Source organism: Ictalurus furcatus, chromosome 6 (genome assembly GCF_023375685.1).
Source record: "Ictalurus furcatus strain D&B chromosome 6, Billie_1.0, whole genome shotgun sequence".
In the NCBI taxonomy this organism is placed as follows: Eukaryota; Metazoa; Chordata; class Actinopteri; order Siluriformes; family Ictaluridae; genus Ictalurus; species Ictalurus furcatus.
The window spans coordinates 27311150-27451762 of NC_071260.1; the positions used below are offsets into that span (position 1 = coordinate 27311150).

Here is a 140613-nt window from a genome sequence, read left to right on the forward strand (position 1 = left end):
TTAGTGATGTTCAGGATTCCTGCACTCTGTCTGAAGTCTGGCCCTGAAGATCTGAAGTGGGAGTCTGTTCTCCTAAAATGAAATGCAAAACGTACATTAAAATCATTAGGAGTCAACATATTATTATACCCAATATCAAAATGCTTATATGGTTTAAAATGAAACTAGTGATAGTGTCACAGGATACACAAACCTGTATTACCACCTTCCTTCTGCTCAGGTAAATCCAACGTTTTCTCTGAAGATGTTGGATGGCTCTCTGTGGCTTCTGGGTTCAAAAGCAAACTTATCACTTCTTCTGCACAATTTCTTGGGGGGGTTCTTATTTAAACTATTAAATTATTACTAAAAACATTAAATGAAATTCTGCATGGCGCAGTTTCTCAAATGAATATGAAAAAGTTAGATTTATAGTATATAGATTATGTTCAGGCTATTTTGTCCTGAGAGCAAAGAGCTGATGTGAAAGTGTTAAAATGACCAGTCAGTGTAAATACAAAAAGAAAAAAACAGAAGTGATGATTTTTAATCCCTAGTACTCTCCCTCAATTTTATTTGCACTCACGACTGTACACATTGGTTATTTTGAAATAAATATGTCTTTGTAGGTGTATGAATTGAGATTCTGTTGACATTCATTGTTACAGAACAAGAACTAGATGGGTAAAGTTTGTCATGCCAAACTTTGATGTTGGCTTGAGAAAGCAAGTCTGAAACTTTAAAATAGTTATCAGTTTGAAATCTGAAGCTAATGTGGAGCCAATATGTCTACGGTTGGACAGATAGAGCTGGCCGGATAGGGTGCCAGTACTTTTAGAGTTGGCCATGTAGGGTGCTAGTACTTTTAGTATTGGGTTGATTGATAGGGTAGAGAGATCGAGAGAGCGGCGTATGTGAGTTTTGACAGTTGGAGCCAGGCTCTGAACGTTCCGCCAATGTAAGTGAATGGGAGTTTTTGGGATATTTCATCGTCTGCTACGGGAATACCGACTCCGATCAGTTTGGAAAAATATAGCCTGATCGGTCTGAAGGACTGTGGTGAGTTTGGTTGAAGTAGCTTGAAAGCTCAAGGAGTTATACCAGTCAGTTCAATGTAAGTCAAAGGGAATTTTGGCCACTTTGAGCTTCCGTAACGGGAATTCCGTAATTCCGATCACTAAGAAAAGTTAAAGTAACTCGAGTCAGAACAAGCTGAAGGTCTTTGGTGAGTTTGGTGCATGTAGCTTGAAAGCTCTGGCAGGTGTGGCAATTAAATTTTTATAAGAATAATAATAAGCTTGTAAAGCAAAACAGTATGCTAGCTTTGTCAAGTACAGAACAAACTGCTTTCCTCTAAATGTGCCTTACACTTCTCTATTTGGGTTTGAATTTATTATCACTTTGCCCCACTACCAGCTCTGAAATTAGTGAAAGGTTGCTAATCTAACACCAAATATTAAAAATAAAAATGTGTGATTACTAACATTTCAATTCTGTGCTTTATCTGATTAGGTGTTTTTAAAATTGTTAAAGGCTAATTAGATTACCTAATGGATTTGGCTCATCATCATTTCCCGTACTGATTACTTGACTCTCTGAGCTGATCTCCCTGAAGATGAGCTGTATCTTCTCCTGTGCGTGCTGTGAGCTGGATGAACCATGCACAGTATTCTCCAGGATGTCCTTAGCAAAGCGAGCTCTCAGCGATCCTGGTGCTGTCTCTTTTGCCTTACTGGGGTCAGCAGGGCCCATCATCGTCCTCCACTCCTCTACCGCATTCTCTTTAGACAGAATCAGCATTGTACATGGACCACTGGTGGAAACGGTAAGATATAGATATACCGAAAATTAGCTCGCTCATTGGATATAGGATATGATATACAATATTAAAGTGAATGTGATGACAGCAGTGTGTTTTAGGCTATTTGGGTTGATTTTAAAAAGGGGTTGATTTTGGCGAAATTCAAAAACAGCTCTGTTTGGGTACAAGGTCGAGGCGAAAAAAGTACAAAATTGATCAAAGAGAAATAGGTTCATAATGACAATGCTGTTCTAAACTGATACATATGCAGTAGGTTACAATTGTACCACAGCACTGTTGAATTCTTGAATCTGATTGGTCCGAACATGTTGATTAATTTTCTGAAGGTTCTGAGAATAGTGTTGGCCGCAAGATTTGTCATACTAATATGTTATATATGTTATGTATAGTAACAATACACACAGGGACTTGTATGACCGGCACGTCATGTAAACGGATTTTTCAAAATGTTCGTAATTATGTTATTTAACCTTTTTGGAAGGAGAGTCCAGTGTCAGCACTTTGTAGCAGTCAGACATAAAGCTGTAAAGTTTTTAGACACAGAGGACATCAAAATAATACTGAGAAACTGCAAAGCTGCATTTTTTTTTTTTTTTTTGCCTTATTAAATTCACAAGAGAGAATCTTTATGACAGTCTGGTGACTGTTATAGTTGTAATAACATAAAACTGACCCAAATCTTAGAGACTACACAGTTCGTTCTGGTCCATGATCGCAGTAACCTGCATCATTATAATTCAAACTAAAAGCATTTCCTTTAGGTGTTGATCTGCTATCACTGTAATCAGATTTGCATACAACACCAAGATTAATATACAATATAAAAATATTCATAAACTGATCAAGTTCATATCATCCATGTTAAGTAAAATTGTGTGTTTGTGAATCTGACAACTGTGATCATGTGTCACTTTAATAGCTATGCCATGTCAGGGAAGGAGCCAAAATTTGTCCTCAGAATCCCCAACTGATTAACAATAAAATTGTCTTATTGACGCTTCCAATATGCAATTTAGTTCCCAAATTGTAGGCTATAAATTATATATAAAAAAATAAATAAAGTGAAAAAAAAAAACTTCCAATACCCAGCTTGCATAAGTGTGCACTCCCCTTTATAATTGGGAATGCAGCAGTGTTCAGAATCAACCAATCACATTCAAACTCATGTTAAATACTAATTACCTGCCATCAATTAAAGTGACTGATTAACCCCAAATAAAGTACAGCTGTTCCTATAGGATTTTCCTGACATCTTCTTGGTAACATCCAACCGGAAATGCCATGGGCCAGAAAGAGCTTAAAAACTAGGTACGGGATCTCATTGTTGAAAAATATCAGTCAGGAGAAGGTTACAACAAAATTTCCAAGGCAGTGAATATACCATAGAACACTGTAAAAACAATAATCAACAATTGGGGAAAATATGGCATGACAGTGACACTACTAAGAACAGGACATCCCTCTAAAATTGATGAGAAGATTAGGAGAAAACTGGTCAGAGAGGCTGCCAAGAGGCCTACAGCAACATTAAAAGAAATTGCAGCAATTTCCGGAAAGTACTGGTTGCTCCCTACATGTGACAGCAATCTGCCAAATTCTTCATATCACTGGGCTATGAGGTAGGGTGGCAAGACAGAAGCCTTTTTTTTTTAAACAATAAATAAATAAATAAATGCATCCAATCTCCCAAAACCATGTGGAATAATGTCTAATGAGCTGATAAGATCAAAGTTCAACTTTTTGGCCGTAATACCAAAAGTTTTGCACAAATCTTTGGCACAAAAAAATCATAGCACATCATCAAAGGAACACCATCTCCACAGGGAAGCATGGTGGTGGCAGCATCATACTTTGTGGCTGTTTTTCTTCAGCTGTAGGAAACATGTTAATTCATAAAGCATTTACGTTTGCTCACAGATTTATACAAAAACACTATATATCTATATCCAGTGCCTTCCACTAATATTGGCACCCTTGGTAAATATGAGCAAAGAAGGCTGTGAAAAATAGTTTTTTTTTTTGTTTAATCTTTTGATCTTTTGTTTAAAAAAAATCACAAAAATACTCTGCTCTCATGGATATCAAACAATTGCAAATAACACACAGGTTTATCCCAAAAAAACTTTGTTAAATATAGGTTTCGCAGCAATTATTGGCACCCTTTTAGTCAATACTTTGTGCTACCTCCCTTTGCCAGGATAACGGCTCTGAGTCTTCTCCTATAATGCCTGATGAGGTTGGAGAATACATGACATGGGATCTGAGACCATTCCTCCATATAGAATCTCTCCAGATCCTTCAAATTTCAAGGTTCACTCTGGTGGACTCTCCTCTTCAGTTCACCCCACAGGTCTTCTATGGGTTCAGGTCAGGGGACTGGGATGGCCATGGCAGGACCTTGATTTTGTGGTCGGTAAACCATTTTTGTGTTGATTTTGATGTATGTTTTGGATCATTGTCCAGCTGGAAGATCCAACCACGGCCCATTTTAAGCTTTCTGGCAGAGGCAGTCAGGTTTTCAGATAGACATATAATATGTACAGAAGTAAAAGTCCATGGCAAACACTTTTACCTTGCTATAATCAGGGGAAAGTAGAATTTGTGAGAGAGTGTATATGGTCTCACCGACACATGTAGTCCACTAACTGGTTGAAGAATGGCTTGTCTGTGAGCTGTTCGTAGAATTCCTCAGCCATCTCCCTGGACAAAACCATCTCCTTCTGCTCAGAGATGGTGAATCCTGCAGCTCGGACCTCCACCAAGATCTCCTCTGTGGAACAGACATGCAACTACGATTGAAGATTTATCTAGAGGATGGTCAGTAGAGCAAAAATGAGGTAAGCTGCAGTCCTGCTTCTTCTTTTACACTGAAATATGGAAGGCCTGTGTATTGATTTAAATTATTTGTAGAAACTATTCTGTTCCCCGGTAATTTCCTCAAACATGGTAATGACAAGTAAAAGCCTGCAATAACTATTAGAACAACCTCAAGCTAATCAGGAGCTTCTAGATTTTACTTTGCATTAGCTACAGCTGCCCAATGTACCCAATGTTTACAACAACAACAAAAATTGTGGTGAATCACTCTTCTGATTTTATTCACCAAAACAGAAAGCCACCTCTCACACTTGTTTTTCATATGATTTCTTCCCTTTGTATCTAGTCTCATTGTTGCTGACATTCCTAATGATTTATATGTATACATTCATATTATTTCTGCTCACATTATATGCCTATTAGATTTTTATTATCTCTTTATTATCTTTTTAATTTCCTTACGAAGCAATTTGAGCTGCATTTTATGTATGAAAGGTGCTTTACAAATTGTTATAGTAGGAACACATTTCACAGTTCGATTAATTGCCTAACCAATAAGCCATCAAATTATTTGCCACTTGAGTAAGCGTGTGGTTTAAAAGAGAATTTTAATTGATTAAAAAACAAACTATTGTATATGCAAACAGAAACTATGGACTGCTGTTACTAACACCGAGCGGAATGTGCAGTTGCCATAAACAACCCTGATTAGTACAGTACCTCTGAGCTCCTCTGAAGTGTCAGGTTTGATAACAGCCAGTGTGCACTCTGTAGGGAAAAAGAAGCTGATCTCCTGCTCAGCCGCTTCCACGCTCTCGCTTCCATGCAGCTGGTTCACATACACACTCTCCCCTGTGAACTGAGCTCTCAGGCTTGAGAACCCCACACACGCGCGCACACACACACACACACACACACACACACACACACACACACACACACACACACACACACACACACACAACATCAATGAAGACACATCTTATTTAAAACCGTATTCATGTAAATCCACGTTGATCATTGCAATTTGAATTGAATCTGCAATCCACTCTGGGATTATTGGTAAAGATGAAAAGAGCGTGTACTATATATGTATATATATACACACACACATTACGTCTGTACAGTGAGCAGAAATAAGTATTCAGATCAGTATTCAGACTATTACCTAATACTTATTTCTCTCCCTTTATATGAATGACTCGTACCTTTGGCTGAATATCTTGATATGGCTAAATCATTTAATTTGTAAAATTATATTACAATTCTTGTCAGCAATATTATTCTTCTTACACCTAATTAATATTGAACAAAACAAAAAAAATGATAGTTAAAGTTTTTATTTACAATAAATGCAGTAGAAGCATTTTCTAATACCTTGTGCTTTTATAACAACTATAGCATCCTCTTGCATTCCTGACATCTCTGCTCTTCCAGATGTCAAACACTGCCTTTTACCAATCAGGTGTGGTCAAATTTTACTTTCTTTTGGTTCTTTTCTAAATATTTTTCAGTCAGTTATGTACTTGGTTGTGGTTTTGAAATATGGGTACATAGTATGTTTAACCAATGACTACAGTATATCAACTGTATAAATGTATCTATATCTACAGTATGTCTATACTGTATGTCTGGATCTTAAGTCTTTATATACATAAATACATAAAGTACATCTCAGAAACAACCTGCAGTGTGCTTCAGTAATAAATGTAGACATTTACATAATTCAGGAGTAGTACCTGAAGTTATTTTAAAAGCTACTCTGAAACCGAAGCAAGCGAAATCTGCTTATAATTTATAATTATACAAAATGTTAAAGCACAACAATAAGAAAACAAGAAGCAAAATCGTTCAGGAAAATGCATCTTTTCCTTAAAGAACACAAATCTGTGCCATGTATCTGCTTTTTCTTGCTCCCTAGAAATAATGTTAGTTATCAAGGTTTTTTTTCAACCAGTTGTATAAATCATTCAACATTTTGAGCCTTTATGACAGCCTGCTGTTTTTTTTCTGTGGACATCAAACATCTCTAAAGAATCAGAACTGTTTTAATTAAAGATAGGAGTTGTTGTACTGGCACTAATTGTTCAAATAGATTTGTTGAGTTAGATTGAAAAAAAATGGACCTGCACCCACTCTGTTTCTCAGATACTTTGGTAATGTTTCTCACAGCTACAATATTTCTGCTTTCTCCATGTGTTACCCAGCTCTGGATTTTACACAGATTATTGCAAAACCTAGCTCTTACATTACTTTTTTTTTCTTCTTTCATTAGCTCCATTCCATGGAAAACTCTCATTCCTTCTTAGAGAATAACTCTTCACATCTCACATAGTATTTCTATATGGGAAATCTTAAAAAGGAACAAAAAAAAACCCCAACAACTTCAAGCAGGAACAAGCAAGTCACTTGCTTTCATGTATTTTCCCAGATTGTGATTGCTAGCTATCCATCTAACCTGACAGGATTACTGAGAAGTCTTATTCATAGATGTTTAAAATTTTCACAGCTAACACTGGCCAATTAAATAAATAAACTGACTCAACAAAATTTCAGAGGGGACTTTGTATGTAATATTCAGAAATGGTCATAAACTTCACTGCTAGCACCAGTCAGCAAGCTAAAAAGTGTTAACCTGACAAGATTCCTAACTAGTCATATTAATCTTTACTGCTAGCACTAGCCAGCTAGTTAACATGAGTTAACCTGACATCATTTCTCATAGTCATATTCATACAGTAGATGAGTAAAGCCATGGACTGCTAACACCAGCCAACTAGATAACATGACATTCTGACAGGATGTTTTTATCTTTTTAAAAAGCATACATAAGCTAACTTGTGAGGACATATTTTAGGGGAACTCTATGCTCACACACAAAAACTTTCCCACTCAGAAACGTATGTCTATTGAGGGCACATACGACATCAGTGTTAACCTCACAAAGAGTAATAAGCCAGTAACAAGGCTGTTGCAAAGAAATGGGGAAACTTAAAAGAAAAAGAAGAAGAAAATCTACTTCCTCTGAATTCTGTAACTGAATTGAATTAATTTTGCTTTCAGTATAGTGATATTTGAACTTTGATATTTGAGCATTTGTCTTCTGACTACAACATACAGTTTCTCAAGGAACTTTTCTAGAATTTTCCAGACTCCACATTTTCCCACAGAAACTACAGTTTCAGTAATTGAATTAAAGCTAATAAACTCAGATGCTGTGTACCAGTTTGGCTGTTCCTGCTTTGCCTGTGTTGGGTCTTTGGGTCCCAGCAGATTTCTCCAGTGCTCCACAGCCCCCTGTTTAGCCAGAACCAGAGCCAGCACAGGACCACTACACACAGCAATACAACAAATCACATACTTTATATTAAACATGCATACAATTTTCACAGAAAATGTTTATATTTTAAACAGCACTGTTCAATTCTCAATTTTGATTCTGATATTTGCCATGAAAGGCATGCTTGACCAAAGAGCTTTAGAGTAATAGTACAGTAGAGCAATAGGCCATACTATTGCAAGAGTATGTCTTTGCAAAACGTACAAAGACATATGTTACACTACTGTAAAGTGATTACCTGGTCATGTTAGTGAGGAGAGCTTGGAAGTTTTCCTCATCTTGGTGCTGACCATAGAATTGGCGCACCTGTTCCTCTGCTAGTTCCACCTCCTTCTGCATGGCCACTGTAAATCCTGCCTCATGGATCCTTGCTAGGATCTCATCTGCCAAAACAAATCCATATTTTTATTACTCAAGTTTAATTATTATTTTTTTTTTAAAATTGATTGTCATCATACTATGACACCAAAGTAAGATTCTGTGGTTTTCTGCTTTTGGATTTGTGAGACAGAGCAGCTTGGACTGTATGACTGTGTAAGTTAGAAATCAAAGTGTCTTTACATTAGTGCTAGGTGATAGGATGATATAATCTTGATAAATTACACCACAATATGCTTGCAGAGTATCACAGGTATAGCTAGTGCTGTTGCTTACAGTAATGAGCTAGACTCTATAGCTTACAGGATGTTAACTTTTTTCTGTACCAAATGTTTCATTTTCCCCATTGTCCCATGTGATATAATTTATTTCTATTCTGTATCATAAATATCTTTGATTTATTTTAAATTCTCTTTTCCTAGCAATCTTTTAGCAAAGCTATAAATTGTATGATATTTTAACACCCACCCACCCATATGTACTACTGGGATGGTATACAAATTTCCATATATATCTCCCTTTCACTCTCTCTGCATATTTGTGCCTTTAGGTTGTATTTCCATGCAAGCAGACGCGTTTCTGGCACATGCCTCTGTTTTCTCTGGCTGCGTCAGGCTGAACGAGTGCCAGCGTCCTCTCCACAGGAGCCAGTTCCGGTTCTGGAGGTCCGAAGTTGGGGAAGAAGAAGGCCAGCTCCCTACCAGCCTCCTCGCTATCACGACTGCCGTGAAGAGCATTAAAGAGATCCTCAGTTCCATACTGAGCTCGCAGACTGGGGGAGAAAAAGAGAACGAGAAAGATGATCAGCGAGCAGAACAATATGTTGAGATGAGCTCAAGGGAGAAGGAAGAGCTGCATGGAGAGACGGAGAAAGGAAAGTGAACCAAGAGAGAAAGTCACGGAAAACGAGAGAAATGCACAGGGGTAGTGAGAATGTTAGAGAAAGAAAATTTAGAGAGGTATAGTTACACGGGAAAAAACCCCACACGCTGAACAGAGAAAGAGAGAAAGCATGAGAGAAAGAAAGAGAGAGAAAGAAGAAGAACAGATGGTGTGACTGCTGGTTCTCAGCGAGCGCAGAGAGAAGGGGAAGCTGACGATAAGCACAGGATGTGTACTGTTATAGTATCTGTTAACGCTCATATCTGTGAAAACAATATGGGACCGTCTCACTAAAAGCACACATCTGCTCTTCCTGATCTCTCTCATATTTTGTTCTATAAGATATTTGGAGCCATTTTAGATTATTCATATGGAATGTGAATGTATGAGAATGCATTAATATGGTCCTCACCTCACGATAGGTTTTAAAATTTGTCTAGTCTGCATGCAGTGAGAAGCTGCATAAATCTTTTCTCCCTCTGGCCCTGCTATCCTCAATTCACACTTCATAGAAATGTACAGTGCCACTGAGGTAACATGGTGCTGATTTGAAATAAGGTGCCACAAATGACTATTCTGAGCTCACAAGTTAAGTTTCTCGAAAACTTATTTGTGGCCACTTAATGCTTAACTTGTGGCAAGTGTTTTATCTTAAACTGAGTGAGACACAGAGAAATGAATCAAATTGGATTATTGTGGCGGCAGGAACCTAAGCATGGAGATAATATTTCATATCATGGAATGATGCATAAAAAACTCACTGGCATTGCGACATGTCTACAGTATACCATTAGCCTGCGTCACCTTAAGTAAACTGTCAAAGCGTGTAGGGCTTTTTTGTGTGTCCCTGCCAAATAATTCATGTATTATGTACGAATTCCTACAACACATTAAATTGTGGGCTTAAGTTACACAATGTGTGGCCATAAGATAATAATTGGTGGCCATGAAATTCTTAGTTTGTGGCCTGAAAATAGTAACATGTGACCTCAATATATTAATTTGAGGCCACATCTTATTTAAAAAAACAAAACAAAACAACAACAAATAACACCATGCCACCTCAGTGGCTCTGTAGAAATGAGCTGAAGGGACATAACGGAAAACTGTGGCAATGATGCAGAGCAGTGCTGTTCACACCTCTTAGTGATTCTGTAAATACTGTTGTGTATTAATATTAATATAATCAGCATTGTCATTACTTACAGGTACAAACAGTACTATATAATACTATCATTTGGTTTTTGAAAATGCGATATTTAATGCAAGGACACAGGTTAAAGGTTAAATACATATTTTGGGTGACTAGTGACCTTATTTACCTCCTCTACTGTCCGTTTTTTTTTGGGGGGGTGGGTGGGTTGGTTTGTTTATTAGTTTTTTTCCGTTAGGACGCCACAACCCTAGGATTCCTCGATATTTATATTTATATAACAATATACATTTTAGAGAATGCTTTATTTTTTATACATGTGTTAGCGCAAAATGCTGTATAATCAAATTGTGAAACTGAAATGATAAAAAGTAATGCTATAGAATGTACAAGGATTAAATAAAAGATGAAAATATATGTACAACAATAAGCAACTGGATATGAGAAAATACATAAATACACAGTGAAATGAAATCTATAAAATAGAATACAATAAAATAAATGAAATAATACAATGCCTGACAAAATGTCTCTTTGTACAATCTGAATTATTAAATAAGTAAACAATAACAACAACAACATGTCATAATAAAACCAAGCCTTTTATCTGATTATTATTTGGTAATTAATAACTTTAAGATTTTACACTAGAATGGTTTGTAGATTAATGTGTGGTATATATGACTATTAGTTGAGAAAGACTCAAGTATTTAAAGATTAAACTATATAACAACTCTTTCATAATCCATATGATGTGGCTTATATGAAGTATACCTCTCTGGATGCTCTCTCTTGGCCTCTTCTATATCTGCTGGTCCCAGGAATGCCTGCCAAGCTGAAATGACATCATCAGTACCCTCAGGATAAGAAATGACCAGAACATGGGAGGGGCCACTGGACATGAAGCGGATCAGCTCCTGAAAGTATGGCTAGGAACACACACACACACACACACACACACACAAGACATGATGCGTACACATTACCGATCTACGTCAAAGACAATTTGAGGCTCAGTTCCATGCTGTTTGGTTGTTCTGCAGAGTAAGCAAATGTAGGAACATGTACATTGTCAGCAGCTCTATTCTTAGGCTTCCACATAGTATACCTCCAGAAACAATAATAATCGCAAGGAGATAATGCATGTAGCCATTCTGCATTACAAAGACTACATATCATTTGTTCTGTATCACAAACACATCTATCCAATTGAGCCTGTAAGGGCTCTGTGGGACCTTCAGCAACTGTGAAAAAAACATTCTTATGAAATCAAAGCACACATCCTGAAAAGCTGAATGTGCATTTGAGAGGGCGATAAGACAGCCAGATAACCGGACCCTTGTGCAGTATACATGCTAGATTACACTACCTCTGCTGCTTTGTGCTGATAAAACTCCTGAGCCTCCGACTCACTCAGTGTGCGCTCCTCATGAGCCAGAATCTCAAAGCCTGCATCCTGAATCTGAGTGAAAAAAAAAACAACCCATACAGATTATTACTGCTGGAATTGGGATTATTATGCTAATTCACATACACAAGGAAATAAACATAGATTATTTTTCTATAACAGCATCTCCTGAAGTGTTTTATTTCTCTTATACTACAACAATTTTTCAAAGTTAACCATTTTTATTCATTATTCAGTTATGACACATATATTGTAATCATTTTATAGTTACATTCAATGTTCACAAAACAAGTTAGTTCCCATTATTAATTACATTAAAGCAGATATAAATGTTAGTTGCCTCATCAGCCTTTTTACTTTTTAAGAAGGAAAAAAACCCGTAGCTTGTCATTTTACTGAGAAACCCCAAAGCCATCCATCCTGAAGACTTTCCATTGTAGGAAAACTTAAAGGAACAGTATTACCTCTGACTGGTACAAAGCACTGATACTGGAGACTCCTTCCAAAAATCTTAGATCAAGATCTCCTCACAGAAAACTTCACCATATCAACAATTACATGTTTTTTTGGGTTTTTTTAAATAAATCCCTGCAGGTACTAGAGACGATATCAAATCGTTATCGTACAAGTGCAATAATATATAAACTTGTGATTTACCTGTCATCTGGCACTAATGTCAGAGCTGCTGTTATAGAAAATTAATCAACACCTTCCCACCATCACATTCAAGAATTCAATAGTACTGTGGTGTAAATCACTGTATTATATTAAGCATGTACCTTCATAATAATCTCATCTGTCTTCCCATGTGCAACAACGTCTGGCTTTATGATTCCCATTGTGTAAGGCCTGTTAGCAGGCACTAAAGGGAGGAAGGGCAAAATAATGATTATTACTTAACACTGATGGATATCTTTAGAGGGGTATTACTTCAGAATGTGTAAGTACCAAGAGCTTCTTCATATTCTTCATGTTGATGAGCTTCTATTTCCTCTTGCACTTCTTCTTTATCGATCAACCCATCATCCTCCACCTGAGACAATACATAAAAAAATAAAAATGCAACAAATACTCAGTGTTTTTCAACCTAATCTCTATTTACTGCATCTATAACATACTGTATTTGTGATTATGTGATTACCAAGAATTGTGACACATTTCCTTGTACTGAGAAAAGAATGATTATTGCATGACTCCAAACTAACCTGTACTGGCAGTCTAAAGTCAGATGTTGAATTCTGTCAATAAATATTAACAAATTCTAAACTACAACTGTTACAATGAATAAAAGTCTCACGAGACAGACATGGAAGAGTGTTTAATGTAGTTTTATCCAAATTTCCATCACTGGGGCAATATAGTACAAAGTAATTCTGGCTACTTGTGATTTCCCGAAGGTTTGAGATTCACAATCAGATCCATATAACAAAACAAGGTATAATCACAAATTGGCAAAGCTTAATCACAAATTCTTCCCTCTGTAAAAGTTGTCCCATCTCTGAAAGAACAAATTCGACAGATTTAGTGCTAACAACGTGTTTCACCCTAGAAACATGCCAATATCTCTCCATTAAAATCTTCCATGTCCACGAATACATGTACAGTACATTGAGATTATTTTACTTCACCTATCCTAACTTGTTAGGAAGCTGGGGTCAGCCATGATATAATGCTTCTGAACCAAAAAGGGTTAAAGGACTTGCTCAGGGGTCCAACAGCGGCAGTTTAGCAGCAATGAGGTTTTGAACTCATAGCTTTCTGATCATTAGGCTAGAACGTTATAAGTCAAAGGTTTTCTGTGCAGGGATGTGTTGAAATTATTGTCTGTGGTAATCGTACACATGCTAACAGATAAGTCCACAAGAATGGGGAGGATGCAGATAAATAACAGAACCTTTTACAGTTGCTAAATTGTTACTAAATGGTAGGAAGACTGTTTGTGGAATTCTCAAATGTGGGAAGATCTCTGAGATCCTGAGCTGGAGTTCTGAGTGGCTTCTGCTTTGTGATAGATATACAGCCCTATCACGCCCAAAGGATCTTGGGAAGGAGTTGTTCAATATTCGAGAGGAGATAGGAAGGTGATGGGTGTGGAAACTTTGTCACTATGGTGAAAGAGATTTATAGGAAGTTTACTAGGAGGAAGATGGGGCATCAGGTATTCATTCATGCTTGAAGGATGGTCGAGCTCACCGCAATTCGCTTAATGTCCTGCTCGAGCACCTTTTTCTCTTTGGCCAGTTCTTCCACTATCATTTTCTGCAGGAGAGGAGCATTCGCCCCTCGCAACACAGCCACAAGCTCCCCACCCTGCACACACAGGACCGGGGGAAAAAGCAGCTTTCACTGTTCACATGTAGCAAAAAAAATATCAGCCTTGTTCATTTAAATTAATTAAGTGTGTGATGATAATTAAATCGTTTAACATCATATATACTCCCTTTGGCTAAGGGTTATCAGTGGTTTTTGTGTGTCCAAACAATAAGCAAAGACTAATGCAGGTCTCTCTTCTTACAGTGTCTTGTAAGAGTAAGCCACAGACTGGACTGTTAAAATATGAAAAACTTCCTGACATTTATTCACAGAACTGATGAGTTGTGAAGGAGGACTGATAATCTTTCTTCATCGACTTACAGCATAGAACAGGAAGGTGGGCTCACATTTTCCTCTGTACTTCTCTAGTGCTTCAATGCTATCAGCTTCTGCCTTGGGAGTTAAAAAGGCACATAAATCAAAATTTTGCACACAATAGCGGCCAACTCAGAACTTATAGCAGAAGTGGTGAAGGATGTTCTTCTGTGAAAAAAGATTCCCCCAATAAACATGGAGGCATCTGATCCTAGAACAGCACTCTTGTTCTCAGATTCTCAGATTCATGTCTAATGGCTAGCTTACTATGGCAAAATGCAGCAGGTCATCTCCCAACTCATTTTTTACTTTTCTGAACAGGCTGACGACAGCACGACATGGTCCACACCACTGCTGGAACACGTCCACCACTGACAGACCAGACAGACACAGAGGATACAATACAACAAATGAACAGAAGGAATTATGGTATCAGGCTATACAGAATGTCCCAGACAGGCTAAGATAAACTTTAATAATTTTCTGAAAATATAAAAATCTAAACCATGGGTTCTCAAAGTGGGTTTTTTCTTTCTTTTTTGTTATAAGAGATCACAATCCACCATTATCAGTTATAATATAAAATATATTATTGAATTCTTATACAATCCCAATTCCGGAAATGTTGGGACAGTATGGAAAATACTAATAAAAACAAAGAGGAGTGATTTGTAAATGTACTTTGTCATGTATTTAAATATTTTTTTTTAACTGATCCATGCGACACATTCCAAAAAAGTTGGGACAGGGGCGATTTAGGACTAATAGTGATGTGACAAGTAAGATAAGAAGGTGATGTGAAACAGGTGAGGCAATCGTCTAATCATAGTACATAAGGAGCCTCAAAAAAAGGCCTAGTTCTTCAAGAGCAAGGATGGGTCGAGGCTTGCCAATCTGCCAACAGATGTATCAGTAAATAATCCAACACTTTGAGACCAACATTCCCCAAAGACAAATCGGTAGGATTTTGGGCATTTCACCTTCTACAGTGCACAATATAATTAAAAGATTCAAGGAATCCGCTCAAATCTCGGTGCGTAAAGGGCAAGGCTGAAAACCACTTCTGAATGCACGTGATCTCCGATCCCTCAGACATCACTGTCTTTAAAAACCGTCATGAGTCTGTAATGGATATCCTGACATGGGCTTGGGAATACTTTGGTAAACCTTTGTGAGTCAACACCATTCGCCGCTGCATCCTCAGATACAAGTTAAGGCTTTACTATGCAAAGCAGAAGCCTAACATCAACACTGTCCAGAAGCACTGCCCACTTCTCTGGGCTCGGTCTCATCTGAGATGGACAGGAGCACAGTGGAATCATGTTTTGTGGTCTGTTGAGTCAACATGTCAAGGTTTTTGGACAAAACAGCCGTCATGTTCTCTGGGCCAAAGAAGAAAAGCACCATCCAAGCTGTTATCAGCATCAGGTCCAAAAGACAGTGTCTGTCATGGTATGGGGGTGAGTCAGTCATCATGACATGGGTAATTTGTTCATCTGTGAGGGCATCATTAATGCTGAAAGATAAGTACACATTTTGGAGCAACATATGCTGCCATCCAGAGCAGGACAACGCCAAACCACATTCTGCCCGGATTACAAGTGCATGGTCATGTAAGCAGAGAGTGTGAGTGCTAGCATGGCCTGCCTGTTAGTCCTGACCTCTCTCCGATTGAGAATGTCTGGCACATTATGAATCTCAAAATAAGACAACGAAAGCCCTGTATAGTTGCGCAGCTGAAGAAATGCATAATGGATGAATGGGGGAAAATTCCTCTTGCCAAACTTAACCAACTGGTGTCTTCACTCAGCACCCAAACTCTTAATAAGTGTTATTTAAAAAAAAAAAAAAAAAAAAGTGATGTTACACAGTGGTAAACAGTCGACTGTCCCAACTTTTTTGGAGTGTGTTACAGTCATCAGATTTGAGATGCGTGTATATTTTCAAAAATAAATTAAATTAACATCAAATAATGTGTTAATAATGTGTTGTCAATATAGTACAGGATGAACTGAAATTGGAAACCGACTCGAACTATAGATAAAGTATACAGTCATAAATATATTAACTATGCAGCTGACAAATCACTTAATGTTTTGAAAAAGTAGATTAAGAATCTTAAAATCTATTCTGAATAACAGTTATTAAATGTATGGCATATACATTTCCCATATTCCCAAACATACACTCTTTTAGACCCAACAACTGTCATTTCAAGTTCTCCAGGAATATTCAGGACATAAACAATCTACATTAAGCTTTTGGCTGGACTTTTGTGCTACTGACTTTTTGAGTTTTGTATTCAGTCCTTCATCAATGAATTATAACCATAACTACATATTTCCCTTAGGCATAGTGCCTTGGAAAACTCATGCTGTGTCGTGAAATGAAAGTTATTTCGTTTTCCTGTGTCCTCTCACCTGTTAACCCTTTCGTGGCCAGCATCTCGCCCCATTGCTCGTCATTACTGATGGACACCTGAGATTAGAAAATGACTTTCAAGGCTGTGAAAAACACAAATACAGAGTCTGTGTGCTCCGTTAGTTATTATAAATTACCTGTAAACTAACTTCTTTCTTTTTTCCAGCCATAAAAATCCCTTTAATGTGACGAGATCAGTGATCAATAATTACAACACAACATTCATACATTCAGATCAGAGACACGATTTCTATTAACATGTAACAACTGTGTGTTGTTGTTTTTAAAAAAAAAAAAAAAAAAAAAAAAACATACGACAAAAGTAGCTGCTTTGTTTACAAAACTTCTGCCGAAGCCCTGCAGTATGCGCACGCACTTGTTTGGCGTCCTTGTTGCCTAGCATTGCAAAGGTGGGCGGGTCTCCTAAGTGGCCGTGTCGTACTTGCATGACGTCATTGGTCGGTTTTATTCCGATTTGATTTAGTATTTATTATTTTTGGCCTGTGTCTGAAATGTTGAAATAGTTTCACTATTTCAGTGAATGAAATAAATGTAAAGTTTGAATTCAGTTCTAACCTGTAGATCAGGTTTAGTTGTTGTTGTTGTTGTTTGCAGCCACAATTTCAAGTGTTACCGTTGAATTCACACATTCACCCTCATACTCATAAACTATTTAAATATTAGGCACAAATGGCAAACGTGTACCATCATATTTATTTGCTGGAGCCATTAAAGGAATTCTTTACATGTCACACATAAACCAGTTACAATGTGTTAAAATGTAACTAGTTGATGTAGATTTTAAACATTTTTTAGCCTATCAAATCAACATTTTTCCTAGTGTTATTTAAAATTGAAGTTCGATTCAATGTCACACAATGCTTACGCTTGTTTTAAGATGTCATTAATGCTTGCTTCTATTGCACTTTACATTAAACCTTTTTTGTTCAAGTTCAAGTTAACTTTATTGTCATTCATCCACATACAAAGTATACAGCTGAACGTAATATCATTTCTCTCGGACCAAGGTGATGTAAAAAAAAACAAAGAAAGAAACAACAAGACAACATATATATAAGACACATAAGGCACAATAGTACTATTTTTTATTAGTCAGTTAGTCTTAACCATTTTAATTGTGGTAGACTGTGATCTCGGACTCTATAACGGACTACCCAGCTCTTCTTAATTGAATACACTCCAAACCCCACTTTGACAACCTAGACTGTATTTATTTTATGAATATAATCCAACTATTCAAATATAAGTCACCTAAAGCAAACAGACTGGTGGAATGTTGCTGTCAAAGTATCACAAGTGGGTGCTACACATTACTGCTGGTTGAAGTTCCTCCCTAATGTCTCTATCAAAGCATATGGTCCACTGTGTGTGGTTACTCCCTGTTTCTCAGACTGTGACATTTTGGGACAAATTTAGCAGTGGCTGCAAGTCAAGTGTGTTCCTGTCCTGAAATGATCTGTAATTTCTCAGCATCTGTGAGATCAGGTACATTTGACAGTTATTGTGTAGCACTGAAAGGGAATTTTTCCTGTCTTGAATTTGTTTACAGGTATAGAGAAAGTGCTACTGTCACAACTTACTGTTTTGAAGGAACTACTCAATCACACTCTTTTCTCTTGCTGTCCTGTTGTTGTGTTGTTATTGTTTAATGTGTCCATCTGTCTGTTGCAGGCTTGAGTCTGTCAGAATCTGTCACTGCTTTAAACCTCTGATGGTGTCATGAATTCTGATAGATTATTAAGTCAGATTCAGGTCAGTAACTTGTTTTCAGATGATTACCACCTTGGCTTATTCCTTATTCCTCAATGTGGAATGATTACCACATTGGCTCATTCGTTATTATGTTTTCATGCAAGCAGCTTGTTAGTGTTATTATTATTATTATTATTATTATTATTATTATTATTATTATTATTATTATTATTATTGTTGTGGTTATTGTTGTTGTTAGTTAGTTAGTTAGTTAGTTGTTCTCATGATTTTTTTTTTGTTTTTGTTTAATTTTTCATCAGAAATATTCATGGATTAAACTGCGGATATTGTTATGTCACATTTTCCTATATCTCAAAACAGCTCTTCACTTTGTAGCTGTATGTAATAATAGTATATTAATAGTATATATGACAGTAGATGTATACCCACTTTTTTTTTTTTGAGATATCATCATACTTGTTTTTGTGCTTCAGAAACCCATTCATCCAATCAGCATTCGGCAGAGCATGACGTCACTAATATCCTCGTTCCTACACTGCCACCTTCTGGAGAGTATTGCGTTTTTTGTTTGTTTCTTCTTTTTGTAAGGTACTTTGGGTAAACAAAAAATGTTTCTCATGTGAACTTAGCAATGGGTCTTTGTCATGGGGAATTAATATTAAGTCAGTGAATACTGTTATTATACTCATTATATGTACATATTTATTAGGATGAATGTTCATGTCTGCAGGACAAGGTGCAATATTCAAAACAATACCGGGGCCCAGAGGTCCACTTTGTCTATATAAATAAATATGGAAGGTCAGCAAACCATAATCATTTTAGAAGGAGGAACAGCTGATGAGACAGAACAAAGAAAGAGCAGATGAGAGGTATGGTAAGAGGAGTATCAGAGGAGAAAGATGAAAATAAGGGGAGTTGGACAGAACATGGATGAAAATAGGAAATGAAAGAACGAGGAAGAAAGTACACAGGAAATTAAACTGTATTGTTGGAAAGTATTGGAAAAGGAGCATAAGCTTTCACAGCTGTAGACTAGTGAATGTACTGCCTATTAAGAGTTTAGAGCAGTTCCTAGTAACCAAATAATTTACTGTAACAAAGTCCAGTCCACTCAGTACTACTACTACCATTATGTAACTAATAAACCACTATGGTGCATAATAAAATAATCAATAGCAGGTTGGTATGAAACAGTGTTATTCTTATCACCTCAATTATTAGACCTAAATTATGTGGAACTGTCCTCCCTTTGAATTAGCTTTTAGTATAGAAATGAGCACAAGTGCATTAATATAAGCCTGTGGTTCGAATTACAGTCAGCACTATTGTCACAATAGTGTAACAAAAAATGAATCAACACCTTCTGATCAATCAGAATCAAGAATTCAACAGCTCTGTGGTATAATAAAAATGAATGCAATGGAAAAGGTGTAAACAAGAATCTGTCCAGTCACTGGGTGAGTGGTACATCCATGGAGCTGGTATTTGTACGTCTAATTTGTAATCAATTAATGGAAGATTTAGTAAGATTCCTAATTACATTCCCTGAGCTGTATATAATACACATTCATTTTTACAATTACACGAAGACGCAATTCACAGGCCTGCCCTGGTATGACAAAGCTAAGCAACGTCTCGTTCCCTTCTCAGGCAACAGGGTTACATGCGTAACCCAGACGTTCCTTTTCAAAGGGAACTTCGATGTTGCGTTTAGCATAAATGTATGGCAATGAGAATACCCACTCTGTCATACCGAGGGTATGACCCAAGCCCGAGGGGCATTGCAAGACACTCAAACCCGGGGTGGAATCAATATCCAGGCTGTAATAAAGAATGAATGTGTGTGGCATAGACCACCCTGCAGTAGCACACACATCCTATAAGGATACCCCTTTGGACAAAGCCTTCGAGAAGGCGACCGCCCTAGTGGAATGAGCCTTTATCCAGAGGCGTAGCGAGACCACGCGCCTCATAAGCAATAGAGATTGCTTCCACTATCCAATTAGAGATGCACTGATTTGACACAGCATCACCTCTACTGTCGCCACCAAAGCAGCCCAGCAGCTGCTCCGACTTATGCCACTGGCTGGAGCGGTGGACATAAGTACAGAGAGCCCTTACTGGACACAGCAGGTGCATCCTCTCTTGCTCCAGTGTGAGGAACAGAGGAGGGCAGAAAGCCTGCAACACCAAAGGGTGGGCAGCAGCTGTTTGGTACTTTAGGAATATAATCTGGCCTAGGATACAGGAAGGCCTTGGCTAATCCAGGGGCAAAGTCAAGGCAGGAAGGGGCAGCAGACAGAGCTTTTGGATCTCCCACTCGCTTGAGAGATGTCAGGGCCAGCAGAAGAGCTACCTTTAGAGTCAGAAGCTTCTCAGAGGCTGACTCTAAGGGCTCAAATGGGGCCCCTGACAGACCTTCCAAGACCACAGAAAGGTCCCAGGAAGGTATGCGCAGCCTGCAGATGGGCCTCAGCCGTTAGAGGATGTTGCCCCACAGCGGCTCCATCAACAGGGGTGTCGCTGGCTGAAATGTCGGCCATGCAAACCCTGATTGTAGAAGGAGCCAACCCCGCTGAGAAATGCCCTTGTAAGAACTCCAGGACTGTAGCTATTGCACAGTTCACTGGGTCTAGCTGACGTTCCTCACACCACAAGACAAAAAGCCGCCTTGAGCACATACAATTTCCTTGTGGATTGTGCTCTAGCATTTATGGTCTCTACAACCTCAGTTGTGAGACCAGAATCTATGACCTGTTGCCCTTCAGGGGCCAGACCCACAGTTTCCATAGTTCTGGCCAAGAGTGATAAATCAGCCCTCCGGCTTGAGACAGTAGATCCCTGTGGAGGGGAATCTCCCAAGGAGTACCATCGAGCAGGGATATTATCTCCGAGAACCATATTCGAGCTGGCCAATAAGGTGCTACTAGCAGCAGACGTAGACAGTCTTGGCAATCTCTCGCTAGAACTTGTGGGAGGAGAGCGATCGGGGAATAGCATATAGACGTGACCTTGGCCACATGTGCACCATGGCGTCCAGTTCCAATGGTGTGGGAGGAGTGAGGGTGAACCACAGCGGGCAGTGTGTTGTCTCCTCGGAGGCAAACACATCCACTTCTGCTTGTCCAAACCTCCGCAATATGGACTCCACCACTTGTGGATGGAGCCTCCAACCCCTGGGCCTCAGCCCCTGCCTTGACAGGATGTCTGCCCCCACATTCCGGCTGCCCAGAATGTACATTGCACTCACTGACAAGAACTTTCCCTCTGCCCATAGAAGGATTAGTTGCGCCTGCCTGAACAGGGGGCGTGAACGTAACCCTCCCTGGTGGTTGATATATGAGACCACCGCTGTATTGTCTGACACCACTTACACATGGTGACCTCTCAACTGAGGAAGAAAGAATTTCAGTGCTAGGAATACGGCCCGCATCTCTAGGCGATTTATATGCCACTCCAGATTAGGGCCACCCCAAAGACCGTGAGTTGGACAGCCATCTAAGACTGCAACCCAGCCCATGAGGGAGGCGTCTGTCATTACCGTCTTGCGATAAGGAGACGCCCGTAGTGTGACCCGAGGCTAGAAACTGGGGACACCTCCAAATACTCATAGCAAGTAGGCATCGCCGCGTGACACTGATTACTCTCAGAGGTTTCATCCTCGGATGAAACCCCTGACTTTTCAGCCACCACTGAAACGGTCTCATGTGCAATAGGCCCAATGGTATGACATTGGCTGCTGTTGCTATAAGGCCCAACAGTCTCTCGTAGAGACTGGAGAGGATGCCCAGACCCAGCTTTATCTTGCTCAAAGTTGATAGCATTGATCCTACGCATGTTGGGGATAGGAACGCCCTCATCGTAGTAGAATCCCATATATAAAAAGCGTGAAAGCGTGTTCGTCTCCTCCCGTGATGAAACGGGAGCAAGGCGTAACACACTTTCTGAATTGTTTCTCGCTCATTCTTTTTTCTCTTTTCTTTTCTTTTAAAAAGGGATAAAAAAGTTTAGAGATTTTGAGAAAAATATAGAGGAGAAATGAAGTGTCTTTTTGTCACACGAACAACTGACATGCAGTTTCGCTGAAGATAATAAGGCTGGCGGCGTGGTTCACAGGTCCCATATATATATCACGCCACTTGCTTAATTGCCACATCACCTGATCATGGCAGGCCTATAAATAGAGGCATGATTTTACACAAGCTTCAGATACCGGTCGCGCGCAAAGACGCTCCCATACTATTATGCTAAACGCAACGCTGAAGTTCCCTTTGAAAGGGAACTAAACTCACCAGAGCAGAACACTGCAAAAGGACTGCAATCATCTCAGACTCTGTACTTCCTTAATAGGAGGGGTTTTAGAGAGACAGGTATGACCTGTTACACTCATCACTTACAGCAAAAACAGCAGATAAAGATCACTTCTGTTTAAATACTGACTACGAGTTAATTAACAGCACTTGATAAAAATGTAACCAGAGATCAGTTTCACTCTTCTGGATTGAAAATCATGTTTTTATTCCTGGAATCTGTTAGAGTCACTCCTCCAGTTTAGGACACAAGGCCCAGAATGCTCCAGTCACCAATTGGATGAACTGGATCTCAGTCAGTAGAGTGCAGTCTTATAAACAGCAAAAATACTGCCCCTTATCGTCAAACCTGAATTACAAAGACATCACCCCCAGGAAATTTACAATGATAAATACACACATACAGAGGGAGTTTCTAGTTTTTAAACATATTTATTTCAAAACTCTAGAAGTTTTAATGTAGCTTTAATGACATCTGTGTGAAAACAAAATGCAGTGATAGCCTTCTCCAAAAAAAAAGTTAGGGAACATTTATATTTATACTGTTTTTTTTCCGTAGACCTTTTCTAAAGATGATGCAGAGAAAGGAACTTGTGTTTTAATTGCAAAGCAGGAGTTACTACTTTGATTTTGGGATTTCTTTTATTTAGCATCAACAACAACAAAAAAGAAAGAGCTGCATCAAACATTCAGTTTGAATTAAAACAGTGCAGACAGGCAGCTTTCTGACGCAAATGAACACCTTTCTAGTTTCTGATATTTAAGCTGACGGGTCATGTAACATTTCTCCCAGTCAAAGTGAAAAAAGTTTCAAAATGCAGTGGGGACAAATATCACATAAATGTGGAGGCAGTTATAAAGGTAAAGCTTAAGCCTACAAATGATCCCCACTGCTTTCCTGGGTTTGATCCAGACCTCAAATTGATGTCTGTGCAGACTTTCATGTATTCTCCCCAGGTGTTTCCTCTGGGTTCTGGTAACTTGACCCTAGGTGTGAAAGTTTGTGAATGTGTGTGTCTCATGGTGCCAGAGACTCAGAATCTGCCGTGACCCTCACCAGAATAAAGAGTTTGTTAAAGATGAATGAACGTAATGAGGAACGTCTGTAAAACTCTTCATTTATTCATTCTTTCATCCTTAGTCAGTTATTCTGGTCAGGGTCAGGGTATCTGTAAAATCTATAATACACGAACTGTCTTGTTGCTATATGGGTACTAAAGGATACACATAGGGTAGCTCGATCTCATGATGTACCACCAGGGGTCACTGTCTCGCACACACTGATATTGTTTGATTTATGTATTGAAGATGAATAAATGTACTGAAGGAACAGTGTTTGTAAACGATTAGTACTTTGGTGGTGGATGTGATCTGCGATCCGATTGGTCCTCTAAGCTATACTGGGAAGATCTTGTCATCAGCCAACTGCTAGTGGCAATCATTGGATATTTAATTGTATTTCTGCAGTACAGTACAGTACATACTGCAGTACAGTATGACATCACAGTCACATACTGCAACTCAGTATGTACTGTACTGTACTGCCACCGAGGCCACTATCTTCCCTATATGGATGTGGTGTTTGAAATTACCACTCATCAGTAAATAAGCGCTTTACACTGTGTCTCATTCACCCATTCACACACACTCGCACACTAATGGTAGCAGAGCTGCCATTCAAGGCGCTAACTTGCCATCAGGAGCAACTTCAGTGTCTTGCCCAAGGACACTTCGGCATGTAGACTCACGTGGGCCGGGAATCAAACCGCCAACCCTACAAATAGTGGACAACCCGCTCTATCACCTGAGCCAGAGCCGCCCCGTGCTCTGTATCAGTACTCTGTACATTGTGTTTCTGTGAGAAATCTTATTCTCTTCAGTTAGCATTCCTGACTCCCTCTTATTTTCAAAATGTTGGCTTGTGATAATAAATTGTGTAAAAAATCAAATGTGAAAATGAATGAATGGTAATCAAATTTGTAAAACATCACATGTGGAAATGCAGTGGACATTTAAAAAAAAAAAAAAAAAGTTTACACAACCCCTTTAAAACAGCATGTTTTTGTGATGTAAAAAATGAAAGAAAGATTAATCAGATCTTTTTCCACCTTTAATCTGATACACCAGCCAGCAACAGTCAAGTGAAAAACAAATAAAGTTTTAGGAGGAAAAAAGAAGAAGAAAAAATGGAATAACAATAACCTGGTTGCATAAGTATGCACACCTCTAAACTAATGATAAAGCCTCTTTTATTTGTAATACAGTGCTCAGTATTTGGGGGTAAGAGTCTCCTGACTTAGCACATCTTTATTTAGCAATTTTATTCCACTCTGACTGGGACATTCCAAAACACTGATCTTCTTCTGAAGCCGTTTCTTCATGGACTTGGATTTGTGCTGGAAGGTGAAGTGTTTCTTCCTCGTCAGCTGTCTAAAAGAGGCCTGCAGGGTTTGTGCTAGAAGAGACTTCTATTTGGAGATACCCCTGATTTAGTCTTTACTGAAGCCCCAGTCCCTAGAAAGGAGTAAAAGATTCTGTCTCCCTTTCCCAAACCACAAAAATCAAGACGGTATTTGTAAGTGTGAGCATGCATTTGTTTTAGCACTTGCCTGTGGTTGTCACGGTTATGTAGAATACACAGTTGATTAAGCACATATAGCTGATACAAGTATAGACTGATAAACATAAATACAAAACAATTTTCTCAGTTTGATTACAATGATATATCAGACAGTGATCACCCTGTCCCTAAACACACTTGATTATATCTTAATAGAAAAAGCAGAAAAATAAAAAATCCATCACATCCTTTCTTAGGGGATGTCTTAGCAATGTTTGTCTTCAACCCAGATACTTTGCATATCGCAGGGGGCCACCCTTGGGGAAAGGTTTAGGCTAGCACTTACACCCAGGGCATGGTTCATCAAGCCTCTTCTTCGTCCTCACTTGAGGAACTGGAATCCTGAGGAACTTGAGCCATAGGTGCCTCTCCACCACAACCAAGCTACCCATTGAACAGCCGATATGATTGGCCGTTTATTTGGTCGCCCGGAGAGATCAATTTAATCACTGCTCCTGCAGTTTGGTCTGCTGATGGTGTTGCCTCACTCCATCTGCTAAAGCTGTCTATCACCAAGTGCTTAAATTGCCCTTCTGGCATTAATATGTGCCCTATTGTTACTGATTTCCCTTTCTGACATTGTTTTGAGCACAAATTTCACACTCAGATTATTATCCACCATTGCCTGTAAGTTAAAAAAATTATCCACCATTGCCTGCAAGTACAGAACCAGTCCTCTTGTTGTTTTATCTTTCCCATAACTTATCTCTCGTGCACTGGTTAAAACCATGCGCATCTGAAATTCATACAGTGAGAAGTGCAGTAGGTACAATCAGAAATCAATTAAACTATTTGTTCGGTATGTTAAAGTGGCATTTCAACACTTTCAAACAACTCCAAACAGATGACACACTTCATGGGCATAAGCAGAGTCAGTATCTATATATTAATTCTACCCTTAACCAGTTCGCACTCTGTAGTGATTGCTTTTAATTCAGCCAATTGGGCAGAGCAGGGGTGCTCATAATGTTTGTGAAATTTCAGACACAAAATCTTTCAGATGGAACGTCTAAAAAGTTCAAACTTAGGCTCGAGGAAATATGAATTTTGGCTAGGCAATCCTGAGTGTTCTCAGTGACTGGCTCAACAGAATTAATTAGGCAATACAACACTACAATTGGTGTGTTAGGCACACTAGTAGGTTTAATAGTTACATTTTGAGTGACACAAAGAATAACCTCATATCCTGTTCTTTGTTGAGCTGTCATGTGTTGCATGTGGATATAATTCAAAATGGAAGTGACCTGGTGTGATGAGTGTAAGATCAATGTGTGAGAGCCATTTTCCGAGTAGTCTGCTCTAAGAGAGCAGCTCCAGCCATAGCACGCAAACATGCTGGTAATCCTTGTGCCACCAAATCCAATGTCTTCGATAAATACGCTAAAGTCCTGTAAGCGCCCCCATACTCCTGAGCCGGGACCCCCGCAGCAGCTCCCCCTCTCTGTCACATATAAGAGAAAGTCTTTTTTGTAGTTTGCCAGCCGTAGTACAGGTGCAGAGCATAAGTCCATTCAATCTCAGGCTTTTCCTTAGAACACCCGACTCTCAGGATTTGGTCATGAAAGAGCAATCAGTGATCCACTGAAGACCGTAGTTGATAACGTCCAGGAAGCTTAACAGTCACTGTGTGGTATGGGGAGGAGGATGACCCCCTGAGGCCTACAAACACACCTGCATCCAATTCACAGCACAATCACAGCTACAGCACAAAGAGACTTTCAATTGTAATGGACCCAGTCTCCTTTTCTGGATCACGCAATCTGGGAATGTTTTTATATATTACAGGTCTAGAAGTTCTAAGTGATTTACCCAATCTGGCAGATGTCCAAAAAATTTACAATGTCAAGTTTTTGACTGCTCCACAATTTTTAAAACACTCACAGCAGTTATTGATACCAAAGTAATTATTATAATACAAACAGTCCCAACGGACTCACACCCCACAGTCTGTACAAATCACCCAAACAAGCTTTAAACATTCAATGAAAAAGAATAAATATCTCTCAAAGTTCTGTGTTACCCAGCTCAATCTGAAGATCACACACACACACAGTGTTTTTTTTTTTTTCTTCTTCCCACTCATTCCTTCAGACAGATGCAGGCGTGCCGATGCAGGCATGCCCATGCAGATAAGAACACACACACACACACTGAGGCCTTCACTCACACTTGTCTCCAAAACTAATTTTCAGAGCTTATAAAACACACCTGTCTCCTTATTTTATGGAGCTCATTCACAAACACACCTTATTCTAGTTATCATTCAGTCACATATAGTAACAGAGTGATATCTTCCTAATGTAAGGCTCCCGGAACGCTCAACTCATTTCCAACACTCACTCACCGGGTAGAATCCAACAACTGTGCACTGCTGTAGTATCGAACCCCACGACACCATGATCCTTACCACAGGAGAACGTCACTAAAAAATGAAGAAATCAGACACACTGACTCAACAGATTTGGAGCGTTTTTCTGCTCGGATCAATGTGGAGTTTATGATACTTTTGGGTCAGTGGCAATTGATACAGATCACTCCCACAGAGAGCCATGGATGGATCAGAGTCACGTGGCCAGCCTGCCAGAAACTCACTCAAGAAAAGAAGACCACGAGCGTACAGCCCCCAAACTAGGATCAATCACTCAACAAAAATAATCGTGTAAAAAATAAAATAATAACAATAAAACAAGAGTAAACTACACAGAAGTAAGCAAGAAAAAAATTCTTAAACCAACATTCAGCGCACATAAAATTCTCAAACATCAATCAGCACATTCAGCATTCAGCACATATAACCAGCAACCAGCACATATAACATTTAACAATAAAAGACGTACACCCCAAATTATTTCACACTTCAACACGCCTCTTGTGTGACCTTGCTTAGGATTTCTTGGGCCCAACACTGGGTTCACTCTTAGAACCTCACATAATCACTTACTTCAGCAGTTCAGCAAGTACACTGTAAAATAACACCGTTAGGCCTTGAGTGTCAAACCACATTTCTCAGTATCCAATCTGACTCCATTTTAAACCTAGACACTGCAGGCTTGCAAACACTCTGCTCAAGACAAAACACACTACAATATACACATATATTCTGCATGCAGTTTTAATTTTATTTGAGACCTAAAAACTCTAAAACCCCTCTTTTCTTAATTTAGTTCATAATTTGAGGGAGCTTTTGTGAGGGAAAAAAACACCGTCTCTGGCCGACCGGCAGGACAACCACGCAAGTATTTGTCTAAAAAAAGCAGAAACCTGCTTACCTTAAAAACGAGTGGCCACGCTTGCGCAGTTTTCCCAGGGACAGTCTTCACAGCTTTAGTCTCCCTCTAGTCAATCACGTTGAGATCACCAATTATGTCATGGCAAACAATCTTAACAGCCTACGTCTTCACAGACAGAGAGTTTAGTAGATGTCAAAAAGTAAATAAACTTTATTGAACCAATAAAGTGAGACAGTCTGCAGAAAGTCTAAATTATGCAATTACACAGCCTTTTATATACCTTTCTCCACAGCGTACTCATCTTAGGTGGGGTTTTGCCTTTCTTCATTAAAACAGACCAATCTTCTTTGCCACAATTAAATATTCATGTCTATATGTTATCTTAAATTTGTGGAGCATGCGCAGTTAGTTGTTTTTCTTGAAAAGGTTTCATGAGGACAAGGTTTCTTTTTTTTAAAAAGTTTTCATTCAGACAGTCCTGACCTTGACCAACACTCCCTTCTTAGGCCTCAATGAGTTTCTGTCTGTTTCTATCTGCTGTTCTTAGCTGAAACCTACCTCCCTTCCTAAGGCCTTATCCTAACTCGTTAATAGGTATCTGGCCTCAAAGTCATCTGTTTCTGTGGAGGAAGATTCAGGCTGGTACAGAAAAAACATTTATTGTACAGTAAGACACAGAAATCATCTAACTCAATACACACTTAGAATATAACTTAATCAAACATTGTTCTATGGATTTAGATTATGCCAGTAAATATTGATCATTTCATTATTATTGGATTAATTACTTAATTAAAATAAAATGCTGACCATCTTTGCTAACTACAGCTGTGTTAAAATTCTTAGCTTGCACAGAATTGCTGATATGTGCAGTGGATATAAAAAGTTTACACACCCCTAGTTTAAATGGCAGGTTTTTGTGATGTAAAAAAAAAAAAAGAAACTAAGTTAAATAATGTCTGAACCTTTTCCACCTTTATTATGAAATTGCAACATATAAATATCAAATGACAAACAAACAGAAATATTTTAGGGAAAAAATAAAAACAAAAAGCATCCAGTACCCAGCTTGCATAAGTTTGTACACACTTACATAACTGGGAATGTGTTATTGTTCAGAATCAACCAATCACAGTTCACTATTTAACTAATAATGCAGGATTAACATACAGATCCATGTGATCTTTACAAAACTGGTGGAGGGAAACTTAGCACTCAATTTGAATTCTCCTCCACTGCACAGTTTCACACATAACACACCCCCCCCCCCAGCTAAACATTTCATCCAGGATTAACAGCATAGCGCTAACAATACAAATACAGTAAAGACACCATTCTTCAAAGTCTCAGTTTATTTACAATTATTTAAATTCATGAATAAAATGAATAGAGATAGAGATCTATGTTTAAACATATTTTTATGATTTTAAGTTCATTCTGTGGTTCATTTGTTTCTGGATGCCCTGAACTGAATGTTATGGGGAAAATGTACTATGTGGTTATTTGAACTTTGTCACATTATTTTTATTTAATAATTCATTATTTCAACACAGTACGTTGTTATTTTCACTTAAAATATTTAATTTAATAACTTGGAATTTCAAGATATATTAATATTCAAGATATCTTATTATTTTGAGTTTTCCCATTATTTTGATGTAACTGATAAGGTGAGTCGAAATAATAATATAGGATAGGATAGGATAGGATAGGATAACATTTATTGATCCCACACTGGGGAAATTCCCTCGTTACAGCAGCTCAGTTACACAAAAAACAGATAGGAAAGAATACACATTAAATAGGAATAGAATTGAAATAAAGTAACTAATATATATATATATATATATATATATATATATATATATATATATATATATATATATATATATATATATATTGCGCAGTTAACAATAGAGGGGTGAGCAACAAATAACAAAAATGTGTGGGTTGATAATGCGAAAAACAGCTAGCAGAGCTACATTATGTTGTTGTTGCATTAAAGAGTCTGACTTCTGTAGGAATGAAGGACCTCCGGTAGCGCTCTTTCTTGCACTGAGGGTGCAGTAGTCTGCTGCTGAAGGAGCTGCTCAGGGACCCCAGTATCTCATACAGGGGGTGAGAGGAATTGCTCATGATAGACGCCATCTTAGCTAACATACTCCTCTCCCCCACCACCTCTATGCTGTCCAGAGGGTAGACCAAGACAGAGCTAGCCCTCTTAACCAGTTTGTTGAGACGTTTCCTGTCCCTCTCTGTGCTCCCAACTTCCCAGGAAACTACTGCATATAAGATAGCAGATGCTACCACAGTGTCATCGAAAGTTTTAAGCAGGGTCCTGAACACACCAAAAGACCTCAGTCTCCTCAGCAGGTGGAGACGACTTTGGCCCGTTTTGTACAGGACATCTGTGTTTGTGGACCAGTCCAGTTTATTGTTGAGGTGAACACCCAGGAATTTATATGTCTCCACCCTCTCGATGTCCATACCCTGGATGCTCACCGGCATAGACCGGGTCGGCCTCCTGCGGAGGTCGACTACCATCTCCTTTGTCTTGCTGGTGTTCAGGCAGAGGTGGCCACGCCGTCCGATGTCCCTCCAGAATTTCACGTATCAACATACAGTTCGTCTTCGTTATGGGACCGTATACAGTTTTGGGTGTTTTTATTAAATTTTTTTACGAACGCTTCAAGTGCGGTTAATTATTTGTCATGCTGTACGTGCAAAAAAAAGACAACTGCTTGAAGCCATGGGCTGCGTCCCAAATCGCGTACGTACCTACTATATAGTAGCTGAGATACATGTATTTCTCCTACTGCAGGCCTATTGTCGGCAAGTACGCAGTTTGGGACGCAGCCGTGCTCTCTTTTTTGCCGTAAAACGGTTGAGCACTGCTGTGTGTGGTCGTGTGCTGACGCAAAATGCGGTGAAAACTCTCACACGACGTTAATAGTGTGATTAAGGTGTTTACATGTCTGTAATACACATTGATAATGCGACTAAAACAAGATTACTCCACATGTCTTAATTCGATTTGTGTTTACTTCGAGTATGACCTTAATCGGATTAAGGTAATTAAAAATGGCTGTTTACATGCTAGTTTCTTAATCAGAGTATTGTCTTAATCGGGCTAATAGTGGATTACTGTTGTCCATGTAAACGCGCTGAGTGTTATGCCTGAAGTCTGCTGTGTACAGGGTGAAGAGAAATGGAGCAAGCATTGTACCCTGCGGTGCTCCCGTGCTGCTGACAACCACATCAGACATACAGTCCTGGAGCCTCACATACTGTGGTCTGTCAGTAAGATCCATGCAGCCAGGTGCGATCAACTCCAGCTCCCAAAAGCTTCCCCCTAAGTAGTGATGGCTGAATTGTGTTGAAAGCACTGGAAAATTTTAAAAACATGATCCTCACAGTGCTCCCAGTATTCTCCAGGTGTAGAAGTGATCTGTGCATCAGATAAATAATGGCATCCTTAACCCCCATGCCTGGTCGGTAAGCAAACTGTAGGGGGTCTAGCTCTGAGCTCACTAGGGTCCGCAGCTGTCACAGTACAATTCTCTCCATGGACTTCATCAGGTGTGAAGTTAAGGCTACCGGTCTGAAGTGCTTTGGCTCACTCGGATGCGCAATTTTGGGTACTGGATCCACACAGGAAGTCTTCCACAGTACTGGAACTCGCGCTAGTCTCAGGCTCAGATTAAAGATGTGCAGGATGACCTCACTGAGCTGATCTGCACAGTCTTTAAGCAGTCTGGTGCTGATTCCATCCTGGCCTGGGGCCTTTCTTGCCTTGATCTTCTTTAGCTCCTTCTTCACCTGATTGAGTGTCAGAGAAAGACTGCAGGGGGGAGTTATTGGCGATCCTGATGAGTGGTATGGGGGAGGGGTGTGAAACCTCCTTGAGTGAGGGATGGTGAGCAGTGTAATGCTAATATCTCAGAAGCTCTGAGGTGAGAGTTGGATGATGCCGATATTCCTGGAGCCCTGGGGGTGGAGGAGGGCGTGCCTAATAGCCCAAGAGGGAAAGGTTTAGTCACTGACAGGTCTGAGGTCTGGTCAGAGGGGGGAGGATATGGAGCCGAATCAAATCTGTTAAAAAAACAGATTTAATTCAATTGCCCTGTCACGGTCGCTGGATACAAGGCCCCTCCCATTGTCTTTGTTCTGACCTGAAATTGTTTTCAGTCCTCTCCAGAGCTCCCTCATGTTATTCTGTTGAAGGCAATTTTTTTCTGTAGCTGTCTTTTCCTTTCCTTATCTCCCCTCTGTGCTGTTTTTGAACCCTCCTCAGCTCAACTTTGTGCCCCAATCCAAACAGTCTCTTTTTTTCCTTTAACAGAGCTTTGAGCTCTGGAGTCACCCAGGGTTTGTTGTTGGAAAAACACAGAACCTTCTTTTTGGCACGGTGTTCTCCACACAGAAATTAATGTAGTCCGATACACAGTGACTGAGGCTGTCAATGTCCTCTCTGTGCGAACTACAGAGCATTTCCCAGTCTGTAGACTCAAAACAGTCTCTTAGTGCCTCACTGGTCTCCTCACACCATTTTCTCACATACCTTGTGATTGGAGGTTGTTATTCACCAAAGGTATGTAGACAGACAGCAGATGGACCAGATTGTGATCTGAGCGGCCAAGCGGGGGCAGGGATGAAGAACTGTATGCATCTTTTGTGTTTGCATGCAGTAGATCCAATGTTTTATTGCCCCTAGTGTTGCATTTAACATACTGTGTGAAGGTGGGGAGAGTTGAGGACAGGGAAGCATGATTACTCCCCGCAGATGAGAAGGAGGGACTGTGGGTGCGATGTCTGCAGCTGTGACACAATAGTGTGAAGTTTGTGCTTATATGTGCTTACATGCCGCTTTAGCGTCAGCCGAAGGGGGCATGTAGACAGTTATCACGATGACGTGCGAGAACTCCCTCGGCAGGTAATATGGCTGCATGCTAACCACTAGCAACTCAATATCCTTAGTGCACCGGTGCTCTTTAACCCTGATATGCCCAGGGTTACACCATCTTTCAATCACAAACATCGCTATTCCCCCAGCCTTCCTCTTGCCGCTCTCCTTTGCTTTGCTGTCCGCTCTCACAAGTTGAAATCCGTCCAGTGTAACCAGTGAATCCGTACTGAGATTGTTCAACCACGTCGCCATGAAGCACATAATGCTACATTCCCGGTACTCTCTCTGCAGCCTGGTTAGTGCCGTTAGCTCTTCCATCTTACTGGAGAGAGATCTCACATTCCCCATAATAACGTACGGAATGAACGGTTTGTACTGTTTTTTTCTCGCCCGGCGTTTAAGTTCAGCTGTGCTTCCCCTTCTCCTTCTCCTAATTTCCTCGGGGATCACCGGTCTTTCTGTAAGAAGAATCCTGGTGCTGCTCAGTGCTAACAGCTGCTCCCTAGTGTAAACAATAGAGCCATGGCTGAATGGGTCTCCCAGTGCGGAGTGGTACAGTTCAACAAACAAAAAAAAAAATATTGCTAACCTCCACAATTGCGTATCCATATCTGCAAATGCAACGCTTAGGATTAGTGTAGAAAGAAACACAAAGAAAGAACAAAATAACAAGGGAAATATACTAAACTTTGCTGAAAAAGAGCAGAGCTGCTGCAACAGGCTGCCACTTGCGTGGCGCCTAAGTTGTCTATTCACTATAGACAACTATAGCACTCTATAACACTTCAAAATAAATTCCACGATGAAGTGTTCAGTGCTTCAGTAAAAACAGACTTTCACAAAGAACATGAATCTTTTCATCAGCAATCTTTCATTAATGAATTGGAATAAAACAATATCAGCTCTAACTGATCTGATTCACTCTTACAGAGCACTAAAGTGGGAGGATCTTTACAGGAGAATTATTACAACCAACAGATATAAATGGCAGTAATTTGTCAGTAAATCTGTGTTTGAAAGTGTGTATGTGTGTGTTAGTGAGAGGGTCAGAGAACGACATCTTTCCTCTGTTCCAGTCCAACTGCACTCTGATCCTCTGGAGGTTCTGTGTTACAGAGAGAGGAGTGGGTAACTGTGTTGTAGACCATGTTCTATATTTACCATCAGAATACCACACACACCAGATTCCATTTCTGGAGTATATCTTTCCCTTCCTCTGAGCAGATTCTGTCATCACACCCGCTAACCAACGTGTACAGTTTCCTACTTCAAAATCCCAGCAGTGTGTCCCTGAGTTAAAGACCTCAAAGCCCAGGATACACCAATTATAATCAAATCTCTCTGGATTATCAGGAAGCTTCTGTTCCTCATCACTGCGTCTCACACTGGTCAGATCATCAGACACAATGAGTCTAGGATGAGCAGTGTTGGGGTCCAGAGTTACAGGTGCTGAAAACACACACACACACACACACACACACACACACACACACACACACACAGGAATAAGAAATAAAAAGCTACAAAAGAAAACCCATTGTGACTGTACATTGTGGCTTTTCCATTTCATTAGATTCCCTTTTTACATTTTGTTTCGATGGAGCTAAGCTAACTTAAACATTACGTTAGCATGGAACTAGCTAACATTAACATAAACCAAAGAAATGATAACTGTAATTACAATATTAACGAATAAACCTATATAACCGGGTGCATTTAAATTACAAATGTAAACAATATTTATAAGAATTGTAAATCTAAAACTTTTGTAAGCTGCTGCAACGATCCATTTTTACACTCGCACTTCAACCACTGAACAGTCTGACGGCATCAGAAGCCTTTCAAAATAAAAGTTCCCTTACTTTACATCAGTTCAAAAGGTGACCACATATGTGTGTAATAATAATAATAATAATAATAATAATAATAATTCCAAAACATTTTACAAATTAAACATCACTGTAAAAACCACTTTAGTGTTATTAACAAAGTCAGAGAAAAAGAAAGAAAGAAAGGAAGGAAGTAAGGAAGAGTCTTACTGTATTGGACAGCGTCCTGCATCTTCTGCCAGACTCTGAACTTCAGGTTGTCCAGATGTTTTGCCACATGGATCAGTGGTACTGAAAGCTCCTCTGGATGCTGCACTGTGCACTGAGCTCTGCAAAAACATTCAGGAGTCAATGCTGCTGTGGGTTTGTGTCAGAAACTCAGGAAACGAGAGAGACAGGAAGCACATTACTCACCTTTTCACTATGGCCTTGTAGATCTGTTAAACAACAAAGCAAATATCAGTGGATCTGATTGACATTTTTACACAACTGAAATGTGACGTTTCTGATCATGGAAAGAAGTTTTACTTTCTCACAGTATAAATACTGACTAAATGATCCTCACTTGTAAGAATGAGACGTCTTCAGCTCTCATCACCTCTTCTATGCCTCTGATTGTGTCTGAAAGAGATGATATGTCTCTGCTCAGCTTCTCAACCTTCTCCTTCATCATCCGACTCTTCTGCTCCTCTTCCTCTCTCAGTGCAGCTATCCTGGCTGCCTCTTCATCTCATAGAACCTGGTGAAGCTTCTCAAACTCCTCCTTAATCTGCCGCTCTGTGTGTTGGGCCTGAATCTGCAGTGAAGAGGAAATCAAATGAAATATAACTGATTATGCAGTGATGAAAAATATCATTCTAATATGAAAACCATCTTATTGATTCTAACCTTTATATGTTCTGCAGTCTGACTCCAGTTCAGTTTACAGTCTTTAAAGATCTTCAGTTTCTACTGTAGGGCCTTCAGAGCAGTTTTCAGCTCCTCCTGAAACAAATCAACACACTGCATGGAGACTCTGTGTTTAGTAATAGCTGTATTCTCTCTTACAAACACTCATTAGAGCTTTTAAAATGCACCAAGTACAGAAGAAACAATGAAAAGTGTAGACTTATAGGATGTGGGTTTATTGGTGTACACTGCTTTAATCTAACATGGAAGATCTACTCCTGTTTATACAGGAGCCACTTCAGATGCTGAAAATCTGAATATGATGGAATAGCAGACTCACATTTGTTATTATGTTACTACATTTATCACAAGGCAATTATAATTTAATGATTACACCGTGTGTTTTTATTGAACCTATAGATATTAATATGCAGAATAAACTAGAGACAATAATAATAGAAAATAAAATAAATAGAATTATAAAGGTACAGGAACATTTTATTTACCTTACAATCTGTTAATGCCTCATCAATGGGGCAGAATTTATGGTTGGTGTGATTTCTTGAAGTCAGACACACCACACACACCGGCTGTTGATCATCCAGACAGAAGAGTTTGAATTTCTCACTGTGCCGACTGCAGACTGTTTCAGACGCTGATGAAGATCTCTGACTTCTCTCCTGTAAGAAAGTCTCACACAGGTTCTTTAAGGCCAGATTTCTGGGAGGTTCCGTCATAGACGACTTCGTCCTACAAATAGGACATTCTCTGAATCCTTTGGTGTCCCAGAACTTCTGCAAACATACTTTACACACACTGTGACTGCATCGCAGAACAACAGGATCCGTGAAGATTTCACAGCACACAGGACAGGACAAATCCTCCTCTGAAAATGTAGAAGTCATTTTATTTTGCTGCTGTTGTAGTTCTCTCCAGTCCGAATGTTCAGTTCAGTTTCACTTTGATAAAAAGTAATCACACTCTGATTTCAGGTTAAAGCTTGAAGTTTAAAGTTAATATACGACTTTGCAGGTCCAGTTAGTAATCACTTCCTGTAACAGAGCTGAAAATGAGACTCAGAATTCTCCATAAACCGAGAACAAAACTAAACTCTCCAGCGCAGAACACTGCAAAAGGACTGCAGTCGTCTCAGACTCTGTACTTCCTTAATAGCAAAAACAACAGATAAAGATCACTTCTGTTTAAATACTGACTACGTGTTAATTAACAGCATTTGATAAAAATGTAACCAGAGGTCAGTTTCACTCTTCTGTACTGAAAATAATGTTTTTATTCCTGGAATCATTTGGAGTCACTCCTCCAGTTTAGGACACAAGGCCCAGAATGCTCCAATAGGATGAACCAATAGGATGAACGGGATCTCAGTCAGAAGACAGCAGTCTTATAAACAGCAAAAATACTGCACCTTATCCTCAAGCCTGAATTACAAAGGCATCACCCCCAGGAAATTTTCAATGATAAATACACACATACAGAGGCAGTTTCTAGTTTAAAAAAATATTTATTGAACTTGATGCAGCCCATGGAATACAGCATGACTATTTGTTTAAAAAATCAATACTGTGTCAGAAATCGTTACAATAATCTACACCAGGGGTTCCCAAACTTTTCCAGGGCAAGGCCCCCCAAATGCTAGTAAGATTTGACCGAGGCCCCCCTTTTGCAAGATGTCTTTAAAACACATTAAAAATACTGACTTCTGAATATATCCCCCTTTTTTTAAATTAATAATTACATCTTACATCTTTACCTTACATTACATTAGGAATTGATTGTGTGTCTGTGTGTGTCTGTGTGTGTCTGTGTGTCTGTGTGTGTGTGTGTGTGTGTGGTTGTCTGAGAGTGAGAAAGAGAAAACATACTAGTGGGAGGGATGGGCACACCAAATTGTTGAGACCCCTCGGGCGCCCCCTGGCGGCCCCCACTTTGAAAACCACTGATCTACAAATTGGTTAATTTGGTTAAACACTGCATTAAGTATAACACTGTACTGAGATTTGTCATAAAATCACCTACAATGATATCAGTTCAGAACACATTTTTTTCAACCGGTATGATTGATCAGCACTTTGCACTAAATTTCCTGTAGGGATTAGTGATGGTATAAACTAATAATAAGTGTGTAGTAAAACTTTGGCCGCCAGTGTCAGAATGGCTGAGCAGTCCAAGGTGACAGACTCAAGGTTCAGACCTTTCTCCTGGTTAGAGGAGGATTCTGGTCTCCAGATGGAGGCGTGCGTTCAAATCCCACTTCTGACATAACCTTTTTTAAATGAAAACCCCATGTGTGAATATTAAATAAATAAATAAAATAAATTTAGGATTTTAAATTGTATTTTTGTATCTATGTAGTAAAATGATGACACTCAACACTGGAAAAAATTCAGGTGAGAGGAAGACACTGATATACAAGGTACTGTGATGAGTGTAGTTGTAAAAAATGTAGCTTTCAGATAACTACTGTTCAGGCATGACAACTCTCCGAATGAATTTAACAGCTTTTATTGATGGAATTGAAGTGTAGGGAGATTTAGTCTTGGCGGACTAGATCTGCTATGCTGCTGCTGAGCAAGTATGAAGACTTGTTCTGTTAGACATGCTCAGACATAGAGATGACAACCACACAGCTGCTGTGAAAGATTTGTCCATTGAAGTCGATGAGGACCACACAGTATCATCAGTTTAAGTCGGAATGGGTTCGGAGATGGCTGGTTAGTCCAATCTGAGCCCGGAATTGATGGTTGCAGTGGGGATAGAGAAGATCAGACTGCCGACCTGGTGAAGAAGAGATACCGGCCTTGGACTTGCGAAGAAGACGTTTCTCTGCCGCATAACGCAATCTCTTTTGTTCGTAGGCTGTTGCACCATCATGAACTCGTCTGCACCACGTCGCATGATCACCGGCTATGCTCTCTGTTTTCAGGATCTACGTTACAGTTCTTGAGAGAGGCCATGAGGGTGTCTTTGAATCTCTTCTTTTGACCCCCACGAGATCGCTTGCCATGATGTAGTTCACCATAAAACATCTTTGGTAATCGTTCGTCGGACACGCGCATAACATGGCCAGCCCATCTGAGTTGTGCTTTGCAAAGCATGGTGTGGATGCTTGTCATCTTAGTCTGTAGAAGGACATCGATGTCTGGGACTTTGTCCTGCCATCTTATCTTCAACAGTTTCCACAGACAATTCAGGTGGAAGTGGTTCAGCTTTTTCGCATGGCGACTGTAGACAGTCCAGGTTTCACAAGCATAGAGGAGGGTGGGCAGGACGAACGCCGAATAGACTTTCAGTTTGGTCTCATTCTTGATGCCCCTTCGATTCCAAACACTAGATTGAAACCTTCCAAATGCTGCACTGGCTCTGGCGATTCTAGTGTTCACTTCCTTGTCAATATTGGCTGTCTTTGATAGGGTGGTGCCAAGGTATGTAAACATGTCAATGTTGTTGAGCTTCTGGCCATTGACGGTGATGGATGGCTCAGTGTAGTCACAGCCAGGCGTGGGCTGATACGAACCTCGTTTTTTTTGGCAGAGATCGTGAGGCCAAAGTTCACACATGCTGCGGAGAATAGATTCATGCAGTGTTGCATGCCTGTTTGCGTTCCTGAGTTGAGGGCACAGTCATCAGCAAATAGGAACTCACGAATGGTCTCCACTTGGATCTTGGTTTTGGTTCGAAGGTGAATCAGCACCTAATGCAGGATTAACATACAGATCCATGTGATCTTTACAAAACCACAAACTGCTGGTGGTACTGTGACTGCAGGATGCTGTAAGCCTCCCCTGCTCTCTGGTGATCCTAAAACACAGACATGGAGAAAATTAACATTCAGATTCATTTGTGACTTGTAATAATTTTATTAGGTATATTAGGCATATAATTAGGTATATTAGGACAAATATCCTGCGTCATTATGCAGTCTGTTGAATGTATTGTTCAACACACAGATGCATCGAATTGAGTACCTCATATTAAAGACATGACATGTCATATTATTACACTAGTGTTCATGCATTTTAACCATTTTCATATTCCAGGAACTGGACTCATCCAGTACCAAAAAGCAATAAAGTCCAGCACCAAAGATATGAATCCTAAATAAGTAGTGAATATTAACATCCAAATGATATTAACCTAAACAACCTTAAACTTTTACATACCATGACTTTAAATTATTGACTGCTTGCAGAGTAGTGGCAATGACGTTTTAGCTCACACTCCTAAAACACAGCAATGGAGGTAAAAGAGCTTTAAACTTGAGTTCTTAATGTTCTACAATGCACCACTACAATGCACTAATCCTATTCAATAAAAAACTAGCATCTTAAACTGGAAATGTAATTTTTATTTTGTGCAAGTACATATAGGCTGTGGTGTCACTCATGCACCACAAGCATGACAAGTTCTCACATTATTTCTAAAGGTACTTCTTGATGCAGGATTTTCTCTCTCACTTTTTTTTTTTTTTTTTTAAATCTTATTATGCCTGCGCCGGATCTTACAGAACTTTTCCTTCAACTCCTGCACACAGTCCCGCAGTACGTCCAAGTCGGATGTCAGGTGAGAGTTTGCTTTCTGTAGCATTGGACTGCATCACCTGCTCGTATTTCCTCTCCGCTTCAGCCAGAGAGACCTGGAAGTTCTACAACCAAAGCGTGTTGGCTTTATTTACTTCTACACAAACATTCTCAGACTTTTGAAGACTCATCTTAACACTCATCAGAACAAACACAAACCCATGGCCACACACACACACACACACACACACACATCTACACACACACTTAGAAGAACTTACCCTTAGTGACTTAAAGTTTCCGTCATCTCTTCATACTTTGACTTCATTATTATTATTATTATTATTATTATTATTATTATTATTATTATTATTTATAGGTGTGTTACATGAAAATCAAGGACACCTTACAAACACAGTAAAACAATCAACATTAACAAGACTAATCATTATTACCACCTGGACAGACTGGATACAAGCATAAAGCAATCACATAAAAGCCTGTCTAAAAAGATGGGTCTTAAGGCGAGATTTAAAAACAAGAAGACTTTCATGGTTTTGCACATCCTGTGCCAACAAGTTCCATATCCTCCTGGACTTCGTTGTTCTCATTCGGGAAATGTGACTATGTACATGGAAACAGCCACTAGATTTATCCAGTAAAATACAACTCATACAGAACAAAGTGTAGATTTTCAACTCTTCTGTATTAACTTCAACATTTCATCTGAACCTTTTGTGATTTCCACATTAGACACCTGACTCTAGATGGTATTTCATGAAGCATTTTGATTTTTTGGAGACACAGAGGAACATGTTGTACTTTATGCATCTTACAAAGATTTTTGCTTTTACATATAGAGATTCTGCATCTTGAAGCATTTGGAATGGTGAGCATTTGGGGCAAATGGATTGCACCATATTTCCTTATGCTCTCATCTGGCTGGGTCTTTCTTTTATTGATTGCCGGAAAGAATTCCCTGTCACTTGAGTCAGTGTCATCTTGTTGATATGCCTGTGCCTGGAATATCAGTTCCTCAGCCATAAGAAGATTGAATTCTAGGTATTAGGAGGTTTTCTTTGCAGGTCGTTGCAAAGCCTGGCTGTCTTGTTGGTATTGAGTCAATTGAGTCCAAATCAGTAAAGTGAAGCATGGAATGAACAGTCCACGTCTTAGTGCAGCAGGACATTCTGTAGTAGCTGAGCATTCGATCACACAAGTCAAACTCACCCCATGTTGCTGTTATATTCCTCTACCACTGCAGGTCTTGGGACTTGGACTTGCTTATTTTGTTTTTTTGACCATCTGGAAATCCTGGGGCTCAATCCTATGGATAGTTGATACCATAATGACAGGAGTGTTGTTTGGTGAGTGCAATTTCATGAGCTCTCCGTACAACCATTTCTGATGACCCTCTTCCTTTTTTGCTCAGGACCTTGTCAGCAGTGAAGTGGCATTCTTTTGGACTTTGATTCTGTTGAATTGTTCCTGTTGCAGGTAAGCTTCTTTCTAGAAGAATCTCCAGAAGCTTGATGGTGGTAAAATACTGGTCAAAGTACACCAGTCTCAATCAAATGCAGAACTGCATTTGCCCCTATTCCCATTTGCTGGTCTTGAATGAAGGTGTTCTTTCCCGGGTAGATCTCAAAATCCAACACAAGGCCACTTGGAGTTGCAAGAACAAATACCTTTAATCCTGTTGGATTTGATTTACCAGGAACATATTGGCGAACTGGACACCGATCTGTGAAGGGAACCATTTGTTCATCAATGCAGACCTTTGCTGGCCTGGGTAGACTTAGGCAACCTTGGAGCACGCTCTTCAGGAACGGTCTTACTTTCCAAAGCAGATCATTTTTCTTCTCATCTTCTGTCACATCCAGATTATTGACCACTTTCAAAGAAGATCTGCTCTTGTAAAAACGATCTCGTGTCATTAAGTCAGCTATAATCGGGACTCTTGTTTTGGCAGCAGAGTACATCTTAATTCTTGGATATTCAAGGCATGCCATGTACACTGAGACTCCTAAAAAGGCTTTGATCTCTTCTGGTGTTGTGTTCAAGCTGCAGTCTAAATCCTGTACCATTTGCAGTATATGATAAAATGTCCTTAATTTTATACTATACATGAATGGTTGGTTTTGGGGCCAGTGGTAATATAATAAGTGGTAATATAATATATTCAAAGGTATTGTATATAAAATTTAGTTTTTACATAAGTATGTCCATGTGAATCTGCAGACAAAGTAGAGGAACTAATGAAATGTTAATGTCTTTCATGAAATAGGCATACAGTACTTTGCTTTTTGTAAAGTCCTAAAGAAAGTTTAGAAATACGCTTTTGTGAGCTAATTTTGTGTAGATAATAGCTTAATTAACCACACACACACACACACACACACTTTGAAATGCTTATATGAGCACCATGTGTATTAGTTAAGTACAGTATATCAAAACATATAATACATAAACATATTTATATGATCAATCTTTAGATCATCTTGTGGAGCAAATGTTATCAGAAATAAAGCAATGAACACTGACTTTGTTTTCATGTTGAAGTGAAAGGAAAACACAAGCATCAAAAAACCACATGAAAGCAGCAGCATGTTTTTTTTTGCTGTTCTTCTGCGTGTGGTTTTTATGTAGAGGTGGCAGCATGTGGATAGATTGAACATAGCTTGCAGTAGATCTGGCAACTTTTGTTCTCTGCTTGAAAAGAACATATCAAGCAGAAACACTTTTTATTTATTTAGTATTATTATGCCATCTATGTGCAATATTCAATATGTATTAAAGGAAAACTCCACCCTGAGTGACTTGCATATTAATATTTAAAATCAATATGAAATCTTCAATTGTGCAAAATAGTCATTATATGGTTAAATGAATCAATTTCATCAACAAGTTTCTATTTTCACATTAGCTAAAGGTTACCTACATTCCACAATGCCATGTGACTGCTTCATCTCTACTTCAACAGAAGCCGCACTTTAGTCCTTTAGTCTGTCTAGTTCTCATGTCCTCATCTGTACACCCTGCTCAAACAGATCAAGGGTGCTTCTCATTTCTTATTTTTGCATCCTCTTTTACTTTCCTCGCTGTGTCCTAGCTCCACCCCCTTAGGATGCGAGGGAAGGATGCAAGGATGAGATGCGAGGAGAGAGGAATTGAAGCAAGTCAAATGGAATATCCTTGCTCTCTCAAACATCACTTCAAAGCGACATCAATTAATGTTGACTGTGCTCAGCTGGATTAATTCATTGTGCTTCAAGGATCTGCTGTTATGATGATGGAGTTTGGTTATAACATTCTTAATAAAGCAAAATGCATTGATAGTATGTGAAATGTCTGGGTTATTCAATAATGAATTAATGAACAATACATAACTTATCGTATCTTTTGTGCAGCTTTACATATCCAAACATGGAAGGATCAAGTCATTACAATACCTATTGTAAGCATATTATTATTTAATTATATTTCACACAAAATTCCATCACATCATCTTTTTGTTCGAGATTGTGGCAGATGTAAAGGAGCAGGGGAATTTATATGTCCGTCAGGTTTTTAGACAAGAAACACTTCCGCATAGGATACACCTGTGTCCTTGCTCCTAGGTCCTCTGGAAGCTTCCTAACTCCTCGTTCCTCATCTCCTCGTGGTGCAATTTGAGAATTCATATATCCTGCCAGATGGTGGATGTCGATCGATTTTCGGGTCACAGGCTGGAGGACGGAGGAGCGAGGAAACTAGGAAGCATCAATCTGAGTATTGAAAAGCACCCCAGGTTTCAAAGCAACCACCTTTATACTACGGAAATTGAATAAAGCACTTAACTGTACAATAAAATAGACTTCAATGTATGACATATACAGTGATTCTTATTAAATTTACTGAAGTTATTCAGTCAAATGAGTGAGTGGTTTTCTCTTTGTGTTTTGTTGTTTGACTAACATTAATGACACAGACAGCAGCAGGTTTATTAGACTTTAAGACCTAATGCACAGGTCCAATATACTCTATTGACACACCTCCGATTTTCCCCCCAACTGTTTACATTCACTTAAGACATAACCGACTGTGTTTGCATGAATACTCGGCCAGACCTGTATTTTGACAAGATGTGTGTGTATTTATTTGACCGTCCAAGCGTAATAAGAGAACACAATTCAGTACTCAAGTATGTGTGCACAGAAACCCTCCTGGTCAGGCAGGGAGACATTCATTAATTTCTTGCTATCAGGGGCAATTCTAGAGTCTGTTGGGGCCCTAGGTAAAATTCTCAGGGAGCCCCTCCAACCAGCCTTCATCACTATTATGTTATAAATAATCTGACACCAACCAAAAATGTACACAATCTAAACCTTTTGTATTTATTTCGAATGTTCACATTAGTTCAATTTTCAAACAATTAAATTCAATTAAATACAAAGAACAATAAACTACTTAAATAAATTACTAAATAAGTCCAGGTCAAAAGACCATTAAAAATTTTAAATAAAAATATAGAACAAAATATAAATATATAGAATGATAAAACATTGCAAAACACTCAAAATAAATACAATATAAAAATAGTAAATGGTCTATACTTATATAGAGCTTTTTTCCAAAGCGCTTTACACTGTGTCTCATTCACCCATTCACCCATTCCAAAAACTCCCTAAGATGATATGAGGAAGAAACCTTGAGAGGAACCAGACTCAGAAGGGAACCCATCCTCATCTGGGTAACAACGGATAGTGTGAAAGTAAAGGGAAATTCATTATGATTTTTATATGAAGTCTGTTTTGTTGAACTGATCCACTGTTCACTAAAGGAGACTTAAGTGGAAAATTGTATGTGGTAATTGCAGTCCTAAGGCCATAGCAGCAACTGTACTTCCAGCACCACAGCACAACTGTCTATGACATAGACAGTCACTTGAAGTCACATGTCACATTATTCAAATTATGTGAAACTGAGGTCCAAAACCATATCCATGGTACTTCAAGTGGCACCATCCTCAGTAATCTCAGCAATCTACCCGAGTGCGTGGCAAGTCCGATTTCGTTCATAATCGGACTCGAGTCCAGGATCGAGTACCCCGACTCTACTATACATTGTTCGCAGTGAGCGACCATGTTGATTTGTTGTCAATCTGTAGACAAGGAAGGAACTGGTAGTTGAGAAAACTAGATCTAGAAACTAGAAAGTTCAAGAGTTCATGCTGATGGAGTGTTTCTTGTGGCTTTTACTGGTCTCTCTCATGTAAGTCACTCAAAGCCTAGCGACTGTTTTTAGGGTGTTTTTGGCACTGTGGGCTTTCCACTTTGGTGACTGTTCAGTGCTGCGTTCATTTCAGGAGTATAAAACACAGCAGACTGAGGGGCGGGGGATAATTCTGTGTGTGTTTGTGTAAAGGATAAGTAGGAAAACTTGAACATGGTGCAACTGTCTAAAGCTGGGATGAAGAGCACGTTATCGTTGAAGGCTGGTCATCCTCCTGCAGGTATATCATCGTATTTTAATGTGATAAAAGTGAGTGAATGCTTTGTGTTTGGTTTGGCGATTCTGTTTAGGCGTGTTTAAAATAAGAGCTTTTATTGCATTTAAAGTGCAGTAGGGAAGCTTTAGACCATAAATAATTAAAGTCCTGAGTGCACGCGGGTTGTTGTTGTTGTTGTTGGGGGGGGACATTGTGACTTTTTTTTTTTAATCTCTCGATGAAAATACTCTTCTACACGTTCACAACAAAGCCGAGAAACTGAAAAGCGTAATATTTATAAAGCTAGCTCGTTTTAGCGAGCTAGCTTACGTTCATACACCGTTTTCAAAAAAAAATTATCATTTCCCTACATTCTTGTCACTTGTTCCTGGTGTATGTTCGACATGTGCAGGATATTCACTAAAGATTAGCTGGGTAATTTTACCCTGAATGAAATCAAATGGATAGTTGGAGAATCTGTGTATTCACGATAACAGCATTTCAGTGTTGCACAACGGCTTGGCAACAGTTGCGTAGTGCCACTTTAGGAGAATAGAGTGGAAACTGCATCAGCAAACCTCGCAGTTACCAACTCCTTTCAGGGGGAAGTAGCTAATGCATGCTGAAAAGCTCGCGAAGTCTCCAGATGACGCGAAGGATTAATTTGCACATTTATTGAGTCTTCGTTCCCCTATGCATATCAACGTGTTACAGGAAGCAAGATTTAGCCTACTGAAGAGACTTTTTGAATAGTGTAAAATTAAAGAATATAATCTAATGTATTTACTTTTTTTTAAATACTGATTTATCTCTGAGGTCTCACTGGTATGCCTGCAGATAGAGGTCCTAAATTTGGAGGAGGTCTGTTTCTGTAAACCCTGTAGATTAAGCAGGAAAAAAGAATATTGTTAGCAGAGAGATTTGCAAGACTTGTGTAGACCACTGGTAATTTTAACATGAAAGCATTGACCGAGTTTACTCCTAAAGACCCCTCACACACTGAGAGAGACTGTATCATAATTTTTGGCCCCATCAGTTTGGAGAGTCTATTTTATGTTGAAGTTTGATGCACTTTACTCATTTGTGCCCACACAAGTCACCTCAAGTGTGGTGCTGCCGGCAATAGTTTTCTTATTGAACAAAGAGGGGGGGAAATGGCTTATTTATGCTTGCACAACTATTTGAATAATCTTTTTTTTTTTAATTTTATTTAACTCAACTGCTGATGATATGCTGGAGACTCCTGGGTCAGAAGATGTATTTCAGAGGGTCCTCCATTAAAAAGAAGAAAATATGTATGCAGATGGGAGAAATGATTAGTGATTGGCTGTTGGGAACAACACCACAGCTCAGTCATATGTAAAATGATCTCAGTCAGACTTTATACTCTGGAGAGCCATATTGAGTACATGACAGTCTCTAATTTCTGCTCAAAAATCAACAGATTTCACACTGCTCTTTTTTGGAACTAGTCAACAGAGGTCTACAATCTAAATTGGAAACACTGGACCTCCTGTGAAATTCGTTCTCCATATTATAAAACAAATTGAATTATTTCTGTTCTCCTCTGTTGGTTTGGACCATGATTTTTGACTGCACTAATTTTTGATGTCACTAAGCACACTTTGAATGGCCACGTTCATTCAAAATACAGGTGTGTCTCAAAAAAGTTGAATGTTGTGGAAAAGTTGTTGTTTTTCCATAATTTAATTAAAAAAATGGAACTTTCATACAGTGGGGGAAATAAGTATTGGCCGTGTCAACATTTATTTATTCATTTATTTATATTTTTTTTCAGTAAATATATTTCCTATGAGGCTATCCACATGAAATTGTCACCAGATTAATTCCAGTATTAACTCCAGCAATCTGGAAATATAAAGAATTCACATTAGGTCATAGAGAAAGTTATGTGTAATAAAGTGGAATGAGACAGGAAAAAATATTGAACACGCTAAGAAAAAAACAGTTCTCCAAGGCAAGGAACCAGCTGAAATCTGTAAGTAATTATACCCCCTATCTGTGCAAATTAATATCAGCTGGGTTAGTAAATTGATGGTCTATAAAAAGGCTTTTCATTACAAAGGTGTCATACAAGAAATATCTCATGATGGGTAAAAGCAAAGAGCTCTCCCAAGACCTTCACAACCTTATTGTTGGAAAACATGTATTGATGGAATCGAATACAGATGTATTTCAAAACTTCTTAATCTAACACTAGGCACCATTGGGGCCATTATCCGCAAGTGGAAGCAACATCACTCCGTCATCAACTGCCATGCACAATAGCTCCTCGCAAGATTTCTGACCAGGGAGTCAGAAGAATAGTCAGAAGAATAGTCAGAAGAATAGTCAGAAGAGTAGAATAGAGCCCAAGAGCCAAGGCCCACTTTGAAAGAGCTCCAGAAACACTTGGAGGCAGCAGGTGCCATCATCACAGAGGAAAAAATAGGCAATGCACTCCACTGATCATGCTTGCCCTGCAAGACTCCATTACTAAAGAAAAGGCATGTTGAAGCTTGTTTAAAGTTTGCTACAACTCGTTTGGACAAGCCTCTGAAATACTGGGAGAGTGTAGTCTGGTCAGACGAGAGCAGAATTGAACATTTTGGCTCCATCTCACACTACACACCATGTTTGGAGAAGAAATGGCATTGCATGTCGCCCTTAACACTATACCAACAGTGAAGTTTGGAGGAGGAAGCATCATGGTGTGGGACTGTTTTTAATTGCATGGTACTGACAGACTTAATATAATTGAAGGAACAATGAATGGAGCCCTTTTCAGCGAGATTCTTGAGAAGAATCTGCTGCCATCCACCAGGATGATGATGAGATGTGGAGGGACCTTCCAGTAGGACAACGATCCAGAGCATACAGCAAAGGAAACTCTCAATTGGTTTCAGAGAAGAAGAAAAAAAATCAAGGCGTTAGAATCGCCCAGTCAATCACCTGACTAGAATCTAATTGAACAAGATTTAAAGATGATATGTTTAGAAGAATGAGCCAAAATCACACCTGAATACTGAGACCAATTAATTTCTTCATACAGGAAGCATCTTGAAGCTGTCATTACAAACAAAGCCTTCTCCACTAATTATTAAATGCATTTCAGTTAGCGTGTTCAATTTTTTTTTTCCCCTGTCATTCCACTTTATTATTTCTTTGTGTGGATTTCTTGAGTTTTTTGAGTTAATATTTCCTCACTGGAAATATATTTACTGAAAAAAAAAAAATGTTGATTCGTCCAATACTTTATTTCCCCCACTATATATTCTAGATTCGTTATACATAAAAAGGCTTTAAATATTTTACTTTGTTTTAATGTTGATGATTATGGTTTACAGCACATGGAAATCAAAAATCCAGTTTCTCAAAATATTAGAATAAAGAATTTATAATACAGAAATGTCAACCTTCTGAAAAGTATGTTAATTTGTACATTCTGTACTTGGTTGGGGCTTTAATCCTTTTGCCCAAATTACTGCATCAATGCGGCGTGACATGGAGGCAATCAGCCTGTGGCACTGCTGATGTGTTATGGAAGCCCATGTTGCTTTGATAGCAGCCTTCAGCTCGTCTGTATTGTTTGGTCTGGTGCCTCATGTGGGCAGGTGCCAAGTCCTGCTGGAAAAGTAAATCAGCATCTCCATAAATCGTGTCAGCAGATAGAAGCATGAAGTGCTCTAAAATCTCCTGGTAGATGCTGCATTGACTCTTGACTAGAGAAAACACAGTGGACCAACACCAGCAGATGACATGGCACCCCAAATCATCACGGACTGTGGAAACTTCACACTGGACTTTAAGCAACTTGAATTTTGTGCCTTTCCACTCTTCCTCCAGCCTTTTTGGCTATATTAATTCTGTATTTGGCTGTCTAAGAGTTAACTGGAGGGAGATACTTGGCTAATATTGGGTATTATTGTGCCAATCCTAGTGCTCCAGGGTGTTTAGGGAGTCGCCCATCTGGTTCAGACACTGGCTTTGTGTACACTACTTTGTTGGGATGGGCATACCACAAATGACTTGCATTTTCAAAGAGCCTGCAAGCATTTAAGCATTTTTCAGCATACATTAAATGCCTCTTTTCTAGGAATTGATCAGTCTTATTTATGTGGTTTTTTTGTTGTTGTTTTTTGTTTTTTTCCCTTCATTTTTAAAAAATCGTTTTATACAATACCAGCAATCAATGCTTTGATTAACCAGCATGTTTATTTCTATTGCAGTAAAAGCAGGAGGAAAACGAGTTGTTAAGAAAAACAGTGAGGATGGAACCCCGGAGAAGGAAAGCAAGAGAGCAGATAAACCCAGGTACAGAGCTGATTGTAATTCTTTATCGCCCGGCATCCTCTGGTGAGCACTGCTGTTAAAAGTGCATTTTCAGAACTTTCAGCAAAAATCTGTGAAGAAATGTTTGCTGATGCACAATAATTCTAATACTATTACAAGTGATGTTTACAGTACTGGGTAGGAACAGGGAACAGAAACTGCACAGGGTGAAGTACTGGTAGCTTGTGTGAAACTGACCATGCATGTATTATTAGTGATGTATGAAATAGTTTTTCCTGTCAGTGCATTTATTCACCGTGTGTTGTGTCTCAGGTCTTTGACCACCTTCTCTCGGATGCAGCAAATGGGTATTCTAATGGCAGGCCCCCTAGAGAAGGTTTGTTTGTCTTTTACTTTATGAACATGCCATTCAAACTCTTTATAAAGGCTGGACTGCAACTGCAGTTAAAACGTGAATTTATTTATTTTTATTGCAACAAAACATTGTGCATGAACTGCATAAACTCAGTTTATTTCGGTCCTCTTTTTTTTTTAAAAAGCACACGCATAAAGAGCACATGAAACCTGGAACTCTTGAACCAATTGAGTATTCATTTATCAAGTAAACTAATGGTGCATTAGAATAATTGATTTTTGAGCTTCAGACAGTGCCGTTTTATGGCTAGAGTTGCTCTCACTACAGAGTAATGTGTAATTTCCTCCACAAATGTAATGTTTGCTTCTGCAGTTGGGCCATGATTTCCCTGAGACTCCAGTTTCAGTACGGCACCAGAAGGTCAGACCCAGCATGGAGAAACTGCACATGCAGCGCTGCTTCTTCATCCAGCAGCCCCGCAAGTGTTGAGCCAAAATGGCTAACAGCTGAAGAACCAGGATGTGTGCGAGATGTTTGTGCAACGTGAACAGGAAGTATGTGTGATTGAGCTGAGTAGTGCATATCGAGGATCTGAGAGAAATTTTATATTTTAAATCCTTGACTCCTTGCTTTATGAATTCTCTTAGCTTCCGGAGGATTTTCCATTCGTGCAGCTTTGCAGGATTTCTGTGTAAATTCTTTTTGTTTAATACATGTTCGCTGTTTTATACTGATATAAAACACAGCTGGTAGTCTGATTACCTTGCAGAAAAGAATGCATGAGCTCATGTTTACTCATTAAATAAATATGTATTGCATTAATAAAGTGTGGTGGTTTCTTTTGTTTTTTTATTTTCTTCTTTCCCTCCATTCAACCAAAAATTTTAATTTTATCTCTAAGTGTGAAGCCATGTTATAGTAAAGATCCTCAGAAATGAGCACATAAAAGGCACCTTGTGTTTTTGTTTTTTTGTTTCTGGGGGGATTGGGTACAGAAATGTTGATCCAGACATGCAACTGAAAGTACATTAGGAAATGAGGGTTTAGCTATTCGGCTAGCTGAAATATCCTGGCTTTCTCTAGCTATCCTATTATACAGCTCAGTGCACTAAAGTGACCCCATTGAGTGTGTGAATTGAGCCTGAAACCGCTGACCCTTCCGTGGAGTGCAAAGTCATCCATTCCTAATTCTGCAGCCTTCCATTTGGATAGGCAGCTCTTCAGGAAATCACCAGTAGGATGTCCACAAATGTTCTAATAATGGGCCAGAGTAATTTTATTTTGTGTGTGTGTGTGTGTGTGTGTGTGTGTGTGTGTGTGTGTCCAAGGTTGTCACTTAAAATCTGTTATGATCTCATTCCCTAAAATGCTAAATCTAGGCCAATTAAAATGATTTGTACAGCACTTTTAACAATGGACATTGTCACAAAGCAGCTTCTCAGAAATATATCAATTCTGTACATTTTTAAGAATTTAAATTAACCTACTTTGGCAACTACAGTATTTGGTTATCTGTGACGTGCAGTGGCACAGCAGGTAGTTTTCCTGACAGCTCCAGGGTTCCCAGTTCAATCCTGAGCTCTGTTTACTGTCTGTACCTATTTTCTCTGCATGTTCTCCCCATGTGTGTGTGTGTTTCCTCTGGGTTCTATTTTATTTTCTTCCATCTCCCAAAACATGCAGTGGCTAAGAAAAATTGCCCTTAGGTGTGAATGTGTTTACATGGTGCCCTGTGATGGACTGGTGATCCATCCAGAGTGTATTCCCACCTCATGCCCAGTGTTCCTGGCTGGGACAAACTTCCTATGACCCCTAATTACCTTTTTCCTTTCGCTAATGTAAAATTATTTAATGCTGGGCACATATTTTCATGTCCAGCTGTCAGTTATAATTAATCTAACATTTACAAAAGTTACAAAAGTGTTGGTTATGCATCCAACAACCATGTCTGGTATTCATTTCCAATCTATTTGTTGTTTCATTAAGTTTAGGCAAATTTAAGTTAGTGAAATTACCAGTTTTTTGATTCATAATTCATGGTTTATAGCAGTGTCTACACAAACAGGGCTTTACATTTACATTTACATTTATTCACTTAGCAGACGCTTTTATCCAAAGCGACTTACAAATGAGAAAGATACAAGCAGTCACTTTACAGCATCACTAATATGTTCAGTTAGCATGTAATGGTTTATGCCCTTTTGTTTATGTACTGTAATATCAAATAAGGCTTTGCGGTGTCATTAGCTATTGTTTTTATTTTTCTTTTCTCTCTGTAAATCACCATTTGGATAAAACCTGTGCAAAATAAACAAATAAACCTGTAAATCTGAATATAGCTGAGTCAGTGAATCTTTTCAGTACAGTAACAGCATCAAAAACCAAATTCAGTAATTATTAATCTTATGAAATATGTAAGCAGCACATGCACAGACTTAATTTACTCGGTTATATCTTCCTCTCAGATGACAGAGTAGGTGATGCAAAAAAATTCACAAAATGTTCACACTGGAGTTCAAGTCTTTAATGAATTAATGATGTGTCTTGCTGGATATTTGGAGGGGTAAAAAGAAATCCAACATTTTATCTGTTCCTGTACTTTTGCTTGCCTAAAAATTGGGTGGTCTGATACAAAAGGTTCTATGTTGTTTAACTCATCTAGATGTAAATAACAGGAAATAAAAGCTGAAATCTGAAACTCTCGTCTCCTATACATCTTTTGATCTCAAACCCAAATATCTTTGGTGTATAGTACAAACAAATTAATTGGCCTTCTTGTTCCAATAGTTTCTAAGGGGACTGTACATACATAGAAACATACACAGATCAGCCATAACATTAAAAACACTGGCAAGTGAAGTGAATAGCATTGATTATCTTCTTACAGTGGCACCTGTCACAGGGTGGGATATATTAGGCAGCAAGTGAACAGTCAGTTCTCGAAGATGATGTGTTTAAAGCCGGAAAAATGGGCAAGCATAAGGATCTAAGCTTTGACTTTGACAAGTCCAAATTGTAATGGCTCGAATAGACTAAAGTGCAATAGATTGGTTAGATACACTGTAATCAGTTGTGGTTGAAAAGAACCAAATATTTCAAAACATTTTGAAATGTTAGTTTAGCACTAAGGGTTAATATCCCATTTCATTTTTAGTATAAAATGTATGAAAGTAGCTATTTTTTTAATCAGTATTTGAGAGAGATGTACAAATCTTTTCATTCACCACAAAGATCACCTGGGGGTCCTTTGGATGATGCAATATCATGCTGACTGTTATTACAGCTTCACTTCATAACATCATCTTCATAGCTTCACTTCATACCATCATTCCACCATGTTTGTGGTTGTGCCACCCTGACATTTGAGAACAAATTGCTGGACACTACTATTGTTTGTGAAATTAGTTTATTTGAAAGAGTTCAAACATAAAATCATGCCACAGTATTTTATTTAGAATGTATTAATCATTAAACACCTTTTTAATAGTTTTCTTAGGCTGTTCATTTGTGCGGACAGTTGCACCGCCTGACATTTTGGGGGTTTGAGATACCAAAACATAAAATAATATATATTATTTAAATGTATTGAAAATGCATTCAAACTAAATAGGTTTTATAGAATAAAGTGATACATGTCATGAATTTATAAAATTATTTTAAATGGAAATGATGTACTCGGACACAAAAATATGCATGTCATGTCATTGACCCAGAACTTCATGGGGGTCCATAGGCATAGAGTGTTTTGGTAAACTGGGAAGTTTTGATGCCTTTTCTCAGGTTTGTTGATGGTGGAGTGGCAGGACCCTCTATATCCCAAGTGACGTTATAGTGCCTGCCCCCCTAATAAGAAAACATACAATCACTAAAGGATGCCTACACACATTTGGTGCTTGGCCCCCAAATAAATATGAGAAAACATACAATCACTATAGTGTGCCTATGCATTTTGTTGTTTGGCCCCCTAATTACAAATGCAGAGCAGTCCTTGTTACAGAACTCAATTCTGATCCAGTACAATCCATGCAATCTAGACTATTCTATGCTCATTAAAATTAGGTCTATTCTCTTCTTGCTGCATAACCTTGACTTTGCTCTGAAGTCCCGTAAACCACTTGTGGCTGAGGATTTCCTCGAAGTTTGGCCGAGAGTGAGGGTCTTGTTCCAGACACCACCATATCAGATCACGGCAACCTGTATGTGCAGTGATGACGTATTTTAGGCAGAAATTGGACATTTAGATAGAAATTCAAAATTCAAATATTTTTAAAAAAAATCTATTAATTTTGTAACAGTGTTTACATATTTACTATACAGGTCTAAATGTGATGCTTCTGCATTTTCTCACCTCCAGACAGACCAGGAGCTAAGCGCAAGTTACGATGACGGTATTCACCCCAATAGTCCGTTCCATTGTGGTCTTTGTGATTTTGCGAGTAAAGGTGGCAATTGTTCTAGCGACGGCCTCACAGTAATCAAGGGCTTGATCAACAAGTCCAGACCTGGCTAGCCTGCTGGCATGATAGCACTTGTCTAAGGCAGACAGAGTCATTTATTCTTAGTACAATGGTTCACACTTAAATTTGGGGATCAGTTTGCATTAAAAGAAGAGAAGAAGAGAAATTTCAACCTGGAAGTTAGGTTGGGCGAGCCCTGATGTCAGAGAGCATACATATTCCTATACCTCAGTTCTCTCGATAGCTTCCCTCATGGCTGAATGACTGACTGGCAAACTGGTACAAAGAGAAAAATACACACGCGCATGCACACACACAAAATACCTGTCACATCCAATCAGATCAAAGCTGGATCCCTGACATGTTTGTAGCTCCTCCATTGCCACCACGTAGCAGATATGTGCTTCATAGGTTAGTTCTTCAGAGTCTACGGATGAAAGACCAAACATGTATGTGAGGATCAGGGTCTGTGAAACATAGTTCATGATATATTTACAATATGTGAATTCCTGAAAAATACTGTTACTGATCCATACCAAGCTTTTCTCCCATTTTAACCACAGCGTTTAAGTTCTCATGTTGTGGTTTAGCGGAGCATAAAAGTTGTGCCAGAGGAAGACACCAACCATCCTGGTTCTTAACCATACCAAGCTGTAGCAGGAATTGTCACGTCAGTCATCACAAAAATACACAATTACAATACACAACACAGAAGGTTGTAATGCTGGTGTGTTAATAAACTAACTTTTTGATACCTTCCTTCAGAAAACCATAGCCCTTGAAGAGGAGCGTAGCGACTTCAGCCAGCATTACATCCAGTAAAAGAAACGCCTTTAAGTTTAATTTATTGTAGGTATATTTATTCATTCATGCACTTACAATTCAGAGGATGTTTACTTTCTTGCATAAAAATCTCTTGATACATTTATCATTCATAATTTGGCTTAAACAATCAGCACATAATGAACTACAACACTTACACCATTTCTGATGCAGAGCAACTCCATAATCTGCCAGAAGAAATAGGCCTCCTTTTGCTCAGGTTCATCCACATGTTGTACACACTCCTGAGATTTCCTCTGGATGAAATAAACCAGGTCGTCAATCTGCATTTTATTGCTGCAACAGATGGATATGGATTACTACACATATCCCCTGATGATAGGTTTCAGAACATTACTGTTTTAATAGTTTGCATATTTAATGTTCAACTTGTGTGTGTTATATGAAAGGAGAAAGAAGGTCTCACCTCATCAGAGGGCCAGGAATAGTTATACTATCACCACCAGCCAGGTCATTGTCACCATGGAAGACACCAGCATCCCCTGGAGTCAAAACCTCAGTTAGTAAGGCTACAGAATAAGAACCTGACTCACATAAATGTTATTAATGTTACAGATTTTGTTTTTAATCTGATTGTGTCTAGGATGATAAATTGCATCACTACATGACAAAGTTCAAAAACAAATACTTTTCTTTGAGGAACACTGTGCCTCAAATGATCACTTATTTGCTTATCTATTGTCTGTTATCTATGAAATTTGGTTATTGGTTGAACTTTAAATTCTTATGTCTTTATGTATACATAGCAAGAACTCATTGTGTAGTTCCCTCAACATTCCCTTAAATTTACTCCGTGTGTGTGTGTGTGTGTGTGTGTGTGTGTGGTACCTGGTCTGCATGGATGAACACGAGGTTCTTGATCAGGATGGGGCTTATGAACAGTGGGGTTCATTGTCCTCATCATTTTTTAGAAAACTATGGAACATTAGAAATATATATGGTTATTAATTTATTTCGGTTTTAAAAAAGTTATGTATGTATAAGATTATGTATAAATTATTTTTCTCCCATCCATTCTCACACCCAACATGTTAAAAACTGAGGCAGAAGCCTTCAGAGACTTGTGGAAGTCTCTTCATTAACATTATTTTTTTTGGTACGCTGTCATGTTGGCAAATCAAAACACTTCTCAGAGTTTTAGGGAAATTTACTGTCTCTACTATAGCTATAATATTCTAGTACCTATATTGTCAAACATATACAAGCAACGTTATTATGATTCACAATGAATTTTTTTTTGGCTAATGATAGAGTAAAAACTGGAACAGTTACTCCATTGTTTTTTTTTATTTCAATTTGATTGATTGTTGGTTTTCTAAAATTTTACAATGTTTTTGTAAAGTTTATAATCAAGTCAAAAAGCTAATCAGGCAAACTCCATTAGCTACTAAACTAACTAATCTAGGAAATAAACACAGAGCTGGACACACACATTATCTATTTTAGACAGCTTGCTATGCATAGTCATTCAACATACATTTGGTGTAAATTTATATATTTTTATTAATGTCCCAGGTTTTTGGTGCCATAAACATAACATTAAAATATGGAAATATTGAAATATGGTTCACATCTTGCTGTGTGTGTGTTTCTATGCAGATTTTCTATGCAGATGATGCATGGGGGGGGATTGACTGCTGCTACTTGCGATATTTATTCTCATAGAGCACATATCAGTGCCCTGCACTAGTTTAAACACTAGGAAACGGATAATGGATTCTTCTCGTATGGAGTGGCGCATGGCTGACGTCATTTTGTAACGCCAAAACCCGGAAACAAGTTAGCATTTTAGACCGTCCTAGCCTGAAATACAGTCTTTGGTGAACACAAGCACAAAAATATTTTCACGATTTATTCTACGACATAAAATACATCAGTTATACCCCACTCGTAATTTTTTAAAAAAGCTTTTACGTGTATTGAAAAAGGCTGTTGCTAATTGCTAAATGGCACTACAGACGTTGTCGGGGACATTAGACGTCATCACGTGGAACAGGAAATTTTTTTTTTGAAAATAAACTGGTTCAGGTATGTTATACACAATTCCCACAAAAAAATTTGGATAAAGATTCATCCACGGAGTAAATCCGTATTATGGAAAATGTTTTTAAATTAACGTTGGAAAAGTTGTCGGAGGTTTGGTGATGGTGACGTTGAAGTCGAGCGACCGTGGTGTAGTTCGTTTATAGTATACGGTTAGCTATTTTATTTCTGGAGATTGTATTTAGGCTTCAAACTTCATAAAATGTTGTGTTCATTTGTGAAAATTATCTTGATAGGCAAGACGTGTTAGTATTGTAATCGTTTGTCGATTACAGAGCTTATTTTTTTCTTCGATAAACCAAAAGCCTGTGGGAAAATCCTATTAGATTTCTGTCGAGGTGTGAACCAGTGTGATGCTAACTTTAAGCATCACAGAAGCTAGCAACACTAGCTAATACAGCATTTTGACTAGATTCGTCATATATTTAAAAATCAAAAACCCGATATACATCAGCAACTGTTCCAACAGCTCATGATTTTAACTCCAAGAAACCGTCAAGTTCGCATTTTAAGCCCCATTTATAAGACAGACCTGCTTATCCGGCTTGTTAGCAGTTAGCTCGCTCGCTACCAGGGATGAACCTCTAGGTTGGACGTGTGTTCCCACCATTGAAGTCTGTAAACGCGAACATAAAAAATACAGTCAGTTACTTATTTAATCAGTGATTTCTAGTTTAGCACGATAAACCCGTTAGAGTCAGCATACCAGTTAGCTAAGGCTGGCTAGCTAGAGTTATATGTAATTGATGAAATACAACCAAATATCAAATCTAACAGCAGAATCCAGCATAAAACTTATGCTAAGACACCGTAAAATGTAAAACATTTAAGGGATATTAAACGTTAAATCACCTCTGTTGTTGTTGATATTTCACGATAACTGGGAACTCCTACTTCCCACATTAGAGAGTTCTACCCCGGGATACGTAAATACCACCACAGCTTACCAAAATACCGCCTTCCATGTCCCACACTTCTTATTTCTTGTTTCTTTTTTCATCTTTACAGTCCCTCAGCCAATTGCCTTTTTCCCCACAGTAACTTGCCACAATATTTATTTTTTTCACAGTAACAAAATTTGTGTGTGTGTGTGTGTGTGTTTAAATTATCTATAGTTCCATAATAATTACAACATGCCTCACAGTACTTCACACAAAACAACAATCCTTTACATGCCTCACAACTTTACACGAAGTACAACTTACTGATAAGAGTCATTCAAATCAGTCAGTCAAAATGGGGTTTTAAGAAGTTAAAAATAAAAACGATGCTTGTAAAGTCCACATGACATGATTTGAGAGCCATGATTTGATTTCACATGACACAATAAATATGTGCAACAGTTGTGAATTCACCAACATTTAAATAGTTTGGCCAATTTTGATTTGAATACTTATTGCTTATCACCCTATAGAAAAACATGTATCCCACACGTGTACCACAGTTTGTCAATTGGACCTACAGCTCATGAAGAGAAGCTTTTTTGTCATTTTGAACAAATTTTCAATGTACTGGAAAATCTATCAAGGTGGACTTTATGGGTCCAAATGGCTTTTTTGTTCCCCATGAGAAATAAGACATGTATATCAGATTTCAGACATTTTGGACTTATGGGGTGGAGTGAAAATCACATAGATTTTGAGCGTGGTCTGTAGCACCACCTATGTGCTCACGTGGGCCATTTGTGGTGTGGAAGTTACTCATAGCCTGTAGTATCAATGTGCTAAATTTAAAAACTTTTTACCATTCAGATCTTGAGTTATTGGGCACTTTACAGAGATAAGGAGAATAATAGTAATAATAATAATAATAATAATTATCAATAACAATAGGGTTCCTCCTGACGGAGGAATCCTAATAATAATAACTGTCTAGAAAAAGGTACCGAAGCACTCGGGCCCTCACAACCAGACTGTGTAACAGCTTCTTCCCCCAAGCCATCAGACTGGACTGATACACACGCGTGAGCACACATGCGTGCGCACACACACACCCTGAACTGAACACCATCCCACTCCCATTGAAATATTTGCACATTCCTGCATTGACACTGTTGCATTTTTTGCTGCTACTGTATTCTAAAATATATAGTATCTAATTCATTGTCACTATAAACACTTTACCTAGCTGCTACCACAATAACTGCTATGTCCATATTTGGTATAAGCTAATTTGCTGAATACTCAGTCATAGCATGTTATGTTTACATTGATACCATTTATAAATTATATTGTTAATCCTTGGCACCTTTCTTTTGCACTACCTGTTATATCAGACACTTCCACACTAAAACTGTGTACTGTTCGGCACTACACTGTCACTTACTGTGCCTATTGTCCTGTTTTAGTAATATTGTACTGTCCTGTGTTCTTAGCACATGTCTGCACGTGCACTTTATGTAGAATGTTTGTAGACCTTATTTAGTTCTGTGTCGTCTCATGTGATTAGTGTTTTGTTTTATGTAGCACCATGGTCCTAGAAGAACATTGTTTCATTTCACTGTGTACTGTACCAGCTGTATATGGTTGAAATGACAATAAAATCACTTGAACTTGAAATAATCACAGAAACTTTGTTGCTCAATTTATGTATGTATTTATTTCCTGATAATTTTTTTATTGAACCTCCCACTGTCATTGACATTACCACATACATATGAAATTAGCCTACGCTTTTAAAAAAAGGTGCTAATGTTTCATATAAAATGCACTATATGAACAAATATTTTTGGACACATGAACATTACACCCACTGAACACCTTTGGGATGAACTGGAAGCCCCAGGCCTGCTCACCCGACATCGCTAATGCTCTTGTAGCTGAATGAACACAAATCCCCACAGCCACGATTATAACAACAAGGGGGACTAAATCTGGAATAGGATGTTCAACAAGCACCTATGGGTGTGATTCTATCTTAGTGCACTGCTTCTCCCCTACAACCTGACCCGCGTTCTCAGGTCCTCCGGGGTTCGGACTTTCTCCGTCCCTAGATTTTGTCTTTCAACCATGGGTGACAGGTCTTTCAGTGCTGTAGCACCTAAAATCTGGAATTCTCTCACTTTTCGCAACATCACATCCATCTCCATCCATCCAAATCCCAATTAAAAACGTATCTGTTTTCACAGTGTTATGTCCTAATCTGTTATAATGCATTTTCTCAGTGACTGTACTGTGTATTTCTTTTGTGTTTGGTTGCTCTTTGTTTGTCACATTGTGTTTGTGTCCACGATTGTTCATTGTTTATGCATCATTGTATTGTAAAGCGTCCTTGAGCTCTGGAAAGGCGCTATATTAATTAAACATTATTATTATTATTATTATTATTATTATTATTATTATTATTATTGTTATGTTCAGGTGTCCACAAATATTTGACCATATAATGTATATTCAGATATAAAATAAGCATCAATAGTTACAAATTATGAATGCATTAGATTAATGTTTTACATTTGCAATTCAGGGTGCAGATACAAAAGAGTGGGGAGGATGGTTTTAAAAATGTTTAAAAAAAATGCCCATAATATTTTTTAAAACAGCACAGTCACTGGGTTAGTCATTCTAGAAAACACAAAAACAGCATAAGCTGAAATTTTATGTGGAGCGTATTGAACAAATATTGGAATGATTATGGAAGACAAAGAAAATATAAAAAGTGGAGAGGCACAACAAATGTAGGTGATAGTGTACAGTAAAAACAGTAATAAAAACTGAGTTGTTGTAATATGTGCAATACCCGTTTTTTTTTTTTTTGGAAGCCAATATGGTTAGTCGATTTACAAATTTGGCATGATACTTAATTTTATGGAGACTATATTCTACTAATTCTGGAATGATTATGGAAGGCTGTAAAGCATTATGAAAATAGAGAAATGCAGTGGCATGACAAAGGGTGATTAACATCTTACAAAATTATCTTTAAAAACTGGACGTATTTAGTCTGTAATTCATGCCCTGCACCATCATTGAAGAAGTTTTAAATGCTGCACTGAGCTGTTAGGCCGTGGTCAGTTCCTCCATGACATCTTTTGCATGTTTCCACAAGGCAGCTACCAGAAGCTGAGCAGCTATTTTGCTGTTTGTGTACTCCAGAACTTTCCTCATCTTGGCCTGCTCTGTCTTCTCAGCTTGCACGTTTGCCGCCATTTCATTAGTGAAGTGAAGGTCATCAACTATTCTATGAACAGTTTTTACATTATCAATAAGTTTACCCCGGTTCTTCCTCAGAAATTCCTGATTATCTGGAGTATATAAAGAGGAGAAAGAAGTGAAGAGACAGAAGAGGTTAGAAATTCGTCAAAAACGTTCATCGTACAGAAGCTGTTCATACTGTGGATTTTGGTTTCAGCTCATGGAAGCGCTAAACGCTGCCAGTGGATCAGGAGTTACCTGCAGTTTCCGCAGTATCAGCTTGAGAGGTGTTGCTGTCCTTTTTCTTATCTTTGAGAGCTAAGAAGACATGAAGAAATTAATTAAATTCATCATAGACAGGACAGCAATGCAGAGTGTGTGCGAGTGTGTGTGAGAGACCGACACACGTGCACTATTAGACATACATACTGTATATACATAAATATATAATACGAATGTTAACATTTGCCATGCCGTCCTTTGACTTTGACTAGAGAGAGAGAGAGAGAGCTCAGTGGAACAGGACCACCAGCTGCACAATAACATCAACACTGTAAACATGCATACAATGCTAATAAAACATCTTTTTATTATTATTATTATTATTATTTATTAAGTTGTGTGTAAACTTCTGTAACTTAATGTTACAAGTGCTTTGACGATGTAAAGCCTTTTACTATCTCAATAAAGCAACTTAAATCTGTTAGCTTGAGAGCTCACAGTACAACAGTACAATACAGTACTTTGCTACCTGAGGTATTTACTGTTCTTATCCACTCCTTGAGCGCCGGTCTGGATTCATTCACATCGTCTTTCTTCAGCAGCTCTAGAAATCCGATGCAACAGGGATCTCCTTTTTTCAAAATGATGTCCAAGAGTTCAGTAACTTTCGCAATGGGATCTTGGATGCTTTTGAGCTTCAGGTATTCAGACATGGTGATCAGCTTCCGGGAATGAACATGCTGGATAATCAGTTCCTCTCCCGATAGCCATTCAATAAGTTGCACTTTTTTATCCTGGATTATGTCCATTGTTCCTGAAAAGAAACATGCAGAGCTGTAGATTTACAAGTAAACTTTCAAATATCAAAGAAAACATAGTGTATAGCCGAATGTAGCCTGATATTGTAGCGTGCAGACTCGGATTTTCTATTTACAGTTCTGACCGGTTTTGTGAAGCTCTCTCAGTACATTAAGTACGATTATAGCTGAAATATTGATTACAGTTACTCTGGATTAACGCACCTAATCAGCTGCTTCTTCTCCGAGTGTCAGAAAGTTTTTAATAATATATATATACTTTCTACATCAAGTACTTACCTTCGCTTTCGATTTTTCGCAAGAACCGGAGTTATGTCTGCTCAACCACTAGATGGCGATAGGTGCGCGATATGGAAAGCGTGTATGCCTACATGGACAAATTTAGACCAAAGGTTAAAACTGATGTATAGTGTGCCACAAAATAAAAATGGTGTGGATCATCTAAATCAATGTTTTTCAGCGGAGACAGCCTGAATGGAGGCATGTATTTTCCTGTACACAGCTTCTGTAATATACATAGAGCTGATAAACATCTATGATTCAAGGTGAATTATTTAAATAACAAACAATGCTACGTTTTTGTATCATCAAAACAAAAGAGCACAAGTAAAAAAAAAAAGTTAAATTAATTGCAACTGTAATGATGATGGCTCAGGTCTCTCTTCATTCACGCATAAATCTTTCGCCTTTTACGAAAGATTTCCATGGAGAGGAACGTTGATGAGTTCAGCTAATTTTTGTGGGCTTTGCTGTGGCAAAGCTGTATATGTTTTGCTTGTATTTACTCATTTGTAAGTCGCTTTGGATAAAAGCGTCTGTTAAATGAATAAATGTAATGTAAAATGTAATGACGACAACAAAAGCAATATAATCACAATAATAACAACACAGCAATAGCAATGTTTTAATAAGGCTAACTGCCTGGGCATGTTTTAGAAATGTGACTGCTAACAGAAAAATACATTGCAGTTTTTTTGAGCAGGCACCCTAGGCATCGTTCTTCAGGTATATTTCACAGTCAGTGGAAACGTCTTTTTAATCAATATTGCTTATTTATTTATCCATCAAAAGACAATGATTGTATCACATGATCACACCACCATTTTCTTTATTAAAAAATGATAAAACTGTGAAAATGTAGTGGAATGATTTTCCTGGGTTATATAAATTTTTTTTATATTGTGTACAGAAACAGTAATAAAAAGACATATCATAATATTATCTTAGAAAAGGTATGGTATTTGGTCTGTAATTCATGCCCTGCACCATCATTGTTAGGCCGTGGTCAGGCCCTCCATGACATCAGTTCTTTTTTTGAGGACCAGTATTTGTGTTCATACTGAGGCTAGAAATCTGAGAGCCGCTTATCATAGGGACGTAAACACTGCTGCCATCAGTTGCAGAAATATTCACTGAGCTACCTGTTGATGAAAAAAGATTTGCATTATAACTTCCAGTGAGCATCCAGATAAACTGGCATGGTATTGGCTGAATGGGATTTTTAAAAATGAAATATTCATGGTATACATGGTCATTATTCACACCTGAGCTTTGGACAGAGTGCTTTGGAGCTGCTTTTATTTCTGTGAAAAAGAGGAAAGAAAACATTGTGTGAAATAATATTTAGCTATTACATTCATCCAGATACCAGTCATTCTATATTTTTCATAGGTGGAAAAGTGATTGTTGCAGTGTTGGGAATGTTACTTAATATACTGCGAAGTATATAATTACTTTCAGTTGTAATAGAGAAGCTGGAAAAAGTATTGCTTCTTGAATAGCTTGAGTGAACGGATAAATAGATGCTACCTGTTTGGATGATGTCATTCAGATAAGCTAATTGTTGGCTATTTGCGTTACTGCTTTGTTAGGAAAAAAAAAATCATCTGTTACTGAAATATTCCATAAGTACCTAATTATGATTAGAAGGAGCACAATAATCTGAAATGTTATGCAGATTTAAATAAAGAGGTGATTAGTTTTATTCAGTAATGTATTATGCTCAGATTGGACTGGGTTATACTATTTTGTATTTCATTTTTAAATATATTTTTATCATATATATGATGAATGACAAAAAAGAAGACATTTGACATCATTTGCTAGAGTAGGCTAACCAATAGGGCTTTGCAATTAGAGAGAGAACCAACCAGCAGTGTCGATACCAGCAAGAAATTCTTGAGTTATCTGAGAGAAAAAGAATGAATTGGAGCCAATCTTGTAACAAATGGAAAAGATTGGAATTCAATTTGGGAGATTTTTTTATTTTTATTTTTTTGAAAAGGCAAATGTTTGCATAGCCTATGAGGAGACTTTGTTCAATTTTTTTTTGTTAAGATAAATCCATCCATCCATCTTCTACCGCTTACTCCTTCTTCAGGGTCACAGGGAAACCTGGAGCCAATCCCAGGGAGCATCGGGCACAAGGCGGGGTACACCCTGGACAGGGTGCCAGTCCATCACAGGGCACAATCACATACACATTCACACACACACCCATTCATACACTACGGACACTTTAGACACGCCAATCAGCCTACCATGCATGTCTTTGGACTGGGGAGGAAACCGGAGTATCCGGAGGAAACCCCCACAGCATGGGGAGAACATGCAAACTCCGCACACACATGGCCCCGGCAGGAATCGAACCCCGGACGCTGGAGGTGAACGTACTAACCACTAAGCCACCGTGCGCCCTTGTTAAGGTAAATCTTTTATTATATTTATAATTTGTTATTTTTGCAGTGTAAATGGTTTTTGTGTAAACACTGTGGTTTTCTGCAAGTTGTGTTTTAAGCTATGTGCTTTTATATATATATATATATATATATTTACAAGTGTTTCAATTTAAAAAAAAAATCATTTTAAAGCTTAGTAGCTGTGGATGCTTATTGATATTTGTTAAAACTTCATATTTCAGTATCGGTATTAGAAAATACCAAACTGGACATCAATATCAAGGTCACATGAGTATTGTAATTTATGACAGATGTTTTTTTTTTTTTTTTCCTGTAGAGGACATTTCATCTAATTGTAATTTATTTTGGACAAGTTCTGCTTCTGAAGTGTTCCTGTTGTACCTGCTGAGCAAGCTTCACTTGAGTTAATTGAATATGTCAGCAGAACACTAGGTGAAATGACCACGTGATTTCCTGGCAGCTCAGATTGTGTTTTAGTGTTTGCTGATTTGGAGATGACGTGTAGCTTGCAGCACTGAGTACAGTGTAACACCGTGTAAATCTCGCTTACCTGAGGAGGTATTTACTGAAGTTATCCACTCCTTCAGCTCCGGGCTGCTTTCATTCACATCGTCTTCTTTCAGCAATTTTACAAAGTCCATGCACACACTTTGTCCCTTTTGCAATATTAGGTCCAAGAGTTCGGTTATTTGTCTTCCAGGGTCTGAGATGCTTTTCAGTTTCTTGTATTCATCCAGGGTTATCAACTTCCTAGAATGGACGTGCTGCAAAATGTATTCGTCTACGCGTAACCATTTAATAAGCTTCACCTTATTACTTGTGATTATGTCCATTCTTCCTGAAATAGAAAATGCAGAATTTAGTTCAAGTATAAACAAACAAACAAACAAACAAACAAAAAAATATATCCAATAAACTCCTGACTGTGAACAATGCAGTAGTTAATTAGTTAATTAATTACTATCACTTTATGGGTTAAAACAACTGCTTTCCTTATTTCTTCTTTCCTCAGTGCATTAAACATTAGGCTACTAAAGAAATATAATAATAATAATAATAATAATAATAATAATAATAATAATAATAATAATAATAACAATAATTTTAAATAATAATAATGATTAAAGTCTGTATATACGCACCGTGTTGCTGTATTATCGGTTGTTCCGGGTGTTGCTCATGCATGTGTGTCACTTCTAAAATTTGACATAACAGTTTCAAAAGGATTACCACCAGAGGGCGCTGTTTAACCAAATGGCTGAAAGTGACAAAAGTTGAATGATAAAAGAGGATTTAGTAAAAAATTATTTTGAGTTGATCCTTTTATTTAATATAGTTTGAATAAGAATTTATTCAAACGGTTAATTTTTTTTAAATGAAATATGAGCTATGTTTGATAATTTCTGACCATGTTATGTCATACATGTCAACATTATTTATCATTGATACCAGTGGTCTATGAAGCAGAGCCAGGAGCCAGTCTTTATTTATTTATATATATATATTTTTGTGTGGAAATGACAACCCACCATTTATCAAAGTTGCATGTATTACGGAGGTCTTATACCAGCCCTGGCAAAATTATGGAATCACCACACTTAGAGGATGGTCACCTGGGTTTTTCCTTTTACTTCATAGCAAATAAACAAAGCACAGATATGACACAAAACAATCTTTGTTTATTGGCTGAACACTGTGGCTTTGTGAAACGTACCTCAAACAAGTTAATTGAAATTCTTTTAATTAATGGCATATTTTTTTCCAGGTCAAGTAAAGGTAAAAAATATGGAATCACTCAATGTTGAGGAAAATATTATGGAATCGCCTTGTAATTTGCATTTATAAAACAAATACCTGCAAAAGTAATGTATATATACTACAAAAGAGTAGTATATTTCATATCCAGTTAATGTTAATATATAAAAAAGTTTATATTATATATTAGCAGTTTGATGTTCAATGATGAAGTAGAAATGCTTTTGTTTGTGGTGAGTGAATGTGGAGCCTAACAGGAGTTCTTTTTAGAATTCAGTCAAAGTTAATATTACTTAATAACACTCAATAAGTTAAGAAATCTTACTTTAATCTTCAGAATTTAGTTCATGTGTTAATGTTAATTAATGTGTTTTCTGTTTATGAGGCCAGTTACTGTGAAACAACTTGTTGAAATGGAGAGAATACAGTTTTTATTTGCATTTCTTTCAGAATTGTGGAATTAATTATTATTAATTTAAAAGAAGGCATAAAAGGCAGAACTATCGGTACGATATCGGTATCGGCCGATTATCACTCTGAAGAATCGGTTATCGTATCGGCTGAGAAATTTAGTATCGGTGCATCTCTCCTTAAAAGTGTGCTAACAGACCTTAACCTTGGACTTTTTGAAAGGAGACATGGCCCCAACAAGAGAGTTGTCAAGTGACACAATGTCAAGGATTATAAAACTCCTTCAAGAAGGAAATCTAACACAGAGTGTGGAAAAAGATGTTGGTTGTTCCCAGTCAGCTGTGTCTAAAATTTGGTGCAAGTAGAAACGAAATAGGAAGGTTATAAAAGAAAGAAATATGAGTAGACCAAGAAAGACGGCACACATCAGGATAGAAAACTCAAAGCAATATTGCCTTGAAAATAGAAAATGCACAACAAAACAAATGAAAAACAAATGAGCAGAAACAGGAGTCAGTGTTTCTGATAGAACTTAAGAAATCGGCTGAATGAAATGGGTTTTATGTATAGAAAAGCCAAAGGAAAACCAGCACTAACACCTAAACAGAACCGCTAAAGAGAAGCAATCATGGAGTGTGGATGATCAGATGAAAGTGATATTCAGTGATGAATAAGGAATCTGCATTGGCCAAAGTAATGAACGTGGAAATTTTGTCTGGTGCCGTTCTAATGAAACATATAAAGATTACTGCCTGAAGAAGACAATCACATTTACCCAGTCATTTTTGATATGGGGTTTCAGGTCAGGTAAAGGAACAGGGGAGACCTCAACAGTCAGTGCACAGGTGTACATTGAAATTTTGGACACTTTTCTCATTCCATCGATAGAAAATAGGTTTGGCGCTGATGATAATGCACCTTGCCACAGAGTAAAGAGTGTTCAATCCAAGTCAATTCAAATCAATTTTATTTGTATAGCATGTTTTACAATGGACATTGTCTCAAAGCAGTTGTACAGAAACATATTAAACACAGGATACAGATTTTAAGTGTGTGAATTTATCCCTATTGAGCGAGCCGGTGGTGACTGTGGTGAGGAAAAACTCCCTAAGATGATATGAGGAAGAAACCTTGAGAGGAACCAGACTCAGAAGGGAACCCATCCTCATCTGGGTAACGACGGATAGTGTGAAAGTAAAAGAAAAAGTAAAAGAAAGTTCATTACGGTTTGTACATGAAGTCTATTTGTTGAACTAGTCCACTAGTCCAGTGTTAAAGCATTTCTTCAGGAAAGGCATATCAACTTAATGACATGGCCAGCAAACAGTCTGGATCTCAGTTTGATTGAAAATGTACGGTGGAAATATAAATAAAATTGGTCCATGACCAGGCTCCATCATGCAGAGCTGAGCAGTCAACTGCTATTCAAAAAGGTTTGGGACCAACTTGATAGAGAGTATTGTTTTTCATTAGGGAAATCTAATGAAAAGAAAAGAATTCAGGCAGTCATAAAATGCCTGTGGAGGAGCAAAAAAAAACTAATTCTTTTTTGATGATTCCATAATTTTTCCTCTACTTGATCTGGAAAAAATATGCCATTAATTACAATAATTTTGATTTGTTTGAGGTATGTTTCATGAAGCCAGGATGTTCAGCTATTAAAGAAACATTGGTTTGTGTCATATCTGTGATTTTGTTTATTTGCCAAGAAGTAAAAAAAAAAAAAACAACAACAGCAACAACAACAACAACAACAAAAAAACAGGAAAGCCAGGTCAACATACTCTAAGTGTGGTGATTTACATAATTTTTGCCTGGAGTTGTAGTTATTAGCTAATTTTACTGGTCATTTCAACTGAATGGGTTTAATCCAAACAGGTATTCTATTTACAATCAGCAAAACCAATGTATTCGAATATGCACTTCTACTCAACATTGCTTATTTATTCATGTATTTTTGATTTTTCCATCAAGATATTGACTGATATTGTCTTATAATTACACCGGTTATAAAAATATAAAACTGTAAAAACATAGTGGAATGATGGTCATGGGTGATAAAAAACAAATCTATATTCTTTACAGAAACAGTAATAAAAATACACATCTCATAATGTTATCTTAGAAACGGTGAGGTATTTGGTCTGTGAGTTATGCCCTGCACCATCATTGAAGAGGTTTTAAATGCTGCACTGAGCTGTTAGGTCGTGGTCAGTTCCTCCATGACATCTTTTGCATGTTTCCACAAGGCAGCTACCAGAAGCTGAGCAGCTATTTTGCTGTTTGTGTACTCCAGAACTTTCCTCATCTTGGCCTGCTCTGTCTTCTCAGCTTGCACGTTTGCCGCCATTTCATTAGTGAAGTGAAGGTCATCAACTATTCTATCAACAGTTTTTACATTATCAATAAGTTCACCCCGGTTCTTCCTCAGAAATTCCTGATTATCTGGAGTATAATAAAAGAAGAAAGGAGTGAAGAGCAGAAGGAAGAGAAGGAGAAATTCATTATGAAATTACTTTCGATCGAAAGTGTAATGTATACCAAAGCCTTTTATAGTGCGACTTGGTCTTTTTTCACGAATGCTTTAGATGATGTCAGTGGATCAGGAGTTACCTAGTTCTCGGTCTGAGAAACCGCTTCTCAGCGGTTTCTCATCAGTCCTTTTTTGAAAATTAGTATTCATGTTCATACTGAGGCTAGAAATCTGAGAGCCGCTTATCATAGGGACGTAAACACTGCTGCCATCAGTTGCAGAAATATTCACAGAGCTACCTGTTGATGAAAAAAAGATTTGCATTATAACTTCCAGTGAGCATCCACATACACCAGCATGGCTTTGGATTCTTAAAAATGAAATATTCATGGTATACATGGTATGGTCATTATACACACCTGAGCTTTGGCCAGAGTGCTGTGGAGCTGCTTTTATTTCTGTGAGAAAGAGGAAAGAAGACATTGTGTGAAATAATATTTAGCTATTACATTCATCCAGATACCAGTCATTCTATATTTTGCATAGGGGGAAAAGTGATTGTTGCAGTGTTGGGAATGTTACTTAATATATGCAAAGTATATTATTACTTTGTTTTAATAGAGAAGCTATAAAAAGTCTTGATTAATGAATAGCTTGCTTGAAAGGATATATACTGCAGATGTTACCTGTTTGCATGATGCCATTCAGATAAGCTAATTGTTGGCTATTTGCGGTAATAATTTGTTAGAAAATAGAATACAAAAGCATTTGTGAGTGAAATATTCCCTAAGTACCTAATAATGACTAGAAGGAGAACAATAATCTGAAATGTTATGCAGATTTAAACACAGAGGTGATTAGTTTTATTCAGTAACATATTATGTTCAGATTGGACTGGGTTATACTATTTTGTATTTCACTTTTAAATATATGTTTAACATATATATGATGAATGACAAAAAAGAAGACATTTGACAAAATTTGCTAGAGTAGGCCTACCAATAGGGCTTTGCAATTAGAGAGAGAACCAACCAGCAGTGTCGATACCAGCAAGAAATTCTTGAGTTATCTGAGAGAAAAAGAATGAATTGGAGCCAATCTTGTAACAAATGGAAAAGATTGGAATTCGTTTCGGGAATTAGGAGACTATTCTATTTTTTTTGTTTGTTATGTTAAATCTTTTATTATATTTATAATTTGTTATTTTTGCAATGTGAATGGTTTTTGTGTAAACATTGTGGTTTTCTGCAAGTTGTGTTTTAAGCTATGTGTTTTTTTGTGTGTGTTTCAAGTGTTTCAGTTTTAAAAAATCATTTTAAAGCTTAGTAGATGTGGATGATTATTGATATTTGTTAAAACTTCATATTTCAGTATCGGCATTGGAAAATACAAAAGTGGACATCAATATCAAGGTCACATGAGTATTGTAATTTATGACAGCTGTTTTGTTTTTATTCTGAAGAGGACATTTCCTCTAATTGTAATTTATTTTGGACAAGTTCTACCTCTGAAGTGATAACAAGCTTCACTTGAGTTAATTGAATATTATATATATATATATATATATATATATATATATATATATATATACACACACACACACACACACACACACACACACACACACATATATATATATATATATATATATATATATATATATTGAATATATAAACATAGTGGAATGATGGTCATGGGTGATATAAAACAAATCTATATTGTTTACAGAAACAGTAATAAAAATACACATCTCATAATATTATCTTAGATATGGTCTTTGGTATTTGGTCTGTGATTTATGCCCTGCACCATCATTGAAGAGGTTTTAAATGCTGCACTGAGCTGTTAGGCCATGGTCAGGTCCTCCATGACATCACCTGCATGTCTTTACAAGACCTCAACCAGAAGCTTAGCAGCTTTTTTGCTGTTTGTGTACTCCAGAACATTCCTCATCTTGGCCTGTTCTGTCTGCTCAGCTTGTACGTTTGCCACCATTTCATCAGTAAGGTTAAGCTGATCAATGATTCTATCAACAGTTTTTACTTTATCAATAAGTTTACCCCGGTTCCTCTTTAAAAAGTCTTTATCTGGAGTATAATAAATTAAGAAACAAGTGAAGAGCAGAAGGAAGAGAAGGAGAAATTCATTATGAAATTACTTTAGATTGAAAGTGTAATGTATACCAAAGCCTTTAGTAGTGCGACTTGGTCTTTTTTCATGAATGCCTTAAATGATGTTAGTGGAGCAGGAGTTACCTAGTTCTTGGTCTGAGAAACCGCTTCTCATCGGTTTCTCATCAGTCCTTTTTTGAAGACTAATATTCGTTTCCATACTGAGGACAGAAATCTTACCACCGCTAATGATAGGGACGTAAACACTGCTGGTATCATCTTCAGTAATATTCACTGAGCTACCTGTTGATGAAAAAAGATTTGCATTATAACTTCCAGTGAGCATCCGCATAAACAGCATTGGCTGAATGGGATTTTTAAAAATTAAATATTCAGGATGTATGGTATGGTCATTATTCACACCTGAGCTTTGGCCGGCGATCTGTGGAGCCGCTTTTATTTCTGTGAGAAAGAGGAAAGAAGACACTGTGTGAAATAATATTTAGCTATTACATTCATCCAGATACCAGTCATTCTATATTTTGAATAGGGGGAAATATGATTGTTTCATCATGCAGTATGCAGAGTGTTGACAATGTCCCTTAATACTGTATATGCGAAGTATATTATTACTTTCAGTTGTAATAGAGAAGCTGGAAAAAGTATTGCTTCGGATAAATAGGTGCTACCTGTTTGCATGATGTCATTTACATAAGCTAATCGTTGGCTATTTGCTTTAATGCTTTGTTAGAAAAAAAGCATCTGTTACTTAAATATTCCCTAAGTACCTAATAATGATTAGAAGGAGCACAATAATCTGAAATGTTATGCAGATTTAAACATAGAGGTGATTAGTTTATTCAGTAACGTATTATGCTCAGATTGGACTAGCTTATACTAATTTGTATTTCATTTTTAATATATAAAAAACTGTCCAGTTACTTTTGAGCCTGTGAAATTGGAGGGACTAATTCTTAAACAGTTAATGCAATATTTTTGGTAAACCTCTTGAATTAAAGCTGAAAGACACTTCAATCACATCTTGATTGCTTCATTTCAAATCCATTATGGTCGTGTACACAGGCAAATTTATGAAAACTGTGTCTCTGCCTAAATACTTATGGACCTGACTGTATAAGCAGAACACTAGGTGAAATGACCACATGACTGGTTGTGTGTGTGTGTGTGTGTGTTTTAGTATTTGCTGATTTGGAGATGACGTGTAGCTTGCAGCACTGAGTACAGTGTAACACCGTGTAAATCTCGCTTACCTAAGCAGGTATTTACTGAAGTTATCCACTTCTTGAGCTCCGGGCTGCTTTCATTCACATCGTCTTCTTTCAGCAATTTTAGAAAGTCCATGCACACACTTTGTCCCTTTTGCAACATTAGGTCCAAGAGTTCGGTTATTTGTGTTCCAGGGTTTGAGAGGTTTTTCAGTTTCGTGTATTCATCCATGGTTATCAACTTCCTACATTGGACGTGCTGCAAAATGTATTCGTCTACGCGTAACCATTTAATAAGCTTCACCTTATTACTTGTGATTATGTCCATTCTTCCTGAAATAGAAAATGCAGAATTTAGTTCAAGTATAAATGTGCAAAGAAAAAAATCCAATAAACTCCTGACTGTGCACCAGGACCCAGATTCTTCTCCATCAAAAAAAAAAAAAAAAAAAAAACAACAACAAAAAAAACGCTCAAAAACGTACTTCTACATAGACTGTTTTCATGCATTTTTTTTCTTGCATCCCTGCTGGAACCCCCCCCCCCCCAGAAACCCTCAAAGAATTTGTAATGGTTTTAATGGAATCTGTAAATGTCCTTGTGGGTCTCTACTGGTAAGTGGTTGCCTTCTACTCGTGGCACGTTATGTCTAGTGGATACAATTAAGTACCAATAATGGTAATGGTTTTAATGGTTAGCTGATGGTTTGTAATGGTATTTGTAGTGGAAACCATTAGAATGTCTTTGATAGTTTCTATTGTTTTTTTTTCTGCAGGGATGTGAGGGCTAAATGCTTAAAAATGTGAAAATTGGACAAATAGTTGGATTATATCATGTTCACATAACTTGGCACCTGACGCCTGTTTCACGAAGCAAGTTGAACAAATTCAGAGTTGCAGTCCCTTTTCAAAGTCTCATGTACCAACGAACATCACGCGAAACAGCATGCAAAACAATCTGATGCAATCGCAATTTCGCCAATTCAAGTCATCAAGGATAAAACAGAAAACTCCGCAAATGGCATGGCAAAAAAGTGGCAGCAAAATCAAGCATTTCTGGCCGCAACAATTGGAGAATTATTCGGGGCTAAATAATAATAATAGTATAAAATATTAGGCTACAGCCCTGAAGGCCCAGGCTAGGATAAAGCCCAGTTAGTAGTTAGTTTCACTTTAGGGGTTTTAAAAAAACCCGTTTTCCCCCTTCTTTCCTCTGTGCATTAAACATTACTAAAGAAAGTGTATTCTTCTTCTTCTTCTTCTTCTTCTGCTTATTATTATTATTATAAGTCTGTATATACGCACCTTATTGCTATGTTTTGTTCTGTTCCGCGTGCTCCGTGTCCATGAGTGTATTGGTTTCACTTTCAAAAATTTGACAACATTTTCTACAGGATTACCACCAGAGGGCGCTGTTTAACCGAATGGCTAAAAGGGACAAAAATTGAATGATAAAAATGGATTTAGTAAAATCTGATTTTGAGTGGTTAAGTTTTAATAAGAATGTATTAAAACAGTTAACATTTTGATTAAATGAGGGCTATCCTATAATTTCTGACCATGTGCTGAAAAAAATGGATTATGTGGTCGGTTAGATATTTAAGAAAAACTCTGACGTATGGTATACATAAAAATATGATGTTTCTCATCAAAACGTGATTTCATTGCTTATAAACTTAATTTAAACAGGTTTCTAATTACAAGGTTTAATTATGTAAAGTTAGCAGGATCAGTTCACATAGTATTAATGTAAGCCAATTACATTATGAAATCTTGTGGGCATGTTGGCACTGACAGGTACTATAACTATACTATTGAAATTAAAATGATTAAAATGTGTGTGGTTGGGCAGTGGTAATGTGAATGTTGCAAAATGCCAGCCACCGGGTTTGATTCCCAGTTCAGGAGAGTTAATGTCATTGCAAGTGTAATGAAAGAAAAAAAAAAAAACAACAGCAAAGAACAACTAGAATGGACCATTTACACAGATTCTGCATATCGAAACAATCAGAATTGTTTATTTGCATATTGAAAACACATGGCAGATGACATCAAAGCAGTATAACACAAAATGTCACCATATGTGTTAAGCATGCAGTAGGCCTTTTTAAGCAGCCATGGCATGAGGAAACATCTTTCTGAAGTAGCAGCTTATCCTTAAAATTGATTTCCACACCTGATGCCTACAAAATGACTCATTTGTCAAAAGGCATTGGCCTATTTTATGACCGATCATTAGAAATTAACTAAAAATAACTATACGAACAGTGCATTGTATCATACAATACAATTAAATACTTTCAGCATTTAGACTGCCTTTTATCATGAGAACAAATAGGAACCTGTGTAATCTTTGGAGAAAGAAAGAAGGAAAGAAAGAAAAGCTCAGAATTAAATGTATTCAGTAAGCTTCATTCAGCTATGATGAGTTTTACAATGACACAGTTGAGGTCATAAGTTTACATCCGCCTTGATGAATCTATAAAATGTTAATAATAAAAGATAATTGCATTTTGTTTATTTAGTCCTGCCCTGAATAAGCTATTTCACATAACAGATGTTTACATATAGTACACAAGACACAATAATAACTGAATTTACACATGAACCAGTTCAAACATTTACATACTTTACAGCTAGATTATTAATACTGTCTGTCGTTACCTGGATGATCAGTGACTGTGTTTTTGTTTTGTGATAGTTGTTCATGAGTCCCTTGTTTGTCCTGAGCAGTTAAACTGCCCACTGTTCTTCAGAAAAATCCTCCAGGTCCTGCGCATTCTTTACTTTTCCAGCATCTTCTGCATATTTGACCCCTTTCCAACAGTGGCTATATGATGTTGGGATCCATCTTTTCACACTAGGGATAACTGAGGGACTCGTACACAACTTTTACAAAAGGTGCAAACATTCACTGATGCTGAACAAATCTAAACTTTTTAACTGGTTCATTTGTGTAAATTCAGTTATTATTATATCTCGTTGACTATATGTAAACATCTGTTATGTGTAATAGCTTATTCAAGGCAGTACTAAATAAAAAAAAATGCATTTTTTACGATCCATCTTTTCAAAAATTTTTTTTTTTTTAAAGCTATTAATATTTTGCAGATTCTACAAGGAGTATGTAAACTTGTGACCTCAACTGTACAAGGCTTAAGTACAATTTCACTGTGAAATTAAGTGGAATATCTGTGTAGAATTATCTGTGTAAAATATCTGTGTAGAATTATCTGTGTAAAAGAAAGAAACAAATAAATAAACCCATTGCAGTTAAAAAAAATAAAAGATTACATAACTTTGCAAGGATAATATTATGTTTAAAGGAGAAAAAAAAGAAGAAATGTTACAGAAAGGAAACACTTAAAGTTTGAACATGATGGCTTCTAGCAGTGTTTTCAGTAAATGGACATTTTATTTTAGGTTTTATAGTCTATATGATATGACGATGATGGTGGTGATGATAATAATAACTAAACCATTTTTAACAATGTGCTTTTAGTTTAGCTTCATAAGCGGTCTTTCCTCCCTCAGGTGCCAGGTGCTTTTTGGCTTTTCCTTTGCCTTCCTAAGCCTTTGCACTCGAGGGCTTGGTGCACATTCGCTGCCCTCGTATGACGTGTCATCATCGCATTTCTCCTCTGGTAAGTAGGACACGGTTCCACCGCTGCTCTGGTGTGTGTTTTTGAGCAAGAGCTCTTCTGGGGTGCAGGCTATGATTGTACCACTCTCACAGCTGCTCAGATGTGCATTCTCTGAGTGGATTGCCTGTGTGTGAGCTGTATTTCTTTTCAGATAGCTCTGGTTCTGCTTTTGATGCTGCTCGTTGAGGTCGACGCCTGAGTCCAGACTGGTGTCCTGACTGTCAGTGAGTAGGAGGTGACATTTCCGAAGGTCTACAATGGAGTGGCAGACCTGTGCAGCAGGTTTTCCTTCCAGAGAAACGAACCAAGCTTTTGGATGAGGGAAGGGTTTATTTTTGGACAGCTCCAGTAGTGTCTGCTCAGAGCTTCCTTGATTAGTCCCACAGGAAGTGTCCATCCCTGTAGCTTTGTTCAGGGTGTCTGGGACAGACACAGACTCCAACAAGCAGCTCCAGCCTTTAGCTCTGGGCTCTTCATATGTCATCTCCATAGTTATGTCTTGCTGTTTGAAATCTGAGAGTAGTGCCATTTTTGGTTTTTCCAGGCCACTGTACTGGACCGCCTTCCTAGGTAGCGTGGCGGACCTGCTTCCTGATGCTTGGTCTGATGAAGTGACGTGGTGTGGAACCTGAATCAAAGCTACAGACTGGTTATACAGAACTAAGCTTTCAGGAAGACACACATTTTCATGCAGCGAGACCGGTATCACAAGCTCACTACTGTTAACATTTTGTGGCGTCTGTAAGGTTTTTGTAGACTCTTGAGAACTTTTAGCTATGTTTTCATGATCCCTCTTACAGACTGATGTGCTTTGAAATGCAGCTGAACGATGCCTGTGTTTGTGTGTAGGAGCTTTAAAAGAAATGTCCAACTGCTCATTGCTGTTGTTTCTACCAGTGGTCTGGTCTTTCTTCTGAACGGCTGTTTTTCGGCTGTGGACTCGCTTTCTTTTTCGCTTACACAGGGAGTCTCTAAAGGAAAAACATATATAAATAGAAAGCTGGAATAAATACAGAAAGACTAAATGGCATTGATACTTGGAAACCTTGTGGACAACCGGTAAATACCATTGTACACTATTTGGTTTCTCTTAGGTGGCATATGTTGAGATAAAGTTCAATAACAGCTTTCAAATTGATGCAGTAAATGTAACACTGTGACATTGTGAATGACATTCTGTTGGACTTGTTCACAGTGGATCAGCACAAATGATTTATGACTGATCTGTTTTTATCAAACACTGTAAGGAATCAGCTAATAATTTCAGTTTATTTCAGGTTTGAGATGTTGGTGAAATTTTTGTCAAGATCAGTGGCTATTTTTTTTGTCAAAGCTAAAACAATATTATGTATCCAGGCTTCCAAAGACTCTCCAAAGACTAAAGATTCTTATGCAAGGAATAAAACACAATGGGACATGATGTTGTAGAAAAATAATCAGTAACAGAGTGTGTTAATATGGCCGACATAAAGTGGAGTCACTGTTACCATCCCAATGTTGATCATTTTTCCAGTAAAAGCAGGTCCCAAAGTATTTTTTATTCCTCTTGTACCACAGCTGTTTGGGAATATGCAACTTTTTTATTTATTTATACACTTAATACATTTTATCCAATTCTATTTACTTTTAATGTTGTGGAATATCCACAAACAAGTTAGTTCTTGTTATCACTTATCACATATGTAAGCATCATGCCTTACTGGAGTTAATAAGAGGAAAAATAGAGCTTGCCACATTACTGAGAAGCCCATTTGTACATATTAGTATGAGCACATTAATATAACCATTGCAACCAGCACTACTGTCAATGCTGCTGTTATAGAAAACTAATCAACACCTTCTGACCAATCAGAGGTGAGAATTCAAAAGCATTATGGTATTAAGCCATTATAGCAAATCAACATTTTACAGAAGAATGTTGAGAGTTTGACATATTTGCCATTTAAACAAATTAAGATGATTTTACAGTGAGGAAAATGATAGGAAATGGCCTTACCTACAATAACATGACACCACAGCAAGCAATCCTACAGCAATAATTAAACCTCCTCCTACTACTGGAATAAGAAGGTATGCATTGTATGAAATGAAATCCAGAGGGCTTTCATGTCCCATGTAACCTAGATTTGCAAGAATGAGAAAATCTGGTTATGTTTGAAAGAAATAAAATCCTAAACAACTAAAGCCATACACTGTTCTACATGTGGCAACAAAATAATTTATACCAGTGGATGAGGGAAAAGGGGCAGCAATCCAGTAGTCCAGATGGGGAGCAGTGTAGACCCAAACCAAATGTCTGTTCTCCATTTGAACTGTTCCCAAACCACGATTCACCCATACACCTGCATGGACAAAAACACACAGCACTAAACAATCATTTTAGTAACACTACAGTGTTCACAGGGGTACACAATGTCTACATAAGCTTTTCAGGACAATCTCACATAAATGCTTATTCCAACAGAGGCCAGTTACCATAAAGACAATTGGAATAAGCTTTTAAAATGTTTATTGGGTTTGTTAGTTGTCATGAAAATATAATGAAAGTATTACAGTCATTTCATTCACAGGTTTCTAAAACAATCCAAACTTTTGTTTATAGAAGAAAGTATGCAGTAGCACAAGGGCTTTTTCTACCTTTACTAAATGCACAATTAATACATGCATACACATTTGAATCCATTATTGTATTAGACTTCCTTTCTTTGGCTTCCTTCTTTTCTTACACCTGCTGTTACTTCTTTTCTTCCTGCCTGGCTTTTGCTGTTCCTTCCTTCCTTCCTTACTCTTGATGTTCATTCGTTCCTTCATTGTTCATCCCCTTCATTCCTTCCTTCCTTCCTCTTGCTCTTCCTGTTTCTTCCTTCCTTTCTTCCTTCCTTGCTCTTGCCCTTCCTTCCTTCCTTCCTCTTGCTCTTCCTGTTTCTTCCTTCCTTGCTTGCTATTCCTTCATTTCTTCCTCCCTTCCTTGCACTTGCTGTTACTTCTTTTCTTCCTACCTGGCTCTTGCTGTTCCTTCCTTCCTTCCTTCCTTCCTTCCTTCCTTGCTCTTCCTGTTCATGCCTTCCTTCCTTCCTTCCTTACTCTTGTTGGTCATTCCTTCCTTCCTTGCTCTTGCTGTTCGTTCCTTCCTTCATTGTTCATCCCCTTCATTCCTTCCGTCCTCCCACTTGCTCTTCCTGTTTCTTCCCTCCTTGCTTGCTCTTCCTTCCTTTCTTCCTTCCTTGCTCTTGCCCTTCCTTCCTTCCATCCTTCCTTCCTTCCTTCCTTGCTTTTTCCTTCTTTCCTCTCTCATCCATCCTTCCTTTCCTTCTCAAACAAAGAATTTTCTGCACCTCTGTTATCCAAAGAAGACAAAACCTACCAGTCTTTCTGTCAAATGACCAGGCTGGGACAGTATAGGAGAGCTGTGATTGGCTGCTTTCAGCAAGAGGTAATGTGATCTGGACAGGGCCTGATATCTGCACATCAATTCCATTATACAAGAGCTGGACACTAACTGCTGCAATTGGGTTTAACTCAACACTCCTAAAGCCTGTGAATATAAAACATACACACAGATACACAGGCTCGAAAAACTGTCATTACAGTATAACTTACACATCCATGTTTAGGCCAGTTATATCTTACCTGACTTGCTCATGATGATGCCTGTGGTGTTGGGGAAGAAATGTTTCTCTGCAGGCAGTTTAGGCACAGTCAGGTAGGCTGTTATTGAAGAGATGTTGTTGTCTGGTAGAGAGAGCAGCCTCTTTGGGAACTGCACATTTGCAGGTGGCACAGTATCTGGCAATAAACACATAGTATAGAGAGATTAACATGCATAGCTAGTAAGCAACATGATGTACTGTGTCATATTACAGAAGCCATAGGTACATACCAGACATTTTGCCTGTTATGATGACCAAATCTTCAAACAGCCATATGTTTCCTTGGTTTTGGTAGAAAAGTGGCAGTGTTACAGATGAAAAAACTGAAAAATAGACACAAAAAATCTCACTATATCATTAATTTAACATGGAAATATCACATTAGTTTTGTGGATATGCTCATTAGTGGGCCAACAGTGCACATGGACTTTAGGGCACTGCTCTTGCTGTGTCATTCAAGTCATTCTTTAAACACCTTAACCATCATGCTCTGTTCGATACGTAAAAGAAGATGTCACAGTGACCCAGGTTATCTTTTTCAATATTACAGCAATTTTGTTTATTTGATTTATTTGATAAAATTCAACTCATCAGATCTTCATTCTCATTATTAGCAATTAATTTAAATAGAAAGACACCCAAAACCCCTTTGATAATATGAGCCAAACACATTAAAAAATGGTAATACAGTAAATAATAAGTAATAATTCTTAGTGTATTTTTATGTTTATTCTCACAAAAGTCATCCACTGAAAACACTAACAAGCTGACTGTACACAATTGATTGAGTAAACTTGTTTCCTAATATTACTTGAGTAATGGGGTGTCCCAAAACTTGTATATTTAAATTCACTGAACGTTCATATAGTGTACTTTATAGTTTACTGAACGGGACTATAACTCCTGAATCATCGCAGTAGTGAGAGTGCCGCATGCTAGACACTAGTCCACCAAGGATCATTTCAAGTGTGCGTAAATACAGAGTGTCCCAAAAATCTCTATACAGAGGCAAATGAACACTTTTTTTTTTTTTATTAGCAGAAATTAACGTGAAATTATCATCATCAATGCAGATTTGGGCCAAGATGTGTCTTGTGATGTCATAACTATGCGCCATGTGGCGTCATCGCAACGAGCATTCAGCCAAAGCACTCTTTGATTCACATGCGTCGAACATGAGTACAGCTCAAAGGTCTCATTTACCAAGAAACATCACTGTGAAAGACCATGCACAACAACTTAGTGCAATTGCAATTTCTCCAACTGAAGTAGTTTTCCACAGATAAGCACAAAAAAACTTTTGAAAAAAAGCCGCAGATACAATTTTGGCTGCAGCAATCGCACAAAAAATCAGTGAAATCCTGTATGGACTGTTGATTTACAAAATCTACTCCACATGATTACCATTTATTTGTAAAAACACAGAGAATCGTCTCTCCCACTCGTGACTCTTGAATTTCACTACACCAGTACCAGTAACAGACGAGACAAAGAGGACCGCCTTTTGCAAATATCTACCAATCAGTGCACTAGTTCATTTGTTGCCAGGTGGAACTCCCTAGATAGCGGATCACATCAAAGAAAGACCAGAGTGAGCCATTTTAATAAATCATGATTTTGAGTTCATAACTTGAAATATTAAGTTTATGTAATTTGTAGGTAAATAAGTTGAACAACCTTAGCTCTTTGATTTATGGGTCCAAAACATAACATTTTAAGTAATGTTTAGTCATGATTACTTGATTGTTTGTGGGTACACATTGTTTTTTCACTTACTTGGAATTTTGGTGGTTTTCCACAGCAGTGGTGTTTGGATGTAGCCATCTTTTCTGGCCACCAGCATGAGAGGCCAACTGTGTGTGTATGGCACCCTGAGCACGGTGACTCCATCCCTGCCTGTCATGGTGGAGTTGATGAGTGTGTAGTTTACAAACACTTCCACTGATGCGTGGCTCAGGGGCTGCTGGCTCACGGCATTCTTCACCTGAACCCTGAGGGTAAACGTCGATCCTGAGGGTGAACGTCGAGCAACGTAGAGAATCATGAATAGAGATGCTTTTTTTAAATCAGTAATACACACTTATCAACCTGCAGTACTGAACATTCTGTTCTGTTCCAGTTTCCAACACACTTGAATTATAGAGCTGTAGAAACCTGATGTAATATAGTGCATGTTTGGATTAGACAAAAGTGGGGAGCCTTAAAAAGCTGATGTACACATATTCCCCTAGTCTCCATTGTGGCCTAAACCTTTGTTAGATTTAGTGTAGTTTTCCATCCAAACATGAGTAAAAAAGCAATTTCCCTCTAGTATGTAAAGCACTGAGCCCATAACAGCCCTGCTTATGTCTCTTAATTCTGTTAGAATCAACTGTGCTGTGTACTGGCATGTTTTGTGCGTAAAAATGCTCTACAATCGAACCCATTAGCTTTCCAAATGGTTTCAAAAGACACAATGCCCTAAACACAAATGGACTGTGCTATTAGGCTAAAAGCTGATTTGATGTGCGATCAACAGTAATCTTCCAACATCGCCTACACCAGCAATTTCGCAAAACATCCAAAAATAAATCCATCATGCATTTTTAATAACTATTCTACTTAGAAAAGCGATGGAGAAAACAAATACATCATATATGCCCACGTAATGAAATCAGATACTATGTCTTTATTTCAGTTTGTCCTTTTCACCATCAATAATTCCTCAATCGGTCTCTGTCCTTCCTTCTCTCTTCCTCTTTCATTATTTATTGGCATAATGAAACCAAGATACAGTATTGCTAAAGTGTTTCAATCATTCTATAGCAAAGGTTGTCATCTCCCCTCCCCCACTTACATTGCACAGGAAGCCATTTGTATTAGTCATGCACTTTGATTTGCAGATTTGAAATTGTAGCCACAGAAGGATGAGGAAATATACAAAACAATTTAGCATGATCTGTGCAATAATATTGATAAGTGCTATGTACTCATATATAATGGTTGAATGCAAGAATGGCAAGAATTTGTTATTTAATCATTTAAAGCATAATCTACCATCAACCAATCTTGCCATATTAATAACATTACCATAAAATATCTTTAGAACAGGTGCTCAGAGGATCCACCCACATGGAATAGGCATATCTTAATAAAAAAAATTATTTGGTCGAAAATGTGGGTTTTGTCCCCAACTAGGACATTATATATGGCAAATTTATGGTTGATAAATAAGTTATGACAGTGTCTTACATGTGCTAATATACACCTTTAAGGAATTTTTCTCTTTGCATACTGTTCTTCTCTGTCCTAATGCTCACAAGGCCTGTTTCTACAGGGACTACAGGTTAACCATGTTTACATGACATTTCATGGCTAATTTATCCTAACACAGGGATATAGCAGAGCACTTAAACTAGGCTTAAAATAAGCTCAATTATTCTAACAGTGCATCTAAGCAGTCCCAACAGTGTAGAGCACAGGCCTGCAGCAATTTTAGTATAATTATTGATGCCTTTTATTTATGAGTTCACTATAATTGCTCTGTACATAAGAGGAACTCCCTCATTCAATAACAGGCTTTCAAAACATTGTGATCTCTAATATGAATGAAACACACAGCACATGGTGAAATCTGAGGGAAGGATCATAGAGTGACAAGCAGGATAGAAAAATTGACTTGTATCTCAGTCACAGAGTAGAGAAAGACCGCTCTGAGACAAACACTGAACTATTATGCCACCTTTATTTAAAAGGCATTTAGAAGCTACACGATTTCTCACAGAGTAATGAATAGCTGTATATTACTCTTTCAGCACTGCACTCAATAGTCATAGAATTATCACAAGTAAAGAAAGAAGTATTTCTGTAAATGCTCCAGAATAGCATCAGAACTGGCATTAGTATTGATTTACATGGATTTTGCACACTACATCACTTTCATAATTAACCCAAATCATAAGCAGTTCATCATAGTTGCTTTAGTCACCTATAGGATGTCAGAGAGGCAGAAAAAACACATGATTAATTCATCGCATTAGTAGGGACAACAATATCTGTGTATTAAGTGAAGGGCATTTCCCAGTGGAGGTGATTTCAGAGGCATTTTGGCTCCACATACATTACAAAATGCAAACTCATCGTATTTTCACATGGCCAGCATTAAAAAAGCTGCTGAGGAACTCCCTGGGTGTCAATAAAATGAACAGAAAACTCATTTAATTAATGCTGTGAGACTATTAATGGATTACTAAATCAATTTTCATACTGATGTAGTGACAGTTTCAGGCTTGTTAGATCTAATCATGCCAAGATGTCATGGTTGGCACAGTTATAATTAATCACTTTGAATTAAGAGATGACTATTTTGGTCTATAGTGATTTCACACAGAGAATTTTGGATAGCACATGGGGATGTGTGCTTATAAAAATCTCACTAGTGTAAAAATCTGTTAATTTCTTCCTGCATTGCACTGCAAATATTATGTTGTTCTGCTTGTATTTTAGTCTCTTGTCACAGAGTGCTTATGACCCTGTCCATTAGATACAGACAGACCACAGAGTGACACTCAGATATTTGATCTTGTCTTGTTGCATTGGACTGCATATAGTATTTTGTTGCTCCATTTGTGCTTTAGGTGTAAATTTTGAATGCAATCAATAGCAATGTTTTTATCGCTAAATGCCGTTTTGAAGTTAACGCTGCAAATACAGGAAACCATTGAATCCCATGACCTTATCAATTTTCAACACCTGTGCAGCAGTGGTAGCTCAGTGGTTAAGGCATCTGGACTTCTGACCACCAAGCTGCCACGGTTGGGCCCTTGAGCAAGGCCTTTAACCATAAACTGCTCAGTTGTATAGATGAGATACATGTAAGTCGCTCCGGATAAGGGTGTCTGCCAAATGCCATAAATGTAAATGTAACTAAGGATGCAGTATAAACCACCACCAAATGTGAAGTACTTAACATTTCTTGGATGGCCTCATCTAGGCTGAGTCATCGGTGTGCCATATTCTTTCCATTTTTTTTTTTTAAATAAAGAATTTAATTGTGCTCAACAGGATGTTCAGATTTTTTTTAAATAATAAAAAAGCATATAATCCCAATTAAATCCATTTCAGTTCTAGGTTGTAACACTACAAAATGATGAAAGGTTCAAGCAAGGACATGGAACTGTTAAAATACTAACATTATATTGATAAACAAATAGGTTGAAAGTTTTTTGACTAGTATTTGAGTTTGCATGTTGGAGATATTCCACTTCTTCACAATATCAATGATCCTACACGTTTCATTGTTTTTTAATCCACTTATTATTAGGCTTGGATAACGTGGACCATTGGCCATATAAAGTCCCAGTGGATGAGCTGTTACTATAGAATGATACTGTATTAGAACAAGTACGTTAACATAAATGATAGGTTTATATTACAATCATAAATAAAGCTGTTATGGGAAATTAATCAGCACCTTCTCATTCGAGAAATCAACTGCACTGGTATAATTATGGAAACCAACACATTTTCTCTGTTAAAAGAAAGTCAAATAATTTATCATTCATGTGTGAGATCATAGCTCATGCTATGTAAAGTCCAACATCCCTAATGGAAAACACTTTCCCATGTCTCTGAACTCGTGTGTGTGTCTGTGTGTGCGTGAATACTTATGCAAGGCACTGCATGTTCTTTTCTCTAAGCACGTGATTTATTAACTTTAATCACTTCTAATCGGAAGTGATTAAATGAGGAGAAGATCAGATTATTTGTAAATTCATGTACATTCATTTGTAATTCCTGCTTGAGAGTAAATGACTGACAATCAGCAAGTTACAAAAGCTGAGGTCAGTTCTTAAAAAGCTTGAATGCCCTGTCTTCAGTTTGGGTATTATTAGACAAAAACTTACAAAAAAAGAATAAACAAATGTGTGGCAAGCTGAAAGAAAACTGTTGGAATTCTGATTAACATAAAAAAGCCCACACAAAACAACACTAGTTAAGTGCAAGTTCCTCACATAGTGAATATCAAGCCTTGACGTTTTTGGATAGCTGTAGTGAAATGGACATACATCTGATAACAAATCAGTTCAGATTGTTATCAGATCCTGGATGTCTGTGATGCTCCTGCGCCAAAGTCAGAATGTAAATACAATTTTCTTCCTTTTCACTTTTGGTGGTAACCAGACTTAAATACTGGAACATTACAGGACTATTAATAACCCCTATGAGCTTTCCTTTTACAAAAACAAAAACCGTATCAGAGAGTGCATAGATTTTAGATGGTCATTAATATGAAACTTCATTGATGTGATGTTTGTGATGAACAAGTCCACTTTATACGCTGAACAGAGGGATTTTTATACACTTTGTCTTGCATCTTAATAGAGTGGAAATATTTTCATAAGTAATAGATTTTTAACAGTCATGATCAGCAAGCATGCTCTGTGATGACATTTCATCTTTAATATGCCATTACTCTTATGAAGAGGTAATCAGGCTGACAGAAGCCATAATAAATTTGCCTTGGGTAAAATGATGACAGTTTACTATAATCCTACTATATTTAATGGAGCTACAGTAAAAATGGTTTGTCAGGCATGGTGTAAATTCCAGTGCTGCACATGTGCTTAGTCTATCTATGGGTTGTTTCATATCTTTTCCTATTTGTGTCACTTTTCTCAATAACACTAAATGTGGGGTGTCAGCCTGACAGTGCTAAATGCAAGCCATCCTGATCTTGGTGTAGCATAGTGGTGCTCAATAAATGCTTTTACCTTTAATTGCATTTAAATGGCCTGAGTCCTAAGTGGAAGGTGAATGCATTCTCTTATCAGATTATCACAGATCTGCCTCCTGTTTTTTTCTCTCCAGCTTTTAGAAAACTCTGAAAGCTCTTTTCTTTGTTTCTAATGTGTGTAATGGAATATAGGTTAGCTTTTGTTGACATCTGTTTGTCTGGTCCATATGTATAGCAACCTTGGGAATAAGAATGTGAAAAGTTACCTCATTTAGCAACAAAATGAGTCTGAGCACACTTTGCTGACTGGGAAACTGCAGTCAGGGTTCTCCTCAGAGGAATTCTGGTGCAAAGCATGAAGAAATTCTATAATGCCAGAAGTACTATAAGGTTAAAGTGCATCCATGTCAAAATCAGTTTAGCTTTTACAACTGGCCTACTTTCATGAGCTACAGGAGATTCATTGTACTGATGAAATGAGTTATGCTGTATCCTCAGGCTAACACATTAAATGATGGCTAGGTTTAGCCAGAGTTGGACTAGTTTTATCAAACAATGCAGATTTCACTGGGCATCATCTGTTTGCACTTAGTGAAAAAAAAAAAAAAGGAAATGATACGACATTATCATGCACTTAGTGATATAGTATGTATATAGGTCAAAAGATTATTTTTAGTTTAAAAATTTGTTGTTTTTTCAAAAATCATTATCATAATTCAGCAAAAAATATACGTATATACATCCAGTCATGCTTTACTGTGTAGTGCTTTGGCACACAAGGAGTGGAGCTACTCTTTCCTACTTTATACACTCCCATTATTCTGTAGATAAGGAAATCAATATTCTTAAAGTGCTCTCATATCACTGGAGCTCACCTAAGGAAATAGCTAAATCCAGTATAATCCACTCTGAGCTCATCTTCAGTGGAAAAAAGATATTCAATGTAATTCAAGTAAAAAAGCAATGTAGCAAAAATGATATTTTGCTCTTATTCGATCCAGAAAAAACAGGATGGTTTGATCTATCAAAACCTGCGCTTCCCAAATATATGTTTGGATAACTTTTATGTTGAATTGCTACACATACTTATGCTTCTACACATCACAGCAATGACTAGACTATCACAGCAATGTGACCTAAGTAACATTATATTCAAATTATAAAATTCTAATTATAATTCAAGTTTCTATTTGACTTTTTGTTTAATGTTTTGGACTGGACAGGCCAAAATATTTTGTTTAAAACTGCATGAAGACTTGCCACCAAAAAGCTTCCAGGGTGGATCCTTCTTTCCTTTAAAAATTGTTCATGTTCTAGCACAGATCTCCTTTCAAACACCATAACACACTTGCACATGACATGAATAAATCATTAATATCAGCCAGATTGTATCACATTTACTACATAGTCTTGCACACACACACACATGCACACACACACACACACACACACACACACACACACACACACACACACGCACACACACAGAGGGTGGAGATTTAGATGTCAGAGAAGATGACAGGACACTAATAAGCATGGGTAGGGATTTCTCATGCACAAATGCTATTATGTCACTTGCATTGCTAGAACACGAAAGAGTTTTGTTTGTTTACAACTGATGAGACAGTTTTGTATTTCTCGAGGCTTTTTAAAGAAATCATCTTGTTGATTAAAGAACAATTAAAAAAAAAAATCTAAGCAAGCCCTTTCATATCATGTCAGATCCAGCTCTTCCACAGTTTATTAATATATAGCAATTCACTAACACAGAAGATAAAGAAGAAGTTAAAAATACTTATAATTGTAATGTAGAGAACTGCACTCACTGAGCACTTTATTAGGAACCCTCTACACCTATTCATTCATGCAACTATATCTAATCAGCCAATCGTGTGGCAGCGGCGCAATACATAGAGTCATGCAGATATGGGCCAGCAGTTTTGGGTCATGTTTACATCAGCCATCAGAATGGGGAAAATGTGATTTCAGTGATTTTGACGGTGGCATGATTGCTGGTGCCAGACGGGCTGGTTTAAGTATTTCTATAACTGCTGATCTGGAATTTCACACTACAGTCTCTAGAGATTACTCAGAGAGTTTACCTTGTTCATGAAAAAGATCAACGGAGAATGGCCAGACTAGTTTGAGCTGACACAAAGGCTACAGTAACTCGGATAACACCTCTGTACAATTGTGGTGAGCAGAAAAGCATTTCAGAATGCACAACATGTCAAACCTTGAGGCAGATGGGCCACAACAGCAGAAGACCATGTTGGGTTCCACCTCTGTCAGCCAAGAACAGAAAGCTGAGGCTACAGTGGGCACAGGTTCAGCAAAACTGGACAGTTGGAGACGGGAAAAATGTAGCTTGGCCTGATGAATCTCTGTTTCTGCTGATGCACACAGATGGTAGAGCCAGAATTTGGCGCCAACAGCATGAATCCATGGACCCAACCTGGCTTGTGTCAACAGTCCAGGCTGGTGGAGGTGGTGTAATGGTGTGAGGAATGTTATCTTGGCACACTTTGGGCCAGTTAATACCAATCAATCATCAATTTAATGTCACAGCCTATTTAAATATTGTTGCCCACCTTCTAATGGCTATTTCCAGCATGATAATGCACCGTGTCATGAAGCAAAAGTCTCTCAAACTGGTTTCATGAACATGACAATGAGTTCAACGTTCTTCAGTGGCCTTCACAGTTACCGGATCTGAATCCAATAGAACACCTTTGAGGTGTGGTAGAACGGCAGATTCACAGCATGAAATTGCACCTGAATTTTTGCATGATGCAATCATGTCAACATGGACCAGAATCTCAAAGGAATGTTTCCATCATCTTCTGGAATCCATGACACAAAGAATTGAGGCTGTTTTGAGAGCAAAGGGAGGCTCTACCCAGTATGAGTGTAGTGTTCCTTATAAAGTGTTCAGTGAGTGTATATCCCAATACAAAGATTAATTCTTACCCCAGTCATGGCCAAACGGGCTTCATTTTTTTCTTCTTCAAAATTAAACACTATATTGAGGTAACTGGTAGGGAGAATACACTACATGTTTTCACTACATATACTATGCAGCAACAACCATAAACAAGTGTGAGAGGTGACTGTTTTGCTCCTTGACATATCTATAATATATAAACTGCCTTAATTTGATACTTCATCCAACAACACAAAAGTTTGCAAATACTACATGAATACTAGCATTACAAGGAGATCCTCATTAGCATTCAGTAGCTAGTCATATTAGCATCTCAGGATGAACTATTGCTCCAGTGTAGCAATTGTACTCCATCTTGTAACTTACTTCTGGATAACTAAGAATGGTCAGGCTTAGTAACCAGCATACAGTTAATCACTAAACACCTCTTGGCACATTTGAATACAGGGATTTCTCCATGGCTGAATGTTTCAGTTTCCTAAACGGCCCATTTGATTATTTTTGTTTTTATACTCTGGCCAGGGTTGAGTTGTATTTTAGCATCAGTCAGCAGTCAAAATGGAGCAATAACATGGACTTGAAGGACTTGGGTTAAGAGTGACTTTTGTAAAGGATAGTGGAGTTATTTTGTAAGCTTCACTGTATGGCACTGTTAAAAACAACAGATGGAGAGGAGAGCAGGAGGGAGCAGTTTGGCAGATTCAAGCTATGCATTGAGCTGTTTCCAGTATGAAAGAACGTTGCTGAAGCGCTAGGACAAAATCCTTTATATTGACGACTTGGTGAACAGACTGAACACCCATCAATTACTTGGCAATGAAATTATTAGTGCTGAACAATTAATTATATCACAAGTCAGATAGGTAACTGTGTTCATAATTTCAAATTGTTTCAAGACTGTAATGCTCACCTAGGTTTATGCCATGTTTCCTGTGAATACCACACGTACTTAAAAAAAAAAAGTCTAAAAAAAAAAATCTTTTTGTGTTATTTGCACTTTGACTGGACAATGTGTGCATTGGCATTTTGGGGGCATTTGGGGATGATAGAATAATTAATCCAAATATACAGTGATACTGTGCACACACAACTCAAAACTTTCTACAGGACAATACATAATGGGTTTGTGTGTGTGTGTGTGTGTGTGTGTGTGTGTGTGTGTGTGTGTGTGAGAGAGAGAGAGAAAGAGTGAGTGAGAGAGGGAGAGAGTGAATGTTGGGGCCATGTTGGTCCTGTTAGAGACTGTAACAAAATTCATGTTCAGTAGGAATCCTGCTCTTATACTGTAACATCAAGATGTTCTGATGGTCGTTAATGTACCAGCACACACCCACACACTTTAATTCCTAGTTTAGGTTTCTACCAAAAGACAGCTGAGTAGATGTTCAGGATAGAAGTATTGAATAAATTAAGGTAAAATATAAAAGCTGTGTGTATTGAGAGATCAGGTCTGCAGTTGTAATTTTGTTTTTATGTTGTCTGTTATGATGATTATTAGTCAATACATTAGTCACCGGCAAATTTGTCACTTCTGCATCTGTAAAAAGTTTTCACTTTAGTTAGGAAGGACTCCCATTGTCGAATTTCTTGGATTAGCAAATAGACAAATGGATCCCTATTAGATATCTAGTGTAGCCCATGACAGACATCTTTTCTCATCCTGTGAGAGTCTCCTATGTAGAGTTGTGCACATGAAGTAGAAAATCATCTGAGAAACCGAGAAACAACCTGGAACTGGTAGCCAACAAAAGCAGTTCCTGTTTGTGCATATTTATCCTGTAGCTTTGGAATGAGTTAAAATAAAGTAGGTGAAATCATAACACACAGTAAGAGACATGCAAACCCTACCTTCTTGGCCAGAGAACCCTCCATCATGATTGTCCTGATGGTTGTGATGGTATGCCAGCTGGTCCTGAGTGCCATCAATAAGGGTGAGGCTGGCACGGGCCGAGCCTTTAAAGCCAGCCGTGACTCTGCCATCCTTATTGAATATGAACAATGTCAGCAAAAACAAGAGCATGGTTAGCTTGTCCATGGCAGAAAAAGGAAAAGGGAGGCATAGTTGTGAGAGCGGTGCTATAACAGCAGACAGCAGTCCCTTCCTGATTCCTCCATTTGGATGTATTGGAGTGTGTGTGAAAGCTGAGTAAACATGGTTTGGTTTGTAAATGCATGCTGCTGAAATCTATTTGCAAAGGGAGGGAGGGACTGTGGGAATGGTAGCACTTTAGGATTCCATCTACTGGTTCAAGCTTGCAACTACGACTTGGTTAATTTCATGCTCTGTAGTAATTACTATTTCACTATAATTCAAATAACTTTTTTTTTCTTCTTATAATAGTATTTTGTATTGTACTAAACAGTGGCTTTGGAAAAATATCAATAATAATAACAACAATGATAATAAGAGCAATAATAACAATAGCAATAATAGCAAAAACAATATCAGTAGAAAAATAATGAAGTGCGTCCAACTATCCAAGCAACCAAGCAACCATATTTTCATATTAAAAAAAAAAGTATTTAATTTAATTTAAATTTTGCCAAGGAACTTGGATAGGAATGCATTATGTTTGTGCTGAAGTTAGTTAGGAAAGAAATAATTATGTAAATCTGCTAATAATTACATGTTTGAAATACAGAATAAGATAAGTGCACAATACAAAACAAAACACTATAGAGAATGCAGTTTAAAATGTAATATAAATTTAGCCAAGAATCCTGCATTGGAATACACAGAGATTACTGCATTTAGAATTTATATAGAATTTATAATGTTGACTACAAAACGGCAGGCTTCTGCAGCATACATAAAGATGGGTGACAATTTAAATGTAAGTTCAATTTAAAGTGTATTAGTAAACTGCCAGAACAGCTTTAGTGCACCGGGATATCCAACAAGAAGTGTCTGAAATATTGTACTCGAACAATGAACACAAAAAGATATTCCCTCAATTGGTGTTTTATGGTGAAGAGCTTTGTCCAACCCCACTTAAGTCTCCCAATTCAACTGGGTGTTCTGGGTTGAGAGCTAGTGACTATGAAGGTCATAGAATATGATTTACATAATTTTCCCCCCTCATTAACCATTCAGTATACCCTCATGCCCTGTGGTTGAGGGCAGAGTAATCCACCAAGAGATCACTCTTGAAATGTTTCATTACAGAATAAAGGTGATCAGTCAGAACAACTTTGTTAACCCTAACCATGCTAGCAAAATACCTTCCACATCCTAGCAGAGCCATCCATTTATAATCTGTGTATATACAGTATATATATATATTCACAGCAAGGGTATTGCAGTGTACTTTAGCAATAATTGACGGTCTTCCTGTTCCTCATCAAATCAACATAACATATAGTATTATAATATCTGTGTTAAGGATGAATAAGAGATAGAACCTTATAATACTAAACTTGTGATATTGAATTAACTGCACATAGTTCATTATAAAAGCTTCCAATGACATGTTTTGCTTTCTTATGAGCTAATTAAATACACTGTAATATATTACTTTGTAGCTCCAGAAGGCAAAGACTCGACACAAATCGTTTTAAAGTCCTAACAGATATGATTCATTAAAAGCAAAGAGAGTAAAGTAAAAGAATAAGGTGAGGAGAATTAAAACACTGAAATGAAAAATGAAAACAGATTAAATACAATAGGCACAATATGAGAAGAAACTATTGTCCTATTATTGCAGGATAACTATTATAACCTATTTATAACCTATTACTATTATAACCTCTTTATAACTATTATAACTATTCATGCATGAATGAAGCAGATTTACGATTTTCTAAATACATGCGTGAACCTTATTACCAGTGAAAAAGCAGCACTGAATGGTTGTTAATCTCTCCTGAGTAGAACATGTTATGATTATTCAGCATCTTGGGAATTTCATAACACTTTTGGTTTTAGAATATTGGCTTGATGACAGAAAAGTCAAAAGAAAAGTAATATTTGCAACCCCCCCCCCCCAAAAAAAAAAACAAACAAACAAACAAAACAACAACAACAACAACAACAAAAAAAGGCCCTAATTACCCTGTTCACACACAGATTATGGTACTCACCAACCCTTGCAGAAATTAAGATATTTCAAATAATAATTGCTAATAAATACTGTATATGACTGACCAATGTGCAGTACTACACACAGCCACTAGAGAGAAGCAGTGTAACATGTTCACTTTCCAACTGCCTCCAAACCCTTTTCCGAATTAAGCTGAACTCAGTTGCTGTGTGATTTATTACAAGCGGGTTGCACAGTGGCTAAATCAGCAGCACATATATCAACCATTCAGCTGTTTCTCGGTTTCTTTATAAAGAGATGAACCAGCAGAAAAAACCTGCAGCACACTAGTTCAAGGAGACAGGGGGCCTGCAATGTTTCTGAAGTATTTTTCTGTGTTTGTGCACCTGCAAAAATGCATGTTGACACAACAAGACTCAGAAACAAATGCACTTTTAAAGATTCTAGACCATGAAAAAGAGGTTTAGCAGAGTCTCTGTCATGGTGCATCCAGCACAATACAAAAACCAATATCTGACAGCTGTATGAATGTTCTAAATGTATAATCCTCTATTATAGCTATGCATCAGTGTAATTTCATGCTTCATTTAGGCAAATTCTTGTAGAACCGCTCACCAAGCAAGTAGCCTGATGTAGATTTTAGATTACAGAGTGGGAAATTGAGAGGGTCAGCAAGGCACTAACCAGGCAAAGAAATCAGGACGAGAAACAAAATCAATAATGTGAGATGAATGGTGGTACAGTTATTCCTGGGCAAATGATAGCATCTGACAATTCAGAAGTGAAAAATTAGTTTACAAAATAATTATCTGTCAGATGTGATAAGCAAGGCAACAAAATTGGATTCTTTTGAATTCAAATTGATTAGCAAAGTAACAAAGTATGGCAGGACAATGTTACGGCAGTCTGAATCCATTTCAATATGGTTTTGAAGTTGAGCTAATGTTGAGGTACAGTGGCTATCTTGCTACCTCACAACTCCAGGGTTTTCCCAATGCCCCTGTGGGTTTCCTCAGGGTTATCTGGTTTCCTTACACCTCTCAAACTATGCAGATAGGTGGATTGGCTACAATAAATTGCTCCAGATGTGAATTTGTGTGTACTGAGGCTCTGGATTCACCGCGACCCTGACCCAGGATAAGGCATTTAATAAAAATTAATAATCTGCTTATAAGCCATGGTAATTTCGATTCTCAGTGACTCAAATATTTTGATTCTGTTCACCAAAAAGATGACCCTTTGATTGATAAGTTACATAATTACGCCCGTAGGTGGTACCAGTGAGTGATACCAGTGAGATATTATGTGTTTTTGTTTGAGATATTAAGTCATTGTTTCATGTACTCACTACCTCCATTTAAAAACCTGTTTCCAAAAGACAAGTTTTAGTATTATGATTGATTAAATTTGGCATATACACCACACAAAGAGAAGATCTGATTAATTTATTTTCAAGCAAGACATTTCAGTCAGTGCAGGCTAGTTTTGAAAGAGTGGTCATGAATGAGGATACAAATGTAATTTGAAAACAATTTTTCTTTTTTTTCTTTCCTTTTTTTTACACACACACACACACACACATATATATATATATATATATATATATATATATATATATATATATATATATATATATATATATATAAAGTAGTTTTTAGTGCTCCAATGATGGAAAAAAAATAGCCATCAGTCATTTTTACACGTTCATGTATAGCGGATTATGCTATGAACAACACGACAACAACACACAAGGCTTGTCTTAGTGCTATACAGTTTCAAATGCACGGTTTCGCCTTCTTTCTCTTTTTGTTGAAATGATGGCGAACTTTCACCTAGTTTGTTCATTTCATTCATGAAACTGCAAGTACCAGTTCGCTCAATCAGTACAAGATGTGTCCACTTAGTACTTAAAGCCACACCAGATACTTACTATTACTTTTGATATTGACTCCCCCTTTGCTCAGGGACTCATTATTCCATTTCTGTTCGTCATCGAATGACTGTGAAACTTGTTCAGTTTATGTCTCCGTTGTTGAATATTTTTATGATAATACAAATATTTACACATGCTAAGAAATTTGTCGGAAATAAAAGCAGCTGAATGTGACAAGACATTTCTTTTTTTGCTGAGTTTATATAGCTGTTCTCAATCAAGAGGTCAGGGAGTATATAAAAAAATAAAATGCAAAAAATGTTTTAAAAAAAAAAACAAGTATCCAATACATTAAGTATTGTATGAGGCAGAGTACAACACAATACAATCTGAAAAGATGTGAACGCTTTTCCTAACATGCCCTATTATTATGACTGGCTAGGATGAAGGCAGGAATGTCTGCTAGAGGCAAGAGGCAATAGTGCTTTCTAACATACTGTAGTGGAATGACTTGGTGACTAAATCTGCTCCAGGATGACATAAGTTATTAATTCAACCCAATTTTATTCATATGTATACAGTGGGGTGAAATATTGTTCCCACCAGGCTGACAGTACAAGGGCACTGTATACATGACTGCATAAAAAAAATCTACCGTTAACCAGGATCCTCTTTTCAAGTATTACCTCCAGCGTCTAACTGACATAATTAAGAAAGGATTAAAGATATAGTCGGTATAAGTCACATTAGCATTACTGGAGCCACCATTCAACACTTGGCCTTGAATTGCCCCTATTCAGCAGTTTGCTAAAAGCAGACAAGACATGATGTGAATGTGTCATGAAGTGGACTCTTCAGCCGGCTCTTTCACGGCCCCACAGGAGCAGTAATGTTTCCCAGTATCTCCATCCCTGATGATTGCTTTGAATAGTCAGTCTATATCCATACAGTGCCTGTGGATGAATGATGGAGCATGTCTAATGGATACCCACTTGCAGCAAATGAGATGCTGTAATAGATCATTTCTCTCTGCAAATTGCCAATTCTGCTGGGATTGTTTTTTTTGTTTTTTTTTTGTGGGGTTGGTAGACTTGTACCAATTCTTCTGTGACCCAGATAGGTTTATTTTCATCAAATTTACGGATTGGAGCAGTAACAGAAGGAGGTCACCTGTGAAATCTGTAGAGTAAACACCTGTTGGAGTCAGTGTACAAATAATTTGTCAATGCTCAGGCAAGGTTATTGGGAGCCCCAATCCTCTGCTCCCTCTTTATTAATTAACTGCTGTTGTTTATTGCGAATTACAAAGCTTTTCAACAATTTTTTTTCTTGTTTTACAGCACGTAAATTGCAGGACGAAATTAAACATATTCCATCAAATACCTAAATCTTTGTTTTTAATGACTTTTTCATTCTCAGATTGTAATGTGACTCTGAGCTTTATTAAAGGAAATTGCACTTGAATCAGATGTCTTATTAATAACTCAGAGACTATATTAGTATCAAATATAAGAAAAATATGGTTTGGTTTGAGTACTTCAGTACATCTGCTTACAGAAACACCTAGTTGAGAGAGGTCTGAGGAGACTGGTTTGATGTGAGTGGAAGATTAACTCAAATAAACACTCTTTACAAATGTGGGGAGCAGGAAAGCATCTTAGAATGCAAAACTCATCAAACCATACTGTAAAACCGGATAAGTTCATTTAACTCAAAAAAATTGAGTAACTAATTACCTCAAAATTTTTAAGATGATAAATCAATTTCTTTAAGCCAAATACACTTAAATATAACAAAAATTTAACTCTTAAATTTTTAAAGAAATTTATTTATCATTTTAAAACTTTTGAGGTAATTAGTTTCCTCAAATTTTTTGAGTTAAATCAACTTATCCGGTTTTACAGTGCATGCGGCGGATGTTCTACAACAGCAAAACAACAGGTTGGGTTCTGCTTCTGTTCCAAGTTCTCTTATCCATTTAAGCAATTTCTATATACTTTAAATTTTCCAATTCCAGACTTAAGCCAATTTTGCCTTGTTTTTAAATTGTTGATTTCACTCATTTCTTAGAATGTGGAATTTTTATAGATAAAATATTAGACAATTTTCTTATTTTTTATTAAAAGTGCAATAACTGCAGATGATTAAAAGTCACATAATTTGGAGTGTATACACGTGTTATCTGTAGAAGTGTGTGTGTGTGTGTGTGTGTGTGTGTGTAAAGTGAAAATTTCTATGTAAATTGAAAAATCTGTAGCTTGTCTTCCAATAATTAATTATATAACATATAATATTATAATAATTACTTATTATTTCTTTCTTTATTGTTTGTAGTAGCTCTAGTTTTACTTCTGCAAATGGAACAAGTTGTACTTTAAGTGACTGATCTCTCCACCTGCTGGAGCAAATCTGTCTGATACTATTCCAATACCAGTTAATGATATTTCCTGTCAGCATGTGCACTGATTTGCTTTCATAAAATCTATAATTCTGAAATGTATAATCTGTGGGGATAATTATGGTGTAATATATACATATACACAACATAAAATGTATATATAATAAATAAATAAATACACACACAGTCCCCTCTGAAAGTATTGTAACAGCAAGGCCAATTTTCTGGTTTTCACTATACATTGAAGAAGATTTGGGTTTGAGATCAAAAGATTAACATTTGGGTTTGAGATCAAAAGATTAACATGAGGTGATAGATCAGAATTTCAGCTTTCATTTTCTCATTTACATCTAGATGTGTTAAACAACCTAAAACCTGGCACCTTTTTGATGGTAGACCACCCAATATAGGAACAGGTAGACTTAAAAAAAAAAAACAAAACCCAACATTTAATATTTGGTTGCACATCCCTTGCTTGCAGTAACTACATCAAACCAGTGACTCATTGACATCACCAAACTGTTACATTTTACTTTTGTGATGCTTTTCCAGGCTTGTACAGTAGCTTCAGTTGTTGTTTGTTTTGAGGGGTTTCTTCCTTCAGTCTCCTCTTCATGAGGTGAAATGCTGCTCAACTTGGTTAAGATCTGATAATTGACTAGGCCAGTCTGTCACCTTCCACTTTTTCCTCCTAATGATGTCATATTTAATAATAATAAATCCAATAAATCCTTTGCTCTTATATCTCACAGTTGCCTATGATGCAGTGAAAATCCTGGTTGAGTCTTAACATGGATCCACAGGCAGACTGTTGAAGAACAGAGTAGGTGCCAAGCCACTGCTTTTACACTTGACAAACTGATGTTTCCCAGTGGACCTTCCCCTTTATCACACCTCACAAACAAGCCCTGGCTGTGTGATGGGACTTCTGGCCCTGTTCGTCTCGACAGATGTGTGAGCTGTTCCATTTTCATGTGCTCTTTGGGACCAAGGCCCTGATGTAGACAAGTTGTTTGCCATTTGTCTTTTGTGTGTTCTTGAACCATCCATTAAGCACTGCTAGCTACTGAGTAGTTCCCGCTGGAGCACAGCACTTTGCTAAATCTGCTCAACTCTTACATGTGACAAAGCAGAGGGAATAACTGAATTGTTGGTGCCACAGCATGTTATTAATGGCATGAGATGTCGCCATTATAGCACTCACAATTTATAATCAATAACGTGGAGTGCAAAGTTTCATTTCACATTTCAATTCCTAATGCTGACTTGTCCTGATGTCAGTGCTTTGCACCTAAAGTGTAAATTTTAATCTTGACACTGGGTCTCAAAGGCTTGTCCTGACCTCAGTTCAGCAGCATTTGCCTAGAGAGCTGCACACTACTTCAGGCATTTGCACCAGAATAAATTCAATTTTCTCCAAGCTAATGAAAATGAATATGGATAAGGGGAAATTATTAATGCTCACAGGCTTGCATGCTCCGAGTCAAGGATTCCAGCTCTTTAAGGGGTTTTTCTTTTGTAAATTAATAATTTTTTTTTACACTTTCAAATGTTTATATTTCTCATAATTGGAAATGAAGTTACATCACTTCTTAATTGGTTTTATACCAATTTCTAATTCAGGGCACTATTTCAGGAACATTATGTCCAAGAGGAACAGAATACAGAATTAGATTAGCCTACAGCAAGATGAGGTAAAGCTCAGAAAATGATGGAGGGTTATCAGTACACAAGCATTTGCAAAAAAGGGCTTCAAGTAAATGCCATAATGAAGAAGCTAACTAAGGCCGCATTTACACCACATGGTTCAGGTGACCCAATTCCAAAGCATATGGATTCCGATATTCTCAGATTCATTTCAGGCCTCATTCATATGTGGAATTAAATCTGATATGAATCGGACACGTGCATTTGTGTCTGCCATGTAAGTGGACAGATCGGATATTCCCCTGTCAATGCGAGCCATACGTCATTTAAAAAGCGACGGTGGCGAATGATGTCAACTCAAATGGACACCAAAAAAGGTTGTATCCTCGTAAGAGAGCCTTAGTGACAACCGCTCACACAACATTTAAAAAGTTTCTCGTCTCAATAGAAAGATGCTGATCTACTGTTCCTGACCCCAGTTTTCAACAACTTGATCCCACCATTCTTGAGTCCATTGCTGCATCCACACGCCCCTCTGAACCGATGTAGCAGTGATCATTGCTACATTCTCCCAGGCTGGAACAAGGACTCTCTTCTTTTCTCTCTGCCTTAAGAGGCCGAGGTTTTGCTTACCTTTAAATATGGTGCAGAAAGCTAAAGCTTGTGTTATATTTTCGTCTGCGTCCATTGCAAATTGCGAATTACTTCCTGTTCAACCTAAGCTTTTCCGGTGTTGTCTACCTTGGGTTATTTCACGAAGTGTAGATGCAGATATCTTATATGGGTCACTTTTAAAAGACAATGTAAGTGGGTGGTAAAAAAAAATCAGATGTAGTCAACAAATCGGAATTGGGCATCAGGATCTACAGTGTAAATGCAGCCTAATGGAAAAAGCTTCATTTAATAACTTTTATCCAAGAACTCTGAATTTGAACAAGAAGAATGCCTTACTGGGAAGCACTTCAGAATCGTATTTCAATTACATTCACTTGAAGTTAAAATCAAAGCTGTCCGGCTTCAAGTAATGTTATGATAGAATGGGATTTCAAAGCAAATGATTGTTGTAGTTATTGATCAATAGTATCACCATAATGATCCAGAAATAATAACTATGAGTAAAGATGAAATAGGATCCAAGTTGCATATAAACCCTCATGGAAATAGGAGATTCATAAAGCTATAAGAATATTTATGGTAGCCTGGGAAAACCTGTCGAATGAAAATGACTGAATTTTAGAAAACAGCCCAAAAAGACGATCTTTTTTTTTTTTTTTTTTTTTCCATAAAATTAGTTTTTGTCTGACTAAAACATACATTACCTAAACTTCAACTTAAAGAAACCATAAAACGTTACCATGTCATTAAGGTGAAATATATTTATTTAATCTTGGCTTGGTGATCCTCCTACGATGTTCATGATTTGTAAAAAGCCAGTTTATGAAACACAGTGGTAAACACCATCAGTGTGCCAAAAGATGTCTAAAACCTTCTTATTACCTCCCACAGTGAATCTTATGCTTTGATCAAGTTGTTGGATTGCTATGTGCCCTTTTTCTGTTCAGGAAAGCCTGCCGTTTTCAGAACTATACATAGTAAAAATGTGAACTGTACCTTGTGAATGGGTTATCCAAGCTGCACATATTAGGGAACATTATTTAAACAGTCCACTTTAGGCTGGTCAACATGTAGGTGGTTTATAGACTGTCTATAAGCTGTTTCAAACATGTCAGATTATTTTTATCTACCTATCTACAGTATCTTTCAACAGTGTAAATTGTAACACCACATGGGTCCACATGAACTAAATTAAAATTGCTAGAGAATAAGGACAAGTTGATAGACGATCAGTCTAGAGGATCTACTGAATATCAAGAACCACACACTGGATCATCCAAATAAACTGAAAGCAAAAGGGATGAGTTTATAGAGTGGCTATACTTGATTTACAAAACCCCAACAACCGTAATTTGCTGGCATTTTGTTAAATGTTAGTTGATTGGATGGTTAATCAGTAACCTGACCTGACTGGCTTTTGACAATCAGTAGATTGTTTATTGACTGAGTGTCTACAGTAGACTATCCCAAAAGAGTCATCAAATATTAAAATAATAACACTCAAACCAAAGCAATCAGAGCATTTGGAGATGTGAGGTGACAAATATGGTGTCAAACATGCTGCTTAATAATAAATTGCATGATTCAAATCATAGGAAAAGTTTCAAAAGTAAAGCTAAGTGTAAGGGTTAACAGAAAGTTATTGTGGTGTTCTATGTTTTTATTCATATGAAATTAAACCAAATCCAACACATCATTCACAGTCATTCAACTTTGTACTTGTATCCAATAAGAATAGGATCATCTAAGATGTGTGAGAAGATGTGAGATGTGTAGGATATCTGTCCCAAAGAACCTAGATTAGAACCAGGTAAAGCTACCTCCAACATGAGTAACAGCTGCCTTGAAGAAAAGACTAATTCAATGCGTTTAAATACTGTATATCAGTTATGGTATATGGCTTCATAAAGCGATTCCATCAAACAAATCAACACCATTGTGGCAGGTGATAACTGGTGTTCATTGCAACTGTACACAAAATCGGAGAAGTGACAAATGGATTTCACATCAAAGCAAGATTACCTTATAGTTTCCAAGCTGGCAGCCTCTGACTGTTTTGAGCTTGAGATATAGCTTGCAGCTTTGGAGCCACTGACAGATAGGCTTCATATTTGTTGTGCCTGGGGAATCTACAATGTACTTCAGGGGCTAAAATGAGAAATTAGTTTTCTCTAACGTAATATGACCTTATAACAGACTGAAGGTGCTTTAAAAATGCAATAAGGCATGTGTGCTTTGCCCGCAGTAAAATATGAGGGGGACAATTGTATTTTTCCTCTCAGTTTAAATGTGTTTGTTTTATTACTGTCAAAGAAGTACCTCATCTTATTTGTCTGTCTGCTTGCACTCACTAGTAAAAAAATACAACATATATATATGTCCAACATCATGTCCAAGGTAAGGAATAGAATAAAAATTAGATTTGCCTAGAGCGACAGGAGGCAAAGCGCAGAAAGTATTTTTCACAATGTTCCTGTATTATTCATCGGATATAAACATTTGCAAGGGGCAGCAAAAAGGAATGCTGAACTGGATGGACATTTTCAGCATAATCTACAAAAATTTTATTAAAACATTTTAAATTTGCTTTATAAGCTGGTGTACAGAAGTAAAATTGATATACTGTGGCAATGGGTGAGGAATCAATTTCTTTTCAAATGTAATAGGATTTCAACTCAAAGTAAACAGACATCTTTGAAAGCCAAAATCTCATATGTTGTATTTCTTTTTAATATCCAATGAGCCAGAGGGTTTGTGAATGAATGAAGCTGAAGCTGGCTGTCTCTCTCTTTCTGAACAGGATGGTGAAGAAAGCTGATAAGATTCAGTTTAAAGGTCAAAACATCATAAGACATTTATTAATTAGTGATGGAGTTTGACTAAATGTTGATTTTGGTATATAAAGCCTTACAGAAATAATTCATCATATTTAATTTCTGTTCCCGTTCTCAATATTGTTGTTCATATCAACATCAAAGAGCTTTGTCAAAAGAGCAGAATTATTTAGATTAATATGTTTCCTTTCCTGTGTTATACAGGGTTTAAAGAAATATACTAATAAGAATATCTAAAATAAATCTGTCCTTTCAAATGCAAAATGAAGGTTTGAGCCTTGTGTGCCTTGTGAAAGGTTGTGTAAATAAATTTTAAAGCTGTTTCCCTTTTGAGATAATCTATTTTGACAGGTTTTGTCTATGAGAGAATACTTCAAGGGGAAAAAAGAGTCATCTAAGAAAAGGGATGATTCGCAAATTGCAAATTAGTTTTGATTAGATTTGATGAGCATATTATGCAAGGGGTCATTAATTATCAGAGTCTTTTGTACTGCTGTCTCAGAAAGTAAAGCAATCAGAGTAGTTCATATTAATTACAGAGCTGTGAAGAGTTACAAATTCCAAAAATGCAATTAGGCACTAGAGCCCTGGAAATGTACTCTAGTTGTTTGCAATTAGCCAGGAATAATCAAAGATTTTAGAAATGTTTTAATGAGGAGAGCATTACATTATGTTCTTACATTTCTTTTCAGGATTAGCCAGTAGGGTTCCAGCAAATGCACAGACTGAAACATTAAGAAAACCGGTGGTCCATTTATCTTTGTCTTGCTGACAGATTGTTGACCTGACACCAGTCCACTAGCAAGCTCAACACTCACTATGTTTGCTGCCTGATCATTGTTGATGATGAGTCCCACTACTGTGGTTTCATCTGCAAACTTGATGATGACTAATTTCTGGGATAAACCCTGAAAATAAAGAAATTATCCATGTTAAATGCATAACAATGTTGCCAATTACTGTTTTTCTGACATGTCTTTCTAATTATACAATTATTATCATGAAATACATGAAACATTAGAAACTACACCTTTAAATGTCATATAAACATTGGGTATAACTCACTGACTGGATATTATAATGCACAGTGAGGGTGGACGCTTGGACCCTTCTGACATTCTCTTCTTATTTGAATCCTTTGGGATGTCCATGTAATTAACCAACAATGTATCTGTAAAGATTTTTCGTAATCCAGGTAAATTTGAATACCTGTGACTGGAGTTTTCAGCTAACCACACAGTTGAATCTGTTTTCCATGGTAGACTCAAGCAGCCTGAAATGTAAAAATAAATAAATAAAAATAAGTCTTCCATTTTATTATAACTTTTGTAGTTGTAGGCACAGTAAACAGCAGAAGCACACTGCTGAGGTGATAATGATGCAGTAACAAAAAAATATAAAAAGTCTGACAACCATTTTAACTCCCACTGGTGATTCCTCAGCAATCTGCCATGGCTTTGATGAGAACATTAGCATATTTAAGAGCAGCTAACGGGACAACTTATCACAGAACACCTTCACTTACACATAGTTACAGCAGACATCTCTGTGATCCTGTCTGCGGGCAAGGCAAAATCTGATATTTATGATTAATTCCTCTTAGCATGATGAGTGACACATTCCAGAGTTATGAAGTCAGACAGCTTGAATTTATGAGAGAAAGTGAATGGAAATGGAGACCTATATACATGAAAGCACAGCAATTGTTAATGTTTGAAGGGTTTGTTTAGCTCTAAGGTGTATAGGGAGAGAAAGGGATGTGTTTTTTTATTGCAGCTTACAATTCACCAACTCCTTTTTTTTGACACATTGGTACATATAAATAGATTTTTACTCAGTCAGTTGTGATAAAGGACAGATTAAAAAAGCTAAATTACAGTAGGTGTGAATATAGTCTATAATTACACTGCCCGTTTGTTCCTGGTGTTACCAGGCGCCACTAAAGTAGTGTTCACGACACGTAGATATTAAATTACCATGTCTTATGTGTCAGTGACTAAAATGGCACTTCCAGGACTGCAGAATTTCAGGCTATAATCCACTAAAATGCACTTTTTACATTAAAGGTTATGGATCACTGGAACCTTGGAACTAAAACAGCCTGTACAAAAAAGGAAGTTACATTGAATTTCAAACAAGTAACACCTAAATGAGATTTAACTTGATTAGATTTGTTATAGTGGTGTCAATTATCTATGTCTACTTATAGCACCATACTGTTGAATTCTCAATTCTGATTGGCCAGAAGGTATTAATTAATTTTGCTTTGCTACTGTCTGAGCCGTGGCATTATAGCAATCACAGGTTTGCCTTAATATACTCATTCTAATATGTATTGTTTCTATAGTAACAGTTAACTCACCAGGACTTATGGCAGACACGAGACATAAATTGATTTTTAAAAATTACATATGCAATTGTTCATATAGTGGAAGGAGCATCCAGTGTCACTGCTTTGTAACAGTCAGAAGTAAAGCTGTTCCAGAAACAGGAAAGAAGAAGGGCTTTGCACCAGGCTGCATTTTGATGGTGAGCGAACAACTGTTTATAGCTGTTTATAAGCGATAACAGGAACAGTTTCCTGGACATTCCACAACATAAAATGATAAAAAAGGATTACATGTTGTTTTGTAATAAATAAATAACATGTTGTTGGAAGATTGCTGTGGTATAAGAGTAATAAAATACTTTTTTATTAACAGGCGTTTTTATTGAAACATTCCTTAGAAATTTTTTACTTCAGTCATAGGCTAGATTTCTCCCATATTTTGAGTATAATCTTGAACTTGAGTTCAAAGGTGTTTAAGGTTAAAGTGAAAAAGATGTTTTTCCAGAAATTGTTTTGCTAATCTTAATTGAGTGTGCCAGTAATTCTGCTGAACTCTGTAAATGTAGGGCCAACAGTCCTGTTGCTATTTAATCTCAGCTATATTTGGACCAGAATTATGTGCTGACAGGACTAGAATCCAGTCTTGGAGCTGTCCATTGAACTGCATTCTTACAAGTGTCTCTCACGTGAGTAATCTGATTCGAGATCCTGTTGGGTACATATGGGTTCATTTTATTTGCCAAGCCAGCAGGCAGAGATTTCACTGTGTTTTGACTCTTGTGTAATTTAATTATCTAAAGGAGAGGACACAAATTAATCTAATTGAAGATGTCCTTACTATTGACTTTCCAAATCCCCGGTATAGTTGGATTTGAAGAGAGTGCTTGTTGAATCAAAGTGTGTTGTAACTGCAGACAAACCCAATTTGCCTCCTCCAGCTCAGCTCCAATAAAGAAATCAGCAAACCTACTTCAGATCTAATTCAAGTTTCAAGCAAGATCATTGCCTGGTAATATCTAATCTAACCGATGTTTTCTACAGAAGTGATTTTATAATGCCACCTTCCCTGAATTGCAGTGGATCACACAGCAATAACAGATGCACGCGACAGTTTGTGCTACAAGAGTAGACACTTTTGGGTATTCTTCAGACTGGAGTGAGCTGGCAGAATTCTTGACTGTTTCTCATATAGTGGATATAAAAAGTCTACACACCCCTGTGAAGTTCAGGCAAGTTTTTGTGATTGGGAAAAAAAATGAAACCAAGATAAATCATGTCAACCTTTTCCGAGCTCAATGTGTAATTACCACATATACAAATTAAGTGAAAAACAATCAGAAACATAAAGATATAACATAAATTATAATAAACTGATTGCATAAGTGTGCATGCCCTTTTATAATAGGGGATGTGGCTGTATTCAGAATAAACCAGTCACACTCAATCTCATGTTCAAAAGTAATTATTTTACAGTTCAATTCAATTCAATTTTATTTGTATAGCATTTTTTATTATTATTATTATTATTATTATTATTATTATTATTATTTTTTTACAATGGACATTGTCTCAAAACAGCTTTACAGAAATATATAAACACAGGATACAGATTTTAAGTGTATGGATTAATCCCTACAGCTGTCATCAATGAAATTATTCTGATTAACTCCACATAAAGACCAGATGTTTCTGTAGGATTTCTTGATGACATCTTGGATTGATCTGATTGCTGAAGCAATAGTTTACAAAATTGACAAAAGTATGAGACAAAAACTTACCAGGGAGGCTGCCAAGAGACGAATAGAGAGGAATATCTGACAAATACTGATTAGTCTTTGCATGTGACAACAATCTCTTGTATTCTTCACATGTCTGGGCTATAGGGTAGAGTGGTTAGACAGAAGCTCTTTCTCACAACAAAACATCCAATCCAAACTAAATCACCCCAAACCATGTGGCAAAATGAATTATGGTCTGATGAGACCAATTTCAAGTGGTATAATAATTCCATAATTCCTAAATATATATTTGGTGCAATAAAAGCACATCAATAGAGAACCATACCCACGGTGCAGCATCCACAAGGCTGCTTTTCTTCTGCTAGAACTGCGTGTTTTATCAAGGTGGAGGGAATCATGAATAGGTACAAATACCAGTCGATTTTAGTGCAAAACCTTCAGATGTGTCATATCACAGCAAACCAGCAACTCCATTTCCCAGAATGCACCACCAACTACAAACATGGCCGAAGAGGACTACCCTTCCCACACACACGCACACATTCACCTTCTCCAGAATTCTAATCACACACAACTGTTACCAATCTCATACTCACTCACTCCACGCTATAATAGAGACTGTTCAAACACTTAGTCTTTGCGAAGTATACGTTCAGTTGCTTAGTCTCGGTCGTTATTCCAAGCCTTATATCGTGTTTGCTTTTCTGGTTTTGGACTTTGTTTACTCTGTTTACTCTGTTCTCTGCCTTGCCTAGTTTATGCCTGTTTGCCTGATCATTTGACCCTTGCTTGCCTAGGTACCTTGATTTCTGCCTGATCCTTTGGACTTGTTATTTTAATAAACTGCCATACCTGCAATTGCTTCCATCTCAGCCTTCATTACGTGACAAGATGTCTGCTGGTAAGCTAAGGATGAAAAGTAATTTCACCTTTCAGCAGCACAATGACCCTTTCAAGCTTTCATCCAAATCAACAAAGGAATGGCTTACCCAAAATATGATCAGTGTTTTTGAATGACCTAGCCAGAGCCCAGACTTGAATCCAACTAAAAATCTGTGGGGTGACCTGAAGCGGGCTGTGTACAGGAAATGCCCTCACAAGCTGATGGATCTAGAATGTTTTTGCAAGAAAGAGTGGGAAAATATCGCCAAGTCAAGATGTGCCATGCTGATAGACTCTTACCCAAAAAGACTGAGTGGTGTAATAAAATCAATAGGTACTTTAACAAAGTATTAGTTTAGGGGTGTGCACACTTATGCATCTAGGTTATTTTAAGTTTTTATTTATTTATTTTTTTCCATAAAAAGTTTCTGATTGTTTTTCATTTATCTGTATACTTTGCAATTGTACATTAAATGGTGGGAAAAGATATGATATGATTTATGTTAGTGTCATTCTTTTACTTCACAAAACCCTGCCATTTTAACAGGGTTGTGTAGACTTTTTTTTTATATATCCATTGTATACTTTCTTTAGTCATAGAGGTTTTTTTGGTTTGTTTGTTCTGTACAGTGCTTGTGCCATTTACATGCAGCACCAAACAAGTTTACATCAACAATTGGCCAAGTCAAATGTGTGCACTTTGATTGAATTTCAAAAATGCTTGCTAAAAGAGTATTCGCAAATGACCCAAAATGGTCTTCACAGATACATACAGAAATTGCATACAAGGCAAAGGTTTATATTAATGCAAACGTTCTAATACGTTATCATTTGTATAATAACAACGTACACAGGGGCTTGTATGATAAATTCTCCATGTAATCTAAGAATAAAATAAAATTTTGAAACTTAAAAAATATTAATAAAAACAAATGTATAACCATTGTTACAGTGAATAAGTCACACCATACCTTCATCGAATATTGTACTTTTATAGCACTCCTTGTTATGTTGTAACAGTTATGTCCAAAACCCTATCAAATCAATGTTTTAATTATACAACTATATTAAATATTGTATAATGTTTCTAGATTTTAAGAGAAACAAAGAACTACAGTACAAACCTCTATCCTTTCAAGGAAGGTCTAATTGTACACACGAGTGAGCAAGGACATATGCAGCCATAAAGTAATTGTCACAGCTTGCTCATTGGCTGATATGCAGGCAGGAGCCTAAAAATAGTCTTCTATGGAATAGGTCAGTCAATACAGGTGTCACAGCAACACTTGAGATTAATCATTGCCAACTTAAAAATGCAGGAAATCAAAAGAACTGGCCTGAGAATTTTCCCCTTTAATCTCAGCGTGTTTCTCTGATCTTTGTCCTATCTGTTCATCTCTCATGCCAACCACTACACCCCCCTCCCCCTTCCCCCGACCATTGCACAGCTCCTCAAATTTCATTTCACACAATCAATAATGTATTCCAAATCATAGTGACATTTATGGGACAGTGCGATATATTTTCTTATCTGTGAAAACCTTCAACCCCCCCCCCCCCCCCCCAATATTTTCATGGTTGTGAAAAATATGAGAATAGTACAGTTCAGTTATTGTGCTATATGGGGTTACGAAGTTTTACATAACTATAGTGAAGCAACCATAGGGTACGTTTCAATATTTATTGTGTATCAGTTTTTTCATCGAAATATTATATATATATTTTTTGGCAAGGATAAATGATTCAGTAAAGCTTCTAATCCAGCAATATAAAAAAACATTCTGCTTTGATGATCAAATGTACATACACTCCAAATGTACATACACTCTAAATGTACATACACTCAAGAAATTAACAAGAATTAAACAAATAGATAAAAGTATTTTAGTATGGGATAGCATTTCCCTTTGATTTCTTTAAATGTTGCCTTGTGGGTAAACTTGCAGACAGCTTTTTATTTTAATTTTATTTTATTCTTTTATTTATTTTAATTTTGTACACCTAGAAATGTTTGTTTGAATTTTACATCAAGCATTTTAATCATTATAATCATTTTACCTTTCTGTACAAGAAGACTAAATAAGTCCCTTTACCCCAAACAGTTCACTGCAGCAAAAGTAATGGTGACACAGTTGAGTGCATTTGTTCAACTCTTGATAATTTTCTGGCCAATTATTTGTTGTTAAGATCATAAAAAGTTTAATAATTTGCCATTTTGGGTTTGGCCCATTCCCCCTCCCCACCCCACCCCCCAGAAGAATACACACCAAATTCCTTTAACCCAAAGAATTAATCATTATTATGACCATTAGGCTATTCTATGCTTTATATTCCTATAAATGATGGTGCTGTCCACATAACCTAAAGGTCCCCTCAGGTTCCTAGAGCTCTCTGTAACACCTGGTGTGTTTCCACCCCGAAGTATATTAATTTTCTATAACAGCATGGCCAGAAGTGTGTTATTCCACTTGTATAATAACAAATTGATAAGGATTACGATTTTTAATTTACTAAAGTATCACACATTGCATTTTTAAAATAATTTATAGTTACATTATGTTACATCATCTCCCGACAAATTTCACCAGATCAGTGATTACATGTTTTTCTTTGTGAAACAAAAACATGCTTTGTTTTAAAAAATATATATTTATCATTAGGCTTTGATTATGTAGATAGTCTACCATACCAGTTCCTGTCAAGGAGCTGTTACTATAGAAACCATAACATATTAGACAATTTGTTATTAAAAGTGCTTAATATAAACTTTCATTTATGTTACAGCCTGAACTATTGTCAGAGCTGCTGTTATAGAAAATGAATCCACAACATCTGAATCAAGAGTTCAATTGCAGTGTGGTATAAACTATTATAATGCAGGATCTCCTTGATGCAGAAATAAAAGGTCTCGATCCTTTTTGGTTCATAAATCTGAACTCTGTGTGGGATAAATGTCCAAATAATTAGCAATTGCTTTGTGTTTCCTGAATTAATTTGCCTTTATAAAAACCTACTGGAAAGAAGTTAAGTGTAACTGACACATGGTGAACATGTTCATGTTGCTCTAATTTCAGACTTAAATGCACAAACGTAATGCGTAGCTGTAATGTCAGCATATCCTTTGTCAACTAATGCACAATCGAGAAAAGAGACACAAAAGAGAAACTGCCTTGTGTAATCATTAGCCATAGTAATTATCATGATCAAACTGTTAATGGTATTAACTGACAGTGATACAACTAGTTTAATAAGTATTAAATATTGATGTCACTCTGAAACATTGCATATTTAGATGAGGCCCCAGCAATCAGAGACCTGAAGGTGTAATGCAGAAGAACGGCTCCAATAAATGCTCCAAATACACTACATAATGCACCTCATGATGGCACTTGACATTACAAGTCTGTTCTTTGTAAACGACACTTCCTCACATCTCAAACGTTGCCTGCCATTGTTAATACTACAAGGCATGGTATTGAGAAACAGACACAGCACTCCATCTATCCAGTGCTCCATCTATTATTATAGAAAGTATGACGGTCATGCTCTTCCACTAAGTGCAAAATCATGTCATGATTTGACCTAGCGAGACTTGAAACAGGGTTAAGAACATGAACTATAGGAAATTTGGCAGTGACAACGTCAAATGACTTTCAGAGCTCCTTTTGCACTGTGTCACCTACAAGAAGTTGATCACAAAACGGATGGGAAACAATTATACCTAGTTACTCTAGTGATATTTTGGATTAATCTATAATACGAAACTCTTTGTATTCACAATACAAGTGAAAAAAAATGTACAGAAATAAGGGAAATTTAATAATTGTTGATTTTACACAAGAAAAAAATTCAGTAACAGTTCATTTTACAGCTCCAGTGTAGTATAAACTCCAAATTGGTGGGTAGTTATGTAGGTTATGTATCATGACAGGCCTAATTTTCATAAAAAGCTATTCTATTATTATCTATAGCTTCTGTGGGGAAATTTGTATATCAGTTTCAGTTGCAAGTAGTATATTTTTTCTTCTGGTCGAAAATATTACCATGTTTTTCATGTAATTTAAATGGATATGAGGGTAAATTGAGGCAGTCTGTTAATGCATCATAAGGAAATATTAAGACAATCTCTCATAACTCCAGACACCTATATTTGGTTATCACCCTTGTTTCACTTTTCGTCTTTAGAACTTGTTGTAGTATTCCCATTTTTGAAGACTGAACTGCTGCATGCTGCATCGAGCACTTATTATTACATAGGTGCACATGCTTTACACCTTGGTTTGACTTGAGAATTTCTTCTACATCAACTAAATCTGGTGACTAAATCTCACACATGGAATTAAAATCAGTGTTGTTATTATCAGCTGTTCAAACAAATGTTAAACTTCATAGCTCCAACTTTTTTTGTTCTTTTTTGGATTGTCCCCATTTTCTCCCAAATTTTGTTCTTGGACAATTCTCACACACCAGCCAGATCTTGTCTGTCATTTTTTATGACAGCTACTAATGAGGGAGGGGGAAAGCTAACACATGCTTCCTCTGAGACATGTGAAGCCAGCCAACTGCGTCTTTTTGAACTGCCGCTCATGCTGTGTCACAGGGCAGTGTAACACACTCAGAGGAAAGCACTATTCACCCTCTTCCACATACATGAGCTTACAGATGCCCATGATTGGCTAGGTTCAATGCGATCGACAGGGAAGGAAGAGTAATGGCATCCCTCCCAGATAGAAATGTGTGGCGGCGTATTCACTGCCCTATTTAGTTCCATAGAACACTTATTGCAGTATTGCAGGCTTTACCTAATTTTGACCACTAATAGAAGCCCCCTGGAGCAGGAATCATACTGCTGCATGATTGCTCTACTAACATTTTCAGTGAAGGAAGAAAAGTGGAAAGGACACTTAATGATAAGGTTGCCAGGTTTGTGGCAAATCTGTGGCTGCCATTTTTAAAATAAAGTAATTGGTATTAAATCCAATAAATTTCTGCAAAATAAGGCCAAATGTAAGTGCAGATAGTGTGTCTATAATGTACCAAACAATTTATATAGTAAGATATTGCAAAGATTGGCAGAGGGAAAAGGGAATAATGTCTGTACATCAGAAATGTGTGCACCACCCTGACCCCGTTTCCTACATAAACACTGAGAAAAGGAAGAAAAATGTGTCTCCCTATTACCCATGCCCAGTTATTTTGGACAAGTTTCATGTGTTGTGTGGATTTGAGATATTTTTAGGCTGAAACTTGCTGAAACCTGGCAACCCTGCTTAATTATTTTAGCTCTTCTGTGTACACATCTCTGACAACAGGAAATAAAACCTGCTGTATCGAACACAGTTTAACAAAGTTATATTTAAAACCACTCAAAATGAACTGCTAAACTGTATGCTGGATGACTGCATGTTGTTGACTCTTAATTGCCTATTACAGGGTTACTCTTAAACAGTGGTCACCAACCCTGTTCCTGGAGACCTACCTTCCTGAAGACTTTAGATACAATCATAATCGTGCCCACCTGACCATCTAATCATTGCCTTAAGAAGTGTATTAGAGCTGTGTTAGATTTTGGTTGGAGATGAAACCTGCAGGAAGGTAGATCTCAAGGAACAAGGTTGGTGACCACTGGTCTAAAAGTTCATTAGACATTAGCCTATATCATAAGTGAATTAGATAGCCTCTTGACTAAATTTTGTTTGAGGCTATGTCATTAATAATGTTATCCTGCTCCACCAAAATCTATGGTCCTGAATAACAAGTGATATAATGACATAATCCACAGGAGATGGAAGAACGGGAATGGCAGTTTTCCAAGGGTTTTTTTTTGTGTGTGTGTGATCAGTTTAGATTAATGTTTTAACAACTTACCCTTGTGTTCGGCTTCAAATCAAGCCCAGAGTAACACTATAGTTATCACACCCTTTCAGAAGCGTGTAAGGCAATTCCTAAATGGATTAAACCCTGCCCATGGGTTTTTGGGAGCTTCACTATCAGAGAAGGGGGCCAGAGGCAGATGGTGGTTAGATGCATTCCAGGATGGAGCTTCCTTCTGTCACTTAGTCACTATAGAGAATAGAGTCAATGCAGTGCACTTGAATGGAAGAAGAAGAAAGAAGGATGAATTGAGATTCTGTTTAAATTAACATCTAGAAGTTAGTTTAGTGTACACTTTTGAGTTACACCTTCAAATATTAGCTGTCCAGTTATCATTCGAGTCTATTGTACAGCATAATAACAATAATAATAATAAAAAAAACAATTAAAAAAAAAAACCTAAATATTTAGTTGATTAAAAACAAACAAACAAGCAAAAAGTTACAGTGAGGTGCTGTACTGTATATAGCTTGGAGTATACTTGCCTCTCAATCATGATAAAACACTTACTTAAAATGAATGAATAACAAAATGATTAATATTATACATTTGCAGTGAAGCTGTAAGTTCACATTACAAAAGTTTAATAGATGCCTTGCACATCAGCAAACCAATACAATCACACACCCTGGGCTTTCTGTGATTGCTGCACTGAAGGTGAAGTACCAATCTGCTGGGAAAACACAAGAGACTGCAATCAGTGGCTTAAGCAAAGTTCCAGAATACTGGGTGAATGTTGTTAACAGAAACCAACAAAACACTTCATTTGACATCTGATTCCTAGAGTAGCTTTGAGTAGATTTTCAATCTCATCTTTCCCGGATTAGTAACGTCTCAATGACCCTGTTATGGGAGTCATAGTTTGAACATGGTAGATGGATCAAAATTAACATGCAGTTACAGAAGCTTTCTGAAATCTTCAAGCCATATATCTAAAGGTTATCTAGAACTAAAATTTGAGAGATACTTTGCATGGGGAAATCTTTCAACTCTGAGACCAAACTGAGGGACATTATTTTTCAGTTTCACCTTAGTAACTAAAGGTCAGGTTTTAAAATGAGTCTAGGAAATGGAGTCTGTGAGTTTGAGATTTCACAGCAAGACAATTAAGCTGGAAGCATGAAGAGGTCTGCAGAGTGGCAAAAACAATTTTTTGCTGGAACTCTTCCCAAACACAATCTGCTTTCACTTATTAGGACTTTTATTTGAATCTTTTTTTTCAATTCATCAGACTTTTTTTTATGTCCTTTATTATTATGTATGGCACAGTGATCAAAATATGGAAACATGCTTGCTGAATAAATCAATTCATGGTTTGTCTAGGCAGACAGATGACAAGTTTTGAATTAAATGGATGTTTTTTTTTTTGCTTAAAACAATTACTAATATGAGCAATAATGCAATTAAAGTGGTAAATAAAGGCTGTACAAATGAGGAACTGGAGAGGAAGGGAAGCTATGTTGGCCTTACTGCCAGGAACCTGCATGTCTTAACGAAGTCGGTTGCAAAGGTACCCATGATCATAGAACGAAAACTTAGCTTTAGATGTTCTCGTATTAGATCCTCTAATGATCAACAGTCCTGACCCCTTCCTAAGCACTCTCCATGGAAACCACATTCACACAAATCACTAGAGACTCAATCTAATCATATATCATTGACCCAGCCAAGCCTTACATCACACAAAGCCTTGTTTCTAGATTTTTATTTGAGGAGCCCAATATACTAATAAGATGAGACACTGCTGCATGAAACTGCTTGGTATAAAGACTACTGATTATTTAAATCATGTCATTCCATGCAGCAGCGTATCATCTTATTTTAATAATGTAAAAACTGAAAGTAGTAGAAAAGCAACATCAATATCTACAACAGCAATAACATAAAATCATGATCACAAACCATGATTCACAACAACATCATTAAAATGGTTTATCATCTTCTAATTGTTTCCAGAAGCAAAAGAATTGCTCAGTAGAGTACTGTAGAGGCAAACATTCCACACATGGATGCAAAATCAGTGCTGCACATTTTCCGAGTCCGAGGCCCACCTGGGACTGGGTTTAAGGATATATATGACTGCTTTGGGACTGTGTGATTGGCAAGTTTTGTGACTATGCATTATTAACACTATCAAGTTTGACTGAAACTCCCACTGACAAGAACATTTGTCTGTGTCTATTAAATTATGACAGTCCTTTCCTTTTTGGATGGTTTAACTGCTGCTGCGGTCACAACCACAGTTGTTATTCTATATTGATATCGTCTGCCGAGGGCACGGTGGCGTAGTGGTTAGCACATTTGCCTTGCACCTCAGGGTTGGGGATTTGAATTCTGCCTCCGCCCTGTGCTTTGGTGGTGTCCTCCGTGAACTCCAGTTTCCTCCCCCAGTCCAAAGACCTCAGTTGTAGGCTGATTGGAATTTGTAGTAGCCCGTAATGTGAGAATGGGTTTGTGAATGTGTGCGATTGTGCCCTGTGATGGGCTGGCACCACATCCAGGGTCCAACTGCAGTTGCTTGTAATTTGTTCGTAAGATTTTTATTAAGGAAGGATAACTATAAATGCATTTGTTGTTGTTGTTGTTGTTATTATTATTATTATTATTATTATTGCTGTTGTTGTTAGTGGTAGAGAGAGAACCATTATTCGTTATACAAATATTTATGGAAATGGTCACAAAAAATGCCTTGCCAGTTACTGATAACTCAAATCCTCTGAACATATATTTGCAATATTTACAGCTACAAGGAGCATCATAAAAACATTCTGTTTTTCTTTGATAACATATATTTAGTTATTTCACATTCACACCATGGCAAGATCAGACATCTTTAGGGACATCAGTCTGATGCCCTCACATATGAAGAAAAAAAACTCTTAAGGAACTTGCAAGATAAATTAAGATAAATTCAAGGAGCCATCTTCCCAAAAGGCAAAATATTGCTACATTAAAGGGTAAAAGGACACCAACTAGTCATGCTGTGCCTTGACAGGATCGTCAGTGGGAGCTGACAGTCACTGAATACTCATTTTTATACATTCAGAGTGTGCACTTGATGATGAAGTCTTAAAGAAAAATGAGGCTTGTACCAAATATGGAAGAGGGTTACATCCTTTGATGAAAAACAATATATTGGATTTTTAAAGGTCACAACCCCCCAAATTAAGATGTGCTTATGGCCCTTAACTAAATTTAAACAGAAATGTCAACAACATGGCCTAAATGTGATCCTCCATCAAAGGCTTCTTGTTCATTTTCATTTTCTATTCAGCATCAGCAAGCCAAATAATACTGAATAATTCTCTGACTAATCGTGTTTCCATCCATTCCTCATGATAGCTTTTTTTCTACTTGAACTAAGACACCGTGCAGATGCTGTATGGTGAACTTTGCTTACCGAGATTCATATATCAAAATGTTGATATAAAACGGTACTGTTAGAAATATATACTTTAGCTTTTGATAGAATTCAGTGCCAGGCTGATTTATCAGAATGTGAAATGACTGGGTTTCTTTTGCCCTTTCAAGCACAGTTGGCATTGACAATAATATTAATAATGCCTATTTAACAAGCTGAATATTATTTTTATTGAATTTAACTTTGAGAGAGAGAGAAAAGACAGGCTGATGAAGGAAAGGCAGTTTATAGCTGCTATAATGTAAGTGATGTTCCACAACATTAAGAATAAATGGTTAAAATTAGTGTGTTCTAAATAAATGACAAAATTATTATCCTTGACAAATTATTGTGGTATAAGAGGAATAAAACATGGCATGCTGTTATTGGAAAGTAATCAACTTCAAGGTGGTTATAGAACGCTGCTTCACATCAGCTATATCATGCCACCACATTGTTGATGAATTTATTATAACAGCATGCATTGTTGTGTTTTACTCCTTACTTAATAAACTGTGAATATTAGGGCATATATTCTGTGTGTGTGTATATACACACACAATCAGGGACTCTATGAATTTCACTGGATGGACTCAAACAAAAGTCATGGTGTCACGAATTCAAGGTGGAGACGGATGCAAGTGCAGAATTACTCAAGCTTAATAAAGAACAAAACAAAACACAAATAGACACCATGACCTTGAGGCAAAACACTATGGCAAAAACTAAACATAAACCAGCAACTTAAATACAGCAACAAAGAAAATGGCAAAGAAAGACAAACGTAAGACAAAGAGTGCAGTGCAAACTGTGGTTATATACACATAGTGCTCATTAACAAGAACCTGATTCAGGTGCAGGTGGTCATATGACTGTGATGCAGTGAGGTGCAGTGGCAGATGGGAACTATAGAGTCCCTTCTCTGCTTTACATGACACAGGGACAGCATTTGTCCTATTCTAAAAAGATTTAAAAGAACTACACAGAGCAACTTTTTCCTATTTAATAGATTTTTCTTTCACATTAGATTGACTGCTTAGAACTGGGACACAGGTTATGCTTATAAGATTTCTTCTTATTTTTTAGCAGTAGTTTGAGGCACCAAAAATGTATCTGCAGATGTGATTTACAGCCTTGTTCAAGTTTTTTTGTGATCATTGTGGCCAAAAATACTTGATTATGCTGCGGCTTAAAAAAATTTGAGTTTCTTGTGCTTTTTTTGTGGAAAACTACTTGAATAGGTAAAATTGCAATGGCATGGTTTTTCGCAGTGATGAATGAGAAAAAAAGCTTTTAGCTGTACACATATTCAACACACGTGAATCGAAGCGGACTTTGACTGAATGCATGTTGTGATGACGTCACATGACGCGTCTTTGCCCAAATCTGCGGATAATCTGAGGTAATTTAGAAAAATTGCAAGCTCCTCCAAATGTTGTGGAGTTTGCTTGATTTTGTGTTAATTTCTGCAATCACATAATTGCAAAATCCTGGAGGGACTGGCAAGAAAAAAACATACAAGTTGGGTTTTTTTTTAAATTTATTATTATTATTATTGTTTATCTATCCATCCATTTTCTGTACCGCTTATCCATACTGGTTCACCGGGAACCTGGAGCCTATCCCAGGTGGCATAGGGCACAAAGCGGGGGACACCCTGGATGGGGTGCCAATCCACACACAGATTCACACGTCCATTCATATGCTACAGACACTTTTTGGACATGCCCATCAGCCTACATTGCATGCCTTTGGACTGGGGGAGAAAAACTGGAGTACCCGGAAAAAACCCCCAAAACATGGGGAGAACATGCAAACTCCGCATACACAGGGCCACAGCGTGAATTGAACCCTCAACCCTGGCGGTGTGAGGCAAACGTGCTAATCACTAAGCCACCCTATTATTATTATTATTATTATTATTATTATTATTTATTAGTTATTTTTATTAGTGCTCATTTGAATGTTTAGTGAAGAAATGCTTATTGATTTTACGCAAATGTCAGATGCCTCTAATTAGTGGACAGCCAGTAATATCTGTGTACCTCTTTTAAACTATATATATATATATATATATATATACATATATATATATATATATATATATATATATATATATATATATATATATATATATATATATATAAATGTACAGTGAATGCGTGGAAACAACCTGCATGTTCACTAGATGTGGCTAGCCACAGATGACTGAAATCTTTTAAAGGTGGTTGCTTAAAAAAAAAAAAAAAGATTACAACATTGCCTTCCTTTAACACCTCCAGGTGCTATGTTTTGGCTCATTAGTGCCATAGTAAAACATATTCATTTATTCCGCCTGCACTACATTCATTTATTCCTTGGGTGCACAAAGTGCAAAACATTTTGACTAATGTGACAATAAATTGAAATAATTAAATTTAGGGTACTACATTTTTTAATGCTTGATGAATTTTTAATTATCACATATTATCACACTGATGAAAAATACTGCACATAAAATACTGCACATAAACATGCAAAAAAAATTCTCAGGATGTGACATTAAAGTTTAATTTCATTATTATTTTCACTCACAGTAAGATGTGATAAACCTCTGCCCATAGGTGTGTGAAAAATGGTGTAAAAGCTTAAATGAAGTGCTGTGTTTCTGTGCTTAAGGCATTTATGCAGTCTGAAATAACTGATGATGTCATCAACTGAGGATGATTATCAACGATGCATTTCCTAATTGGTGTTGTCCAAAATGGTGCCACAACTTTTTCAGTCGTCCTCCAAGTCTGCACTTTGGTGACATCATTGAGGATCATTTTGTAACTTAAAGCAGTAACTTTAGATCAAAATATTTTCTGCAGTGAGGCTTAAGGCACATAAAAAGAAAAAAAATATAGCACAATAAGTCTTTTTCAATGAAAATTAAAAAAAAACATTTAACTTAAATTGAATCATTGATCCTGACCCCTTCTGCTCTTCTGACCTGCCTGATCCATCCTGATGTCCTACATCTGGTTGGAGTTCTCATCACTTGGAAATCACTCGCTGTTGCTAAGGATGGCCCCACATGGTGCGGCCTAAAGATCATAGAGATTACTGTGGATGGTACCACTTATCATGATGATGGCTTTGGTCTGCAGTTGATATGAACAGTTTTGCTACGATGGCTTAGAGCTACAATTGCTATGATAGCTTTAGGACTGCAATTGCCACAAACAGTTTCGCATTCAGGTCTCCATCAGTGAACAGTTCAATTAAATAATAATAAAATACCATGTTAAAACTATAATGAATTTCCTGGTTACCAATTGCATTATTTCACAATGTAGTACACGGTTATAGAAGGGAATTATTTATAATCGCACTATCCGGTGTCACCCAGATAAGGATGGGTTCCCTTTTGAGTCTAGTTTCTCTCAAGGTCTCTTCCTCATATCGCCTCAGGGAGTTTTTCCTTGCCACCGTTGCCTCTGGCTTGCCCATTAGGGATAAATTTATAAATTAAAAATGTATATCCTGGATTTATATTTTTCTGTAAAGCTGCTTTGTGACAATGGGCATTGGTAAAGCACTATAAAATTGAATTGAATTTAATGGCTATGGCCAGAGATGCCTTAGCTGCACAAATTAAGGTGATTTAGACCTTTCCTAACCTAGTCTCCCAGATTTTGATGTAAGTTGTCCAACAGGTGTTGCTACCCTATAGATTTCAGGCAATCATGTCCAAGGTCTTCAAACTGAATGCAAATATAATTTCATGCATTTCAGAAGTTGTTCAACCTGCCCATCATTTATTACCTGACCAACAAAAATTTCTTTCTTTATCTTGAGCATCAAATATTTAGAAAAACATATCTCAAGTATTAAAGTCCTTTTTGGTAAGTAAACCTAAGTAAATACTGAAATATGACACAATAGTTAAAAGTTCAGAAAATGACCCAGATTACTCTAATTCCATCTTTTTCACCATTGTTGGCTTTACAATAGCTGCTGCCTTGCTGTGCTCTCAACAAACCCGGCAGCTGTGACTGGTCTCACAAATAATCACAAAAACTCTAATCCACTTTGATTAGGAGTTTGCCAGATGGCATAGACGGCACTCAGTTCTCCTTTGAAAAATAATGAGAAATGGGACACTCTACCACCTCACGAGGACTGCAACAATGCATGTTCACTATCTGGGACAGGGCCACTTACAAAAGATGAATAGGCTCTTCAGTGCAAATTCACTCAAGCTACCAGTATGTGACCTCTAGGTACTCGGCAAGACCTAAAATAGAAAATTTAAATTGTACAGGGATCATTTGTGTAGGTGCTCATACATTTTATAGTAAATGTTTGCCGGAAACCATACAATGAATTTTGGCAAGTAAGCAATTCCAAAAAAGTTGGGACAGTATGGAAAATGCAAAAGAAAACAAACGGAAAGAGTCATTTGAAAATTCAATGCACCCTGTACTATATTGAAAACACATTATTAACACATTACTTAATGTTTTACTGTAAATTTTATTTATTTTTGAAAATATACACTAATTTTAAATTGGATGACTGCAACACACTCCAAAAAAGTTGGGAGAGTCGACTGTTTATTACTGTATAACGTCACCTTTTCCTTTAATAACACTTATTAAGCATTTGGGCTCTGAAGACACCAGTTGGTTAAGTTTAGCAAGCGGAACTTTCCCCCATTCTTCCATTATGCTTTTCTTCAGCTCCACTACTGTACAGCGCCTTCATTGCCTTATTTTGCACTTCATAATGCGCCAGACATTCTCAATGGGAGACAGGTCAGGACTGCAGGCAGGCCATGCTAGCACTCACACTCTCTTCTTACGAAACCATGTGCTGCTCTGCATGGCAGAATATGTTGCTCAAAAATGTGTACATATCTTTTTTGCATTAATGGTGCCCTCACAGATGCACAAATTACCCATGCCATGGTGACTGACTCACCCCCGTACCATGACAGACACTGTCTTTTGGACCTGACGCTGATAACAGCTTGAATGGTCTTTTTCCTCTTTGGCCCGAAAAACATGACGGCTGTTTTGTCCAAAAAATTTTTGAAAGGTTGGACCACAAAACACAATTCCACTGTGCTACTGTCCACCTCAGATGGGACCGAGCCCAGAAAAGTGGGCGGTGCTTCTGGACAGTGTTGATGTATGGCTTCTACTTTGCATAGTAAAGCTTTAACTTGCATCTGTGGATGCAGTGGTGAATGGTGTTGGCTGACAAAGGTTTACCAAAGTATTCCTGAGCCCATGTCAGGATATCCATTACAGACTCATGACTGTTTTTAAGACAGTGATGTCTGAGGGATTGGAGATCACGTGCATTCAGAAGTGGTTTTCGGTCTTGCCCTTTATGCACCGAAATTTGACTGGATTCCTTGAATCTTTTAATTATATTGTGCACTGTAGAAGGTGAAATGCCCAAAATCCTACCGATGTGTCTTTGGGGAATGTTGTTCTCAAAGTGTTGGATTATTCGCTGACACATCTGTTGGCTGATTGGAGAGCCTTTTTTGGAGGCTCCTTATATACTATGATTAGATGACTGCCTCACCAATTTCATATCACCTTCTTATTTCAACTTGTCACATTGCTATCAGTCCTTAACTTCCCCTGTCCCAAATTTTTTGGACCGTATTTCATGCATCAATTTTAATCTTCAAAATACTTTGCAACTGATTAGGTAAAACATCAAATACCTTGTCTTTATATGTTTTTTTTTTTTTTTTTTTGGTTTAAATACAAATCAAAGTACATTTACAAATCATTCCTCTTTGTTTTTATTAGCCTTTTTCATACTGTCCCAACTTTTTTGCAATTGGGGTTGTACATTTTTCAATCTTTCCCAATACATCATAGTGTGTTAATGTGTTGTGATGCATGCGTGCACACACACATAGACACACACTAAGGAAAGTAATTACAATGTTTTCCAAATGCAAATGGATATATATAAATAAACAGAGTCTAAGTGATACCATTTTCCAGCATCTCAATTTCACTGAAGCTCTCAGTAAAACCTACAGAAGAATACCTGGTGTAAATGACGCTCAGATTTTATGATAACGCATTTGGTATTGACATGCAAATATGGCATTTTAGTTCTGATTAAGTGTGGCAGGCACATTAAGTTTTAAATCAGCAGCCTGTAGAAAACTGTTGCAAGCTCATTAACTCAGATGAATGCGGTTTAGAAAGACTAATGCCTTCAGATATGCTGATAAAAGTTCCTTGTTGAAAATGTCATACTGAATTCCATCTCATTTAGTTCACATCCGGTTATTCTTTTTTTCCCCCACCCAATTTCACCTAATTGTCTGCCTGCCATGTCTTGCAAAATGACATCCGAGTAATTAGAGGGGGAAGGAATAATAATAAAAGAAAGTATATATATATATATATATATATATATATATATATATATATATATATATATATATATATATATATATATATATATCCATTTCAGAAATGTTACTGAAAATCAGTTTCTTGCCCCAAGTATCATTCGGTTTAATGGATCCTCATATGAACAGCAGGATAGACTATTTCAATTTTCTTATATAGAATATTCATATTAATACACAAGGTTAATGACCACAAATATAGTTTTGATTTCATGGTGGTTGTTTTTTTTTGTTGTTGTTGATTTTTTTTTTTTAATTTTATTGAAATTTTGTAGATTAAAAAAAGCTTTTACAAATTATTGATGATAGCTTTTTGCCTTTTTATCCCATCATAAAGAAGATGTTTTAATATATGATTAAAACATATGAAATCCTCCCCCAAAATAAAATAAACTATAAAAATAATAAAACAAAACAGCAAGAGTTTGCCCTATCTATATCATCAAAATAGAATTAAGTAGAAATAGATAACTTGGTAGTAGAATAAAATGCTAAAACAATATTAAACTGAGTGCATTTGAGCTTTTGTTTTAATAAAAATTCAAAGATCACATTCAATTATTTAATAGTTTAATTTCACTGTAATTAAAGTATTGTAGGATTTATACAGCACTTGTACAGGGAGCTTGTGTCACACTGTCCTTTTCAGTGAACTTCCCTGTCTTGATACTTTGCTGCTTTCCTGAGGCAATTTTTGAATTCTTGACACCATATACTGGAGTTTGCTGTACTAGCTCTTAAAGCAAAATGCATTTATCAATAAAATTGCATTGTAGACTAAGTTTAATCATTATAAAAACATCTTCAGTTTTTTATTTATGTTTTCTTCTTCTTATTTAAGAAGAAGTTGCACATATAATAGTTGCACATATAATAGAGGGGAAATACCAGATTCAGTATTGGTCATGTTATTGCAAAGCATTGCATCATGCGTGTCAGTGACAACTGTATAAAGAAAATCTTATCACATTTTGCATTTCCTAATAAACTGAGCTAAATTTATTACTCATTATAGTAATAGTGTTAAAGGCTGATAAATTATATAAGCTAAAATGATGTAAGCTACTGTGCAAGTGTTGTCTATTGGTGATCAATATATATCAATTAAGGGTACTTAAACAGGAAAAGCTTCTAATAAATATTTTCAGACCAAATATTGCATAGGTTGAATATTCATATGTTGCCATTGAGGTGACATGGAAATGATGCAGGTATTATATTTTAGCAGTATTAATTTATGTCTGGTAATACTTTAGTGATACTTATAGAAATTCCCATGGATTACATAATTTTTGTAATTGATGCATATTCAGTTGGAATGCCATGCTCAACTGACATCCACAGCATACAGGATTTTAGTGTGAGATCACAGCACATTATTGCTGTTTCATAATCCTTTTGGATTAGGTTGGTGAGGGGATGACTATTTATAGCTGCTATAACATAAGTGATAAAAGGAACTAACATGTTTCACAGATGTTCCATGAGATTAAGTATAACTGAATAAAATACAAGGTCATTTTTATTTTTATTTTTATTTTAATGTATAAGGTGAATAAAACACTGTTATTTGACACCTCAGCCCATATTACACCACACAGTTGGTTAGTATTTTTCTATAACTGCACGACCCTGTCATGCATTATTCCTTACATATGCAACAGAAAAACATAGAGTGACAATAGCTTGGCCTAGATGTAATTTTGAGAGATTTTTAGGAGGGTTTAGAGTTTTGAGGGGCAGGAAAGGGCAGTTAGTTTTGGCTGCAGAAACTGTATTGCTAGCTAATACACTAATATAGCATCTCCCTCTCAGGAACCCATCATCCCTGTTGTCAGATAGTGACGGATAAGTAATGGTAGCACAATCGAATAAGTTAAATAAATCTCTCTTGAGAGAACTGTGTTAGTGATGGTGTCTGTCGAGTGGCTATTAAAGGTCACCTAAAGAAAATCCAGGAGAAAAGTGCTGTGCTGATAGAATGCTGGCTGTGTGAAATCTGTCACTTTAGGTTTAGTGTAAACAGAATATTATGCTGTCTGTGAGTAGCCGAGGTTTTGCCAACTCATAAACTCTTCATGAAATTGTATCATTAGAAAAACATGATACATGGATTGGAGTTATTTTTGGGGGTTTTTTGCACAGCAACAATAATCACAATGTCAAAATGAATAAAAGGAATCTAGGAAGTTTTCCTATAGATAAAACATATTAAAAAATAATTCTAATAGTTTTCCTTATGAAAATAATAATGGTGTTGCGGTGAGGATGATGATGATGATGAAGATCTGTTGCACATTGCTTTCTTCTGGTTCTGTAGACAGAGAGGTTCATGGCAAAATATGTATTACACTATTACTTTTTTGTTATTTGGCTTATGTTTTGTATATTCTTCTGATAGGATGCACAGAAATTAATTTTATTGAAACTTTCTTTGTAGATTCCAAAAAAATCCCCCATTTCAATAACCTGGGTAATGTAAACTTTTTCACACTATACAGACCACCTTGAAATGCTTCTACCATGAAAAACACTTAGTGCTGTAGAATGTCTAAAATATTATCTATTAACCCAGTGCTATTTACTGTGAATTCACCATTGAATAACTTGCTTTTATTACAAAATATATTAAAGTGGAGTTTGATAGCTGTCACATCCAGGCTATCACAACAAAATGTGCAGCTCTCTAATCTCTAGAGGTAAAATATGGCAGAAACACTGATCCTTGCAGGAAAAAATATAACTTTTGTATTTTTGCTATCCTATAGGACCAGCTTTACATACAACTTTACAATCTTTGTTCCTTATCACAGTAGTTTGTCTTTTAATATATTATTTTTCTTCTCCAGACCACTGACTTGCATTATTTACCAGACTACAGGTCACCAAAATTGCTGTGGTACACACGACCTCTGAATCTTTATAACGACTGGCCATGGAAGTCTGGCTCAAACCAATGGCTTGTATTATAGCTGTGAAAAAAACCCTTACCACCGGTGTCAGCTCTCATCAGGCACTTTCTATGCTTGACTCACTTGAAGCAGGTACTTCCCAGACAAGCAAAATTTATCATCAACTCAGGAATTCTACCTTTTTTAAAAAAATGCTAAATTCTCATGTTTTCTTCTCTCCCCAGAAAATTTAAATGACTTTTTCCCCCACAGAAAGAGCAAACCATAAAATGTCATAAACAACAATGAAATGACTAACAGATATAATCAGTGACTATGTTTACATGGACAGCAATAATCTAATTATTGACCTTAATCTAAGTAAGGTAATAATGTGATTAAGGTGTTTACATGAGTCGCTTTTAGAATACTCCTGTCATGTACCCGTTTTACATGTTATAGAACATAATTAGATTAAGAGCCCGCGTCATTACGTCACCGCGCCACGCCGTCCGATGTCCCTCCAGAATTTCACGTATCAACATACAGTTCGTCTTCGTTATGGTACCGTATACAGTTTTGGGTGTTTTTATTTAATTTTTTACAACCACTTTAAGTGCAGTTAATTATTAGTCATGCTATACGTGCAAATAGACTGCTTGAAGCCGTGGGCTGCGTCTCAAATCGCATACTTACCTACTGTATAGTAGCCGAGATACATGTATTTTTCCCCACTACAGGCCTATAGTAGGCAAGTATGCAGTTTGGGACACAGCCGAACTCTCTTGTTCGCCGTAAAACGTAAAACTGCCGTGTGTGATCGTGTCCTGTCGCAAAATGCGGTGAAAACGCTCACACGACGTTCATAATGTGATTAAGGTGTTTACATGTCTGTAATGCACGTCCATAATACGATTAAAACAGGAGTAATCCACCTGTCTTAATTCGATTAGAGCTTAATTAGATTATGACCTTAATTAGATTAAGGTTGCTGTTTACATGGTAGTTTCTTAATCAAATTATGGTCTTAATTAGATTAAGAGTGGATTATTGTTGTCCATGTAAACGCAGTCAGTGTTAAGATTATGTTATGCATAGTGGACATATCATACTTGCACAAACATATTTAAATATATCAACTGTGATTTATAATTTAATAAAATTTAATTTCTGCCCAATTTATTATTGTAAAAAAGGTGGTCATGATGAATTTCCAAGTACCAACATACATCGACCATAACATTGACAAACCACTGACAGGTGAAGTGAAAAACATTGATTATCAGTGTTACAATGGCACCTGTAACGGTTTGTAATGGGATACATTAGGCAGCAAGTGAACAGCCAGTTGATATGTTGGAAGCAGGAAAAATCCACAAGCATAAGGATCTGTGTGACTTTGACAAGGGCCAAATTGTGATGGCTAGACGACTGGGTCAGAACATCTCCAAAACGGCAGGTGCTGTTGGGGGTTCCAGGAATACAGTGGTTAGTACCTACCAAAAGTGGTCCAAGGAAGGACAACTGGTGAACCAGCAACAGGTTATGGGTGCCCGAGGCTCATTGATTTGTGGGGAGAGAAGGCTAACCCATTTGGTCTGATCTCACAGAAGAGCTAGTGTAGTACAAATTGCTGAAAAAGTAAATGCTGGCTATGATAGAAAGGTGTCAGAACAGACAATGCATTGCAGCTTGCTGTGTATGGGATTGCATAGCTGTAGACATTTACAGAATTTGACAGACTGGTAAGAGTGCCCATGCAGACTCCTGCCCACTGCCAAAAGCACCTATAGTGTGCACATGAGCATCCAGACGGGACCACAGAGCAACGGAAGAAGGTGGCCTGGTCTGATGAATCACATTTTCTTTCACATCATGTGGACGGCTGAATGCGTGTGCGTCGCTTACCTGGGGAAGAGATGGCACCAGGATGTACTATGGGAAGAAGGCAAGCTGGCAGAGGCAGTATGATGCTCTGGGCAATGTTCTGCTGGGAAACGTTGGGTCCTGGAATTCATGTGGATGTTCCTCTGACATGTACCACCTACCTAAACATTTCTTCAGACCAAGTATACCACTTATGGCAACAGTATTCCCTAATGGCAGTGGCCTCTTTCAGCAGGATAACGCACCCTGCCACACTGCAAAAATTGTTCAGGAATGGTTTGAGGAACATAACAAAGAGTTCAACGCATTGGCTTCCAAATTCCCCAGATCTCAATCTAGTCAAGCATCTGTGGGATGTACTGGACAAACAAGTCCGATCCATGGAGGACCCACCTTGTAACTTACAGGACTTAAAGTATCTGCTGCTAGCGTCTTGGTGCCAGATACCACAGCACACCTTCAGAGGTCTTGTGGAGTCAATGCCTCAATGGGCCAGAGCTGTTTTGGTGGCACAACGGGGACCTACACAATATTAGGCAGGTGGTTTTAATGCTATGGCTGATCATTGTAAGTAATCACTTTACTTAAGGTTTCTTTACCTAGGCCTACACGTCACCTACATAAGCCCGTAGTAACAACTAATATAATCCTTCATATCAAAAGGCGTCAGCTGTCATAAAGACTGTTTAAATCAGTTTTGATGTCCAGTTAATATAGCTTTGTTGACATAAGATTCTGTTATGCCGCTTTGTGGTATGATGATGTCATGACTGTCATGACTGATTTTGCAGTGCAGTATAGTTATATGTCAGAGTCTGATATTGGTAATGATGTTACAACACTTGCCAAGTAAGATTCATTGGGTAAATGAACTTGTTTCTAATCATCTGAAATTCACACTTGGTGGAAACATTGTCATGAAACTCTGAAATGCCGTACCATTGTTATATAGGGAAGGTTTTGCCAGTGATGATGACAACACTGTCACAAAATACTTAATGATTACTTTGGGCCTTTGTTAGTTTTATGAATACTTATACCACATTACTGTTGAATTCTTAAATCTGATTGGGCAGAAGGTATTGATTAATATTCTGTAACAGCAGCTCTGACAGCAGTTTTGAATGCAAGCCAGATCCCAGGTTTATATTAGTGCACTTGTTTTAATGTTATTATTTCTATAGTAATTTACACCGGAACTTGTATGGTGGCTGATCCACATAAAAACATTTTTTTTTTAAATGTTTGTAATTGTTGATATAGTGAAGTTTACTTTGAGGAGACATTAACTGTGCATGTATGTAAAGGTGCCCCAGTGTTTGCAATTTGTAACAGTCTGAGTCAAAGTTCTTCTTTGAAGTTCTCTGACATGGGAAAGTTTTCAGGATAAAGAACTTTGCAATCTGCATTTTTTGTCTTATTAACTTAAAAAGAGAGAGAAAGAAAAATGGCTAATGAAGGAACAACTGTTTATAGCTGCTCTAATGTGCACTATATGGTGTCTGTGGACACCTGACCACCACACCCGTATATGGGCCTTCCACAAACTGTTGCCACAAAGTTTGAAGCAATTGTATGATGTCTTTGCCATAGTCTTACCATTTCCATTCATTGCACAGACACCCCTGACTTCAGCTCCACTGAAAATCTTTGGGATAAAATGGAACGCTGACTGTACCCCAGACTTCCTCACCCAACATCAGTGCCTGAGCTCACTAATTCTCTTGTGGCTGGATGAGCAAATCCCCACAGCCACACTCCAAAATCTAGTGGAAAGTCTTCACAGAAGAGTGGAGGTTATTATGACAGCAAAGGAGGGACTAAATCTAGAGTAGGATTTTCAAAAAGCACATATGAATGTGATGGTCATTTGTCCAGATTTGGCTGTATAGTTTTAGTGTTTACACGATCTAACTACTTTTGCAGATGTTCCTCAACATTAAAAGCCCCCAAGTGTTTTCTTCCTTATTTATTGCAATGTAACTCCACTGTAATGACATAGTTTGAATAAATGTATATTTTATTAAATCACTATAAATCTTAGGGCATGTTGGCAAACATTAATCTATGATGTAACTACTGCACAATTTCTGCTAGTTGTACTCTAGTTATTGAATACAGCAGTTACTGAATACTATGTTTAAACTGAATTCTAAACTGAGGATATAAGTAGTTACATGTTTCATTTTAGCAAATGTACTCAGGCTTGGGGAGTAATAGAGTACATATAACGGTGTTATGTAATTAGGATACAAAAACTGGTAACTGTAATCTGTTACAGTTACATCAAAAAACAAAGTAATCAGATTAAAGGTACAGTTAGAAAAAAATGGGAATACTATCTGGATAAAAAAAAAATAATCTAAAACCAAATTATGATGTGATTATGGTCTAATATTGCATCATGTGTGTGCATGTTTGCATTGCTTTAACCCCTCTCTGTAATTCCCGCCTTCTCACACACCTATTGGTTCGATTATAAAAGGCTTGAAGCAACTATTGGACAAATGTCTGCCTCTCAACCATTAGCCTACTCTCAGCAAACACGTGAAGATGAAGCACTGTTCTGTACGGCGTCAAACAGTTGCTTTACAATAGCAGCAAATGACAGCTGTCCTGAGTCGAAACAATGCCCATGGCCATATAAGGTCATTTTTAATTTCATGCTATCACATTGCTTCTTATTACATGCCCATTCAAATGTTTAAATGATGGCAGAAGGTTCACTTGTGGCATCTCATATTTTTATTTTATTAAATGGACATTCAAAAAAAAAAAAAAATGTGGGCAGTGTGAAACCAACTTTATATATATGTAATGTTACCCGCATCAAAGACAGTGATCTTTTATTTATTTATTTTATTAAAACAAATCCAAACATTGAATATGTTTTTAAGCTCTAAAATAAGTTCTAAAATAACGGAATACATTTTTAAATGAACCCTCCCAACCCTGAATATACTAAATATAAAAAATGCTTTTTTGAAAAACTAGAAGAATGTCATCACACCATAATGGACAAGTATTAATTTATCTGAATTTTGTCATGACATTTAAATGCGAGTCATTGTCATTATACAACCTAATATCAACAAAAATCTGTCACTTGAGAGTCAAGTGTGTTATGCCACTTCAAAACTGAGAAAAATAGCTCCTAGTTGACTCATGTTGGAATAAGTCTTTATACATATTTATGAAGGTTTGTTATTTGTTAAGAAGTACTTATGTATCCCTGTGAACACTGCCATTAAGTATTACAGAGTAAATTATGTAAATCAGTAAATTATGTAAATCTTGCAGGCTGCATGGTAAAAATCTAACTGTCTCGGAGGCTAGGATTTAATGCTTAGGTCAGTAAAACCTTGAATTTAACAATGTATTGTTTTGGAATTTAAAAATTGCTTGTCAAACATATTCAGTCAGACCTTAATTAGATAGACAGCATCAAGAACAACAGTCAAATCAAGTATAGTAATGTTTGGAACAGCTATCCAAAGATATCAATGAAATAAATCTATCATCGGTCTCATAGAGTCAGAGAACCCTAAATGAGCCAAACACAATCCGGTGAGGCATGAACACAATTGTAACACATTCTCTCATGACCATCAGTAGGTTAAAAAACAAAACAAAAACCAATTCTGAAAAGTAAAATAAATAAGGATAGAAGGGTTTAATGGTTGGTTTTAACACCCTGCAGTTCTCACCTGGTTTCCCACTGAAGCTAAGCAGGGTTGAGCCTGGTTGAGCCTGACCTCCTGGGGAAAACTAAGGTTGCTGCCGGAAGTGGTATTAGTGAGGCCAGCAGGGGGCGCTCACCCTGTGGTCTGTGTGGGGGCTAATGCCCCGGAATAGTGCTGGGGACACTATACTGTAAAAACAGCACTGTCTTTTGGATAAGACGTTAAACTGAGATCTTGACTCTCTGTGGTCATTAAAAATCCCAGGACACTTATTGTAAAACAGTAGGGGTATATCCCCGGTGTCCTGACGAAACTCCCCCATTGGCCCTTATCTATCATGGCCCCCTAATAATCCCCATCTCTGACTTGGCTACATCACTCTCTCCTCTCCACTAATAGCTGGTGTGTGGTGGATGTTCTGGAGCACTATGGCTGTTGTCGCATCATCCAGGTGGATGCTACACACTAGTGGGGTTTGCGGTGAATCCCCCCTCCCCCATACTATGCAAAGCGCTTTGAGTGTCTAGAAAAGCACTACATAAATGTAAATGTAATAGTCATAGTTTGGGAAACACATTACTTTCAAATGCATATTCAGTTGCTTAGTGGCATTTTCTGTATATTGCCGGAATAAGCACCATTTTTGTGCTACCAGATAAACAAAACTGATATATAATTCAACCCATTACAAAGTGTCAAAAGTAAACTGTTAACCGTAAAACCGATGTGTTTGAATATAATGGATTCATAGATGAACTGGTGGAGATAGAGCTATTAGTGTGTCAGAGAGCTCTAAGGGTCTGGCACATATAATGGGCTAGACAGCCGAAGATAATTGTGTTTTTACATACTTATTAAAAATCTTGTCAGCCACTATGAAGAACAAACAAATACATGTACAATCACTGAAGAAACACATTACTAAAGGAGCCCTTTATGGTTGAATAACATATACTTGATACAAGCACTGCAACAATGTGACAGCACATCTATGTCTCATTAAACACATCCTATATGGCTATGGCACAAACTACATTAAGTATTAAAGGTCTCTTGTCAATGGTGGAGGGACCATGAGGGACTGAATAACCTAAATCAAAGCACAGTGTTTAGGTTTCTTGGTACCACATAGGCACTTTGGCAGTTACATCTTGACCAAAAAAAAAAAAAACAGCAGTGGGTTGTGACCATACAGTTTGGTAAGGAGGACATTAACAACGACATAGACTCAAACAAAATGGAGCCAAGGCTATCACAGCTATACCGGCTATCATAGTTGACTTATGCTATATGTTAATATCTAGTGAGTTTTTAGAATAACCCTGTTATAGATAGTTGACCATCGACAACACACAGTCATCCAGAATACAATCTAGCAGCTCATTTTGAGCAGATTTAGACGTACCATTGGTCAACTGCAGGTGTGTTTCCTGTCACACACACAATGGCTAATATAATTAACCCAAATCTGCATCTTAAAAATAACACAAAGGACTTGAAACTAGCACAAAAAATCTGGCCATTGGAAAAGGGAGACACATTTATTGACAATCCCCTTTCCCAATCTTTGCATTATAACTTACACTAGAAATGATTCTGTACATCATATATACACTCTCTGCACTTACACTACCCTTTGTTTGTAGGAATTTAATACATAAAATAAAACAACATCTTAGCAGTCACAGATGATTTAAAAAAACTAGCCCAATCTGACAAAAATAAATAAATAAATGGTCCTGACAGCCCTGTCATTAACTGTTCTGTCTGCTGCTCTTCCCACAATTATGGGGAAGCATGATTCTTGCCCCTATTGGCATTTGTTAGTGTTTGTTGCCAACCCCATTTTGAGCACTTGGTGCATTGTTGCCCCATGATTGCACAATATCTAGAAATGCGAGCAAATCAATGGAACATTGGCATATATCTGTCAAATAACAGATGTTGGTCACTCAAAAAATGGTTATTAGTAATTCAATGGGATTTAAAACGTATAAAATTGTGAATGAGGACTTTATGAAGATTAACATTTGTTGAATGGCAGATATATTTGGTAGGGCTCTGTTCCAACTGCCCCTAATGGATGAGCTGATATTGATCAAATACAAGGCAGAGCTTTAATGAACAGTATTTGGCAGTGATGTTAATTCCTATATTCAGTGTCTTTTCCTGAGTTTTCTATGCCGCTCTATAATAAATATATTGGAAATAAGGCCTTCCGATCTCTGATTCTGCCCTATTTTCTCTATATTAACATTAGCACATAAATGGACAAATGAACTGACATAATGAGAGAAATTATGCACCTACTAGGAAGCAGAGGGAGGGAGGATTTAGCTCTGCAGAGCTTTTCTGCAAGAGCCACAAAAGATCACTTCTATTATTACTGAATGCATACTTGGAGGTAAAACCTAACAGAAATTCATAATATCATGCATATGGAATTACCAAGTAGGAACACATCGCTATTCATTGCTAACCAATATTTAACTACTAACTTGAAAATGCAAATAACGCTAAAATTTATTAGCATGACCTGCCTATTGAAAGCCATACATTTTGAGCTGTAAGATTTACTTATTTAGAAATGAGCAAAGAAAACAGCATTATGTATTTGTGGAGTGCTCATGAGGAGCTTTAAGGCTTGTTGCTGTGCCATCATGGCTGTGCCCCATTAGTTGAATACATTCCTGACCCAAGGCTTTGATGCAGAAGCTACAGAACAGTACTGATTGTGTCCAAGTCCTTGTTAATTTGGGAACTGCTTGGCAGAGACTTGAGATACTCCAGGTGCCTGCGGGCGTCCTCTTGGTTGTGCCGCACATAGTATATGACATAAGCAATCACCATGGTGAACCAGCCGAACATGGTGACAAACATGGCCAAGTCCGTTGTTTTGTGATGAAAATTGCAGAAGTTGATGCCGGAGTCCAGGACCTGAATGACGGGCTTGCCGGCATACTCATCCTGCACAGCTGTATGGCAACTCACCTCACTGGCGGTCTCAGGGTCAAGTTCTAATTCACGTAGCACCTCTTGTAGTGTGCATTCACAGTGCCATGGGTTGTTGGCCAGGCCAATCTTGGCATGGAGCCGTGCAAAGGCCCCCTTGGGTACTCCACGCAGGCGGTTGTGGGACAGATTAAGCATACGCAGGGTCTCTGAGATGCCCTGAAAAGCGCCACCGTCCACACTGTCAATCGCATTGCGTGACAAATCAAGCTCCTGCAGACGAGGGAGCTGTTTAAAAGCCTGGCCAGGAATCTTTGTTATATGATTAGAGGAGAGCAGCAGAGCAACGGTGTCATGCGGTAGATCAGATGGGATGGTCTCAAGATTGCGGGAAGAACACTGCACCACCACCAGACCATTCCTATCTGTGCACAAGCAGCTCTTGGGGCATGAGGATGCCATGGTGCACAGAAAAAGCACTGTGAAATGCAATCTCAGCACAAGGGAATACACTGAGAGGAAGAAATGCTTCCTGGATGCAGAAATGCCCACAGGGAAACTCATGGTTTCCTCTACACTAGAGTTCAAGGACGGTCATTATTAATCCATACAAAGTATGAGTAACATTCCCAAAGTGACTTTTCTCATTAGTAATCCATTAGGTCAAATGTAGAATGCTGACTTAGCTGGCCTGATGTTTTAAAGTTGAAGTTCAGGGAGACAGTGTATATTATTGTTTACTGCAAGTGTCTAGAAATCAATCCAGAAGGGCATTCAGACTGGCAGTTGAGTGTTTGAGAGAGACATGTCTGAGCCAGGTTGAGCCAAGTGCAGTCTGAAAGCAGGAGGACACTGAAAGTGGGGCTGGATATAGCTCCTGTAAAATAGAAAAGAACAAGAAAACAAATTATATACATGCGGAGGCCTTTAAGATCAAATTACATGTGGAATATATTTCAAATGTAGATATACTGTCAGTGCTGTTTGTTAGTCATTAAGCCTTAAGAGTAAATCCAGTACCCCAATCAAGCAATATGTTTTTCACTAAAGCTTTCCAGTGAGGATTGTCTGAACAATCTTCCATTATTTGTCCAGGCTGCCCTGACACACATCTTATCCAGTATCAGGTACAATACACAGAGTATTAAAGATCTTCTGCGAATGGCAAAGAGATCATGAATAACAATTTCAGCTTGAGAACACAGATGAAAATATTACTGCACAACACCATTTGAATGATGATAATGTTGAATGCTCCTTAATGAGTCCTTTAAGGATTTGATATTCTAGAATACTGTTCAATATTTAAGAGGGTCTTAAAATCTAAAATTGAATATGTTTCTGAGTATTATTTAATAGTAAGCACAAACAGTGGTGGTAAACAGAGGTGTTGGAAAGGTGCTGCTCACTGTATGGTCGATGCATTGTACCATCAGACAGGTTCACATTATGGATTAACTCACAGGACCAACCTTGTTTGTGTAATGGCTATCTGTCTTGCAGATAACATGTTGCTGTGCAGTATTTTATCTCAGGTTTACTGTAAATATGCAACTGATTTGGTGCTTTTTCTGTACAAGCTGACATATTTCTCACAAAGCAGTGTGTCTCAGTGGTTGAGGTTTTAAAAAGTAAGTGACAACAGAGACAGATTTCAGATTTGTATAAAATCCAAAGTGGGACTGCTTGCTCTCTGTCAATTGAAAAATGGTGCTAATATAATAGGAAGACCGTTACCTTGGCTAGTTAAGCATACCATGAGTTAACATGCTGCCTTATGAGGATGATGTGAAAATACATTCATTATAATGTGGAATGTAATGGCACACCAGCAAAGATAAAATGTCCACCTATATCACATTGTACATGGTCATAAACTGTACAGTGGATAAACATTTAAAGCACATTGAGTTTTTTTGACAAACATTTCATCTTGCATCCATGTGTGGATAGCAGTTAAAAATTTCAATTATTCATATGCATGTACTATATAGATTATATAGACGTTTCCCATAGGCTTCTTGATTTTTTTAAATACGGGCTGTATAGCCATAAACATACTTCAAGAAAACATTGCATTAGAGAATAGTATGTTTAAAAATAAAACATGTATTCCTCTCAGTTGAATTTTCATTTTTTAAGTATAATTACACTATTTGATGATGGAACAAAGAAAAGAGGACCTGTCTGCCCTGAGACATTTTGAATTATTGCATTTGCTTTATAACAGTATATGCTAAAATGTCATGCATATTTTATTATCCAAGGTTCAACTCTCTAAATATTCACAGGGAATCTAATTCACATTCCCATATCATAAATATTATTAAAACTATTCTGTTATTACGAGAAATACCTAAAAAATATCATTTAAAAAAAGCAAAAGTACCATAGTTAAGCAAATGAACAAACAAGAGTTTATGAAAATTATGAAATATAAAATAATGAAAAAAATATTGTCCAAATAAGGTTTAAAATCTGATAAATATCACATTAAACCCCTTTAAAAGTGCCCGATGACCAAATTCAACATACACCTAAAGCAAATGCAATATTTGCCAGCTTTGACAAATCTACTTACTCCTACAGTATACTGGAAAAACTATTGTTACTGTAACTGATAGGCAGTTAACAGTCTGTCATAACTGACCACATGCTTTGCGTTTGTATTACAGCATACCAAAATATGCATTGCAAAGAAAAAAAAATCAATATCATAATGCAGTTATGCCTGGACCCTGATGACCAAGGCATTCAATTCATCCAGTAAAGCTTTGTTAGCAGGACGAAACCCACAGTGTAATGAAGAAGGTTATTTATAAAACCCTTAAGGGTAGCTTACTCCAGCTGTCCTTTTTGGGTGACCTTAAAATGGTCAGTGTACAACCCAATAACAGAGGGTTTCCATTTTAACAGACGATAAGCCTTAGCTTTCAGAAGAACCCTAACAGAAGCTGGAAGGGTTCTCAGTTGGGGTAATTCTGGAATATCTGTAAATGATTCATGGCTTTTGTTAGACAGCTTCAACACACCACCACCACCACCACAACGACTACTACTACTACTACTACTACTACTACTACTACTATTACTATTACTACTACTACTACTAATTATAATAATAATATCTGCAGTAGTAGTAGTAGTAGTAGTAACAACAACAACAACAACAACAACAATTATAGTTCACCAAACTGAATAGCTTTCCACTTAGGAGCAATATTCTTACTCTTCAGTTATTTCAGTGTGCTTGTAAATCTGAACATCCTGGCCACTACAAGACATCCTAGAACAGACCCAGAGAGCAGATGCGATTATTTAATCCTAAGGCATTTCCGGTTACAGATAGTAAACGATACACAACAATGATATTACAGCGTCTCAATAGAGAAAGGCAAATACTGTACCGTGCCGTAGATGACCGAAGAGAGTCCACTACACTTGTTGGAGCACTCCGCCGCTCCCTTTAACCGCGTTCTAATGTTCAAATGAATGTGAACGAGGCTCTATGGGAAATAATGCTGAGCGCTGATTGGTTACTGAGTGCCGCTCGCTCCGCCTTCACTCAGCTGCAGTAGCCGGCGCGCGCTTAGACTCGAAGCTGCGCGTGTCTGAACGGAGAGCTGTGGAGTCCGTGGACGTGTCCGTGCAAAGTGTTGTAGCAAAAGACGGCAAAGATCTCGGTTTAATATTTGTAGTGGATTTTCCGTGCAACAAACTGTAATTTATTGTAATTCTTTTTTTTTTTTTTTTTTAATTTCCTTAAGAATATTGATCTAAGTCTCTACACTTGGACCATATTGCGCGCGCAGTTTGGATGTGCAGATAACCCATGTAGGCATGGTTCCTGTTGAATAATAAAACTAGAGGTAAAAAAAAAAAAGATCTTGCTTTCTCGCACTTAATTTCTAACAGACTAGAAATGTGTATCATGTTGTAGCTATCAAAAACGCATATTCTAATGAACGACGTCATGCGTGGTGCTTTCATGCGTTAATCATGCGTTA

General features: G+C 37.3%; 7 protein-coding genes, 1 non-coding gene and 1 pseudogene across 22 annotated transcripts in view; 2 read left to right on the plus strand and 7 right to left on the minus strand.

The window, feature by feature from the left end:
- nme9 (NME/NM23 family member 9) overlaps window positions 1-17486 on the minus strand; it is a 17890-nt gene extending 404 nt beyond the window's left edge. The window contains exons 1-19 of one of the 4 annotated variants that reach the window (XR_008386174.1): window positions 17144-17486; window positions 16966-17006; window positions 16828-16885; window positions 14675-14778; window positions 14414-14485; window positions 13973-14089; window positions 12728-12812; window positions 12559-12641; window positions 11741-11833; window positions 11146-11300; window positions 8927-9108; window positions 8197-8341; window positions 7842-7949; window positions 5339-5490; window positions 4427-4571; window positions 2984-4298; window positions 2475-2579; window positions 2272-2323; window positions 1658-1792 (exon numbers count right to left, since the gene is read on the minus strand). Coding sequence is in view for 2 of the 4 variants with exons in the window: in XM_053627411.1 (XP_053483386.1) it covers window positions 11-72; window positions 194-268; window positions 1527-1792; window positions 4427-4571; window positions 5339-5490; window positions 7842-7949; window positions 8197-8341; window positions 8927-9108; window positions 11146-11300; window positions 11741-11833; window positions 12559-12641; window positions 12728-12812; window positions 13973-14089; window positions 14414-14485; window positions 14675-14778; window positions 16828-16885; window positions 16966-17006; window positions 17144-17276 (2076 nt within the window). In the remaining 2 variants the exon portion in view is untranslated. Of the gene's footprint in view, window positions 73-193; window positions 269-1526; window positions 1793-2271; window positions 2324-2378; window positions 4299-4426; window positions 4572-5338; window positions 5491-7841; window positions 7950-8196; window positions 8342-8926; window positions 9109-11145; window positions 11301-11740; window positions 11834-12558; window positions 12642-12727; window positions 12813-13972; window positions 14090-14413; window positions 14486-14674; window positions 14779-16827; window positions 16886-16965; window positions 17007-17143 lie in introns of those variants that run through there. The other 3 variants (XM_053627411.1, XR_008386173.1, XM_053627412.1) reach the window with 3 other exon arrangements.
- A 17049-nt stretch (window positions 17487-34535) lies between these two features.
- On the minus strand, window positions 34536-38256 carry LOC128608392 (zinc-binding protein A33-like; annotated as a pseudogene).
- Window positions 38257-46226: 7970 nt separating this feature from the next.
- Window positions 46227-51830, plus strand: dap1b (death associated protein 1b). Its single transcript, XM_053627415.1, has 4 exons — window positions 46227-46380; window positions 50586-50670; window positions 50962-51025; window positions 51377-51830. Exons 1-4 carry the CDS (start codon window positions 46314-46316, stop codon window positions 51491-51493), a joined length of 333 nt encoding a protein of 110 aa, XP_053483390.1. The 5' UTR covers window positions 46227-46313; the 3' UTR covers window positions 51494-51830.
- Window positions 51831-53310: 1480 nt separating this feature from the next.
- LOC128609072 (uncharacterized) lies at window positions 53311-59749 on the minus strand. 11 transcript variants are annotated; one of them, XR_008386181.1, is made up of 9 exons: window positions 59200-59748; window positions 58880-58963; window positions 57133-57219; window positions 56711-56786; window positions 56442-56580; window positions 56217-56292; window positions 55998-56112; window positions 55353-55888; window positions 53312-55198 (listed from the first exon to the last, which is right to left on the minus strand). XR_008386181.1 is itself a non-coding variant. In XM_053627414.1 (9 exons), exons 3-8 carry the CDS (start codon window positions 57206-57208, stop codon window positions 55492-55494), a joined length of 555 nt encoding a protein of 184 aa, XP_053483389.1. In that variant the 5' UTR covers window positions 57209-57219; window positions 58880-58963; window positions 59200-59745; the 3' UTR covers window positions 53312-55198; window positions 55353-55491. The 11 variants fall into 11 exon arrangements, 2 of the variants coding, with proteins under 2 accessions (XP_053483389.1, XP_053483388.1); XR_008386183.1 differs by having other exon boundaries at window positions 56207-56238; window positions 59200-59747; XR_008386180.1 differs by having other exon boundaries at window positions 56217-56258; window positions 59200-59747.
- A 1116-nt stretch (window positions 59750-60865) lies between these two features.
- LOC128609076 (uncharacterized) lies at window positions 60866-64105 on the minus strand. Its single transcript, XM_053627419.1, has 4 exons — window positions 63800-64105; window positions 63232-63516; window positions 62739-62798; window positions 60866-62590 (listed from the first exon to the last, which is right to left on the minus strand). Exons 2-4 carry the CDS (start codon window positions 63509-63511, stop codon window positions 62346-62348), a joined length of 585 nt encoding a protein of 194 aa, XP_053483394.1. The 5' UTR covers window positions 63512-63516; window positions 63800-64105; the 3' UTR covers window positions 60866-62345.
- Window positions 64106-64167: 62 nt separating this feature from the next.
- On the plus strand, window positions 64168-64282 carry LOC128609397 (U5 spliceosomal RNA). The gene has a single exon (XR_008386218.1). It is a non-coding gene; the product is annotated as a U5 spliceosomal RNA (small nuclear RNA).
- Window positions 64283-70440: 6158 nt separating this feature from the next.
- On the minus strand, window positions 70441-75596 carry LOC128609075 (uncharacterized). Of its 2 annotated transcripts, none has more exons than XM_053627417.1 (7): window positions 75500-75596; window positions 74241-74528; window positions 73393-73431; window positions 73210-73272; window positions 71278-71316; window positions 70999-71157; window positions 70441-70830 (listed from the first exon to the last, which is right to left on the minus strand). In XM_053627417.1, exons 2-7 carry the CDS (start codon window positions 74521-74523, stop codon window positions 70586-70588), a joined length of 828 nt encoding a protein of 275 aa, XP_053483392.1. In that variant the 5' UTR covers window positions 74524-74528; window positions 75500-75596; the 3' UTR covers window positions 70441-70585. The 2 variants fall into 2 exon arrangements, with proteins under 2 accessions (XP_053483392.1, XP_053483391.1); XM_053627416.1 differs by having other exon boundaries at window positions 73114-73272.
- A 1645-nt stretch (window positions 75597-77241) lies between these two features.
- Window positions 77242-93380, minus strand: LOC128608393 (protein FAM171B-like). The gene is made up of 8 exons (XM_053626056.1): window positions 92996-93380; window positions 83265-83498; window positions 81719-81811; window positions 81469-81624; window positions 81203-81373; window positions 80064-80180; window positions 79835-79958; window positions 77242-78809 (listed from the first exon to the last, which is right to left on the minus strand). Exons 1-8 carry the CDS (start codon window positions 93180-93182, stop codon window positions 77693-77695), a joined length of 2199 nt encoding a protein of 732 aa, XP_053482031.1. The 5' UTR covers window positions 93183-93380; the 3' UTR covers window positions 77242-77692.
- A 42448-nt stretch (window positions 93381-135828) lies between these two features.
- On the minus strand, window positions 135829-137170 carry lrrc3 (leucine rich repeat containing 3). The gene has a single exon (XM_053626057.1). The coding sequence runs from the start codon at window positions 137168-137170 to the stop codon at window positions 136370-136372; it is 801 nt and encodes a 266-aa protein (XP_053482032.1). The 3' UTR covers window positions 135829-136369.
- Between the last annotated feature and the right edge of the window lie 3443 nt (window positions 137171-140613).

Excerpts from the sequence above, each read along its gene's own strand:
- dap1b (XM_053627415.1), top strand. The coding sequence starts at position 46,314 with ATGGTGCAACTGTCTAAAGCTGGGATGAAGAGCACGTTATCGTTGAAG. Across the intron at positions 46,381-50,585 it reads GGCTGGTCATCCTCCTGCAG|TAAAAGCAGGAGGAAAACGA; the intron begins GTATATCATCGT and ends TTTCTATTGCAG. Across the intron at positions 51,026-51,376 it reads TGGCAGGCCCCCTAGAGAAG|TTGGGCCATGATTTCCCTGA; the intron begins GTTTGTTTGTCT and ends TTGCTTCTGCAG.
- LOC128609072 (XM_053627413.1), bottom strand. The coding sequence starts at position 57,208 with ATGATGAGGACAATGAACCCCACTGTTCATAAGCCCCATCCTGATCAA. Across the intron at positions 56,787-57,132 it reads TGTTCATCCATGCAGACCAG|GGGATGCTGGTGTCTTCCAT; the intron begins GTACCACACACA and ends TTTTGACTCCAG. Across the intron at positions 56,113-56,441 it reads TGCTCTGCATCAGAAATGGT|CTTGGTATGGTTAAGAACCA; the intron begins GTAAGTGTTGTA and ends TTCCTGCTACAG.
- LOC128609076 (XM_053627419.1), bottom strand. The coding sequence starts at position 63,511 with ATGGACATAATCCAGGATAAAAAAGTGCAACTTATTGAATGGCTATCG. Across the intron at positions 62,799-63,231 it reads AAGAACAGTAAATACCTCAG|CTCTCAAAGATAAGAAAAAG; the intron begins GTAGCAAAGTAC and ends ATGTCTTCTTAG. Across the intron at positions 62,591-62,738 it reads TGATACTGCGGAAACTGCAG|ATAATCAGGAATTTCTGAGG; the intron begins GTAACTCCTGAT and ends TATATACTCCAG.
- LOC128609075 (XM_053627416.1), bottom strand. The coding sequence starts at position 74,523 with ATGGACATAATCACAAGTAATAAGGTGAAGCTTATTAAATGGTTACGC. Across the intron at positions 71,317-73,113 it reads TTTCTCAGACCAAGAACTAG|AAATAAAAGCAGCTCCACAG; the intron begins GTAACTCCTGCT and ends TCTTTCTCACAG. Across the intron at positions 70,831-70,998 it reads TTTCTCAGACCGAGAACTAG|ATAATCAGGAATTTCTGAGG; the intron begins GTAACTCCTGAT and ends ATTATACTCCAG.
- LOC128608393 (XM_053626056.1), bottom strand. The coding sequence starts at position 93,182 with ATGGACAAGCTAACCATGCTCTTGTTTTTGCTGACATTGTTCATATTC. Across the intron at positions 81,625-81,718 it reads CATAACAGGCAAAATGTCTG|ATACTGTGCCACCTGCAAAT; the intron begins GTATGTACCTAT and ends GTTTATTGCCAG. Across the intron at positions 81,374-81,468 it reads CATCATCATGAGCAAGTCAG|GCTTTAGGAGTGTTGAGTTA; the intron begins GTAAGATATAAC and ends TTATATTCACAG.
- lrrc3 (XM_053626057.1), bottom strand. The coding sequence starts at position 137,170 with ATGAGTTTCCCTGTGGGCATTTCTGCATCCAGGAAGCATTTCTTCCTC.